This window comes from Rhipicephalus sanguineus, chromosome 4, assembly GCF_013339695.2.
Source record: "Rhipicephalus sanguineus isolate Rsan-2018 chromosome 4, BIME_Rsan_1.4, whole genome shotgun sequence".
Lineage (NCBI taxonomy): Eukaryota > Metazoa > Arthropoda > Arachnida > Ixodida > Ixodidae > Rhipicephalus > Rhipicephalus sanguineus.
Genome location: NC_051179.1, coordinates 59,326,139 through 59,442,439, shown reverse-complemented (window position 1 = coordinate 59,442,439; position 116,301 = coordinate 59,326,139). Strand labels below are relative to the sequence as shown.

Sequence of the window (116,301 nt, the reverse complement as noted above, 5' to 3'; positions counted from 1 at the left end):
ACTTCTGTTTTGTTCTTCATATGCCTTGCTTGCCACTTCTGCGCAGTTCACAGTATTCATATGCTTCCCGTTTATCATATTTTCGGTAATACATTGGGCACGTGTTGTTTGTAATTTTACCGTTACGACGGGTTTCTGCGCCTGCAGCCATTTCTGTTGCTGTTTAGGGGGGGGGGGGGTCTTGGGCGCGTGTGCGTATTTTCTTGCTGTTGTAATCTTTTTTAAACGAAGTTTCGTGGTTTCTGATAATAACAACCGCCGGGACTTTTACGCGCCAAAACCACGATATGATTATGAGGTAGGTCTCAGTCGTGGGCTCCGGGTGATTTCGGCGACCCGGGGTTCTTTCACCTTGCACTGATGGAATGCTACCGCCACGGCCGGGATCGAAGCCGCATCCTTCGGGCCAGCAGTCAAGCACCGTAACCACTTTCCCATCTCGGTGGCAAACATTCACAGTTGTCAGAAGCGTTCGTCCTGCTTACCCCATCTGTCACGCCTTACATTGTCCTCTGTATTTCGTCTCGCAGCACACTCACTTATGCATCCCCACCTGACCCCAAATTGCACTATTTTTATAGTCATGTAATGTTCAACAAAGAAGTTTGAGAAAATAACGTGGACGCAGCAAGCACAGGATCGGATTAATCGGAGAATGTGGGATTTGCCCTGCATTGGGCGTAGTCAGACTGATGAAGATATCTGTTGAAAAATCCGAGGGTCGTCAGAACGTGGGTGCCGAGCCCCATTCGGTTTAGCCAGCTCTGTGGTGAAGAGGTCCACAAGGGCAATTCGTCGCCTGGTAGAATCCTCCTCTTGCGTGGAGCGATACCGGTATCAGCTTTGAGAAAGACATTCACTGCTTCCGCGTCAGGGGAATTCCCCCCCATCGGTTCACCTCTCGAAAAAAAAAAAAAGAAACGTGGATCACGACATAGGAGCAGGCACGACGGAAAAGTAATCTGAAGCAATAGTCGGATAACTTTCGTCTCGGCCACAGTTCGCATATTAAGAAAGGTTACGTAGCCAAGCGCGCTGAGTCTCTCAGAGAGTCAGGTATTCCTGGGCTGAACCACGTTCATTGTAATTTCATACTGAAATTTCCTTCAGACGTAACATTGTCCAAGAGGCACGAGAAGGTGCTATATTTGACGTACTATTGATTTACATATCGTTACGTGGAAGTAAAAAAGTTGAAAAACTATTTCTATAGATGTATATGTTTGTGTATAGATGTATAAAGACTCTACATCTATACACAAGCGTATAAAGCACTGGACGAGATGGAAGACAGCCCACATCAGACAACGCATATGATCTTGTTTAGTTCCTCCAGATACTGCTATAGACTGAGTCCCAATATCTACGTCTTCTTCGACAGCTTGCAGTATTGTTTTGCTATTGTAGATTTCTGTTATTTAGTTTTTGGGCTTATTCCTCAGTGCTGGTATTGTATGAATGTACTTACTTACGTTTCGCTGGGACATAGTTTTCCCTGTTAATGGCGCCATTGGTCGCGACTTTTTCTAAGTACAGAAAGAAAACGGGGGCATCTACGCATTAGTTGTGCAAGGACTAAGGAAACAGCGATGTTGGTAGCCTTTTCCTTCTCCTCACCCTCACTTATTTCTCTATCCCACCCCTAGCTATACTGTGCCATACAAGACTATGCTTTACCCTCTTTCCTCTTCCTTAGCCTCAGATCACTCCTCCTCACCCTCAGTTCCCTTTCCCACCCCTTGCTCTACTCTACTATACTATACTATACTATACTATACTATACTATACTATACTATACTATACTATACTATACTATACTATACAAGGCTATGCTATGCTTTGCTGTCTGCCCTAATCATTTTTGCACCTCACCCTCACATCACTTCTTCTCACAATCAGTCCCCTTTGCTACCCCTTGCAATAAAAATTGGCCGCGTATCTGCGTGCTCCGCTGCAAATGCCGTCTAAATACGATAGAGGAGGTGCAGCGTGAGATATGGACGCCATCTGGCAATACGTCAGGAAACATGAGCTTGTGCAGAGGGTTCCCTTCCTCCGTGGCAGAGGGCGTTCGTCGGCGCGTATAGCATGGCATTTTCAGCGTAGCTTAAGAAACTAGGGTCTTTAGAATTACGAATCTATGCATTTTTTATTAAAGGAACACACCACCTAATACTTACCTAGTGATGTTGCGCCTCAGATATGCGTAATATTTACTTTTTGATCGACAACGTTCACAAGTATGAACATCCGTACCAGTTCAAGATGGGTGGGCGGTAAGCAAGTGGTTCAACTTTGGCCGGGTGGCTGAATCGGGTGACAGACAAACAGAAAGACAGATAGCCCAAAATTTCTGCGTTTAAGTTCCCCAAGAAAGACTATCGTCTTTAATATACTATGCTCGTTGGCTTTGCGGGCCGTGGTATAGCTAGGCCGGGCTTCACCTCTCTTAACGTGGCTCCTCCTCGCTCAACTAGTTACTGCGGGCAACAACGGAGTTTTGCCAAGCTTAAAGGGACGCTAAAGGCAAATATTAGGTCGACGTTGATTGTTGAAATAGCGGTCCATAAACCTCGTAGTGCTACTTTTGTGCCAAGGAAGTGCTTATTTTGTAATAAAATCACGTTTTAGTGGTCCGCATCGGGTTAGCGCCCTTCAAGTCACCCGCCTGAAATCAGTCTTTCACACGTCACTGCTGCCGTGCCCAACGTTGCCCGCCTTTACTGCGCGGCGGCGTGCAATGGCGGCGGGCGTCATTCGGGCATCCGGCAACATCGCATGCATGCGGCATTTTGTCGAACTTTCTGTCAGAACGACTTTCACGAGCACGCGAAACACACGCGGCAGTACGTGATACCGAAACTACCGCTGAGACGCGACCGGGTGAGCGAAGCAGGGCGCCGGGCGAAGCGCAGTTCGGCGAAAACGGAACCTTTGAACCACGCTCGCCGTTCCCCATGGCAATGCCAAAGAGGTTACTTTGGCATTGCCGGCTACTTCTCTTGCATAATAGTTGCCGTCGCAAAGTAGGGAACAAATGGAAAAGTATACAAATAAATAAATTTATTTTGAGATGCAACCGCCTGGGAAAGAGACATGCGTAATCACTGAGTCTTCAGCTTCTCTGCTGCCCAACTCAAAGGCAGGACTGTAGGGCACGGGAGAATGAACACGATGCAAATTCTACGTCCTGCAAAAGCGAGTCTATCGTTGAACATGCCATAAAATGTCTCTCCCTTCTTGTATCAGCGGGTAAAACCCCGGCCTTAGCGGGCAAAAAAAAAAAAAAAAGAACTCTTGTTTCAGTGACTGCTCCAAATGTTTCAAACATCGCCCCCACAAGGTTTTTGCATTGCAAATGGTACCCTGCAGGGACGTATGACGTGAGCAAAAGGAACTTCGCATTTGGTGTATAGCTTATGTCGTAACCAGATTGTACAGTCATCATACTAGACGCCATGGAATGCAAATATCCTCCCCATCTCTTTCTCTCGTCGGTGTAACTCCGGATCTCGCGAAGAGCTGTATAGTTGCATAGAACACTTGTTCAGTTTTCAGGTCGGTGAAGAAATAGGACTTCATTCTTTCGAAGCGACTTCGGACTGATCTTGAACCGGAACTTTTCAGCGGCCAGCGTTAAAGGTAGGTATACGTACATACAGACCAGCGGGAAAAATTCGCGCGATATCTCAGCACGCCTTATATGGCATAGTTAACAAAATAGTACATAGTTTCCCCGAGCACAAAGCACTGACAAAGGCAACACAGTGTAGCGTCGCGCTAAAGGTTGTCAGTCACGGAGTCTTCGAACAATACACGGAGGGGACAGAACGTGACAAAGCACATGACGTCACCTGTGCTGCGCATTAGAAACAGCACACTTGCAGGGACCAAGGGGGTCATGAGGCGGGCGGGGGTAAACCATCAACGGCATTGCCGGTGTTCCGGTGAAATGATTACACAGATATAGCTTGCGTTTAACGTCAGGTATGATATCACATGCATACACCATGCAGGGTGTGGCGTGCCACAGCCGCGCTGGAACGAAAGAGCTAGCAATCCAGCGCATAGGACAACGCATAGGACAGCAGCGGAAACCAATACGCTGCCCTAGCCTCGCAAATCCCGATTCAGCTGACCGTGATGGCGCATCCACTTGGTTGGTTGTTTCGCGAAACTTTATTAGTAGTCCTGAGAGACGCGACTAGCGCGCAGTGGACTCCTGCCATTTGGACGGGCAGGCTAAGCCTGACCGCCCCATCGTGGGCTCTCTGGACGGCCCAAAGCTGATCCCCATTGTTGGGGCTTCTGACCGCGGAGCACTATACTTGGCTTGGTTGGCTTAATCACTGCCCAGTAACGAAGGGCATCGCCAGAACATGTGGTCTAAATTAGCTCCTTCCCCGCAACGGGGACACGAGCTACTAGTGTAAGTATCCGGATACATTTTGTGAAATAAAGCCGAATTTGGGTATACGAAGCTGTCTGGAAGAGTCTAAGTGTCGTCGCCTGGGCATCCACTTAGTTTCGTCAATTTTTGAAACACAACAAGGCATTGCATGTTTTTGAAAAACCTCTCATCCTTGGCTGCACAAAATGGACGTGTGCCTCGAAGGTGCAGAAGGTAACGAAAGCGTTATTGACGTATTTAAATTCAACAGGCTTGTGCGACCGCCTGTAGACTGGATGTGCTCTCCCAAGCGCGCGCGCGATTCTGTCAGTCTCCCTCTTTTCTTCTGTCTCTCTTTTCGCCCCTCTATTCCTCTCCCCCAGTGCAGGGTAGCAAACCGGACGTGCGTCTGGTTAACCTCCCTGTATTTCCTTGCTTCTCCGTCTCATGCTTCACGCTCGAGGGCGGAGCATGCCCCGTCGGCTCCGGAACAGCACGGCGCTTACCTCCCGCGTACATAAATCTTCAATCGCAATCAAGCCTGGTGTAATACCCGGCAAAAAGGAAGTGTATAGATGACCGCACTCAAATGGCGTGCGTACTCGCAATAATAACTAACTAATCACTAACAGCGCAGATGTCGGGGATTGCAAAACCAAGCTCATCACGACTTGCAACAGCTACTTTTGCTACACTCGTCATTTTCTGGCTGTGATCGCCAAATTAACGGCAAATACAACTGCTAGCGCATAGAGGTCCGCGCCGTGATAAACATCTCATTACGAAGATTCAGCAGTGAGAAGAGATACATGCGAAGGGGAAAATCTTAACCAAAGTGAGGTTCTTTAAACGCTGCACTACTTGCATTAACGTTAACCTTTAGGTAATTGCGAAGGTATCACGCAAGCGCACTTCGGAAAGTTCGCCCGCAGGCACTAGCGGATTTCGCTCGCTGACTACGCGTTCATTGCGCGAGCACCTGACTCTGCGTTGAAAGGCTTGCGCTGTTTGACTGACTAACTGATAGAAAGAGGGAGAAAGAGAGATATATATACAACAGGGAGAGGCAGAAGTCTTAACCAGAATATAAACATATGGTTTGCTACCCCACATTAGGGGGAGGAGAAAGTGAAAAATATGGAAAAAAGAGCCTAGAGAAAAACCAGGCGCGCACAAAAAAAAAGGGGGGGGTATGATACACGGAACATCATCGCCTTTCTAATAGGCCACTGCTCCGTTAAAAATTCAATAATGTCGTGATGGACTTACGGTGCGACGACAGTGGAATATACTTCCTATACTTTGTGGGAAGAGTCTTCAACATTTAGTGTGCACAGCTAGTGCAGAACTGAAGTTACGTCAACGCCACCAGCCTATCCATGTTTAGTGCAGGATTAAAGCCTCTCCTAGGGATTTCTGTTTCGCCGTTACAAAAGTGCATTTGGAGTCTTTCTATTTTTTTCTTTGTGACTACCAACAAAAGGACTTCCTGCAGTTTCAAGCAGCGTCAAGCATTGAAAAATGAGCCTAGTAAACTCTCCGTGCTTAGTTGTTCGTCCAGCAAACGCCGCGGCGACACAACGTCATAGCCTTGATTGTACATGGCAACGACGCCAGCAACGCGGCGGAAATTATTACAGTTAGCCCTTTTAAAAAACGAAGTGTTTCGATCGTGGCCGCAACATTGCCTGTAAAGCCCAAAACGTAAATAATATACGCTTAATCGGTTTGGAAAATACCAAACTGCACTTTGCCGTGCACTGCACTATGCAGTCGGCAAAGGTCGCAAAATATTTTTAGAGCCGTGACGGCTGCTAAGCCATTAAAATATTCCTGCCATCACGTGTTTATTTTCTGAAACCCGCTTTGCAACGCAATACAAAAATGCGAGCAGTTGTGTATATTTTCATGAACGCGTGACTCTACACTCGACATGATCCGCAATATTGTCCAGTCAACATGTCCGGACTTGGATAGGCGGTGCCCGTGGGCGACTTTGCAACACCTATGGAGTATAGCTCGGGTAAAAGCGCGCTCCTTGCGAGGGCTGATCGCATAAAGAGCGAGATGAAAAGTGGACCAATCTAGGAGACATTGCTGAATCTGATCGAGTGGATCACGTAGACCGCACAGCGGAGGCTTCCGCGTTTTGTTACTACGTAATCGCTGCAAAGTGCGTTTCAGAACATCAGTTCTATAACGTTCGATTAACAGGTTTCACGATAGCTTCACCTCACAATGACAGCAAGGTATGCGTTACAGGGGCGCTGCCGGAATTTTATTTCGCGGGGGAACGGTCCCCTTTACGCACGCTCCATGCGTATTTCCATGTGTGCGTGTACATACAAACAAGAAATTTCGGGGCTCGGAGCGTGGATGTGGGAACTCCACTTCTATGGTCTTCCTCGCCCACGTCTGGTCTCGCGCGCCGTGTCTGATTGCTTCACAGCTGTAGAAGGTGTAGAGACCACAAGACCCCTTTTCGGGAACTTGTTGCAGCTTACCAAGGCTCCACTTCCACGGCGCTATATACACAAGTGGTGAGACCTTCGCCACACCTGAAGTGCCTGCGCCAGCCATAATCGCGTTTGACAATTCGTTGAACCAAGGAAAAGGCTTTCATGGTGGCACTATAATACACACTACACTTTTGTCATTGACTGTGGTGTTGGAACAAAGAACATACATTTAACCGATATTGGTTTCCAACACTACCTCTACAGGTGCTGTTAACTCGCATCTTGGTCTTATTAGCCACAATCAAGTTCACGTTTCCCCACATGATGCTTTCTGCGGCGTCAGGAACTTGACTTCTTCTCAGGAGAATTTCAGGACTATATGCAAGGGTTGTGCGATGGTACAAAATGTGAAGCGCACACATGCGCATTATGGGAATGCGTTACTTTCGAATCTCGCGATGGAGGGCGCTGGCGATTATACTGGTGGCTGATCCACTACATATCTATGCATTTTCTTTGGCCCCGTGAAGGTTTTTTTCAGAACGCGTGGTCATACGGACGTCGTTTCTAATGTGGACCCAGGATCGTGATTCTCTGATGGATGTGAGACTCGAAATGAGAAGTATTTCATATGCTAAATGATCACACTGTGTTGAAATAAACATAAATACATATTGGATGCCATCGAATGATAATGTTTTAAACTGGCAGCTTGTTATTTTTTCACTCACCATCATCAAATGCCAAGTCAATTTCTCCGCAGAGAAATTGTTTTCGGAGCACGCCAACACTTCCGCGAAATTTCCTTATTTATTCACGCTTTCTGATTTCACGCTCTTGACTGCGCTTTCATATCTTTGATATTCATTCTCGTACCGCAGTAGACGGCCGCTCTCCTTGTTTACGTCTCACATCGACTGCTCAGCTGCACATCTTCTTAATCGTAACTGCGATATCATCTTTACTTGTATCTTGAACTGGTAAGTACTAGAAGGAAGTAAAAACGTGCCAGCGCCATAACTAACAAAATGCAAAAAGCAAAATGATCGCGCCTGTGTATCTGCCCAAGATGCACCGGTCTACCACATCAGGAGGGCTGAACAAGTACTTATATGGCGAATATCAACAGAACAAGCTCAAGACGATGCTATATGTTTCGCGGTATTTTACGAACTTCCAATTGGATACTGCACTTCTTTTTCTTTTCCTTTGGCAGAGTCCTTGGCGCCGACATAATGGCTAACCTCACGGACGCAACAACAACGCATCGCCGCGAATTCTCAGCCCTTCACGATCAGATTTATACATCAGGATGTGACGAGAATTCAACGAAAGAGCATGAAACTATTTCACTTGCTTACCCGCTTCGTTTAACCGTTTCAACTATAAAGCAGGTGCTCGGAGCTATCGGGATTACGTTCTGAACACGTTTGAGCGCCATGCTGCTACAGGTGGATGCGGCTATACGCATCGACTGTGTGCGCGAACGTGATCAGACTTCACGACTGGCAGTCCCCGGGTAGCCGAGCAACAGCCTTCGGGCATTCGAGCGCTATTTGGCATTGGCGTTTTCATTAATCAGACCACCCGGGTGAGTTTTGTTTTGTTTTAGTAAGGGGGCCGTCACCTTTTATGAGCTAGCGTAACACACGCTACAGTAAGTTCTCTTTGCCATTTACTTTCGGCGATAAGTGGCTTCTTATGTCGCAAGGGAAAGCCTCACCCAAGAGCGCAGCAGGTGGCTGTGCTCCAAGCCGCTGTCTCACCTGCCCGTACCTGACTGCCTACATTAGGTCTCCGTGAAATGTGCACCGCCGTGTCGCCTCGCTGCTTCTCCGTATTTTATTTTTGCTCAAGCGTTGACAAGCTGGTGTACGGATCGAGGGGCGGGAGAAAGGTGCAGACAGTGATGTCATTTCTCTAGATAGGTTACATGTTTCCGCGTTTCGGTGTCGCGGCGAAGATGGCAGAGGCGGATTTTGCATTTCAATGATTCGCTGGTATTTTTCTTTCTCTCTCGTATTAGTTGCCGCGCAGGTGACACACTACTCGGAATCATTAGCGGGGAATAGAAAGAAGACAGTGTCCAACTTGGCACAACGCATCACCGACTCTTGGAATAGGCAATAGCCTAGCCGTAAAGGTGGTGAAAAAACAGCGTTAACGACAGTGTAAGAGTGCACTGCTAGTGACCATGAGAATGCAAGAAAGAGTGCGCGTGAATGGGATCGCGCATCCTCCGTGAAGCTTCGGAAAATACGGGCCTTTCCGCGTGCACGGGCTCTATGGCGTTACGAGTTTTGCCGCCGGCAGTGTGCATTCCAGCGCGTTCTGGTTTCGCATTCGCTTGCGTAAGCGAGGTCGCGTAATTTTATGAATAAGGATCGTCGCACGAAATTCCACATGCGTGGTGTGGTAGCTGCAAGAACGCCGGCTTAATGTTGGCTCGGTGGTACGCGTGTTGAACGGCTGCCGTCTAGCCACACGGCGACTCGGGGCTGCGACTAGCAAACTGGTTATACTTTCGCAACTGTTTTAATATAGTAAAGATCTCACGAAAAAAATATAGAATATGCTAATTTAAACATATTTGCCGCGTGCTCACGCAATGGAACATTATTCTTGGCCACTTCACCATCTTCTCAATCTATTCTGTATTCGACTCTGAATCGTGTCCGTCATAAATGACACTGTTCGTGCAAAAGCACTCGATGAATTGAAAGACGCGACGTGCAATTCTGGCTTCGCCTCGGCGCAGCATACTACTGTTGCAACACCAGTGAAGAACGGCGCAGCTACAGCTGCACAGTTATACCCGCATGCGAATTTTCAATAACCTTCTTTCCTCGGCGTAGGGTAGCGAACCGGCAATGTATCCGGTTGACCTCATCGCATTTCTTCCTATTTTCACTCCCTCTTTCACTCTAAAAAGAAAAAAAAAGAAGGATACGTATACCAACTAATGACAAACCAACAGGCCCAAATTCCAACCTTGGTGAAATACTCCGTGCCCGTAAAAATGTTCCCCGGCAGGATACACGCGCTCTTATCCCACCGTGTGTCTGCTCTCTCCCCCTTCACCTTACTAGGGCGGAGGAAGTCGTGCTTAGGAGGCTTCGGGCAGGGGTGGCTTTTACGCCAGCTGTTATCTCAACATGGAACTGGTCGCATTTACCAGTTGGTACTACGTGCCCGTACTGTTCTGTTCCAGTGATGCAAGCAGATGCATACCACCTTACATGGACATGCCAAGGATTACACTCGGAACGCTCCCGTCATCTCCTGCAAGCTGGTCTTCGCTACAGTGACACAAACAGTTATGGCCGATGGATACATAACAACACATTCCACAAGACACTTCTTCACTTCATACACAACACCGGCCTAACGGCGCACATTTAACACAAATATACATAAGAAATATTATGCCTTAAGGGCATAATATTTGCGATAATAATCGCAAATTAAAAAAAAAAACATATAGCACTAAGCGTGGCCTCCGAGATGTCATGGGAACGAGAAGCGCGCTGGTGACGACACACCAATTAGTAACAATTGTTGAAACACAATTTCCGTATTAGAAGCACAGGCTCTTACGCTCGGCCTTTTACGAGGAAGACCAAATACTCCAATGAAAAAAATGTTCGTAATTTGAAAGAAACCTTAACTGCTGCAGACAATAAAGATGACATTTTCTCAACAATAAGTAAATAAATAAATGAATTATAAATCGAATTACTTTTTTATTCATATTCATCTTGAGAAATTCTAATGTAAAGACAACTTCAGCTGGTTCGCGCATTTGTAGCTAACGCATTCAGCGGGGCTAGTTGGTATTGACATAATGAATCCTTAATACTAACGAACACGCACTACTGACAACAAAAAACGACGTTAGCGGTTGTCCTGTGTCGTTCTGCGCAGCCTTAGTGCGTGTTCTGCCATGATATGGGTTTCGGGATTTGGTTCTCCTTAGAGCTATGTAATTAAAGCTTCGTTGTTTAATCACTCAAGTCACGGCGGCTCGCAAGCATTGGGGTTCGAGGGGGTAAACAAAGCCCTTCGCCACTCGATAGTTTCGACATACTGCCGCGGGCTGGCGGGAGAACTGGAGGAGCTCAGAACGACAGCCATTGAAGGTGAGGCCCGCGCTTACATAACTCGGTCGTTCTGTACGCGAGTGAAAGCGAAAGGAAAGTAGCGCCATCAGGTGAGAAACACGCGTAATTAGTTTGCGAGCACGCAGACGGATGTCCCTACTCTTTGCAGAGATGGCGCTGCCCATCAATGCCCAACTGGCCCAACGCTTTTCAGATAGTCAAGCTAGTTAAGCGGTAAATTTATGAGAGTTTCTTTTAGGAAAGCATATTTAATTCAGATATAAAAGACATTACGCAAAAATATCAGTGTTATATTATCATTATTGTTATATAAGTGCTACATTTGTATGTTATAAGACCAGCTAGACAGTAAATTACCCTACCGTAATATGTTTTCTGAACAAAGTATTTCTGTACGTACATTGAGTGCATCTTAACATTACAAGGCACCTTTCACTCCTGCAATAGCCCTACAATAGGGCTGACAGTATGAATGAATGAATTAATGAATGAAATTAATCAGTCAATTTGGTGGTTCGGAGGTCTCCGCCACGTTATAACGGGTGCATTTATAGTGTTCATTTATGCAGCAATCCCTTCAATCGCCTAATCACAGCCTACTGTCCAACTACTGCCACGTCGGACCTCGAGTACTTGTGCGCACGCTATGTTGTCGCGTCATTGCGTTACATTTTATTTCGTTTAAAGTTTTGGTAACTTGCATGTAGCTTCTCAGCAACGTTTGTTAAAGTTTTGTTAAAGTTAAAGCAACAAGTTATGTTAAATTGGGACAATGCATCGCGCGTGTTTTGCATTGTTTCTCACTGCTGTACACTGGCGTAACCAGGGGGTGGGGGGTTAGGGGGGTCATCCCTCCCCCCCCCCCACGAAATTCTTCATTTTTGAATGTGTATATATGCACGAACACATACAAAGGCACGCACGAACATACATAAAGTAGGGTTAACCCCCCCAACCCCCCCCCCCAAAAAAAAAAAAAAATTCTGGCTAGCTACTGCTGCTGTGGTTGCAAAACCAGCTGGACAGAACAACGGTAGGGCTTAAAAAATTACGCGCTAGGTTTTCTGGTACACACGCGCGTGATGTGCTCACAGAACAAAACAGCCGAATCTAAAGTATCCCCGTGTTTTAGTCAAATGCTTACATCTTGCCAGTAACGTGAGATTCCTTGATACGTCGCTGGTCAACACATCTTGCCATCGGGTTTCTCGTAGAGTAATAAGCATCTCTATATTTTCTTGTGGCACCGCGGTGCAGTATTTTGAATGTCATTTGAACTTACATAAGCGGCAGCTGGAACTTAACGGGGCTGCACCAAAACAGCTTTCAGAGTTCAACTACTACAGTACTCCACCTTGCGTGAAGTGTACGACGTATATAGCTCTGTTACATTTCAAGAAAGGGGGTCAATGTTATACTGCTTGCAAGGGGTTCTAAGGAGTGTTTTTTAAGGGTGTACATCAGATTTAGCTCGTGCAAGCTCAAGCACGCCCTCAAATCTTAAGCTAGTTTCGGTGCCATTCTAAATCTTACAATGAACGCTCCTACAATACTTATCAAACAGTCTCGACCTCAAACGTTCCTCAACAGAAAGGTTGCGTGCACATTCTAGGGGTAACTTGAAGCATGGAAGTCGAAGATGCATTGCAGAATCTTCACAAGTAATGCAATGAACAATATTTAGCTGAAAGAACGCGAAGAAGGATGCACCCGAAAAGACTTAATAGCATGAGGGACTATGGTAGTAGTGTTTAAGGAACTGTGTTATCATATGTTTGAAAACACCTAAAGTATGTGTACAATCACTTTGCGGGTCTTAGTTTTTGAACTGAAAGCACAATATTAGAGGTAATATGGAAGCAAGCCCACGAGGGGGTCGAAAAATATTGCAATTTTGATATTTCGATCAGGAAATAGATAGAACGAGTGATAGAAAATAGAATGCGTGATAATCAAGCCGACAAGGGACTCAATAACAACGTGATCTGATTTTCTTTTATGGCTTTGCTGGAAGATTTATACGAGATGCTGAAGTGCGATTTCATGGGATTTTTTACGGGCCTGTGGTCTTCACTATCATGGATTTTAGTAAAAAGAAGCAGCCGGTGCTTCATATGGAGGCGCAAGTATCTTATAAACAAGATATATTAAAAAAATAAGTAACCTGTCATTGCACTGTGAAAGGTGCGGGCGCTCGTTCGCTCTTCGCAATTTCGGCGTTATTTGCCTAAATGACCGTTGCGCGCATTATAAAATCAGCAGATAGCCAAACGTTGGTAAACACAGCAAGGCACGCCTACCAATGTGCGACAAAGGTACTATTGATCAAAGCTGAGCACTCGTAACCTTAACGAAAAAGTAATACGGGAAAATTAAGCCTCTTTAAGGCAACCTGCCATCGTTGACAATGGCTGTTAGGTGACCATATACAGACACATCCGATTCGCATTTACCAGTCGATGTACAGCAGGAGCCCATTCTACATTAATTGGTTTTCTTCGTTTTTGAGTGGTATTTGCAATGTTGTCATGACTCATACTCCATAGACAGCTGGGCCATGGTTCACGATTTCATTTGTCCGTAAGTCCTGCTTGGCCGGTCCCGTTAAGTAAGAACTCTCGTAAGCATAGGTCGGTAAACTCACTCATGAGTCGATTCACTCAGACTCAGATCTAGCTGTGAGTCTGAGTATGAGTGAGTCCCGGTGAGTAATACTTTGGTGAGTTTCGGTCCGTGTGAGTCCGGCTGAGATAAATTTTAGTGAGCCTGAGCCCGGGTGAGCCCTAAAGGCAAAATATATTTCATGAGTGAGTCGTGAGTGAGCTCCACATATCTTGCCGACCTATGCTTGTAAGAATACAGTAAATATACTCGTATGTCCAGTATCAGTATCGGCCGATTTTTTAGATGTGAAGCATCTTATAGCGGAGTTCAATCCGGTGGTGGCGGTGTGCGGCGCGACCACCCTTACTGCGCATGCGCAAACCTTCTCCACTTCCCCTCTCCACTCCCTCTCTCCCCTTTTCCTCTCCACATCACATCTCCCCTTCCCTTTCCCTCTCTCATTTCTCTTTCCCACCCCCTCTCCACTCCTCCTCTCCCATTCCCCTCTCCCATTCCCCTCCCCTTTCCCCTCCCCTTTCCCCTCCCCTTTCCCCCCCCTTTCCCCCTCACCACTCCACCTCTGAAACGCGGGCTCTACATGCCGAAACACTGCTTCGCATCGCCTCATGGTCCCCTTTAGCGGGAGATGGTGTGATTTTTTCCCTTACGAACGATTATGGCGTAGGACGTTTTCGTGGATGCGTCTCATGCATGGCTTTTTGTCGCGTTTTCCCGTTTGTTCAATGCATTCAGCAGTAATGGGAAAAGCTTGTCAAGGGTCCTCGAGTACACCGATGTGGCACCTTTAAACGACGCTTGGAGCTCTCCCCAGAAATTTTTAGGCGTCGACATTTTTTAGGCGTAGACATTTCTGGTCGCTCATTTCTGGCATCTATGGCGTACATAGAAAACGGAAGCAAGGGCTCTTGCAACACATGTGTTCTAGCGCTGGCACTGGAGTTGACGATCTTTCGAGCCACAAGACGTCCTGTTCACACTACATTTTTTACATAACGAGGCGGCGGGAGACATGGCTCGCTGGCGTTGAGCGCGCACAGTTGCTATTTATTGGTTCCTCGTGCGCGCATTTCAAAGTGGTCAATCGAAGCGGTGGGCGGTGAAGCAGAGCGGTGGGCGGCATTTCCACCACCGCCCAATGTGTGGAGAACCCTGGACGGTAGCCTGGAAGCTGCCATCGGCCAACGCCGCGCTGGCCGTCGCTATAGCTCTTCCAATTAACTCAGAACGTAAGCTGATCATCGGCGATTTGAATCACACCTGGCGGCAAGAGTCAGTTAAAGAAAAAATACGAACACATTTTAACTTTATTGGCGATTGTCATGGCACAAACTCGAATGGCATCGCCGAAGCAATTGTACGTTTAACATCAGTCATCGTCGTTTCTGACGATAACTTCCTTCCAGTGCCAAACTTCAACAGCACAATGTACAAAGCAAGCATCAGGCACGCAGCACCTCCTTCGCATAACATCGCTGTCCTTTCCACAAAACACCTCGTAACAAAGTTCGACACCATTTCACAGCACAACAACACACTGACATACAGCGTTTGAACGTCCTCACTGATGCGGCCTGCAGTATGGTTCATTGCACTGCCAGCAGCGCCAGCTACAATGCTTCACAGAGTACTAGTCACCACAAGAACACTCACTGGTTGCACAGAGCATTAATCCACAGGGGGATGCACCGGCTTCGACGCAGCAAAAAACACTCCTGCACTTCCCAAAACACATAAACTTCTGCTGCTTGATTATTGCAACTGCGCAAAAAACGGACGGAAACACGAAGGGCGAGAAAAGGACAAACAAGCGCTGCTTGTTAGTCTTGAATGAAATCTCTTCCTCTCCTTGAAGACCCGCAATTATTCTCGCCAGGCGCTGTTCGATCTGTTTGCTTTAAGCGCGGTGGCGTAAGTACGTTCTTCCTTTAAGACTTCAACATTCTCTCCGAAAAGAGGGCTGACACGGACTGACGGCTCCTCACCAGTGCTTGAAGACGACAGCTTGGATGTAGTCTCGGAGTCTCCATAATCGCACTCATTTTGAGCTTGTCACACAAAGGTTTTGGCACCCGTCCCATTTTGGCGTGGACGGGAAACTTCAACAACGCTGTCGTGAACGCAATGTTCTTTTTTTTAAAGGCCAGTAGTTCGTATTCCTAAGGAAGAAGAACAAGACTGCTGCTATCATTTCTTCTTTTTCCCAATCTTGAATACAAATCGTCCGTTTGGCAAATCGAAGCAGCACTTAGCCGGCGTGTCTCTGGAAGACCTCGATCTTAGAATACTACCATCGTCATCGAAAGACAGCTGCGCACTGCCCGTTGTCAAGGGCGAGTTCAGTTGACCGCCTAACTGAATAGGATGCAGATTTGTGTTGAACAGAGTCATCGGATCCGTGGTCAGGCTCAGCGGTGTATTAAGCGATGTCGCTTGGAGAAGGTGTGCAGGTGTGTTTTGCTGGATGGCGCGTAGTCGGTCGATGAAGAAGCCCTGCTGAGCATTGAGCAGCGGCGTTGGGTGCGTCGAAAGCTGTTGCGTATTGGTGAAACCACCACCTGTGACTGTGGGCCCTACTTGTGTGCTGGGAATGTTGAAGGCCTGGTTGGCGGGTGGCGAACGATCTGCAGTCATTTTTTCTGCGGACGTACGTTCCGGTTTAATGAGACGATGAAAAATCGCTATGGCTTTCGCGAGCTCGACGCTGTATTCCTCTTGGCTGGTAGGCAGGGGTGGCGGGCTTGTGGTTGTCCTGGGTCTCGGAGTTGTGTGGCCATCGCTGTGACCGAAAAGGTGCGGAGGCGGTGCCAACGATGAGGGCGGGAGTGTGGTGACCGCGGGCGGCGGGGGTGGAGTAGCTGGGGTAAATATGTCTTGAGGCACGTACCTAATGTCCTTCGGAGCGGGCGCTTGCGATGTCAGCTCCTGCGAAGTCAGCGTTCCAGCGTGATGACCATCGGAAAAGAATGGTTGCTCCGTCACGAGCTGTCCTGGTGTCGATGTGTGAATATTCAAGTTCTTTTCCGCAGAGTTGTTGGGTCCCTCGTGGGACGAAGGTCTATCAAAAGTTCGTGCATGTTTCGGCAGTTCACCAAAGCTGGTCGTTACGTCCGAGGGAACCCTGCTAACGGGACGATTCGCGAGATTTTTCACATGAATAACTTCCGCCGAGTGTCCAGGCGTCGAGAAATCGGGAACCTTGCCTTCAGTATGGGGTAATTCGGTGGACGTTTCCGCCGACGTTGTGGTTCTAAACTCCTGAGGATTTCCAGGCTGAGGTGGCACGGTGTGAAGCTCCTGGCTGTCGTGGTAGGCCATCAGCGATTCGGGAAAAGCATGCTGCTCTGGGTGTCCCGTCACGGAAGGCGATCTATCTTGCGTGCGCACGGGTTCTATGGAGGGCGCGTGACGCTCACCTTCACTTTGAGATGCGGCATTTGGGTGACGTGTTCCGTCTTGATAGTTACGCGTGCGATCTACGAGCGATGCGCTTAGCTGCTTTTGCGATAATGGATGACTGTGCGCCGAAACGTCGGAGTCAGACGCGTGAGTGACAGCTTTTGGTACCTCAGCAGAAGTAGATTCGTAATGAGATAAGCCCAGGTGAACATTGCTGCCGATTTCTGCTCGAGTGTTCTGTGGTGGAGTCGCTTTGTGCTCCGGCGGTGGCACTGAACTCTCACGACTAGCGTCATCTGGGTTCTTTAACGAGGACGTTTTTAAGAGAAGAGCGATGGCCCTGCGCAGCTGTTCAGGCGGAATGTCTTCGAGCGTCAGAAGCGCTGGAGTTCTTGTTTGAGATGTGTGGTGTTGATTTAGAGGCACATGCCCCCCGATGCTATCTGCAGGTCCCAGGGTTTTCGGGAACGTAGTCTGGGCCCTGTGGTCCTGTTGGCCATGCAAAAGTTGCCTTTCCTCTCCATGTTGGGCTGTAGATCCATGATGTGATACAGCTGGCTCACCTGTCGGTTTCTCGTACACAGCTGTACCTGTAGATACTGTTTCTATGAGCGGATCTTGCTGAATGTTCTGAGGTGTTTTTGCTGGGGCCGTCACTAGAGCCTTGTCTTCCGTGTGGCCTGTATTTCTAGGAAGCACGTAAGGTTCATTGGGCACCTGTGGTTCGTGAGTGCTTACAGAACTTCGAATTCTTTCAGGACGCCGTTGGCCCTGCTGTATCGGTGTGGAAAAGGTATTGCCGCCCCGGGGACTTCCAGGAGGTGCGGTGTGGTGCGTCGCCTTGATGTAATCACGGGTCTCAGGGTCATATTCGAATAAAACAGGCGTTGTCGAAGGACGAACCTGAAGTTTTTCCTCGGATGCTTCCCTGAAAGGTTGGTGCTGGCGTTGTGTTCCATAAGTAGATTGGGTTGAGGGTTTATCACTTATCTGGTGTGATTGCCGTACATCTTCAGCTTTTTCTGCCTGTGATGCAACCGCTCCAGGCCTGTTTAGTTCGTGCTTTGTCGTGAAAGTGTACACATTCGTGTACCTTGGAGTCGAAGTGTTTGCTACGTCTTGTTGTCTCTGTGTTACTGTGAATGCAACTGTGTTCGGTTCGCTAATTGCGCGTAGCACACTTGTTCTGAGTTCTTCAGAGGGCACTTTAGCAGTGTGCTCTTGGAACATAAATTGGGGAGACTGAGGGGGCCTAATTTTGCGAGAAGTAGGAACGAATTGCTCCTGAGCCACGCCTCTATGCGCTTGTTCAGTTCCAACATTCGCGGTTGCCGTTCCTTGCGTTGATATGCCCGAGTCAGTTGGTTGCGGTGATGGTGGTGCAGTCTCAGGATTATCTGTGACCGGCTCCGCCGCATCTCGAAAGTGATCAACTTGCGTCTGCGCTTGAGCTTGACTGCTTTTCGGGAAATATGTGTGGTCTGTGTAGGAAGTGCTTGCGTGCTGCTGATGTTCTTGACCTGGACTTTGATGTTGGGTCGTAATGTCATCTCTAGGTGCTGTCGGCACAAGACCTTCATTTGTCTGAAACTGTCTTGAGACTGCGGGAACACTGTAGGTGCCTTCATCAACGTACTGTAGCTCATCACCACGAGTCACAGCACTAGCTTTTGGAGACGCATTCAACGTTGACTGCGTTCTGTCTGTTGGTAATGGTCCAAGGGAGCTGTGCGGCTTTGGTATACTGGATGTTGAGAATCGAGGTGGCACAGTAGGCCTATAGGGTCGCTTTTGACTCGTCTCAGTGTACAGAGGCGGGCTTTGGGTTCCTGGTCGTGTTGGTCTTGACGGCGTCCTCGCTGGAAAAATGCGACGGCTATTTCCGTTGGTTTCTGAGATTCCTGCCGCGGTCTGGTGACCTGTCACGGTCTGTCCTGAGCTGTGATCAATTTCAGATGGCCTAGGAGTAAGCGTCACACCTCTGGGCATGCCGCTTGTCGTATCTTGAGCTCTCGGGCTTGCATTTTCCAGCGTTACGGTCCCTTGAATCTTGAAGATCTTTTCTGGATGACTGGAGACCTGCGCCGCTGTTAGCTCCTTTACTATCATTCTTCCGAGTCCCGTCGGTTCTTGAGATGATGTTTGTTCTTCTGGTGTTGCACCTGTATTTTCATAAGGGAATGATCCCTGCGGAGGCGCGGATGCTTCGCTTAACGTTTTTGGTCTTGTGAGCTGCTCTCTCGGCCTAGCGGGAATCGTGACATGTTCTCTTGGGGCAGGTCTAGGTGTTCCCCTTTCAGATGTAACTAAAGCAGGCTGGGGAGGCAGTGATGGTTTGTACGATGTGAACGCTGCCGTCGTGTCAGCTGGAGCTCGGAAACTGGAAGTTTCTTGGAGCTCAGCCTTGTCGGTAGGCATCGTTATATCTGTTAGTGCCCTGGCGTTATCCTGATCATATGATGAAGTTTGTTCCATACCTGCATACTCCTTCTGAGTCTCTGCGTCAATGGCTGTGTTTGCATATGATTCTGGAGGAGTCGAAAATACCTTGCTGTCTGCGACAGCATCACGGTAATAGCCAGAGGAAGGCCCGGAATTTGCGGGTATGGCATCTGTCAAGGGCTGTTGTGAAGGACGAGAATTCACAGCCTGATAAGAAGAATAACGTCCTCTATTAGGCGTGCTGTACGATTGCTGCGGTACTTCCGGGGTTTCGGTGATGCGCTGCTTTAAAACTTGTGATGAGTCTTGGGCTGTTGGGAGAACTGTTCTCGGCCTCGCTGTCAAAGTTGTTTGCAAAGGCGCCGTATATGGCGAGTTTTTCCGTGCTTCAGTAAGAGCATGCTGTGGCCGTTGCGGCCTATTAGTTCGTCGTGGCTGAGCCGACTGAGGCTCCTGGGCAGACGTGAAATGTGATCCCTGAGTTGGAGCGGGGACATAGCCGCCGTTATCCGCTGAGTTTAAGTAGACTACGGGCCTTTTAATCGGTCTGACTGTTTCTGTTTGAGCATGCTGCGGAGGCCGGGACGTGTGGCGTTGTGATGTGCCCGGAACAGCACCTAGTGCCGGGCTTGAGTGTCGTACTGCGCTGCCGGTTGCCCTCGTGGATGGGGTATATCTTGCGCTGTTTCCGACCGTCGGCTCTTTCACTGTTACTGCGCTCCCTCGTACAACAAGCTGTTGTTGGGAATGAGGCTCATAGGGAGATGACTTGGTCAATTCGGTTTCACCATTCAGCGAATCATGTTTTGCGTGTTCCTCAGGGGACGTAGATTGTGAAGCTTGTCCAACCGCAGGCTGCGAGGTTGCTATCGGCACTCCTCCTGCCCTCTGTGTGGTCCGAGCATCCGTGTCTTCCGGAAATGTTGAACCTGAACTTTGAGCATTGTCTTGCGACGAAATTTCGCTGCCAGTGGTCTGCCGTCCGGTTGAGTCGGACAGTTGTGTGCCTGTTGGCGGCTTCTCCGTCGGTGGGACGTATGGACGCCGGAGATGACTCCTCGTCATTGGCTTCGGTGCAAACGTTTGTCGAGAGCCAAGTGAATATTTCTTCGTTGGAGCGAAGTACCTTGTACCTGTTGCCGTTCGGGTTTCCTCGGTATTCTTGCTTTGTGCATAAGTGAACGACGTCGATCGGAGCTCCTGGTGGTCGTCACTGCCTTGTGTTGACGAAGCAGGATGTGCACTAGTGGAACTGGGCTCATTCTTTTCAGTGCTGTAATGCGAAGACGCTTCGATAGTTCGTGCGGTTGGCTTCGGCTGGTCGAGCACAAGAGTTGGTGTTAACGGCTTATGTGTATGCACTGTCGTTTGGCGGTACCTCGACGTTGTGTGCACAGGCTTCCCCTGGCTCACTGATGCTGTCGAATGCGCTTTTGCATCCGTGTGGTGGTTTTTCGGCGTTGTTCTGGCTTGCGTAGTTTTGGGTATTCTCCTAAATGGCTCATCTTGGACATCTTCAGAGGAAATTCCTTTGGATGGATCTGCATCGGGTGGAAACGTGCCATATGCCGTGTTTCCTACTTTTGCCCAAGAATAAAGGGACGTGCCAGAATTCGACGTTGCTATCCGTGTCGGAGAGGTAGAATTTCGTGTTCTTTGCCGAGTCCGCTCAAATATCTCCGTAGGAGAGGGTGGACTTGTGTGTGACAACTGAGGCTGTTGCTTGTCTTCCAGCAGTACTGTATATTCTGGGTCGCTTGTCCTCGACCTTAAGGTGCCGTTAGATCGCCTATTCGAGGATCTAGGTGTCCCCTGTTCTTCTACTCTGGCTGCAGGATTCAGCTTCGGCAAGCTTGCAGCGTACTTGCGTTCTTGCAATGTCGGAACACCCGAGCCGGCGTCTGGTGTCGGTTGTCTTGTAGTAGCTACGGTTGGCCTGCCACTAGGCTTTCTTCTTCCTGGTGAAAGCGAATGTTCGGGATCATATTCAACGCTGCTAGTCACAGCCTCATCGTTTAGGTAAGCCTTTTCGGTAGGCCTTATTCCTTCTGGAGTACGAATAAGTGGGATAGTTGTAGGTGAGGGTGATGGGGGCTCCTCTGTCGGTGTTTCCTGAACCGGTTCATCTCTTGGTCGGTTTTCTGGAGGAGGTGAAAAATTGGTGTTTGAATCCGCACCTGGTACATCTCCCGAACTTTGCTCCGGCGCAGGCAATCTCGAATCCGTCTCGGGGTCGGTGAAATATGACGAGGATGCTTGCGACTCTGTAGTTTTGCTGGCAAATATAGAAGCGGGTAATGTGTCTTGAAGCGACATACTGACCATGCGTTGCGACTGCGAGCTTCCTTTGTGAGGCTCTGGTGTGTAAAACACCTTCTCTGCGGCCTGTCTGTCAGGTGCTGTATTGACGCCTTCGCTGATATCGGTGGGACGAGCCGTTGTCCTGTATTCACCATTAGCCGTGATTATACCTTTGGTCGTTCGCGTAGTCTTAGAGCGCTGTGGAATGCTCTGCGTATCGCCATCTGCTGTTGCGTATCTACTATCAGTCGTATGGCTGCGTGTTGTGCTGTGTGTACCTATAGCTTGGGCATGCTTTGCTGACGGCGTCCCTTTGTCCCGTCCAGTGGATGAGTGCTCATATTGGTTGACATCAGGTGATGAGACTGTCATTTGGTTCCTGAACACGGGAGGCTTTGTGGGCTGTGTGGTTGGCTGGCGTTGCTGGGGCTTCCACGTTGCCGCCGTTTCGTTTTGGTCGGGTCCAACGGAAGTATACATCGTCGGCCCTCTTTGTCCACTGACATGCACGGTGTCGGTCCTGAGGGTCATTTCCAAAGGACCACCCGTCACCCATCTTCCAGTGCTAGAAATCGGCGGTGTTCTGGTGACGGCAGCGACGTCGTCAAGCGCGCCGGCGCCGAGGATCGGCGCATCGCTCAGTGTTACGTCGCGACTCACACTCGTCGTAGTCTCTTGGCTCTGGGGCACTCCGCCGTTGGAAACGAACGAGACGGTACGTTCTTGAGCGCCACCATGGTCAGCGACCTCAACCGGCTCTCCTGACCGTGTATAGGGCGGTAGTGCTGTGGGAGCGGGTGTCGTTCTTGGAACAGCCGTCACCGGGTAGCTGTAGTTCAGCGGGTCTTCGAGTTGGGTGTTCTCGAGGAACTCTGACTCTTCGTCGACGGACGTGCGACGTTGAATCGCCGTGGCGCCAACCGGACTGCTTCCCGCGGAGGTGTACGCCCGTCTCTCGAGTGGTAGCTCCTGGAAATTGGAAGGTCCACTCGTGTGTGAGTTTGTATCAAAGTTCACTGGCTTGTGGCGGGCTTCTCCAGTTGAGAGAGTCCGTATTGCTTGGTAGAGAGCGCGATAGTAGTCCGCTATCGACTGGGTCGGAGCCTCTTTTTCTTGAACTGCCGCGTTCTTGCCTTGCGAAACGAAGGGATCCAGGTTGTTAAAGTTGGGAGCCGAGAGCGAGTTGTCGGTCGTGTCGACGTCGTATTCGTCTTCGAGGTTTGGTTTTACGTTGCTATAAAGGTTACTGTGGCTCGGTCCAGACTTGTCGTATTCGACGCCGGACGGATAGTAGGAGCGGATTTTGCGAGCCAGCGTAATGTTTACAACGGTCGTTTGGCCTTCGACGACCTGGACAGGTACCTCAGCGTCGTCGTGTCCTGGAGACGATGCCTGGAAACACCAAAAAAACGCACCAGTTTACAAACGCGATATAATAGATCGTTCATTGTACGAATGAACTTTATTAGTTTAATCAGCATCGCGGGTTAAGATCTTTAATTATGAGGTGTTGCAAAACACAGTTGCGAGTACTCACAAAGGGTTCTCAAATATACGACCCCTTTCCATATAGCCGTTTAGTGGAGTATATAACCGCGTCCCTGTAGAGCTTAATGACAGATGCTGGTTGTACTATTACATAGTTATACCTGCACCGTATTTTCTTACTGGAGTTGAAACCAATTGCCTATCGAGAACAGGATCGCAGCAAGTTGCCAGCACCAAAGGTTAACATGGCTAACAAGTGAGGCTTTGTGATAATTCTTTAATATTTCGCTTAGTTTCAAAACATTTTCGCTTCCCAATTACTTACACCATGTGTAGATTGCACTCATATGATGTATATGCTGAAGATTTTTCCAATGATCTTTATACTACGTTTTTTTATTTATTCGTGTTGCGCTAGTAATGGAATAACATTTAGCTGATGTTCTGCTTCGCCATTAGTTTTCTGCTTCGCCATTAGTTCGTCAATTTTAGACATCAGCTAACGCTACCATAGCACCAAATATTAGAAAGTTAAGACTAGCACTTTTATTGACGCCCAGATACAAAAAAAAAATCAGTAGTTCAAGTCGTCTGGGTAAGAATCGCAGTTATGACATCTGAACCCACCATGATCAATGTTTCCATAAGGCATTATTTAATTGTTTCAGAAATGATATCACCGCTTTGAGAAGCCACGCTCACCATCAGTGTATACGTCCCAGGCAGCAAGATTCTCCAGTACTCGCCCTTGTGGCTTGTCCTGAACGGCATGTAACGTCCTTTGATCATGAGCCTTCCGTTAGCCACGGGGTACCCTTCGTCATCCGTGATGATTCCTCGCAGGCCTATAGCCATAAAGCAAAAAATGGAGATTATGTTACTGCGAATTGTTCTAATATTAGAATGTTCTGATATGCGAAGTTCTGATATTCGCCAGCAAGCATATAAAACTCGGCGAAAAGCTGTAATGGGATGTGATGTGGTTACAGAGTGTGCTACATCACCGTCGTTTCCTTAATAAGGAAAATAATTAGGTTGTTTTGAAATTTTGCTTCAATCATATTCTTCTTCCGCTTCACTGCAAAAGCATTTTCAGATGGCGATGGTGTGCGATGGTGTGCGATCGTGTGCTATCGTGTGCATGTTAAGGAACATGACTATATACCCTACAGGCTAAGAAGAGCGAAAAGGAAAGATTGCCCGTTATCTGGCCTAAACCAGAGAAAAGACAGTGGCAGTCCCTGTGCACTTGGTCGTACTGACATGAGGTTGCCTTGCTGATCGCTGCCATACATCGATTACTTTGAAGGCATTCAGGTAGATGGAAGGGCAATCCGTCTTTCTCTTGATGGGTGACTAAAGTTGTACCGGTTGTACCACAATAGCCAGCTAGCGATCTTGGTTTCACAACCCACGTTCGATGCTATCTCCAAGACGTTGCTTCGGCCAGGAAAACAACAGATTATGCTAATGGCTAGACCTTCACTGAACGCCAACAGCACACGGCAATATAAAAACGGTGCCTGTCATTTCCCTTCACAGGGCCTTACTGAAGCTCGCTGGTTCTTCTATGCGTTCGCGCACAGCCGGCGACCGGTCGCTGCAGACGCTATAAAAAACCTACTTACAACCTTACCTATACAACGTCACTAAAGGTTACTGAAGGTGCACGAATGTGTACGAAATTGTGCCAATACATGCACGTCCCCAACTTGGCTACGTGGTACCGTCTGCATTTAAAAAAAATTTATAGTGATTTCAGTTTAACAGAAAATTTTCATTTCCTGTATTTCCGTGAGAAAATGTAATTGTGGCACAGCTTCGGAAATATGCTCAATTGGTGGTACGCAAGAGTTACTACAGTAAGAGCTCGTTAATTCAACCCTCGTTAATTCGCAAAGTCGGATAATTCGGACGTGTTCTACGGTCCCGGTCAGCTTCACATACATTGTTTAATGGCATCAAACTCGTTTATTCGGTCATATTTGGCCGCAACTCGGTTATTGCGGACGATCCCGGGAACGCGCCGAGCGCGAAGCGCCTTAAATGTGCGGCGCAAGAGAGCGAAAACGACGTTCGAGGATAACCGAAACGAGGGTGCGCTGTCAGCATTGCTATCGTCATCAGTGCGAACCGTGCGGTAACGACAGGAAGGCCAGAACTAAAGTGTACTAGAAACTATTCTAGTACACTATATCATCTGGCTTCATGCCTATTTGCGTTTACGACCGCGTGTAACACCTCGCTGGCCGCGATCGTTCAAAAAGGCATGGTCGCCATCCGCAATCGCGTTCTTGGCTTCAGCGGCCGCGGCAAATTTCTTTCGTTTATCGGTGAAAAATCGTCACGTGGTGGCGATGGTTGTGGCGGTACGTAACAAGAAGGGTAGAGCACGGGCCGGGCTAATTAACACATAGGAGTCTTGCGCCGCGGTCGCATTGTGAAAGAAGTCGCGGGATGGCGAAAATTGCTGTTTTTACGCTGCTCTTAGCAAAATAAGTACAGCATTCACGTATCTATCAACAAAATGAAAGTGCATTGACGTAATAGACGTTTGCTTATAGTTTTCTTGACACTTTTCATAATTCGGTATTCGGTTAATTCGGTCATTTTTTCCAGTCCCGTGAAATCCGAATTAACGAGATTTTACTGTGTTACCGCTTCGTGGTCCAGTATATAGTTCTGTAGTTTTTTTTTAAATTAAAATATTAAAAATATTAATATTTTAATATTAAAAGTTTAATAACTATATATTAAAAATTAAAATATGTAGAGAACATGGAAAAGAAACTGAGCACAAAAACTGAAGCACATAATTTCCTTGCTCCTGAGTTTCGACATTTTCCTTACATTGTTCAATTAAAGCACAAAGAAACAGACAATTTCCTCACCTCTGTGCGATTCTTCTAGCAGCTTCATGAGAGGCTTCCTGTTGTCCATCCAGAAACGCTTCAACTGATAGGACAGAGGGTACTTGCAGCACGACAGCTCCAGCGTGACCTCCATGCAACCGCCTTGCACGTACGTGTAGTCCGGCATGCTACCTGCGTGCGCTTGTTTTAAATTACTTGCGAACAACTAGGTGTAGCAAACTAAAACGCCACCTCCAAGAGTATGAAGAGCACGTATTTGGCGGCAAACTAAGAGCAACGTACCGTACACTGGAAATTACAGTTTTAACTGCTACAATCACCATACACATAAACAGGCGTCCCCGTTCACCCATCATACCCAGTAATATAAATGAATAAGAATAAGCTATGGCTTGGTTATTAATAAGAACTACAAGAAGCCAACAAAAGATAAAGGCCAATGCTTAGAATGTTACTTTATGCTCCCCTTGGCTACATTTTTTCTGGTTGTCTTCACATGATTACAAGTCAGTTAGTTTTTCACTGAATAACATCGGAAGTATTCAATGTATTCCAGAGACATGGAACAACCTACAATGGAGACATAAGGCTGACTGCCTATTTTTAGCGTATTTTGACGAACAGGTTGATTAAGCTTTATCAAGTAGAGAGGCTCAGCTCGTTGCCTAGGCAACGCTGCACAATTAAAATAAAAATGGCAGTTCAGATTCAGCTTATTGTAAGCGTCCAGACCAACGCGGAAAGGTTTCGTTTCAAAATTAAAGACAGCTGTCAACAGCAGGCCCATTCCGTAGCAATCTTTGCTCTTCTTGTTAAGAGCTTCGGTCACAGGGCACTTAAGAAACTACAACAGGGTGCATCCGTGCAACTTGTAGATACTGCGACAATGGTCGCACCAAACTAGGGGTTCATGATCTTGATTGGTTCAGTTGTCAGGTAAGCACACCCACAGAAGTTGTAACATCAGCCTATATGTAAAAAATATATCGAAGTATTTTTGGCCCTGAGAACTCGGCGCGCAATTCAGGGGCACATTTTGCATTAGTGCGTAGCGCTGCTCAGCTTTCGAGTTTGGGTAGGTCACTTAGCTACAAATCTTCGGATACAATTCATATCTTATACACTAAGCGACGCCTGCTGGGAATGTGACGAGGCGCTTAAGTCGGAGGCATTCAAGATGAAGTTGGCTTTCCAGATCAGAGAGCAATGTGTGAACAACTTAAAGAGTCCGTAAGCAACATCTGAAAATGCAAAGAAGGAGCGCGTTATCCTCTCCTGGCGTTTCCAGTCTTTTCGGCGCATTTCATGACGCCATCAGTCTGTTCACGGGACGTCATGAGGGTACACGCTCTCGATTGGTCCACGTACTAGAGATATCAGTAGTGAATTATCTCCTACCACGCTCTGCCATGCAGTCACGCTCCCGTTCTGCCTTATCTCACGTGACTATCGTGCGCTTTCAATTGACTTTCAGTTCGTTTTGTGCGTTTTCAACTGCGCAAGCGGAGATAACAGGGTTATCTCCGCTTGCGAAAAGCACGAAATCATGACAGGCTGAACTCTTAGTGCTGACATTCTCCACGTGTCTTCTGAAGAGAATAACTGGCGAGGAGGAGATGGAACCCGTAGGAAGGCTAGCGAAGGCAAGAAGGAAACCGCTCTCTCGTCTTTGACCTCGGAGTGGTATAGGGGCCCTTTAAATGCTGTGGTTCTTTTCATAGTCGCTCCATGTTGCACCTTTGTGCAGACATGTTGCATGTGCAGACATGGCTCAAAAAAATTTACGACCCTTCAGGTAAAGCTAAAACGAGCACAGGCGTAAGCATATGCTCTTACGAGGTGCACATTAAATCGTGTTCTCGATTAGATTGTCCCACCCCCTTGAAACTTTTTGCGCGTCACCCGGGTGTAGCGCTACCACCGGGATCGGCCCGCCCTTAACCAAGCGAAGATGTCACGTGATGACGTCGTTATTAAGGCATGACATCATGTGACATTTTGCTCTTAGCATCATTTGACGTGTCTGTGAGGTCGCGTGAGTTTTGGTATCATTCATGCCGCTGCTGGTCGCCGACGCCTGATTTTTTTTTAGTCATGAGACATATAAGGCTTTCGCCTTAACCCCAAAGGCTTTACGCTGCGAGAAGGCCTTGAGAACAGTGGCGTGTACTCGCCCTTGAACGGGTACCACTTGGCGCCGTTGACGATGCCGTCGTGGTAGGTCTGACGCTCGCACGAGAACTGTCGCATCGTCGGGTGGTTCAGGGAGTAGGTGCGCGCCAAGTGCTGGAACACGTCGTCGTCGGGCGTCCTCGACTCCACGGTGTCTGCGATTGAATGGTGAGCATGCACTCATCACGTACGAAGCTGAGCTGTAGCACTTGTCAGCGTTAAACAGACACTTCTGTTAAAAATGCTATGACAGTGAGGCACCTTTCGTCTTCGCACAGGGACACTTCTTCGAGGCGGCAATACTTTGCACAGCTAAAGTCGCATTGATATTAATTAGTGAAAACTTGGTAATTAACCTTGTAATTATCAACTTAATGGTAGTTGCTTATAAGGGAAAGTTGTAGGCCGTCACAATTTATGGCATCGCATGCATAACTTTTTATAATCACAAAAATTGTACGTAATTTGAGATATTCATCAGGGCCGTAGCCAGAAATTTTTTTCGGGTGGGGGGAGGGGGTTCAACTATACGTTAAGTATGTTCGTGCGTGCGTTTGTATGTATGCGTGTATATAGGGTGTTTCAGCTAACTTGTGCCTTGTATTAATAAAAACAAACATATGCGTTTCGCGTGTCGAATGGTCCCAGTATCGTTCTGAGCCGTATACAGCGCGTCAGGATATTTTTTCCGATCCGCCAAAATGGGTAATTAACAAAGATTGCTGAAGTAGTTTTTCTGTTGCTAACTCTAGCGAAAAATCTTCAATGCAAAAGTTGTAGCACCTGTTCTGAAACGTCGGAATATTTCATCCGTGCTAAGACAACTGCCAATCCGATAAGCCAGCTAATTAACAAGGGTTGGTAAATTAACCTTTAAAATAGTAGCTCTAACGAAAAATACTCATTAGTAAAGTTGTAACGTTTGTTACAGCAACTTCTAAAATAACTGCCCTGTTCAATTTTATTTCCAGCTTTCCTTTAGATTACGCCAAACTAAAAAGTACACTTGGCGCAAGTTAGCTGGAACACCCCGTGCACACATGCAAAATGCAAAATGGAAAATTCTCGCTGGGAAGGAGGGGGGGGGTTGAGCCCCGTCCCCCGCCCCCCTCCCCCTGCTACGCTAGTAGTATTCATTAATTCATCGTCTAATTTCGGAGGCGCTATTGAAACGCGGCTTATCTCCGTTATCTCTCGATCGGAGCTTCCGGGACCTTACTCACTCTGTCCGTACGTGTCGTCGTACGGGTACCGCACCAGCATGGCCCCTCCGTGCAAGTTGCCCGAAAGAACAAAGGGGATGGTGTCGATCCACTTGCGCACCGCCGCCGTCTCCGGCTCCTCTACATTGCGCACCGTGTGACTCGGGTCCGGGAAGTTGCGATTCAGGTCCACGCCGGCGCTGTTGTACCTGCAGTGCGGAGAGATCGCCAGTGAGTTTGATATTCCGCATGGCACTGCGTCTAAACCTATATCTGCTGTTGCGGCGTGGTCACGTGCCACTTGAAAATGGGTGTGAAAGTTTCACCGCAGCGGCCCCCACCCCCCTCCCGCCTCCTGTTCGTGAAGTCCGAAAGAAAACAAGATCCACAATGGATGCAAAAATGAAAATTAAGTGATGACGTGCTCTTCACAACGGCCTGCCATTGGTCCCCGCCTTTCCGGGGATAAAGGCGGGAAGTGAACAGTTCCTTGAATGCAACATATCAGGGGTCCTCGGGTGCCGTTATCGTCAAAAACGGAACCTTTTCTTGTAGTTTTTTTTTCTTTGCCATTTGATGGTGTTCATTTTGCTGACGTATTTCCGTGACGGAAATACGTCATGAAAATCTTGGTGGACCACGGCATAAAACACTTTCGTGTTAAAAACGTGTGCATGGCCATAACCTTGCAAATTAAAAAAAATGACAAAGGTCCGGCTAAGTAAATGCATGGTTCAAAGTTGGCGCCCCCTTTAGGTGATTAGGGGGCTCGGGGTGACCGCCCCCTCTGCACCCCCTCCCCCTTCGTCCGTACTCCTAGGGGGGCACCAGTAGTATCGCTTTCATTCCACGTCTCAACCCAGAATGTAGAGAACCGCGATCACTTGGCTCCTGTATACGGCCTCCTGTTCTATGCACGTGCCACTGTCATAGCGACTCACCGTCCACGTAAGCCGACGCACTGTCCTTCCCTGGAGATGGACATGCCGTCGGGGTTCATACTGGGCATGATGTGGACGTTGGTGTTGTCCAGCAGCCATCGGATGCGCGGGTCGTTGTCGTAGCCGTTGATCAGGTGGGCTATCAGCTGAAGCATGAGCTCCTTGCCCACAGCCTGCATGCGTGCGCATATTGAGAGGGAGAGAGAGATAATGGGGGTGAAGTTAAACTATTAGAACGCAGCGTACTTGTGATAAAGTCTGTAAGCCGGTTCAAAAGTTTGAGTGACGATTGGCAGCATTTTGAGCGCGTTGGGTGCCATGCAATCAATCGCCTGCCAATATTCGCTTTTCGAACAACCACGCGCACGCCCTCGAAGATGACGTAAGTTATGTTCAGCTTTTCTGCCACGGCTTTCTGGCAAGAGCGGGGTCGTGCAATGAAACATGTAGTACTCTCGTATTACAATAGAGAGATTTTAGAGCACTAAGATTCTAGCCCACTGTAGTAATATCGCGTTATGTGTTACTACCCAGACGACTTCGTGAAAATAATTCAGCTGTCCGTCATACAGACGTTGCCGACAGTCACGCATGTATGGCATAGGGAAAGTTTTCACTGTTGTGCTATGTGTATGGAGCGAAGTAGATGAAGGAACGCCTATTTTAATTCTTCCTGGAAAGTCACCGTGCTCGGTCTGGTTTTATTGCAGAGTTCTGGGATCTATCCTAATAGTTTTACATATAACCTTCACAATAAAAAAAAATTGCGCAAAAAGAAATTAAGTTTCCATTTCATCCGTTAACCAAATGTGTGCAGTATAATGAAAATGCCTATAATAGCGCCCTTTAAATGTCTTCCACGAATTCCTCACTAAGCAAGGGGCAGGTTCAAGCCAATTTTTTTTAAATTCTCCCTGGTTCAACCAATGGGTTCAAACAAAAAGCAATCACTTAATTAATTAATTGATTGATTGATTATGAATAACAATTAGTTAAAGCATTTATCATGTCATCGTAGTGAGTGCCCATGGCAGCACTGTAGCATACAATATCGAACACTATAGCCTACACTAACCGTCTTTTAGCCGACAGAAGCCAATATTAGTCATCATTTATGCTACACTATAGCATGTAACGTTATGGTTACTTGTAGCTGGCAACTGTACAGTCGTGCTTTCCTTCTGCAGTAATGCGGTATTGTCATATAATACCCAACGTAAGAACCCGTCAACCCGTACGGACAGCAGTGCGTTACCTTGCGGACGCACGATGTTTTTTGGGGCGGCCGGTAAGCTGCCCTCGAATGCTTGTACCTTTAAAAAGAGAAGATGAAACTAGAAGACCGGGGTAAGAATTTCGTGGGGCGCAATATTAATACGGAGACGGATTACCAGCGAAGCTGTATTCGCTTTTGTATTCGCGTTTCTATAGTGTAGACACTTGCGTCTGAGAAAAAACGCTGAAGCACTTTACTTCGTTTGAGAAGAACTGTAAAAGCGATGGGCATGCACACTTACGTACCTCGTTCCCATGCATGTTCGCGACGTATTTCATGGACGGCTTCAGTAGTTTGTCATTCGTTGAACGAGACGACAACATGAGAACCCACAGCTCTCGACCTGTGAGAACGTGAAGACAACAGTTCGAGAAGCAGAGTACTTCATGTACTGTGAGGGTGACAGTGCAACAATATTGTTGTCGTAAAATGAAAACCAAAGCAAAACTTCTGCTACGCAACCGCACCACTGGCTCCTATTTTTAATACAGTTAATCCATCTCTGGCATTTAAATCGTGCGTATATTGGGCAACGTCCGTACAAGGTGTTTATTTATTTATTTATTTATTTATTTATTTATTTATTTATTTATTTATTTATTTATTTATTTATTTATTTATTTGTTTGTTTGTTTATCAAATATGTCAGCCTTTTACAGGCCATTACAGGGAGTGGATTGTACTCCTACGCAGCGTTGCATAGTTCAATGGAAGCGGGAACAATTGAAAATTTGAATATGTCGCAGCGAGTGACGTATTGCCTGATGTGTTTATCGTGACACTTTCTACGGGAATGACGATGTGGTGGTTTCAAGTGCTCGCGCTTATCTACGTTTATGCGGTCATGATAAAGCAAGAAAAGAAATTTCATTGCTGCCACCCGCAGCCGGCAAACAAGTGTAGGAATTCCTGCGGCATTTCGAAGAGCAGTGACGCTATCCTGACGGGAATACTTTGAATAGATAAAACGTAGTGCCTCATTTTGGATTATTTCCAGTCTATCTGCAAGGTATACCTGATTGGGGTTCCAAGCTGTACTGCCATATTCGAGAATGGGACACACTAGAGTTTTATAGGGGCTGCTAAATTGACGGAAGCAGGAGCCGCAGCCAACCTTCTTCGTAGGAACCCGGGTGCTTTAATGCTTTCGCTCATATGTTCTCAATGTGAATGGTCCACTTCAGGTTGCTTGTAATGGTGCAAGCCGAAATAATTTATGGCGTCTGTTCGTGTTATATCAGAGCCCGCCATGAACTGAAATGAATGAGACCATGCAGACAGTGTTGGTTGCCCTGAAAGCGTTATGGTGTGTTCTTTAAAAACACACGGACGAGTTGAAAACATCGCATCGCCATGTAATGCCATTTGGTGATTTCGCCGCTTTCATATGCTATATCTGAATGCATCTTCCTATGTCGCCTCCGTATGCTAAAAAAAAGAGAAACAATGGTATGCTGAGCTTGTTCGTGTTACATACTTGAAACTACACCTCGAGAAACCACAGGCCTGTAAGGTTTGTCCCTCGTGTCTTCCTTTTCACCATGTGCACTTTCGTGTCATAGTTTCAAATAAGCCTCGTTAAGGCATATCAGCTGGTATAACATCTTCCTGATGGTACTTGGAAGCGCAAAACGCACAAGATGCACTAGAACAAACTCGCCCAAGTATCTGTTCTTCTATATACCATCATCGTATGCTGTCGTTGACATATACGTGGTCATTTCGTTTCGCCTACCTTGTCTTGACTGTCCGACGGAGTAAAGAGTCGCCAGGTCCGGCCTGACGGACGTCGCATTGATCAGCACACCCGTCATGTCCTCGTAATTGTGGTACTTGAAGGGCACTCGCAGCCATTGGCTTCCTCTGTACGGGGCTCCCGATGCCCAAGAAGCCAGGCACGACAGTAGCACTACCGCCCCGAACCATAGTGCAGACATGGGCAGCCCGGCAACGGCTTGCCTTCCGCACCGTAGCCGTGGTGAGGCCATTCCACGAGGTGCCGGGTCTCTTTCGTGGCACCGACGCTGTCGGCAAGAGCTCCTTGCCGATGTGCTTATCTCGGCAGCATGAGTCTTGCCGGTGGGCTCTTGTCGTCACGAAAGTTCCTGCAAATGGTAGGGAAAAGAAATTAGATTGCTTAGACTTGGAGTAAAAAAAGAAGATATTGTTTTTTTATTGAAATGATGAAATAGGAGAGGTTGGTGCCATTATGGTGGCAGTGGCACCGGCTACTCCTTCTCGCTTAGCAGACAAAATATGTAGTAAGAAAAATAATAAGGGCACAAAATACAGTAGAACACACGATGTGAAAATACGCACAGCCGAACATCACATGGCAGTTCAGATACGTCTAATAGGTTCATGTGTACACAAGTGTTGTATCACAAATTCAAATAGGAGAAGTCCGTTCACATATTATCGTGCTTGCCCGTGTCCATGATTCGCGCCCACCTTTCAGGTTAAAGAAGTCGAACGCCATATATAGTCGCCGAGTCTATGTATGTCTGCTCACGTGCAATATTTGTACTCTGTCATACTTTGCTTGGTCCATTTGCTCTGTATTTCGAACGCTTTCGTATTTTGCATTTGCCTCTGTTTTGACTTCGATGCTCTCGGCCTCGGCGGTCGCATTTCGATGCAGTCGAAATGCTAGAGGCCTGCGTTCTGTGCAATATCAGTGCACGTTAAAGAACACCACACGGTCGAAATTTCTGGAGCCCTCCAATACGGCGTCTCTCTTAATCATATCGAGGTTTTGGGACGTATGAAAGCCCAGATATTATTATTATTATTATTATTATTATTATTATTATTATTATTATTATTATTATTATTATTATTATTATTATTATTATTATTATTATTATTATTATTATAACTTCAACGCTCTTGTGAGAACTTCATGTATTATGACCTTGATTCTAATCGAACATTGAAAAATGCACATCGACTATCAGGCTGAATACTGAACATACATGTTTTACCGACTTATAGAAATGGAGCTGAAAAATCTTCACACAATACAATACGAAGCAGAAAAATGAAACATATTTTTTTCGGTTGTGTAATAAGAAGCCACCGCATATCCCGGGGCCATTACGATGCTTTATCATTCCGGCGACGAGACAGCTCGATCAGCACAACTAGAAGGAATGGATTTGCCAGTGAGGACGGAAACAACGTCCACCGCGCTTCTGTCTATCGAAGAGCGACGTTTGCCTGTGTATTTCTTTAAACGTTCAAAACATCAGGTCATTTACAACGTACTCAGCCTTTTTTTTTTCTTGCTGGACATTATAAAAGTGAGATTTAGCAATATAAATTGCGAAGCGTTACCGTTGTACGGGGTGCTTACGTCGTGGCGGGGAGCAGGACAATGCGGCGCCTCGTTAATGGTCTCCGTAAATGGAAAACTCGCTTTAAAAGATAGTCTAGGCTGCAGTTATTTACGCGCACCGATTGTAGTGCCGCGCTGAGAAATCTCTTTAGAACCAACGCGAACCCTGACAATAGCGCAAGCATGCCTTGTCGTCAGGGGCGTAGCCAAGGGGGTGCACCCCCCCCCCCCGAAATTTTTCCTCCTACTTGGCTCAGTCAAAGACTGAAGAAAAGATTGCGGACGTCGGTGAAGGACAAATCAGCGACTCTTTTTCATTCAAGTGATGCTATCATGCGTCTATTAACGAAACGGTAGTCAGAAATGCTCGGAACGCTGGAGCGTTCTTCTATTATTTAGGCGCCATTTCGTTTCCATATATGCGACTATACGACTTCGTCAGAATGTTCTCTGCAGAACAGCCACTGGTGCCGTCTCGCCAAGTAGGCTAACGTAATCTCTTAACGCGAGTTTTATTATGATGCGCCATACACTCAGGGTTGCATCCACTAGTGCTCCGTACGCTCCAATTCTCGTCCGCAAACTCGAGGCCACTGTGTCTTGGGATTGGATATTATCGCTCCAAACGCGCTCTTTGTCCTCGACATAGGATTTCTGTGCGAGCTTTTTGGCTCGAAATACGCCCGTTATGTATTAATAGATGCGATATGAAGAGCTCGCGCTATCGTCTTCCAGAATTCATTGCAGACCTAAGGGAAACGGTATAATTTTCGCATTAGCTCAGTGAAATCGAGGCACAGTACGCTCGAACTTCGCTGTATTATCAAATGAGGGCGTTCCACTCTCGCGGATGCACGCTGCAAGATCTACGGCGCCCTGTCGCCGGTTTATTTTTCTAACAGCGTGTTCGCCTGCTTTGCGTGCGCGTGGTCTCCCAGCAGGGGGTGTTTATGTATGCTCGCACGAGTCGCTCGGCTTCGCCCATTTACGATTATCGTACCATCGGTGGAGAATACGGTGCAGAATATAACCTTCAGGTGTCACTGCATTGCGCTGATGTATAAATTAGCATAGGTGTTCTCAGAACGATGCTCTCTATCTCTTCGTCCGCCTTTCATTATTTAAGATAGAACTTTCATAGCTTACGATGGTTTAAATATTCCTTCTATGCGTCGCATTCAACAACAATTTTCTTCTTTTTATGGCTTCTATTAACTACAAATGAAGACACAGTCGCTTGCATTCACTACAAGTGAAGTCCACGTTTTGTGGTCAAGAAGGGACAAGTCTTTAAAGAAGGGATATGAGCCGACAGTTAAAAACAGCATGAACTAAAATAAAACACGGACACGTAAAGACACAGGACCAGCGCTACGTCATCACTTGTCCGTGTTTTATTTTAGTTTGCGCCGTTTTACCTATAGATGCGTACCAACTGGCTCGCATTCAGACGCTATTAGGGAATGCGAGTTTGGTCACCAGACATTTACCTGCCCCTCTCTCTCACCTCCTCCCTCTTCCCCCACCTACTCTACCTGTTCTGCTAGCAATAGCAGTACCAGTAGTGCACGACATATGCCAGAACTATACCGCAATGCAAAATGCATTTCAGTCGTCATTGTACTTGTCTGGCGGTACGTGGTGGTATTTGTTTCCTCGTCTTGTGTTCTCATTGAGAAGTACAGTGAATTCAGTGACACAACAAAGAAAAGGTGCAGAAAACGCTTTTCATGTGCTCGTCGCTTTGGACTTAGATGGTTAGGAGGAGCTAGCTCCGGTCATTAACGCAACAGCAGTGACAAAAACGACTATGTTGGCACTACACGCGTGCGACTACTTTGAAGAAATAAAAGCCCGTTACCGAGACTGCTATACGCCGCTTCGACGCCTGAATAAGAAAGGCCAACTTGGAGGTGTTACAGTGCCCGCCTGTCCTTCTGCTGCTTGTTAAGTTGCGAGACTTGTGCCGAAGTGGTCAACCCTGCATGGTAAAAAAACTGCGAACTCGTTCGTGTGATACCACAATTTGGCACCGACATCACGACGCCCGCCGACATGCATAATGTCGAAAAAGGACCGAAGCAAGATCTAGTCACGCTTGTGGCGATGTAGTCACGCTTGCGACGCTTGTGGCGATGCGCAGCGCCTATAGGGGCGCCACTGAAAGCCGCGTAGCGGCGGCCGTTGGAACCGCTCGCGGGTCGCGTAGCAGACGCCTCATTTGCGCGCGTGCGATTCGTCGGTTGTGCGCGTCCCATATAATTACTTTTGCGGCAACAGTGTGCGCAAAGGAGCCGCACTTTATAATAGTGGACATGTGTCCAATGTCAAAGCTGTGTGGGACGACAATGTCCCCATACGCGACAAGTGTTTGTCAGAGACAATCGACAACAAGCTTCTCCTACGAAGTGGAGCTCATCGTAAGTACACCGCTTTCTTTATAACGTCCCGATCACTAACGCCTGCATGCGTTGACGCGTGAACCAATATTTTTTCTCGACACAGTAGCTTCGTTTACGTGCCATGTGCTGATATAGTAGATTTTGAGGGAGCGCTGTCGCACCGGCGTATAGATTTCACAGGGTCGGCCACGTGAAGGGTCAGCGTTGGTAAAACTTTGAAACCAGCACGATAAACTTGTGAAAAAATAAACGATAAGCTTGTCATCATCGGTGCAGAAGCGCACAGCGAACATTCTGCACCGATGATCGCATTCCAGTGCCATCAATAGGTAGAATGCAAGCGATTTCGTACAGCACACGTGTGATTCCACGGCGCTTTTTTAAAGGAGCCGTCACCTGCCCTACATTCTCTCGCATTGCGCTTCGCGCCATTCGTTTTTCAAGAGAGCCAAGGTATCGCGTCTTATCAGTAATAACAACCTCATGTGAATTGTAGTGTCTACAATGCAGGCGAGGCGACCAAGTGTAAACGCAGTAGCATTCGCTGAAAACGTAGCGACAAAAAAGAAGAAATAAAAACACGGTAATCGTTCTAACACTGCCGTAAACAAAGCGCGATTGCTTAGCTTCTACGTCGTACAGCCGCAATCCACCACCGCCGTCGCTTTCGCTCATGAAATAGCACCGGAAACCTGTAGATGTGCGTTCCTGGCCATTTTTTGTGTGTGTTTGAGCAGCCGACAACGCAGCAGTTATTTTTCGACATCGCTGAGGCTCGCCAGAATCGTTAAATCACGATGAAAAACACAGCCATCCGTGCACTCGCGTATAGACGCTCGCGGGAACGCTGCTCGCCGTGCCCCGCGAGCGCTTCCGAGGCGTGGCGGCAGATGGCGTCGTCGGCGCTTTGCGCATCGCCTATAGAGAGGCAACCGACGCTTCTAGCTCTTTTTAAGTTCTGGGCACACAGCCATCGCTGAAATATACGTGTAGAAATAGTTACCTTTGCTATCTTTTTGAATTGAGTCACCGTTAGTGATCTTTTTGTAGTGTGTGTACGTCTCTTATCATGTATACCTGGTAGAGCGACAAATATTTAGATATTGAGCAACTTGTAGTTCCATTGTTCAAACCAGTGTGCTATCTCTAATAGTACTGAAGCTGGCACGTGGATTACTCAAATATTCTGGAACAGAGTACTGTTACAGCGCTGTACCGGCTCCTTTCCCCAAGGAGAATCTGGCACTAAATTTTCCATGAAATGTACAGTTTGTTCCAACTTATGAGTGCAGAGTGAACACGACAACGCACACTGACAGTTATTTCGCCGAAGCAAGAAACCGGCGACTCGAAACACAAGGAAGACGCTCATGAGCCGCGGATGTAATGCGCACACTAAATCGTATTTAAGAACCTAAGGCTTCTCCAAGCGATTTTTCTCTCTGTAAATGTGTAGTGCATAGAACATTTTGTTCCAGCTAGAAGTCGTGTTGTGACTTTTCTATAGTATGACCTTTTATCCATTTTTTCACACACTCTCTCCTCCTTCTTCATTTCTTTCTTTTCTTTTTTTCCGCGTCACGATACGCAGCCCACGAAGGTGCGAATTCGTGAAGGCGTTCGCGCGCACTCTTTCACGACACTTCCCGCGATTTCTGGCGTCACCTTCTTCCACTCGTCTGCATACGTATCATCTGTACGCCTACACTTTCTGCACGAGAGATTAATGAACTCGCCATCGCAGAAAACCGCTAGACGAAATTGGGAAAACAAAAAATGGGGGTGACGTACGCCCTATAACGCGCACGCGTTAATCTGTAAGGCGCGCGCCCTCCCACTGAGACTCGCTGCTGCGTGTGTATACCAGCAGCGCCTTCACGAGTATGTATCGCGCATCACAGTGGGGTGCATCCGGTCCCACGCGTTTACCGACCCCTTGAGCAGTGCTTGACACCAATTCACGTATAGCGTATAGCGTTCTCAATATCAACACCCACGTGGATCGCTTCACCTTTCTGCGAGGTGGACTGCACTCAGTGTGCTTATAAAACCTGCGGAAAACGGTTCGCATTCCATGATCAACATATGCTTTTCTCTCTCTCTCTCTCTATCTCATGGTGCTTTTTTCTTGGCATATGAGGCACAAACAGAATAGCATGTAGCTTGCACGGATCAAGACAAAAGCAAAAGTAGAGACTCAAAAGAAATAGAAAAAAAAACATTCTTTATCAAAAAAGAACGCAGGTCTCATTCACAAAGAAGCGTTACGCTGTAGAATTTATCGGGAGGGAAAATTTCAGCCAATCCCGTTGCTGGACATATAATTAGCGAAGCCGGCTGTCCAATAGCAAAGAGAGTTATGAACGAAAGGTTTCGTAAATTTGGCCGCAAAAGTTAATCTTCCACGAAACGATTTAGACGAGTGCGTCAATCGTCCATCAATCCAACAGGCGCGGCAGTATAACCAGCTAATCCGCACGGATCGTTTTCTCGATAATGCGGCAAATTCTTTAATTCTTGTGTGTTACCATTCAGGACAAGGCGTTAATTCAAACCAACACATGCACAGTTGGCACGGTGGTGGTCAGTATACAAGGAACCACACGATTCGCGCTGGTATCGCGGCACCCTTCCACAAGGACAATCGAACACTTACACGCCATCCCCGTCACTTCCACTGTTACAAGTGCCAATATGACGGCCGGCAGCTATAGCCGCCGCTCGGCCTTGTTTCCGCTCATGTAATCCCGTATTATATATAACCTGGCATCGGACACGCAGCGGTCGCAATTATAACTTCGCGAGGCCTTCTTTCTTTTTCTTCGTGCGTATAAACATCCGGCCTTCCCCGCGAGACCGCACGCATATGCTGCACACTCCCAAGTGCCATCGGTTCCAGCCGCTCAATTAAGCGCGCCCATGACCGTGCAGTGGCCAATGCGAGACGATTACTGGGCGCGAACCTTGTCCGAATGCATATACTGAGAGAGTAAGCGGAGGAGGTGGAGGAGGGCGTAGCTTAAGGGAGATCGCCTCGCATATGAACAGCTAGCAAAACCGCGGACGTGGCTAGCGCCGCAGACATAGCGGGCTTCCTGTTTTATTAAAATGCGTGCCTCCCACGTTTTCGACGCAGTGACGCCAGACAACAGCGTACGACGACGCGGCCTGGCGTCACGCAATCGGCGCACCTCATGCGCACGACGTTTTGCGGGTTTCTCTGCGCGGCGCGCGGCCGTGTATAATAAAAGGCCGGCGCTCCCCGTTAGCGCGCTTACCAGGTTGAAAGCGAGCCGCAGTCGGCTCACGTCCGCTGGCAAGGATGTCGAACCGATTTCTGCCGTTGCGGCGGGCCACTTATCTTCATTTGTGAAGAGAACAGAAAAAGAAAGGCAAGGACTAAATAGAACAAGGGGGGGAACCACTGTTTGCCGCCTCGCCGAGCAGGCTGTCTGGCGCTGAACAGCGACAATGGGCGTACCATTGTTCGCTGTATACGCCGAACTGACGACACAAAGACGGCGTTATTGCAGTAGGAATACGAAAACGATTAGCTTATTAATCTGCATGAATTACCTACTACGCGTAGATGGGAACAGCGCAGAACTCCGACAGTGACGAATGGTGTGCACCGTGTGCTTCATTGTGCCTGCGCTCGACAACAGATATCTGCGCTCAACCCCCCCCCCCCTCTCTTCCTCTTGCCTTGCATACGCTTTCTGTGCAATGAATAACTAAGAGGATACACGATTTATTTCTTTATCCACTTTACTCCTTGATCTTAAACATTTATCCTAAATTTTATTGTACCTTTGTTTTCCATTACCACGTTTTTTGTGTTAGCCGTTGTCTAATATTTCATGGTTTTGTTTTCGCTTTAATCCCATTAAAAACAATTATTAAACCCTCTATTTCTTGACCACCTCTCTGTGTAGCATATATTGTTACGGCGAATAAAGCTTTCCCAGAGTAGGCGTGTGCCACATAACTTCAACTCCTTACATCTATTACTGCCATTGGCGTAGCCGGGGGACGGCGGTGAACACTTCGTAATTTTTCGATTTTGAATGTGTATATATACATGTACACATAAAAACACACGCATGAACATACATAAAGGGTGGTTGTGTCCATCGCCCTCCCCCCGAGAGAAATATCTGGTTATGCCCCTGAATACAGCCAACGGTGGGTCCCTCTCGCTCAAAACCCCTGTACAAAGCCAGCTACTGCGTTTTCGAGAAGTCCAGTTGCCAAAAAAAAAAAAGCACATAGAAACTTAGAAAGCTTCATTCAGTGTGAGAACAAAGTCGTATATGAGCTTCCGTTGTCTTGTGGCAAGAAATACACTGGACAAACGGGAAGATGCGCAAACGACAGGCTGCGTGAGCACGCAGATGATGTGCGGACCGAAAGCACAGGCCATCTCGCTTCTCACTACAGGAACTGTGGGTGCGTCCCTATGTGCAGTTTAATGGGACGAAGCTCAGTGCAGAGAACACGGGAGATTATCGAGGCGGCAAAGATGGCTAGCTTGGCGGAAACGTGCGTTAGCGCGCCTTTAATTGAGCTGTGAAAAAAAGAAGTGCATTTTTTAAATATGATACCAAGGGTGACACGACGAAGATGGTTTTTCAGGATTTTCGCTGCATCTTGATGTTATCTTCGTCTTCATATCTCTCCCGTGTTTCAAAATTTCTAATCTCTTACATGTGAGCCTGCGTGCGTGGCTACTTTTACTTTTATTGCTTCGTAAGATAATTAATTTCTTGGAAGTTAGCGCTGTGCACGTGTTGTGCCACAGTGTCTTGTCATTTCTGTGCGCTATAAGTGTTTAAAAAAATCACCCTTCGTACGTACCACAGCTTTTGTTTCTGCCCTGAAAATACAAAGTTTTGCGCAAGCTCGAGATACCCTCGTTGAGGGCGTGCACACAATGATGATGCTGCAAGGAGGACGGTGGCCTCACAGAATGAGTACGAGTGCCGTCGCAGTCTGCTGGTGCCTGCGATGTCCTTGCTCGGAAAAACTGCGCTTCCAAGTGATACCTGTAACGCTTGGCACTCTCGGGAAACGCCCCACGCCGAAGGCTGCGCACATACGCAGCGTGCTTGCGATTCCGTGCCCAGGCTTAATTCACTTTTCGCCCGCCTTGTGTTTCGCCCTGACGACAATGAACTGCGTTCGTGAACTGAATTCGTGTACCCGCATCCCAGTCAGAAAGAGAGAGAGAGAGAGAGAGATAGAAACATCGCCCGGAGTTGAGAAGAGAATTAGTTGTGACGAGGTAAAACTTGGGCGTTCATAAGTCGGCGAGCGTCCTTAATGACACGAGCAAAGTTTGCTTGACAGATCGCGTTTTGCATAATGCGAAGTAGATCGGTAAAAGGTTGTCCTTTGTTGATTCAGGAAAGGAAAATAGCAAAGTATAATAACAGTTGAGTGTTTTATCTTTATCCACCATCTCTTGGGTGTTTGCCTGCGCGAAAGCAAACATTAATGCAGATGGTTAAGTTTTTTTCCCACGGGTGGTCGCAGCGTGTGTCGAGGTCAGTGAAGTCACTTCTGTGTATTCGTGATAAGCCGGCTCCTCGATAATAGGTCGATCGTTTTTCAGCAGGTTTATGATGATGCCACAAAAACTGTCCCTGTGTGTACGTTCGACCTGTAATATACATACATTATTCACTCGGCTGTTGCGGATTTAAAAGCGATTTATCTACCATTGCGGTGAAATGACGCCGCTCGATAAATAAATAAAAAATAAATTAAATGCAGCTTTAATAAATTGAAGAGTGATGACAAATCAAATCGAAGCACTGGAACACTGATTAGCACTGCAAGTCAGCTCTGCGGAAATCGGATGGCGCTATGGTGAGGCGTTGGTTCCGGGTTCGATCTCCGGAACTTTTCTTCCACAACGAAGCTATCTTTCTAAGAAACACGCGTTGATTGGTTTTCTAAGTACTTTGATAAGAAAATCGTGTGGATGTCAATTATTTATTTTAAGAAACGCCGCTCGCATTCGGTACTTCTGGAAAAACTGAGTGCCCGTGCACCCTGCCTCCCCAAAATATAAATGGTTACATGGCGTTACAGTTGAACGTTTCAACATTTACGTAATTATCTATTACGAGCAATAATGTACCTATTCAACAGCATTTGAATGTTCTATTATGGTCACTGGAGAGGAACCATAGTATAAACAGCTGTCGCACGTGCCGTTGCATTGCTCTGGTACGCATTCGAATACGTTCACTTCCTACTGTGTGCGTCATTTTTTTTTCGGACACACGCAACACGCACATCAACGCATACGATATCTACAACGGAAGTAAATGTATGCGTGCGGTATCCTTGAGAGCGGATAGCAAAGAACACAGCTTCCTCTAAATTTTCTTTTTAAACCGCCAGAAAGTTGCAGCAAAGAAACACACCTAGAGTCACATTACTTTGTGTGTGTGACATTACCAGGGCACGAAAACGGCGCTGCTTCGCGGAGCATTCCGCATTCAGTAAACGGGCCAAGGCGCCTATTGTGAATGCAGTGCGAGTCTGCAGTAGATCTGATGCGTCGCAGCTAGCGTCGAGGAAAATGAGCTGCCGAGACAAGAAAAACGAGGATGAAAGGAGAGCATGAATGAGAAGAAAGAAAAACTAAAAAAAGCAATAAATAAAATAAAAAGGGTTCTGTCTGACGACATAGAATCCGGGATCCTTGAAAGCATCTAACGGTCGGTGCCTCGATGCGGGTGAAATCTGAATTTCCGTGCGCCCTACGGAAGGCTTGATATACATTCCTGACCTGTTGCTCAATTTTTTTCGTCCACCTGGGAAACCGCCTGCAAATTGCCGAGATTAAGTTGATGGCATGCGCTTTTTTCTCAACGCGATAGCGTGAAAGAGTCCCTGTCGCAGGAATTCCGGTGTCGGCGTCAGTGGAGTTGCCCGTGGGTGAAAAGTCACGATGGAAGCGAGGAATAAAAATCAGCTGGGGTTCGAGCCGGGCATTCTGCGTGGCAGTCAGGTGCTCTACCACAAAGCCGCGCTAGTGCTTGAAACTTCTACGAAAAAAAAAAAAAAAACCCTGTGCAGACGTCACGTAGGGCAAAAGGTCACGTTACCAGACACAATACTGCGTATAGCATCGCACCTCGCACCATGTGAAATGTGCAACGAGTTTGTTGTTTAAGGGGCCACCTATTACAAAGCGCTCAGCCTTAATCAATCATCATCAGCAGCAACCGCGTCCACAACGTGTGCAGCGGCGTAGGTGCGCGCATAGCCTTACGGACGCGTAGTGGGTGCTTCTCTGCTTCGCAAAATGACGAATTATGGCGTACTGGGCCCTTCACAACTGTACTTGCAGTAGGCACCCCTGGGAGAGTTTACAACGGCCAATCCACGGGCACAGATGTTCCTGTCCTCGTGGCAGAGTTTAGGAGTCAACGGAGAAGCGAAGCGTGACCAAAATAAAGTTTACTCATCATCATCATGACAAGCTAATGAGAAGGCGATGCGAATGGGACCCCATTACGGTATCACGTTCCTCCCTTAAATGCGAAGCTTAAGCAACCTTCAAGTTTTGTTGTTGTTGTTGTTGTTGTTGTTGTTGTTGTTGTTGTTGTTGCTGCTGCTGCTGCTGCTGCTGCTGCTGCTGCTGCTGCTGCTGCTGCTGCTGCTGCTGCTGCTGCTGCTTCCGGTGCTATTGCAGTTTTGCGCTGATAACACACACGCGGATTCATTCCCTTCAATTCGCGTCGTCCATCGATGCTTCCTTCGACATCACAGCTTTAATATAAGTAAATAGTGCATGACTGTCAAATAAATTTGTAGTGCGTGAATGACATCTACATTAAGGTTACAGGGCTGTCTTTACTCAGCAGGCATCAATGGCAGTGCTGTCGCGCATCTCATGGTTTTAGACGCACGCTTTTTCGCTCATATGTACTGGCATTCGGACTGTGCTCAGTCCGAATGCCAGAGTTTTAATTGCTGCATCGCATCAAATTCGGGCACTGTAGCCTCTGTAATGAAAGACATTGGTGTCTTCACGATGCAGTCACTGAAGCAACCAATTAATAACAAAGCGTCTAAGAACAATAACCCATCTCGAGACCACAGAACGTGATGAGCGAAGACAGTGAGCATCGACGTCCTCACCGCTCCCGTTTGTTCCAGTTTCCTGATAACGCAGAGCAGAACTCTGCGTGTGTTTTCGACGCTATACCGGATTAAACCGGCCTTCGCAGCCTGCCCTCGTCGCATGTAGTTTTTTTTTCGCTCTCCGAAGTCACAAACATTGCCACCCCGTCGCCTTTCTTTCCGATTCTTCTTTTCCAACTTATCATACCCCTCTCCAAGGATGCGTCTAGTTCCTTTTATTTCGCTGGTTGCCTGCCGCGGTTCGCGTAAAGACTTGCCGGGCGAGAAAAAAAAAAAAGAAGTCAGAAGTTAAAACAATAACAAGAGACGAGATTAGTGACAGATATACCACATGGGCTCCACACTGCCCTTGCGCGCAGGAGAAATCCTTCGCGCTAAGGGAGCTCCCATCTTCCGCCTCGTTGGCGGTTCGGCAGTGCAGAAGTGGCTGGGCGCACACACACCACCTGGCTTTAGATGAGGCACCTCGATTCCAGCTTCATCGGCTCACGCTTGCTCTCGATACATTGGGAACGCGTTATATCCACTGCTTCGGCCGTGGTTGTGAGCGCACTGCTTCTTTTTATATTTCGGACGAAAAGAAGCAGACCCCGCCCTGCCTTGGCCGCGCGCATTACGCGATCGCGCTGTAACAGTGCAGGTCTCGGCTGGCGGTATTTTTTTTTTTCCGTAGCACGTTCTACGAACACTGGTGGGAGATCGTGTCTTTCCTTGCCGTTTAAATTCACCGGAAACCCTACTGTGCCAGCGATGTTACGGCTGCTGGAACAGAAATAGGACGTTTCGGCGCACGTATTTCGTCCTCTTTCTACTTTAGGTTTTCTGGTAATGTGCGATGTATTTCTAGAAAGACGTCAACGCTGTTGCTCTTTCAACGTCTAGTTCTTTTAGTCGTCGGTGCAGACGAAAAAAAAAATTACAGGGAAAAGGAAGGCACTGTCCCAACTTCTAAGTTCGTGTATACTCGCGCATACAGCGCACTTAATGTGAAGCAGTGGTGGACAGCCTGCACCCTGCATACATCCTCTCCACTCCCGCGAACGTAACATGTCTTAGGAGTACAACACAGAGCGCTTTGTTACTTGCTTAGTACGAAAATCCGCGTTATTTATTTAGCGTAGCAAGTTGAAAGAAGGTAAATGTTAAAGTTTTTTAATGCCTGCGGCTGACGTCGACTTAGACACTAGTCTTCATCTTCGAAGAAAGCAACATGGGTCGCTGTGTTTACTCTGGCGGCTGCTTGTTTGTGAAGCAACGTACGCTATGGTGGTAGTGGTGATGTTACTGCAGGCAGGTTAAGTCTGGTAGGAGTGGTCAGCAATTACTGCTGCTGAGGAACTCTTCCCGCTTCAACTAATAGACCGCAGTGAGTCGAGCAGTTCGGTCTCCCGCAAAAATGACGGAACAGTGCGAAGCAGTTCTTGGCGTGCTATTCGCTGTCGTTCCTGAAAGACTGTATCCTAAATGTTCGCGAGGAAACCCTCTCCTTCTGTTGCAGTCTAGAAGCTTCCTATGCGTTCAAACATGAGCTCTTGTTGGTCCAGATGAAGTACTGTGCACGTGAAGAAGTTCCAGTCACCGCTAATCCTAATGGTATACGGTACACGCGTCGAGTGAGGGCACATTTTTTGTCCTTATACCCATCAGGGATATTATACGACGATGTCGCAGCGTCTGTAGCCAGGTGTCGTTCGCGTTGCTGCTCCGCAGAAAACCCGAATCAAGGTGGGAGCCGACGGACGGAAACACAATGTGCGGATAGGTTGAATCTATAGGACAAGGGGACCTATCTTGGTCAAAGGTAGATATCCCTATCGATACGTCGGCCAGCTAGCCTATGAGTAGGCAACTTGTCCCGTTGATTCAACTCCTGCGCGGTCACGTATGGAAAAACTAATTTGTGAAGTACAAGATGTGTATGTGAGCCGTCGTGTCCATGTTATAGAGTTGTGCCGTCTTAGTGCACTCGTTATGTAGTTGTATGGTTGTTGCACTGTTGTGACGGTGCAATGGCTGTGTGATCATATTATCAATTTTTATTCCACCGTATCGAAGTGTAGCAGCCGTCGTCGGGCTTGCTATCCCTGTTTTGTATGGCACTTTAAGGTTTTTACTTTAACAGCCCGCCACAATTTTTTTTTCTCCTTATAGACCTCGTTTTCTGAGAAGTGAAGAATCCCACCGCGTTCTTACTCTTGGCAGAGTGGCCGTCATAAAACATTCATTGGGAGCCTGAAGGTTTTATTCTAGCGTTGAAAAGAAAAATGATGGGTGGTGTAGACCTGGCAAGCGCCTAAAGAAGGCCTCGATAATCGTCGTTAAAGTAGGAGGAAAACAAAAAAAGAAATAAACACGAGTGACTGGGAGCCCCATCGTTAAAAGAAGTGCATGGTATGGGCGTGGTGGCCTATTGAGAGCGGTGCGTCGACTCCCACGCTATATACTGGATGGCAACGCTTCGTGGCGCTTAAAGCGAGCAATCGTGCGTGATGGATCTCACCTTGGGAGACGCATTAGAGCCTCCCAAGAAAAAACACGCATATCCCGAAGGTGCATAGCCGAACGAGTCCTTCACCGTCATCCGTGTGTAAAAGGAATTTAAATAAAAAGTGAGGGATAGACGGGCGCTTTTTTTCCCACGAGTCTATAGCTTTAGGTCGGCTCAACGCAATATATGTAAAGCCTCCAGATAAGCTTTCTCTAAGCAAACAAGCTATAGCGGTGTTTTTTAGCGACTGCTACGCCCAACATTTCTCACCTAAAGCAACACCGCACAGAAAGCGGTGCAATATCCGGCCTTCGCGACAGAAAACACGCAAGAGTCGACAACACTGCGCTGCATCCAACTTGACCCTTTTTTTTTCCGCTGCAGTGTGTCGTCGTTGTTTTTTTCTTCTTTTTTTCGCCCTTTTGAGAAGCGCGGTGCATTAATGCCGAGTGTAGTACTGTTTATCCTTCCATCTGCCTGCCCGGTTTGTGTGGGCCGGTCATGAAAGTACAGTGCGCTGTATCAGCTCTCGGCGTAGGTCTGAAGAATACATCGAACATCTGGTTGCGCACTTGCGCCATGTAGGGCATCCAGGGCATCCCTTTGCATAGTTCACTAAGCCGACCATACTGTAGAAGAACATTTTTCTTGAATGAAAATTCTTGCACTCGGTCACATTCGTCAATAAAACGGATAGCTGTTCGTGCACTACCGCAGTTTTTTGAAGAACAAAGGTCTCAGTGACAGATTGCACTTATGTTGTGTGTATTGTGTATTGTGTGTGTGTCTCACGGTCTCCGCTGTTTTGCTGTCTGTATTCCCTATGCCCTTGCTACCCGTATGGTGTAGCGTACCGGATGCTATTTTGATTGACTTTCTTACCTTTCTCACCTGTTCTCTCTGTCTTTCTCTCTCTCTCTTTCAGATTTCGGTGTTGTCGGTGTTCTACTAGAGCTGACGCTTGTTCCTGCCATATGTGTGACCGCTTTCGCCACGTCTTTCACACTCTGTATACGTTAGCAAAATACAATCGCCAGACGTGAACGTCACGCAGCGCAAACGAAACAAACGAAGTTACTCACACGTAGTAAAACACTTTACCTCCAACAATCGCTGTCATTTATAAGCTGCTCATGTTACCAAATAGCGCACACATTAAAACCACAGTAACCGCATTGACCAACGCGGGTGAAACGATGCGTGTAAGCCCTATTCACCGAACAACAATGCTATACGCATCACAATCGCGCTCATTAAGTGCTGCGCGCGGCTGCCGGAGTTATGCTGTCACGCGCGAAAGATCATTCGCCGTGAAGCATGGCTTTGTCGACTGAACGCCTCGAAACTCGGGCGCTACGACTTAACCATTTCAATAAAATAAAACGACCGCACTTCATCGTTATACGCCCGTTGCGAAGGGTTTCCAGCGAATGTATATTTGGAAAGGCGGCGTTTTTCCTCCGCAACTGTCAACAACCGTCGAGGTGGCCTTCGGTCTCTTCGATGCGTTCTCGTTTTCAATGTCTGTCGTAACCGTAGCCATCGGCGCCTCTGTACGTTTTTCTAGGCCCGATTCTATTTTATTTTTTGTATAGCGCGTGTACGCTGTGGCCAGCGCAATTACATAAGATATTTCTTTCATTGGAACTTATTATGGCGGCTTAGTGTGAAAGCGCGTAAGCGCATGCCAAAACAGCATGGACTGTGCGTTGTTCAACTGCAGCATTCGCTGAGAACGCATGTATTTTTTCTATCCGCTGATGAGAGGAGGGCGTCTCTGCAAGGGCGACACGGGGAAATCCGGCGAACTCGATCATTCTTCTGCAGAGACCTTGATGCGATCTGCGGATTTCTTAAACGAGTATACGTCGAATAAATAGTCGCTCGCAGCTACCTCGTCCATTAAAGCCGCGTTTCATGTTAACCATGCGTGAAGTCAGATCAGACGAGATATCGAGAAAGTACTTACTAGCGGTTTGCCCGTTATTCGAGAATAAACTCACAGACAGGTTTTTCACGCGATACGTTTCTTTAACGAAATTGAGGCATTGAATTTACGCGTTTCGCAAAGTTCGTTTATTAATATGAGCAATATATACCCAAGTTCTTGCAAATGTCTTCTGCGGAATCCCGCAAGGTGGCGGCAGGCGTGAATTTTTCGTCAAATCAGAAGCATTCCTTTATGAGAAATCCGTTTAAATTTCCTTGTTGCTTCGTACTATGAACCGTTGGTTGTCGATTATCTAATTCATACTCAAGTTCTATAACGACATGAGACATTGCTCCATGTATTTATAAGTTTATCTGCGAGGACCCTCCTCAAACCACTTACAAAGAGCGCGTTGAGAGTGAGTATCTCATGCTGCAATTCGGCTGGCGCGGTCACGTAGGTGGTATAGCCAGGTCAGCCTGAGCTAGCTCGAACTATTTGCACTACGAGTGTAAACGCGGATGTGTTAGTTCTTATGTCAGGTAGCGAAGCAGCAAGTGTGTCTGGTTATACCTTATCTGGCCGCAGGCTATATCTGCGCTCTTACGTTCATAGGTAGTCATGTAAGATGTTTGGAATCGAGTTGTCATGCCGACTGCTGACTCGACCCGCTCGACTCAAGTTCATGTAAACGAAGACCATTTTGCGTGCGACATCTAAATCGATGTGAACGTGTTAGATTTCGATTTGCAAGATGATTTCGCAAATTATACGATATACATATCTTATGAGTTTTGCAAATCAGATGATTTTCACTTTTGTGTTGATTTTCGTCGAGTTGTCGATTAATTCCCCTCGCGCTGCCAATTGAAAGCATCCTGGTTATCTGGATTGGCAGCGCGAGAGCCCCGTCACATCGTCACAAATGGACGATGGTCCCGGGTTCGATCACCTCACCAGGGCGAATTTTTCGTCAGCTACGAGGCTTTGTTTCTGAGAAATCCGTATGGATTTCCTTGTAGCTTCGCGCGTGGAACGGGTGGTTATCAATTTTCTCTTTCATTGGTAAATAGCTTAACGTTATGATCGGCTCGCTCCTTCTCTTTCGAAAAGTTTGTAGCACAAGAACATTTTTTGTGAATCTGAACCCTTTTAAAAAAGTTAGCCCTAAGAATGCGAACATCAAGGCTATAATTTCTTTTGCAATCCACGTCAATTGTAATCGTTCGCAGCAGGTGTTCGAATAGCGGAAAAGCTCTTACGCCGATGAACAGCCAGTGTAATGTTGTTTCTATTCCAAATCCATTCTTTATCGTGCTTCATCAGTGGTCGTATTAGAGCACCGGCTACGTAATGAGCAGGGTCGGCCAGTCACGAACGATGGATGACGAGAAGGGTAGAGGATCGGACAAGCAGAATTTGTCCATTATACTGGCCAAGGTCACCGTGTTACGGTGTTCACGTAACAAGACGGACGGCATAGTACATCTATCACACTTAAGAGTTGGTTCGCGTTGCCTCTCAGTGAAGCGCTTGGTGGGAGGTTCAAGGCTATAGAAGGCAAGGAGTCCGTTGAACATACCACAGTTATCGTTTACTTCGTGTCCAATGCGACTTTAACTGTGTCCCTATGGTAAGCATGGTCATATTGTTTCGACACTGCGTGACGGACGGCGGGGTACCTGCCCCCTTCTTACGTTGGGGGTCAATTATGTGGAGCTCGTAAGCACCAGCACAATTATGTCAAAGTAGCGAGACGAAATGGCGGACCTTGTTTCGTCCATGAATAAGCGGCGCCCATCAGTACGCGCTTTCGGAAAAGGAAGAGCGAGGCCGCGTCCACTCTTGCATGTGCGCCTGCGTCGTGAGTGCGTCGCCAGTGGCGAGACAAAAGAAGGACCCATCTTTGTGGGAAGCGCACCTCTGACCTCTGATATAGCACCGGCTCCTTTGCATTGTCCGGAGGAGGGCAATAGCTATAGGCGCGGCACTTTCTCATACGCTTTGTTTAGGCTCGCACTCGAGGCTTAAGCGCGTGAGTGAGAGTGTCTGCGAACGTAAGAGGCCAGGATGCCAGAGGTTAATGCAGAAAGAATGACTGGGCAAAGAGAACACGTTGACCAGTGCGTTATGACTCTTTCAGCATGAAATGTCGCGTCAGCTCTGGTGGTGGCATTGCAGCAGGCAGGGTTAGCCTCGCATACACAGCCACCAATTGTTCCTCCCGAGCTCTGTGGTAATCGCCCTCGCCATTGTTCTATAGCTAATACGAACGAACGTGCGAAGAAGACGCAACGGTGATGTCCCGCGGTCAACATTCGGCGGCCTTACTGAACGGCCATAGGCGATATAGTGCCGACGCGGAAAAAAAATAGGCAGGAAACCAGGGGCGTATCTATATATGAACGCAACGGCACATTCACTTTACACCGGCCTTCCTATTCTACCATTCTTGTCATGCTAGTTTCATGCAGAAAGAACGAATGGTAAACTTAGCATGTGAGAGAAGCGAAACTGTCGTATACAATGCTAAGAAAACTTGGAAGTGCGAGACGAAATGTTTTAGTTACGGCATAAATAGGCACAAACACAGCTCTTGAGTGCTTGAAGAATGGCACATATAATGTATAGAATAGAAGAGTTCTCTGCACCAGTTCATTGCGTCAATTTCTTCAACTTATAGTGGCAAAAGTGGAAAAGGGTTGACGAGGTCTGGTACGCATTGTGATTTACAGCGCATTCACGTTACATTCCCACTCAGTGCAGTCTGCAAAAATTGATAGGTGTTCTGCATTAGTATCAAGTTCTCAGTTCCTAATAACCCGCCGCGGTGGTCTAGTGGTTAGGGTGCTTGAATGTTCACCCGAAGGCCGCGGAATCGAATCCCGGCAGCGGCGGCCACATTTCGATAGAGGCGAAATGCTGGGGGCCCGTTTAATTATATTTAGGTGCACGTTAAGCAACCCTAGGGGGCCGAAATTTCCGGAGCCTTCCACAACGGCGTGTCTCGTGGTTTTGGGACGTAAAATCCCAACAATTATTATTATATTATCAGTTCCGAATCGAGCGAGCACAACCTGCTCCACCAATGCAAAAGGAGAAGACCAGTAGGCAAATATAGACGATTTTCCGCAGCTGGTTTATTAAGTCAAACTAGATGGCGCCACTGGCGCCACCGCACCGTGGCCGTCCCCCTACCGTGGCCGTCTCCATGGCCATCCCCCTGCCGTGGCCTTTGGCAGCCCTGCTCAATATGTCTCCATCCGCGTCGCGTCGTCTGCTCCGCGTTCCCATAGCGTCTGCGCGCACACGAGTAAAAGCGAGCAGACGGCGCAGACGGCAGCGCCGGAAAAGTAAACATGGCGGCACCTGTGGATGTAGTTTCCTTCAGCCTCGAACTTATCACGTCGTCGTCCTGCGCTGTGTGGCCCGTAAGTTCAAAACCTACGCATTTATTTTCTTTATATTCGCGTCCTGAAGCTTCGAGAGCGTTGTACTCGTCGGTACTCGTCATATTGCCCGAGACAAGGCTTAACAGGCATGGCTAAATAAACACAGCTGATCGCAATAATAAAGACAAAGCATACCTGACGTTTCTTCTCCAGCGTGAGCTGACACAAAGCGATGGCCGATTTTGCCATTTATTTATTGCTGTGAGGATAGTGGGCGAGTAGCAAGCGCGAGTTCGGATCGAAGCGGGGTGTCGCGTCTGCATGGGTGCTGCATGTTGGCTTGTAACCCCAGCTACTGGCGGTTGCTAATACAACAATTAAAGACATACACCATAAATACGACACAGATTAAACATATCCCTTATCGTTGTGGCGTGGTACGTACCAAACAAGCGCATATGTCTCAACGTTTTCAAATCTGAGGCGATTACATGTAGAACTATGTTTTGCTGCGCAAGCATGTGACTTGCTTACACCCTGCAGCAACCAGCTTGTGTACGGCCACGGCCGCTTCGCTGGCCCAATGCGTTGGCTGGGGCAAATGGCTGGGGGAAGGCCAGTTACGATCACGTGATCAAACATGGCAGCGCCCGTGCGCCGCTGCGGAAAATCGTCTATAGCAAACCCACGAGCGTCTGCACAGAGATTTCAACGCAGTCTTCTTTCTGAAGAACTAGAACAGTAGCAGCATTTAACTAACGAATGCAATCTCCGCTGGCCTTGAGGCCACCGCATAAACACGGGTACCTCGCCTTTTTTTTTTTTCAAGAATATGTCGTTAAGCTTAAGATCATGTCCTCACAGTTGTCGGCAGTCTACCGCGTCGTACATCCCGGAGATCTACGCTTATGACTTAGACGCTTACAAGAAACCACTGCTTCGTTCGCCGCCGATACTATCGAAGTTTGTGGCGTCTTTTATCTCTTTACCTGTTCGATTCGCTGAAGCTCTCGCAGACATCTGCATACGAAATTGATTAAAGGGAGCTCTTCTCTCGTCTGACAATCAGTATGGCTGCCGTGTCCTCCCTCCCCCCCCCCCTCCTCCCGCCCCTCCCTTTATCTCAAGTTAAGTGGCACAACAGCAAAATAAGAGCGAAAGGAAGGCCTCGAGTAAGTTATATGGCTCAGACTCTTCGGATTATAGAGCGTGCTGCCTGATAACGCTCGCGGTTTAAGTAAAAGCCCGGCGCCGGGTCGGTGGGCGGGGAGTTATTTTCGCTCAGATTTCTCTGTGCCTCGCGCCAAATAAAAACAAAAGCTGTCAAGGACTCTCGAGCGTTGTTTTCGAAGATGTCCTTGCAGTTTTACGCTCCTCCTTCTCATAAATTTGAAGCAGGAACAACTCGGATAATGAAGGCAGGCTGGCGCCTCGCGTCGCTCGCAAGGCCGAGCTGCGCTGCCAGTGTTCTGCATCCCGAAGTTAAAAGCCGCCAATTACCAATGCTTAGTCTGGAAGTTAACGTTAGTGCCTATCTGATGAAGTCTCTCTTTTTGTTGGTGATGGTCCAGGCTTCCTTTATTACGCACGTGCTTTACCTTGCAGTGCTCAGCCACCATTAATTTGCGCCACCGCGAGCCGACCGGTTCGGTTCGCGATGTAACAGCCTTCGCTTTCGCAAACAGTTATCTGTCTGTTTTTGTACGTACGTGCATGCGTGCCTTATTTACTAACGAAGGTATTCGCAGTTCAATAGCTGCTCAGTTGTGTGGCCATTACTAATATTACCTATCAGTGTATTATAAAGAACTTAGACAGGACTTGTCAGAAGCCATTTAAGAGTTAGGATAATCCCAAGAGTCTCTGAAACAGCTCAGACGTTATTCCCGTTGTGTGTGAGGCTTTTCGTCTTCTTGTTTTTTCGTGCAAACTACGACTGCTGTTGTGATGACACTGTGCAACGCCAGCAGTGCTCGACCGTTAATTCATGAATAGGTCCTTTCCGCGCATCCTTTACACGGAGAGAACCTTTACAGGGGCCCCCTGCCAGTTACAGGGACATAAGTATTGTATTTCTATCTAGCAGAAGAAGGAACTAGTAATTGCGAACAACTGAAGCGATAACATAAGCGCGGAGTTATATTTCAGAAAAGGTTGATGGCACCACCGCTTGATAGACGGCGTTACATTTCGAATGCTGCCCGTCCTGCTTCTTCTGGCCTCCACTCGGTTGCCACTCCGTAGTTCGGGCCTCCAGCCACCTCAGCACAACTTAATCTGCTTTAAACCTCGTTTAGTACGAAGGGCGAAAGCTCATGACCCGTCGAGATTAGCACTGTCGTGCTTGTCGCATTGATATACCGGACACAAGGAGCCCACCACTATTCGTGCACAACTACTATGCGTGACTAAACGATACACGATGAACAGAAAACGCTTCTTGACACTTCTTGCTGCGCCATTTTCCCTTACGAATCGCATACACGAGCTTCATGCTGGAACGCCAGAGGGTCTACCTCAATTTATTCTCACTCAAACAGAAACATATCCGCTTGGACCACGTTTGACTTAATCCCGCGTATAACATATACGCTCCGTGTGAAGCATCTCAAATCGGACGGAACAGGACGAAATGCAGCGGAGCTAAAAGCTTGACTCTCCGCCCATTTTCCGTCAAGAGCTCTTAGTATGACGTCGGATTATTTGTCTTCTCTTGTTCTTTTTTTTTGACGCGATCAGGGAGCCAGCCAAGGTGACACACCTGCTCAAGCGAGAGCAAACAAAAAGCTTTGTTGATCAATCGGGGTCGGTCTTCACTCGCACTTAGTTTGCCATCTCGGTCATAAGTTCTTTTGTGTGTGTGTGTGTGTGTGTGTGTGTGTGTGTGTGTGTGTGTGTGTGTGTGTGTGTGTGTGTGTGTGTGTGTGTGTGTTTGTGTGTGTGTGTGTGTGTGTGTGTGTGTGTGTGTGTGTGTGTGTGTGTGTGTGTGTGTGTGTGTGTGTGTGTGTGTGTGTGTGTGTGTGTGTGTGTGTGTGTGTGTGTGTGTGTGTGTGTGTGTGTGTGTGTGTGTGTGTGTGTGTGTGTGTGTGTGTGTGTGTGTGTGTGTGTGAGAGAGAGAGAGAGAGAGAGAGAGAGACAATAATTTGCTGTTTTCCTCAACACCACACGTAATAAACGCTCTTGAGCTGCCCTCTTTCTACGTAGTGAAAAAGTAGACGTGGCATTTTTTTAAACCTCCAGTCGTTTATTAGTGGGTACAACCCGGAACATTGATTGAGCCACTGTTAAATAACTGTTTTCATGTTACTGGACATTTTGTATTGATTTTTTTTCAACATGCGCATTATTCGACGACCCTCGTCAAGCGTGTAGTCCTGAATCCCACGCCTTGCGGGAATCGGTTTCATGCGAAGCTGTCAGCGAGTAGTTCTATGCTGCATTTCTTGGCTTTGAGCCAAGCGTTACGAGGTGTATCGACGTGTTTTCGTCAGTGTAGTTGTGTGTACATTGTGGGCTTACCAGGCACGTCGACAACATTGGCGTTTAAAGGGTAACTTATGGCCTGCCGTAAGGTCAGCACTCACTTAGAGCACCTACGTCAGCAAACGAAGTGCGATGATGTGAATATCATACGTAACGTTTGTTAGCGTTTCCTCCGTGGTCGAGTAACGCTTGAATATTGCTTGCTGAATCATAATAATACAAATGCAATATTTATTAGACTGCTGTAAAAGCGGAGCCAATTTATACTGGAACCACAGACGTTAACCTGACATAACGCCTGTACCGTAGGAGTACATGCTTTTTTAATAAAATTAGATAACCAGCAGCACAACCACAATTGACGTTGCACCGACATTACGCCCGCATAGGGTGTTTTTACAAAGCAGTTTCTAGACTTGGCGTGACTTTGTGGTAGAATACCTGGTTACCACGCAGAATGCTTGGGTTCGATTCCTGCTGGGATCCCAATATTTATTATTTCCATTTTCTTAACGCTGTCTCATTTGAATTACCAGCCTGTTATCACCGTTCCTGGCTAGATATAAACTGTCAATCACCTGTGGCGCCTACCCGTACACCGCGGTCCGTGGTAAACGGGTATGTGCCTCACGTGTCTGGAGGAAAGGGTTGACGTACGCGACAAGATTTTCACGTTATTCATGTCATGAGCAGACAATCACATTCGTCAAATCCTCTTACCCTCCCGTGCCAATTTTGGTCTACATCAACTTAAGGAGGCGATCACGAGATCACGCCGACGTAGGCGGCTAGATAGATAGATACGTAGATAGAAACGCTCAAAGTGCCTAGGGTTCGCTAAGAAATGCTTCGCATTAAAAAAAAGAAAAAAAGAACGAGTAAACACGGAAAGCTGTAAGACATTTGACAGCTTGCCGAATGCATTTCATTTAGAAATTTTCGGACGCATTGCACATCTGAATTTTGAATACATTTTCATGAAGCAATACTTTTTGCATAAGGGGGGGGGGATCTGGTAGAACTCATCTCACAGTTGTCAGCATTGCTGCGATTATCATTAATGCATTGTAGCGACACACTATACTATCTCCATAAACACACGAAGTGGCAGTCTTCATGCACGATACCAACTGATAACAAGAACCATTTACCTCGCTTGTCACTAGTGTACCCGCGTTGAAACATAACAGCACATCTCTACAGCGCCATAGCTGCAACTTAGTTGCAGTGGCTGTTTATCAAGCAGGCGTGATCAACGCGGCAGTGTATATTTTGAGTGGAATACTAATGCTTTACTTTGTTTAGAGCTACGCATACCGCTTGTGTCACCTTGGTTCAACCATTCCTAGGTATTGATCAAGAGTAAGTGCATACCAATGCAACATAATGCCTATAGGTTCTCTATTCGGGCAGTTACCCAGTGACGCAAATTGTCTAATATATATGTCAGAGGGCATTTAGTAAATGCAGTCATGCACAAATGAAACGTGGACACGGAATTACAAAGTGAAACAGCTTCCGACAACCGATAACCTGAGACGACAATCTCGTATAGGTGATTTTGCGGTTGCAATAGATTGATTGGGTCCCCACTAAAAGTACAAAGCAAATCGTGTCGACATTAATGGGGCCATGACACCCAATTTTCGATCATAATATGCGTTATGTGGGTTGATCTTCGTGCGTTCGCAAATAACCTGGCTAACTTTTAGCGCATTTGATCGAGCACTTAACTTATAATTGAAAATTTTGTAAACATGAGAGCGGCCTGACAGGAGGGCAACACTGGCGCACTCGCGAACAATGACGTAACAAGCTGCTTGTTGTGCGCGCCTCTGCATTCGGGCGAACGATTTCGTTCCGTGGTCAACTGCGCGGGCAGTCAAGCTATTCTTGAGCTTTGCATTGAGATGGAACCAATTGCAGCGGCTAAAACTTTGGTCGAAGACGACTGCTCCGCTCCATGCTGCATGTGACGTCACACACGCCATGGCAAAATGGCCGTCGTCAGCAGTGGGCAGGGTCTATAGCCGGCGACTTGTAGGGCTTATTTTGCAGTGAAATATATTTATGCAGTCCGTTTTTTATATAGATATAGGCAGAATAGACCCTCTACTTCTATTTTTTGCTCAAAAACTGCAGATTGTTGGGTGGCTGTGTCATGACACCTTTAAGCGTACCGCACAATACAAAAACGGAATAACGTGCTTCTATAGGTAGCCGTAAATTGTTCGTATTTAAAATTTCTACAACCGTACCTAGTTAGCGAAGTTAATAGGCAACTTGGGTCACTGGATAAAATAGTTACATACAAAACACACATTCGACAAAGCCCGTGGGTGGAATAAATATGTTCCCAAAGAATGCTAATTCCATTGACAGACACGCAACGACCAAATTTTGCTCTGAAAGACATAAATAGTAAGGAATACCAGTGACGATAAGTCTATGAGACTTATTTGCAACCTACACTCGTTTCCTAAGGTCTTTCGCAGCCACTATCTCGCTGGCAAGAGCGTGGACAGCGCGGATTGTGAAATTACAACTCGATATACGCATTTCGGAATGGCGACACAATGATCGAATGGCGAGTGCTGATATCATCTCGTTAATGGACTGAATCCAAATGCACACCTTATTAGGCATTCGCGAGAGCTGTTTTTCACGTTTCGTGCGCCGACATCGTCGCTTGATAATACCGGCCATTTCGATTTTATGAGGACCCTGACCGGTCGAAGAATGTCGGGCAATGGCTGAAGGACAAACTGTGGAGACACGAGGATCTTCTGCTCGTCTGCCCAACCCTCCCTTACCTTTTTCTGATATCGTTACAGTGGAGACACCTCTACATGCGACCAGATCCTGCGAGGCTTAAGAGGCAACTGAACATCCTGTGCCGCTGCGATACGCACTCCGGATGCTTCTGAACCAACTGGACTCAAGACCTCTTTTTGCAACTAAGATTCCAGCACTATGCGCGTGTGTCTCGAAGGCGCAGAAGGCGCAGAAGGCAACAAAAGCGTCACTGAAGTACAGTTAGAAGTCGACAGATCTGTGCGACCGCCTGTAGACGATGCGATCCCCCAAATGTGCATGTGATCCTGTCCATCTATCTCTGTTCTTCTGTCTCTCTTTTCGTCGATTTATCCCTGCCTCCAGTGTAGGGTAGCAAACCGGATGTGCATTTGGTTAACCTCCGCGCCTTTACTTGCTCCTTTCGCTCTCTCTCTTTCTCTGTCTATCTTTCGTTATAGAACAGCGATGACTCAACGCTTTCGAAATTACGTCATAATCAACTTAGGTAATAATCAGTTACAAGTTGGAAGAGAAGGGCAAAGGGGGGACCTGCCTTTGCCGTACGAAAAATATAATAGCAGATCACTTTGAATGGACCTTTCACAGCTATATAGTCAACAATGTACCTTGGCTGGTGAAACTGCAAAATGTATGCTGCTTGGGAAACCCCAGGCGGGTGAACAAAACAGGAAGGAAGACGTCGGCGACGAAGTACACTGCAGCTCACTGTTCGCCCGCTCGCTACGACTTCATTCTTCTCGCGTTTGCGTCGATTTCAGTACGACACGTTTCTTTCGTTATGAAAAAAAAACAAGGCTGACGGCTGGACGGGTGAACCAGACAACACAATCGTCTCACTCATCGTCTGCGCTGTTTCGCCAAAACCGAACGTAAACCAGGTGCCTCGTTTCAACACCATGGCATTCTTCTTCTGAAGCGTCTTCACTAAAGGATAGTTCTTTATGGTTTGCTTCTTTTTGTTTCACTTTCACAGTCTATCCAAGCGTGGTATGAGAACGCACTTACAATTATCGACTGCTCTACAAAGACAAGGTCTTCTTCAATGGCGCAAGCGCAGCGAGAAAGGAACTCGGTACGTTTAAGCGGAGCGAAAACGAAAAATTGAAACGTATACACGAGCAAATAAATACGACAGTATAGCCCTTATCACAGCACTGAAGAGTAGCGGGCGAGCAAGACGATGGCGGCGAAGAAAAACGAGGCCGCGTGCAGTGCAACGGTTTTGCACTAACGCCGCATAGATAAGCTCGCTTCGATCGCGGCTTCCCGCAGCGCGAGCCTGCATGCATATGCCCGTATCGCCTCCATCACTGCACGCAACGAAGGAGTTCAATGCACCGTAGAGGCGGTGATACGAGAAAAAAAAGGGGTTGTTGATGTAAGCATGCTGGCATGCAATCACTGCATCTATTCTCGCTTGCACGCGGCGTCCATCTAACGTAACCCAAACCCTGCAGTCGTACACCAAACCAACCGCCTCCATCCCTGATGGCCACGCCAACACGTAATCCTCCGCGGTTCGAAGACTCCTTGTCGAAACAAAATATAAGTCGTTACGAGAGAAGGTAGATTGAATATGCGGGGTAAGCAGGCTTGCCACTAAATAACGAGGATGTTGTGGGGTCGGTGTAATTAAGGGCTGTCTTCAGGCCGCTCGAGCAGCACAGATGGAGGTATAGTCTCAGCGTCAGTGGCGGCGCAGACGCGTGTTATCCAACCGTGGTAAGCACGCGTAGACAGTAGGCCTGCTTTCTACTCCGTAACTTTCTTCGGGTCGCGACGCAACGAGACGACGCGGAAAGTATATACAGGGCCGACTGTTGGGGGTGCGTGAACTGGAGTAGGAGGAAGAAGATGATGACCGCTCGTTTCCTCATAGGTTACAGTTGGCACGCTCCGTTCGCGACTTGTTGCAACTTTAGGCGCGCCCTTGGAGTGGAAGAGAAGCGTGTGCCTGGAAAGGGAACTTCGGGACGAGGAGGTCGAGACCGAAGACGATATTCTTCTCGCCGTCGCTTCGAACGAGGCAAGGAAAAGTTGGCGGCCGAGCGGCCGGTACACCCGTCGCCGCCAGGTTGTTCACCCGTGAAGCACCGCTAACGGGCCGTACGTTACCTTCTCTCCCCGATACGTTGAAGGAGGAGAGGGTAGAGATAAGAAGGTTTCTGTGTGTAATGGTTACACGTGCCCGAGTTGACGCTCCTATTGCTATTAGTGTGGGCGCTCACGAAAGACGCCGCTATACTTTGTCATCCGTGCGTTACGATACGCGTGACAGATGCCGACCCTGAACTGTTGTTGTTGCATGCTGCTTTGATTTTTTATGTTGTATTTACTCTTTCGCTCTCTCTCTCTCTCTCCATGCACAGAAAAACTATTGAGGAGAGTGATGCACGAACGATAATGGGCGGCCGCTTCCTCGATATCAAATGTGTCACTCAGCCAGCAACGAAACCTGCGCAGTAGTACCGAACGTTTGCCTTGAAACCGGATTCTTATTTGTTATGAAGTAAACGTTGCCTCGCGCCTGATAACTATACAAACAACACTCTGTGTGTGTTTACCTGTTTTTGCTTCCTGTCAATCTCAATTTCCGCGCGCTGATCAATAATGCGGGTTCGGAGTTTCAAGTTTCCCAGCTTAGCACGTTACCATGGGGAAGTTTCTTTTTCTTACTTTGTTCGCTCTGTTTGTGTTCAACAAACTGTTCTCGCATTTCATCGAGAAAGTTGCACGAACTATCGATATGATACAGTTATGGGTTTGAAAGGAAAAAAGGCTGATGTCACACCCGCGAAAAGTGGTGTCAGCGAGCGCCGCTCGAATGCCCGTGGAATCTTCCGTCCTCGCGTTTTTTTAACAAGGACGACGGCATCGCAGGTGCGCGATATCTTGCCCCTCCGGTGGCGTCTACTCGCTCGTCACCCTCAGGGACGAACCCGCTATACGCACCTCTCCCTCCTCTTCGGATTGCGAGACACTTTTCCGTTGTGCACGACCGAAGGACATACGGGTGTCAACGGCGCACGTACGGGAGGCTCGGGCAAAAGATCTGTAGACGTTTGACAAGAAGGTATCCGCAGATCACACGTTTATCCAAGGCTCGCTTTACAGAGTTTCCGCGATGGGCTACACGCAAGAAGTTACTATAAACTACTGACAGGAAGTCCACTATGAACTTGGGTCCGTATTAACAAAAACGTCCTGCGCTGAAAATCTTCGTAAGAGAATATTTCAGCCAATCACGATGCTGGACATGTCACTGTCGAAGCCCGCCGGCCAATGAGGAAAGTGCATTTACGAAAAAGCAAGTTTCGTGAATTGGTCCCCTGGGGCCCAATTTACAAAACCCCTTTTTCATGAGAGCTCATCCCCATTGGCCGGCCACCTTCTCTAATGATATGTTCAGCGTCAGGATTGGCTGAAAAGGTCTCTTACGAACATCTTTAGCGTAAGTCGTTTTTGTGAATACCCGTCCTGAATCTTCGGGATAAATTTTATACGAATTATAAGGCATTGTTGTAGTTTTTATAACCTGGAACTCTACAGTGGTTTCGGAGGAACGCCGTAGCCGTATGCTACGGGTTAATTCTGACCGCCCGTAGTTACTTAGCATGTGCGTGAATCTAAGCCCACGACGATAGGAGCATTTCGCCCTCATCAAATTCACGGCAGGCGCAGCCAGAAATCGAACCCGCCACTTCGCGCTTTGCTGCACCAAGCCATAACCGCTACCTTATAACGTGTGGCGTCGTAACCATGTGTAGTCATACATGTCCACGCGAATGTATACTATTCACTGAGACCGAGTAGTTGCGCGTACCACGCGGCACGGCATCTTGCCTTTGTCCTCCCCTCTGAGATCCAATTGTGGGGTGCACTTTTCTCTTCATTTCATATTTTCAAAACCACTACTCCCCCTCCCCCCTGCCTCGAGCTACACGGCTCCTTCATTGCGCTGCACACATCTGATGCTCTACGGTAACCATAAAGCAGTCGACAAGGCGATCTCCGTACTCGTTTTTTTTTTCATGGTGCGCTAGAGCCAGTGGCCACCACGTCCATGCGAGCGCGTTGTCATCGAACACAGATTACTAGATTTAATTGTGTGTCACTTGCTTTAATTGAGAGAACTATTAATGCAGAATAAATTTCAAAACTAAATATTTATTTCTTTGTTTTATTCATTCAACAGCAGTTATTTGCTCAATTTTCTGTGAAATAGCATCCTCTACATCTCCTAAACATCATATATATCAAACAAAAAAAACATTTATAGCATAAAACATAAAAAAGGGTAAATATTTCTTTCTTTTTGTTGTTGATTTATTCTTACTCTTTGCTACGTTTCAGCTTCGTTAAGTTTGATCTGTGTGTCTGAGAACATCAGTAAATGCCAAAAGGTTCGCTGTATTGCCTCCATTTCTCAGCATAGCTTCGGGCCAATAACCGAACCCCCGCAAACTTGTTCCTTGCGATGAACTAAATAAACAGTTTACGTCATCATGATTTTTCAGTCTGCTGAATATAATTGTTCTTTCGGCGGCCCTGGTTGGGAAGACTGTCTTGCGAAGCTCAGATGCGACTGTGAGCGAACTTCTTTCAGATTATATATCTGGTACACATTTGAAGCCGCGCACCGGAGGGCACGACCGCGGCTTCTGCAACGTATATACGCCTCAATAAACATTCATGCGCATTTCGTCGTTTATATTAAGTCGGCCCGCGTGGCCGCATTTGGTTCACAAACGAAGGAGAAGCTGGCAGCGTACAGACATATCACGCGTTTGTGTGTGTGTGTGTGTGTGTGTGTGTGTGTGTGTGTGTGTGTGTGTGTGTGTGTGTGTGTGTGTGTGTGTGTGTGTGTGTGTGTGTGTGTGTGTGTGTGTGTGTGTGTGTGTGTGTGTGTGTGTGTGTGTGTGTGTGTGTGTGTGTGTGTGTGTGTGTGTGTGTGTGTGTGTGTGTGTGTGTTTATGTGTGTGTGTGTGGGCGGGCGCGTGTGTGTTTCATGCGCCGTACAATCACTATACGGCGGCGTTCCAAGTTTATAATCACGCTTGCTGCACCATTGCAGGTGACGAGGAATGTCACTTCTTGTATTACCTCGATTACCGTCATTTCTAGCATCAAAAATGTCAACTTTCCGTGGTCAGTACGCTAAACCGAAAACGTGAAGAAAGGTCGGTTTCTACCTTTGTTGGTGCGCCGTATTCTCAGAGTGTTTACAGCAGAAGCTTTTTGCATACTAGGACAGGAAGAGACACATAGGTTGCAGATTTCTTTTTTCTGATTAACGTCTGTGTATTCTCTTTCAAAAAAGGATTAGGCACGTCAGTTCGTGAAACACCTTTTGCGAGGTACCTACATGCGTGTAAAGAAGCAGCGAGTTTGCTCGTGTCTATACGACGCACCACGACGGCCTCACAGTGGTCTTCACGCGATCGAAAGCTCTAGTACGTGCGTTCATCCATAACGAGCGATACGATCAAAATTCCTTGCGAAAGAAGAGCACATTGTGATAACGCGGTGATCGATATGCGCCGTTCTACTTCATAAACAAAACGTCGCGAAAAGCTTCTCGACCCATTATAAATGTAACTTTATCTCTCTCTTTATCGCTAACGATGATAGTTGCTTAAGCGACTCCGTTGAATCGAAACTATGGAAATCAAAACACAGGCGGCAAGACCTCAAGTGCTCACGCAATCGATCCGCGCATGCACTTCCGAAACATTTCAGAACATCGTTTGTCACGAAAAAAACAATTGATGACAGTTCCGAACGTCAACCCGTATTCATCACAATCGGGTTTCAAAAGAAACGAATGAGAGCCAGAAATATTGGTTTGCGTTATCAACTGCAGGAATCGTATTTCATCAAACGTACACAAAACTTATCTTCCATTGACCTGCCTGTGCCGATTTAATGGCTTCCCGTTGACGGCTGGCCGCCGTTGTGTGCGCGCTTGACAAATGGATATATACGCGACTGCTGTCACAGACAAAGTGCCGAGTCAATTATATCGCGATTGCGAATGCGGAGGGGTCCCTTAGCGATTAGCTTCCGAGGAAGAAGCCGATGTGTACCAATAGTCTTGCGAAGCGTGATTACAGGTAGCTAGCGTATTTGCATGCACGGCGCTTCCTGCATAATCACCGAGGAGGACCCCGTTTCGTTCGTGTGCGCCGCGCGTACGGCACGCGTCCGAAGTGAAAGGCAATAGCTAATAGTACCGAGGTACGGATTGCAACTCGGATTCAGCTCAAGGTATCGTATAGCCTGATGCGTTTTCAACAGACGGGGAGTGGCGAGTCTATGTCAGCACGTTTTCTTTGGACGTTGTCGTCGTCACCGTTGTGGTTGTTCTGTAGAGCGTACAAGAAGTGTTAGCTTTATATATCTCCGAATAAAAGAAACAGCGTCGACGAAGCCTTCGTTCCAATTGTGTACTAGCGCCTGTTCTGATTGTGCACTAGCGTGTGTTAGCGTATTATGATGACAGACGCGAGCTCGGCGCTTTGCGACATCTGCGTGGGGCTATCCAAAACCTGTTTGCTTGTTGCACGAGATCGCTTATTACCGCAATAGCGTTAAAGAACTCGTTTCGCAGAAATTCCGGCGTCGGCGTCGGTGTCGGCGTCGTTGGTTGAGAGCGAGAAATCATCATTTTGTCCGTGACCGAAAAATCGAGAGATGCGAATGAAATACATAATAAATATCTTCCGTTCGAGTGAGAATCGAACACAGGCCGTCAGCGTGGTAAGCAGGTGTTCTACGACGGAGCCACGATATTGCTTGAAACTGCTTCGAAAAAAAAAAAAAAAAACACTATATGAATGTCATGTAGTGGGAGGAGTCTCCTTAGTGCATGTAATATTGCGTGGCAGAAGCGTATAATCGCTCCCGGCTTCAAAACATGTGAATTGCCCAACGAGTGGGTGTTTTAAAGGCCCATCCATTACAAAGCGCTCAGACATATTCGATCATCATCAGCTGCAAATTCAGCAACAACCCCACCGGTTCCTTAGCCCCAATTTTCTTTTTGAGACTACGCTGACGAGCTCAGAGCCACGGGAGCAGCGTGTGCTGTTTCAACGGGCACGTGCAGTGTCACGAGCAAAAGATTCCGTCTTACGAGAAAGATACCTCATTTTATCTTAAATAAATGTCGCGTCTATCCCACTTTCTTACCATAATTTGCCGAAAGGGTTATCGAGCCACGTTATGTCGAAGTTGTAAAGATAACCAAGGCTTCAAATCTTGCGTCGCTTGAAACAGTAATAATAATAATTATTATTATTATTATTGGGGTTTAACGTCCCGAAACCACAATTTGATTATGAGGGACGCCGTAGTGGAGGAGGAGGAGGATACAACTTTATTGACGCCATGAAATGGGTCAGTAGTGGAGGGATCCGGAAATTTGGACCACCTGGGCTTCTTTAAAGCGCACCTAAATCTAAGTACACGGGCCTGAAGCATTTTCGCCTCCATCGAAAAGCAGCCGCCGCGGCCGGGATTCGATCCCGCGACGTTCGGCTTGAAAGAGTAGATGGATTTTAGAGGGAGCTTTATTGTGGGCGCATAGCGTCACACCTGTGCGGCATCTAGGTTGCGTGATGTCGCCTGGGGAGGTCACCTTGTCACTCGAGCACTTATTATTTGAAAAAGAACGATTCACGCGTGGTGGCCGCGCCGTCCCTACTTCGGCATCTCATCCGCAGTTAGAAAACTTGAGTTATTAGACCTCTCCCTAACGTAACTGATTTATATGCGCGTTACTGCAATCACGTGCGATATAAAGAGCATGCTTTGACGCTTTACTACGGGCACTTTCGTCGTGTAAGCGCGCTCGTCGCTTGCTCACATAGGCGCCGCTTCGAGGTGGTTATCGTCAAAGAGATCTAAGCTGGCTCCTGTCCAGCGATACGAAAAGGAAAAAAGAAGTAACCCGAGCCCCGTTCCAGCTCCGCCACAGCCACTTCGTTCACTTTGCTCGCTCTTCTTTCATTGCTCGCCGAAGCGCGAGAGGCTGATTAGCATTTCATTTAGTGCCCGGCCGCCCACATTCACGCACGTCCTGTGAGGCTCTCCCACCTCCGATCGACGCGTGTGCGTTTTCTAACGGTATACACTGATTCACTTCTGCGAGCGAGGCCACGTCTGTGTGGCGGCGGAAGGGCGTGCCTTCCTTCCCGAACAATTGCACGGAGCGGGGTTTCCGTCTTCCTTCCTTTCGTATGCCTCCCTCGGTGTAATCACGTAGCGTCTCACTGATAGACTCGATGACGCTGCTATTTGTTTCCACCGGTTGCAAAGCACAGTGACGTCACAGTGGGTCCGCTCGTAGCGCACTTCTTTACAGCAAAGCTGTATACGGCTAGGACAGTCTGTTACTACTCAACTACTACTACTACTTACTACTACTTACTACTCAACTAACTCCGAGTCCTTAAAGGTCTTCTCCCGCAGGACGCACGCGCTCTTATTCCACCGTGTGTCTGCTCCCGCCCGCTTCACCTTACTAGAGCGGAGGAAGCCGTGCTTAGGAGGCTTCGGGTCGGGCTGGCCCTTACGCCGGCTGTCATCTCAACGTGGAACTGGTCGAATTTATCACTGGGTGCTACGTGTCCGTACTGCTCTATTCCAGTGATGCGAGCAGATGCATTCCATCTTATATGTACATGTGAAGGGTTACAACCGGAACGCTCCCATCTACTACCACAAGCAGGCCTTCGCTACAGTGACACGACCAGCTATGCCTGCTGGATAGACAATAACAGATTCCACAAGACACTGTTTCACTTCATACACGACACTGGTGTTGCAGTATACACCTAATACGCATGTACACGCAAAGTATTATGCCTTAAAGTCAAGTCAATATCGCAATTAAAAAAATAGAAACGTATGTGCCGCGGAAATTGGGCAAACCCCACTACTCGCCATGGGTCCACTAAAAATGAAGAAGGAAACACACGGGCGTCAAACACCAACGCATGCGGCAAGTCAGACGCAAGACGATGCATGTCGCGTAACGGAGAATGCGGCGAAAAGACACATGCCGCTAAAACGGAAAACCTTGAAGGAGCGTACGTTTATTCACGAGGGACTTTCAGGACAGATATTCCGGATTTAGTTGCAGGGTGTGTCGTCGGCTATTGTTCGAAATTCTGTGTCACCTCTGTGTCGTGTGTTAAACAGCTTCGCTGGTGTATTCACCCTCACAGAGAGGAATTGCTGCTCAATCTCTGCAGACATTTCGTTTGTCTCGTTGATGAGTTTATAGCGTGGGAAGTATGGAACGAAAAAAAAAAAAAGGACAGGAGTCAATAAATTCTTGGAAAAGTTGTAGCAAGGAAATCTTAACATCGATATAGAACAAAGAAATTCACTAAACCGAACACTTTGACGAGTGGACTTGTCTTCCTAAGAGCAGTAACTGTAGAGTTCTCGAGCTCTGTAGCTTGGCGTTGCATGGCGCATGCATTCACGCTGACTGAAACTCCGGTGTAAGGGTAATAAACATGCGTAAATATTGTGCTACTGGCTACAAATTGGACTTTGTAACTTTGCAAACAGATAATTTCTAACTGTGATTCGCGTTGTCAATGCGACAATTCGTAATGATTTTCGAATCGCCTTGTGGCGTAAAAGGAAAAAAAAAAGGATTTTTTGGATACTTAGGAGCCTAATGCGCAATAAATAAGGCTGAATAACCTCGCTAGGCAAAGGCATAAAAGTTAGGTAAGTTTAGGTATACGCTACTGTGAGCCCCCGGGCACACAGTATAACTGAACACGTTAGCTAGTATTTCCACAGTATAAGTGAGCGACGTAAACGCTACAGTTTTGTCTAGTAATTTTTTTGTAGCCGAAGCTTACTAGGCGAGAAGAATGTACTCTGATTTTTTGAGGCGATAAGAGAAGCGAAACAATAGTGGCGACAACCGCAACTGTATTCACAATGTCAGGTTTGAATAAAACAAGCTTTCACATGCAGCGCTGGCCTGTTTATCCGCTGCCGCTGTTTCTGTGTCTCCCCCACTTAAGTGAGGAAAAACACACGCGGCGCACTCAAAATTACCGGCGCCTCGCGGCTAGACTGTTGGCTTTTCACGTCTTTAGTATGCATATGCGTGCAACGTTTTTATTTGGAGAAAGAACGCAGGTCTTCTGGCGTAGTTTGCAGAGATGTGGCTTTTTTGTAATTATACGCCCGCCAGGAGAGAGGCCCTTTCCATATGCAGACACATCTCTTAACCACGGACGCTTTTGCTCTTGTTAGCAATCTTGTTTTGCCGTGATTATCTCTGTATGTTAGTCGTTGTTGTTGCTAGGACTGGCGTCCTGTGCGACCTCCCTCGTACACGGCAAGAAACTTGACATGTGTAGAAGAAACCAGGCCACAGCGTTAAATATGAGTTCAAGAGTTTAACGCCCAACCGCAAGACATACTCTCACAAGGCCAAGATAAACAAGTGAATATAATTTACGGTCGCGCGACAGCACCTTTGTCTGTATAAGTCAACGGTGCATCTTGTTACGGCTCCTCCTCAAGCTCGTCCGGGATTCAGAGATGGTGTGTAATTGGTGAACCGTGTTGACGTGGATAGCAGTGGGAAGTGGAATAGATGGTGCGCCGTGGATGCTGCACACCAGTTGAAATCTGTACTCTTCGTTAGCATATAATTCCCTGTAAGCATTCTGACGTGCTCTCAGGGTCTATCTCACTTGATAAGCGATGCTCAGTAAGCATTGTTTGTTTGTTTGTTTGTTTGTTTGTTTGTTTGTTTGTTTGTTTGTTTGTTTGTTTGTTTGTTTGTTTGTTTGTTTGTTTGTTTGTTTGTTTGTTTGTTTGTTTGTTTGTTTGTTTGTTTGTTTGTTTGTTTGTTTGTTTGTTTGTTTGTTTGTTTGTTTGTTTGTTCTTCCATGTAAAGCTGCAGCTAGCAACACTCCTCTATCCCCTCCCTTTCGCCTTTAGTCAGGCTGGCTTTTGTTCGCAGAAATAATCTTACGCTAACGTTATTAATAAAAAAAAACGCCAGGCCTGCGCTGAAACCGCAGCACAGTCACAGCGAAAGCTGGAAGAGCGGCGTTTCTAGAGCCCGTTAAGCTCACTTGGGGCTACAATACAAGTACACTAGAAAGGTACCCACTACGTCATAAATCACAATTTTTGTGAAGTTGGGAAGCACCTACTAAGCCATTATTCGTCATTCTGCGGAGAAGCGAGGCACCAGCTACACGTCTGTAAGGCATTATGTGCACTTTGTTGACACGACGACTGATGACGATGAAGAATTAAGGCTCAGCCTTTGTAATGGGTTGGAATCTTTAAATGGCCCACCAGTTATGTAATTTGCATTGGGTGACGCACGGTCGTTATTTCCCTCTCCCGTCATGCTGTATAACATAGGCTGACGTGGGAGAGAGACGGGGGGGGGGGAGGCGAAGAACTTTACTGAGACATAGCTATGTAAATGCGCTGAATGAAGCACAGACGAGAAACGTAACGGGGGACAGGACAAGTGGTGCAAACGTAACAGGGTCCTGTCCCCTGTTACGTTTCTCGTCTGTGCTTCATTCAGCGCATTTACATAGATATGCCATACCAACTAGCCCAAATTGAAGCTTTGCTTTACTGAGACCCCAAGGAAATGGATCATGCGCTTATGGGCTTCCTTGGCAACCAATACAAGTGCACTTGCGAGGAACCCACTACGCTATAAATCATTGTAATTTTACTGAGACTCCGAGGAAGTGGATCATGCGCTTATGAGCTTCCTTGGCAACCAATACAAGTGCACTTGCGAGGAACCCACTACGCTATAAATCATTGTAATTTTTGAGAAGTAGGGCAGCAGGCACTGTGCCATTTTTCGTCATTCTACGGAGAGCGTTGGTACCTGCTACGCATGTAAGGCATTATGCGCACTTTGTTGACGCTGTGCCTGATGACGATGAAGAATTATGGCAGAGTCCTTTGTAATGGGTTGGAAGCATTCAACAACCTACTCGTTGCGCAGTTCGCATTGTGTGACGCCTGGTTACAAAATTCGCGTTGTGCGACGCTTGGTGCTTATTTTACTCTTCTACCACGCTATATTGCATTCGCTAATGTGGTTCCTTCCCGACATGAAGCCTGTGTAGGACCTTTTTCCAAAGCAGTTTCAAGCACCGGCATGGCTCAGAGGTTGAATACTGGGCTCCCACGCAGAGGGCCCAGGTTCGAACCTCGTTCCATCCTGGAATTTTTTTCTTATATCGTTTTTTTTTTTCTTATTTCGAGCGATACTGGTTACGGACACCGGCGGCGGCGGCGGCGGCGGCGGACAACTACGGCGCCAAAAACGGCCGGTGAAATGATCTCATAACAGCTTTCGCTGTAATAAGGCGGCAGATTCTAACGGATCTTGATGTTGGGCTTAACATTAACGAACTGCCAGCCAATGGCAAACAATCCTACGAACAAAAGGTTATGTACCCCCCCTCCCCGTCCCGTCCCTGTTCCTTAATCGCTCTGTTGCAGTAACACTAACCAGCACAAACAAGTTCACAAGTTGGAACAGTCTGTGTAAAGCTACACAGAGATGGCTGCACACCTTGCTACACAACTTGTTATTGTTCGTGAGGCTTAATTACGGTGGGCGGGGTCCGCTTGTAACACGTGACGAGTGCTTGCGGTCAACATGCGTCGCGTAATTAACAACAGTTTCTGTGCTCTTTTGAACGACCCCACAGTCACTGCATGCATCGACGCGAATACGGCTTGAATGGCGGCCAGGTCAACAGATCCTGCTGTGCGCGCCTGAGACAGGCCACGCCTTTCAACAGGTATTGGCGTGGACACGCGTTATGATCGAAAGGGGTCGGCGAGGGTTCGGCGCCGTCTGGGTTCCTTCGCGGAAAATGTCGTCATCGGTTCATTTGGACCTTTTAACCTTTTTCATTGAAGCTGTTGTACCCTTTAGGCGTGCAATAAGAAAATTAGCGCTTGCGCAGCTTCGTCAAGCGCGAAAAGCAATTATCATCCTGACAGTTTTTTATATATATTGGGCGTATGCTAAACGGCTCAACAAGTATGAAGGAAGAAAAAACAAAGAACACGCGAGTGTTACGTGGCGGCGGCCCACATGATGCCGTGCCACTTCGTAACCATGCCAGTCTTTGAACTCCATTCGGGCTTGTGAGTCACTTGCGACTACGCTGCGAAAGGTGTGCGAGGTGTGATGCATCATCACTGCCCACACCGCCTACCGTTCTTCTACTATTCACTTTTGTTGGGCTCGAAGTTGCAAGGTGTCTCTTACTGCTATGCCAGATAACGAATTGCGTTTGCCAGCTGTGATTCTGAGCTGCAAGTTGAAGCGGGCTGCTTCGCTGACGTGGGTAATCCCGCAAAAGCAGGCAAGAGCGGCCAAAAAAAAAAAAGTTTCATGATCTTAGTGATGAGTACACAGCTTAGGTTTACAAAGCTAGCAGCGAGAAACAAGTCAAAGTACAAATTAGAAAACTGGCACAACGAAGACAGGCTAACTCTGATGCCAACTGACCACACGCAGGAGCACTTCCCATAGAGCAGAACCCTGTCGACTACTACATAAAACGTTCCACCACTTGCTTGTAAACCATAGGCTACCGTGTTATCTTGGCAGCGTTCGTCTCATTACGCGAGGGTCCATCAAACCTGCAGGCGTTGCATGGCGCGTGGTTGTAGGCGTATTACCATGCGGTGATGCCGGTGATCCCTGCATGTCTATCTAGAAACAGCGAGATAACTTTTGCCGTTGAATACATTCCCATGTCTCAATGCTCGCTCGCCGTGCGGCATGTGAGAAAAATAGGGAAAGTTCAAGATGATAGCGAAGAATTGACTTCTGAATCAGGTTCTAAACAAAAGAAGCGATTAACGCTTGCCGTAGGAGAAACTTGCAGACTAACACAAACGTTTGTCGGTCTTGGTATCCGATGTCCCTTGCGCACTCGGAATGCATTCTACAAGAAAATATTGTGCGTTTTCTCAGATACCGCACCAAGTTTAAACTTGTCTGAACATATGAATGAGAGGAAGTTTACGTTTGTAACGAAACTCAGGTGTTGTTTATGTAACATTCGCAGCGCTGCAGAAGTGCTCTGAAGCGGCCAGCCGAAGATGTCCCCGCGTTAACGTATACGTTGTCCTGGACACGAAAGCTCAGTACCGCGCGAAAGTCATTGGCTTCTTCACCGTGTATAATAAAAAAGAATTAGGAAAGTAAGGAAAGTGTTTTGATGGCATTTAACATCAAGAAGTATGCCAACAATTTCCCGTGTTTCCTCATCCTTTTATCGTCGCATTTTGCGCGTGTGTGCGCTTTCGGCCATGTCCAGTTGCCCACCTAGGGGGCGAGCTGCAAAAATCTTTAAAGAAACGAGTTTTATATAAATAAAGAAGAAGCTGACAACGACGAAGAGCGGACATTAGCATCACAAAACGCATGTGAGCCCATATCCTGTGCTCATGCGCGTCGATGGCCAAGGAGCGCCGCTTCGAAATGTTTACAGCTCTCAGCTGAAGTATATATATACACTACGTACCCGCGCGCGGCCAGCTGAACGCGCCGGGACCACACGTGTATCGAAGCCGGCGTAAATATATTTTGGCTTCGGTTCTTCTACCTCCGCGAAGATTGCGCACCGGCAAACGTGAGAGGCGTACGCGAGCGATGCCCTCTTGCTATATCTTCTTCTTTCTTTCCCTCTCTCTCTCTCTCTCTCTCTCTTGATTTGTTTGCTTTGATAAGCGTCCGTGAGAGTTGCGTAGGCACTCGTGCGTAAGAAAAGAAGTATTTTCGTCTTGTCGGTCAGCTCCCCGATCTTTGCAGACGCCCGGCTTATTGGGTGTAAACTCTTAATCATCGCTTAGTGATTGATTGTATTCATATTTGAGTTAGAAGGTTAGGTGGGCAGATGAGACTAAGAAGTTTGCTGGGATACCGTGGCCTGAGCAAGCGCAGGATTAGGTTCATTGGAGAAACATGGGAGAGGCCCATGCCATGCAGTGAGCCTAGCCAGGCTGATGCTGATGATGATGCTGATGATGATAAGTATGATCGACTGATATGCGTGTCAAGGACAGACACACATTTTCCACCGTGATAGCACCTTCAACCTCTTTTTTATTTCTTAAGTATTTCGCCCAAATTAGGGTACCAAACTTGACGTGCGTCTGGTTGAACTCTCCCCGCTTTTCCTTTCCTTCTCCTCCTCCTAAATTAAAGCATTTATAAACGGCTCGAGTCGGTCTGTGCATGAAGTATACATGCTACCGAGACCATAGCGAGAACTCTGACCCCTTATGAGGATCGAAGCACGGTACGACATTCCATAGATAGCCGAACCGGCGCTCGATGCCAGAAAAGTAAGACATACAGTGACAAGTCGTGATTATGGCATAGCCGGTGTCCTTGAACCTGCGAGCGTGTCTCCCCCTATTAATACCAGCATAAATATACACGACTGTAATTCACACTTGTCGACCTTCCCCTCGGACGTTCGTTGCCTTTCGCCGACCTTCACCCGCTAATGACCTCCCGCCGTCGCACAGTGATAATGTGGGTATATATATTTACGCACTCACTCTTCACGGCATGCAGACGTGCATGGGAGCGCCGCTTTCGCGATATCTCTGGCGTTAATCTAGGGCTACTGTTTATATATCCCGCGGTGTTACTCACCGCTTACTTCAACGTGAGAAAGACGCTGGCATACACGAAAGCAATTACAACTCACTCAACTATATGGTTATCAACTTTGTCTCTGTGAGGTTTCACTCTTTCCCCAAAAAAAAACTTGAGAGAAAGGCATCAACAGGCTATGAAGCACCTCTCGCCACGCCCTCTTTTCGCATAGTGTAGAAGCGCGTAATATGTAACAGCCACCTCTATAATTGCTCGTGAGTACGCTCGCATTGTCCTCTAGCCCGCTGTGGTCAGTCTAATTTAGGTTTATCTGCATCTCCCATCTGCTGCGGGCAGCCGTTTTAGCTGGCGATAAAAAATTGTGTTTTGATTGAGTCTGCGCCCCGAGGGTGCCATCTCGCGTGGCTTTGTGCCTGACCCAAGCTGCTGGCTGCAGTAAGGCATTCGTGTGACACTTTGCAGGCCGCATGTAATCGTCGCGCGCGCTCTTCTACGTTCCATTGTTTTGTACCATTTGGCCCGCTTCGTGCGACCTCTCACTAATTCGCTGGCTCTCAACCTTTGAACTAGTAACCTGCCGCTCCACTACGAAAGCAAGAAATAGAGAGACACCCTTTTTTTTTCGCACCATAGATCATTTATTTCTCAGTTGTTGTCCGGGTTTTCGTGGCTGCTGCAGAATAACTGCCGCTTACACTGAAGCCGCTTATGCCCTTAAGTGACCTTTTGTGTTAACCTCCTTATACGTTTCGTTCTTTCAACTATTATCTTCTGTGTGGCTGAAGCCTTGAAATGATCACTGAGGCTCTTTGTCGCTGTGCGTTTCACTGAAATTGCGGCAAAGACGGGTGAAACGCGCGAACAAAAGGGCGTGACGTTCTCCGCGACCTAATGACAGTTTTATTGCGGCAGCCGCTAGACGAAGGGTCGTTGAAGAGAACGAAACTTCCAGTTGTGCAAGCTTATGCCGGAAGGAATTTGTCCCTGGAGATTATTATTTATGCTTACATAATTGCTGATGGGAGTGGCGGCCATACCGCGTGTAAACAGTTCCGAGTATGCGTACGCGGTCATAAAGAGTGGAACTGAAAAGGTTGCTTTCACAAACACAGGCGGTTGAACTGGCGTGAAAGCCGTTGGTAACGCTAATGGTGAATGTATGTAATATGTGTGGAGACGTGTCCTTCGAAACTACTTTTTTTTTTTTTTCACAGAGTGAAAGCTTTAAGGTATCGCGTGAAGCAGTGGGTGGGATTATGAAAGGAACGCGTGCGTTAACTACTTGGCAGGCCATTGCAATGTGTGTACCTGCATTCTGAAATTTCCAAATGTCGCGTTACACTGTGAAACGCTATTACTGATAAATAAAGCAATGTGTGACCTCTGATACAAATTTCACTTCCGCACTGCGAATAAGTGGGCACAAAGAAATATTATCACTGAATTGCCACGACGTTTCTCTCTTTCTCTCTCTCTCTCTCTGTCTCTCTTTATGAGGATTATTTTTTCGTTATGCGATACATAAAGAGCAGACAAGCAGCAATGCTACAACGGTTAGAAATCAGAATCTGGCGTTTGTGCGCGTGTACGTTCTTTTTTTCTGTGCCGCGCATTCTGTGTCGCTGGATTGTCGCATTTGATTCAGATTGAGAGCGGTAAATGCACATTGTAGGGTTCGAGAGAGGCGCTTCGCAGAATCAGGCTGTAGTGTACTGCAGTCTCCAATAAATGTATGTACAGCGACGAGGTGTCGGAAATTTCTATTGATTGCGTTATCTATGTGGCAGGCCCTGCACAGAAGCTCACATTCACACACACACACACACACACACACACACACACACACACACACACACACACACACACACACACACACACACACACACACACGCACGCACGCACGCACGCACACACACACATACACACACACGCACGCACGCACACACACACACGCACACGCACGCACGCACGCACGCACACACACACACACAAGTTTCCCGGACACTTAACACACACGGAGGCATAATTTCGCTTTCACTGGGAACTCGGCAATCCGGAAGGCACGACTTCACCCGAGGGTGTATCCCAAGGGTGCATGCACGGCGTGTGTACATATATACCAATGCCAATAACATACGGGGGCTGTGTGAACTGTGCTTTGCGTATCGAAAGCGGGTCTCGCGATTGGATCATTGTTCCTCGCGCGACGTCGCCTGTCCTTCCGCGTTCGTTCGGCCCGTTCTCATTGAGACGACAATGGTCAGGCGTTCTATCGCGTGCATATGTCTATACGTACGCACGCAATGATGCGTGCGGAGGACTCGCGCGTTCTCCTTCGCGTGCGCTTCCGGGACCGAGTTTTATTGCACGTTCTGAATTCTGCGACAACGTCGCCGGTCGTTGATGCGTGCGGGCCAAGTAACGTTAAATCGTCGTGCAAAGAACGTACGAAAAGTATGAGCGAGCTGCGTATTGAAAGCGTATAGGTAAGGGCAGATCGGTGCCACGCCGGTTACGTCGCGTTTGCATTAAAACTAAAAGGAGATTTCGGTTGGTCTACGTCTTCTTTTTTTTTCTCCCTATGCGTGCCTCTTCTGTGTATATAAAGTACAACTGAAACGCGACATCGTTTTTTTTTTTAAGTATAACGACTACTATGAGCAATAGCTCGTGATCACCGCGTCATGTCACAGCAAATCTTCCAGCTAATGGTGGTGTTGACTCTGATGTAAATATTCGAGTCATAATTACTCCGATATGACGTGAACTGTAGACGCGGGAAACGAAAGTACGTGCGTTGTTTAGCCCTAAATTTCGCGTTTCAGTCCGTGCGTACTGTGTATGACACCTTTAAGAATATGTCTCTAAGTCGTGAAAAAGCACCTTCAGTTCAACAAAAACCAACTGAAAGGCTTAATTTTGTGTCTTTAGGAATACTAAAACTGAATATAATCATACTGGTTCTTCTTGCTTGCCCAAATTGTTTTGTCTTATATGGAGAAACGAAACATGCAATGATGTTTGATAAAACAAAGTACTTAAGATAAAAGACGGCCTCGATATGTGGCAATACGATGCGTGTGAAAATCGTTGCCCGTATTAACACAGCTTTTGTGTGCATAAGTTGTGTCCGCCATAAGAAGGGTGGGAACCTTCTCACAGCACGTCAGACAGCAGGCGATTGAATAGCATGTGCTTTTGCGTGACGTTCTAGCGTAAGAACATTTTTTTTTTGTGAACATGGATTCAGAGCGTACCTTCAGTGAATGACACGCCGTGAACACACGTACCTGCAGAACATAAACTTATATTACATAAATTTATGTGACGCCCAGCAAAATAAAAAAGACTCGCACGCTTTGCAATTAAACCGATGTCCTATAAAACGAAAAACACAAAACAATGTAACAAACGTAAGCCGGCAACGTGTCATCCAGTCTTAAAGCAGTCGCGGCAGTTCGTAATGGCGGCCCATGGTGTTAGTAAAATACTTCCGTAGTCCGCAAGTGTCTTCCATGCAAGGAAGGCCGAAATTACAAGACTTTCCGTACATAAGTGTTGTTCGCCACCGGCTGTCATCGTAAATAACGTCTTCAACGTCACAGTGGGCTGGAATCCGCGCTTACGGTTATTTAGAGCGTATAAGAACATTCCAGCAAATATACGGCGCGGTTACGTCACATTGACGAGCTAATGAGTTTTATTTCATCTTCTGTAGCGCATTTCTTTCTTATCTGTCAACATAGTTTCACACAATGTACATTTCTTCATGAAGATTTGTTACAGTGGCCAGCTTATACTGCCAAATCAAAACGTAATAATACCGTGCAGTGTGTGCTTGGCGATCATCTTGAGCACTTTGAACGCTCACAATGTTGATCCACTCATGGATCTGGAGAGTTTTGGTCGTATCAAAAAAATTATCCCAAATATAAACCGCATCGACTATAAGCGTCTAATAGCCGTTCCTCAAATATAAACATCAGCGTCGATATCCTTAAGAGGACAGGCGCAGAACTAAAAAAATATTATTATTATAATTATAATAACGCATTTGACACAACGATAATATACCAATTTTTTATTATTGTTTTAGTTGTTCACATCCTAAATATCCTCCGGGCGCTGCGCTGCTTGTTGCAAAAAGCGTCTCTCAAGTACCAGCCCCTGGCAGACTGCCGTCGCGATTAACGCAGGCCCATTCATATACAAAGAAGCGAATGTTGCCCGAATGACAGGCGGATTGCTTGACCTTGAACACCTTACCTTGACAGATGAAAATGCTCGCGCGATCTTGAGACATCCCGGCATACTCGTCAAGAAAGTGGACGTACACACCGACGACTTCCTGTCTCTCTCCCCCCTCTCTCTCTCTCTCTCTCTCTCTCTCTTTCTCTCTCTCTCTCTCTCGTGCGCAATATCCAGCTCTCGGGCTCATCTCGGCGAAAGTCAGAAAGTCGTGACTCCTAGACTGGTGTCAGGGCAGTGCGAATGAATGAGAAGAAAAGAAAGAGAAAGAAGTGCAATTAAGCGCATCTGCTGCGAAGTGGCGACGCGCCAGTACTTATATAGCTGCAAGAGCGACAGTAGCAATCAACGCCGATGAGGGCGAATGCTGGAAGGCTTAGAACGAGGAAAGGCGTCCATTGCTCTTGCAGGCGACGTTTCTCGCGCCAGAAAATGGGACCCGTATGACGTTTAGTACTACTTTCGCGGGATTATATTCAATTTATACCACGCATCGCTCACGAATGGTTGATAGATAGCACCGATAACGTAGGCAGAGCGTCTCCCCGGCCTGTGAAGAAACTCCGAAGGTAAAGTAATTGGAATAGAATGATTCAGGTGCGCGGGGCCCATATTAATAAAAAAATCCCTTCTCTAAACGCATCAGTTTTCACCGAGTTGTGTCATCGGTTATTACTGAGAATGTTCTCGTGAGAATTGTTTCTTCACAATGCGCCACGAAGAATAAGCAACGTTAAACCTCCCAAAAATATGACTCCATACAGGAAGAGGTCAAACTGTCTTTTCTCACAATGCGACTCGTTCCTGGCCAATTACCGATGATGGCATGCGACGCAGTTCATGAGGCGTTATCGTCATCTTTATGATCTTCATTCCTCTTATCTGATAAGCATAGATATATGCCTTCCTTACTGAATGCCGCAGCCGCCCTATTTAGATGCAGCGACAATGCAAATAATGGGAAAAACATCTTCCGCCGTAATTACACAGCCTTCCACTTAACCCACATCTGAGAAGCTTTTCGTGGCCGCAAGGAAACATAAACTAAAAGCTCTAACTATGCCCAAGATATTCGGCGCATCGACAAGCGCGGTAGAGCTCGACGTCGCTGTTAGCTTGCTCTAATCATAACCATATTCGCTAGCCGACAGAGCGTCTGCAAGAGTGTATACAAACCACAAGAATGCGAGAAAGCCGTCACAGATATCGACCACAACGCGCGCTAGCAGCTTCACCTGTTCTTTCGGCAAAGCCGGCGCTCACTAACTCGGAGACTGGCGGCTTCGACAATCGACAGTAAAACTGGCATTGCGAAGTCACATAACAATGACCCCATACGCTTTCAGAACTCAACAATGTATGCTCAGCGCAGGCTTATGAAATAATAAAAAAGAAATAAAGAGAAATCTTTACGACCGTTTCATCGCACTCGCTTCAACACTATAGTGCTCAAATGTTACTTCGTTGTTTCGCATCCCTTATTGAGACGTATTCTCCACGACACGCGCTCCAGCGAGCATGAGCAGTTTGAGCTGCGGAACTTTTCGCCACTTATCAAACGACTCGCGCATGTCTCGATCGTTGCGCTAAACGCGCCACCTTGCCCCACTTTCGTTCTTCATTCAGAAGACTTGCCCACCTTACACCGCACCTCATACGTCTCTCTGCCCGTTTTCTGCACTTGCGCCGTGTATATACGTCATGAGTGACGAAACGCCATTGTTCTTGACGGAAAGCGGCTCGCACGCCACGCCTCCGAACCGTCAGCATGCATGGGCACGCTCTACTTCTTTTTTTCTTCCCCCGAGCATCGCAACGCAATATTGCGTATGCATACTTACGCCGCTGGTTGTCCATTATGCAGGCACCCACTGGGCGGCTATCGGTTCCTCTTGTCTATATATCGGAGTAACCTTGGTGGCGAATGTTTCCTGTTCTACATTTCGAGTCCCCGCTCACACGGAATGAATGACTGTTCGGCTTAGCTTCCCCGGCCGTGGTGAAAAATGGCAGCAATACATAGAAGCGGTGTTATGGCGAATGAGAGAAGGGGCTTTTCCGCCAAAGCCTAGACTGAAGCGTTCATGTCCGCCTGAGCGACTGACGCAACCTGTTATGTCATAGATGCTAAACGGACGGGCGAGCGGGGAGCGTAAACCGAAGCCTCCATGCGACCGCCAGGGATTATACGCAGCATTGTTCCTGAACCAATTTCTCGCCGGTTTATTTGAGGAGGAAGTGCTTGTGAAGATTTGTCTTTATGAGTGAGTTCTCGGTGTTTAAGTCATAGTGGACCGGTACTTATTTCATGCGCGGCTGTTAATCTTAAACGGGACCTGCTTTCAATGCGCGAATTAGTTTGTTTCAGGTGAACGTGTGTTACACCAGTTGGATTTCGAAATGCAACTGCTTATCTTTCGTTTACGTTACTTAAAAGGCAACATTTTTAAGATAAGAGAATCGTAGTCCAGTCTGTTTAGAGAGGAGGAAGACGCGTTCTTTGTTACGTAGTGTCATGGTGTCACGAAAGCCTGTGTGGTTGGACTGTTGTAGATGTAGATCACATACCCGTATTACTTCACCCCCCTCCCCCGCCCCTTCATTTTGCGCTGAAAGCTTGACTCGCGCCGCATGTGCTAAATTTGTGATAATAAGTATCCTATGTAGATTTCCTTTAAAGGGAATTCATTAGGCTTAGTGGAAGCTCACTGAATCTGTGAGAGGCTATACATGAGAGGCTATACGGAGAATTCGTAAAAGTTCTTCCCGAATCGGTCTGTCTGACTCTTATGTCGAAAAAAAAAAGTAAGATCTTTCGGAGTATACTTCCTTTTATTGACGATGTCACAACTGATGTTTATTCGATAGGGCCAGATGGAGGTGCTGCAGCTGCATACAACCAAACTCAATACCAAAGTTGCACATAACCACGACCAGCCATGACAATTAGATACACAACAGATACCAATAGATTGCTTGAATTCATACACAACACAGGCATTGCAGCACACATATAATACACATATTTACGCCAAGCATCGTGCCTTAAGGGCAAGTCTGCATTGCAACAACAAAAAAAAAAGAAACATAGAAGTTATCATCCCGTGCTCAAAACAGATCAAAGTTCCGCGTTACAGACGTCAGCGTCTTTTCTGTCTTGTCTTTCTGGTTGATTGTTTTTCTGTTAAGCGAGGGCAGCTCGATCTGGCGGCGAAAGGAGGTCGACGTCGCGCGGTGGGTGAACTCTTACACTGAACAGCCGTTTCGGGACCCCGATTTAGAAGCGACGAATCGGCTAATCCCTGCACGTTGTTCTGTGTCCCCGATTCAGAGAGGCAGCTACCGAAAGTGTCGGACGCCAGGTGAGCGTGTTTTGTTTGTTTGGGGACACACGCGACCTCATAGTGGATCAAACTACGTTGACGTACGTGAACTCGGCCGGGCGACGTGCCTTTGACGGTGAGGTGAAAAGTGGAGACCAACTCGGGGAACTGTGACAGGCAGGCGTGTTTTGAGACAATCATTGCGCACGTGTCGGGTGACAACAGCGCGCCGCACTCTATGCGTCGATGCATGTCGACGTCTATCCATCTATAGGATTTTGTGTCGCCTAAATTGCGACGGGTAGTAGGGCGAAAGAGATCTAAACAAGCACTAAAGTCAGAACTTCGCGTGGTTCGAGTCGTGGTTCATGGCTCGTGGTTGGGATATGCACACAAGCATAAAAGACGCGCGGGGTTCAATATCTGCACTTTATAGTTGATGCCTTATCCGCTCGTACGGATGAATTCTTTTTCGGTCTGTCTCGGCCACCCCTTAAAGGGCCCCTAAATCACTCCGAGTTAAAAGATGAAAGAGTGGTTCCTTCCTCGCCGTCACTACCCTTACTACAGGCGCTATCTCCTCGTCGCCACTTATTTCTCCGTAAAAGACGTGGACAATGCCAGCGCTAAGCGTTGAACATATCGTGATTTCGCTCTTTTCGGCTGCGCGCTTATACCTCTCAAGAGAACAGAATTTTGGCCTAGTTTGCTTTGGGTACATTCAATGAAGCCATAGCGCTGAAAGCTCAGGGAACGAGGAAGCGCACGTCCCTACGTTTTCGGTGCTATGGCTTCAATGACTGTTATCTCAGGCTGCGTAGTCGAAAACGCACAAAACGAAGTGAAAGTTGATCGCGCCCGATAGCCATGCGAGACAACGCAGAACGGGCGTACGACCACATGGCAAAGCAGGGTAGCGGACAATTCACAACTTGTATTCCTCGTACAGGGACCAGTCGAGAGCTTATTTTCTCATTATGTGACGTGAACAGACTGCTGGCGTCGCAAATTGTGCATAAAAGACTAGAAACGTATGGAGAGAACAACATGCTCTTTTTTTTTTAGTTTCAAAGGTTGTTTGGTGCCCTTTAAGGTAACTATATGGTATTGCTTCAAATGCTTGTGGGCTAGACTTGCTGATGACTTTATGCACCTTGCTTTGCGTAATAAATATCGCCCCTTCCCCCGTTTTTGTTTGCAAAAAAAGCAAGAAACAACAGAACAAAAACGCTTATAATTGCGAAGAAGCGCTGCACCGATTTTGGAGGCCACCTCAATCTGACACGTCACCCCCGTTCACTTTTACTACATCACACTCCCCAAGGCGTCGGTTCTTCGTCGCCGCAGTTGCGTAGCTTGTTACATCGCCACTCGAACGCTGGTCCGGCGACCTCAAAACTGGCACGTTATACCAACGGGTTCGTGCATATCTTAGCGCATTCAGCGCAACACGAATCTCGAACAACCTGGTCCTCTGCCGCTATACTGAACTTGACCGATTGGCCTAGTTGCAGTATCAGCGCTTCGTCTGTGAGGAACAAGTGCTTGACGAGAGACAACCAGCTCTGTATCAACTGAGCACAGTCCAACGATAAGTTTGCTAAGTGAGACTCGAGTTGATGTACATTCAGCGACTGCAGAAGCCCGTGAAACTGAATGTGGCATAAAATAAAGCATTTAAAAATCGACAAATATAAATGAGGATATTGCTATCTTGCCGTTCTACATCCACGCAGTCGCGCTAATTGTTCGCTCGAAAGTGGACTTTCCTCCATATTATCTTTTTCTGTTGACCCAATTCAGCTGTCTTGAGTTGCCTGAATTTTGTGTTACGTGAATTAAGCGCGATAGACAATCGTTACTTGAGCAGGGCGTATGCGGTACTAGAAATCTGAGCGAACAAAGTGCTTTTCAAACAAAGACTCCGCCCGATGGTCTCAAATCAGTGTTGTAGTAGACTTCCATATAAACATTGCGGTGGAGTGGACAAGAATTTACGACCTCGATCGCATGCATCGTCCTCAGAAAAGCCCATTGATACCGTGTATAGTCCTTGTCGAAAAAAAAAAACAAGAAAAAAGGATAACGTCAACTTTATTTGTACCGCGAAAGTGAAGAGATATATGGTGATCGTAAGTTGGTTGATTTAATTTGAGGCTATCAAGCTCGGAAGGAGCAGCATTTTTATCAACTGGACAGCGAGACCACGTCATGACGACAGTACGCGTTTTTGTTCTCTCTTCGTCCAACGTTGCTATGATGATTGTTTTTTGGGCATCTCTGCATAATGTACCTCAAACAATCTCGCACGAAAGCTGTGATGAAGTCACTACTTTTTATATATATTTTTTAATAAACCTGCAACGAATAATTGAAGTCTGGTTACAGGGCAGTTCTAATGTGTGTACGTATCGTTTCATATCTTCATTTTTACCTCTGTAATTACACTCACATATCCGATTATTCACTGCACGTATTAAATAACTGCTATGCACAATAATACGACAAATACAATTGCACCAACCTGGCAGAGCGGTTCGTGATCCTTGGCCGAGAATTCTAGCGAGAAACTAACATTGGTGGTCCTGGCCCACAAAGCGCGCTTCTCAGACAGCACACCCCATTGCGTATGCAGGCGTGCATGAAGGAAAAAAAAATAAGAAAACAGTAAGCTAACGGTTATTCACATAGGAAACAAAAAAAATATATGTAAAATACAGCGCACATAGGCACGCGACGTAATACAATAGAATCGATTATGGTGACGTCCATTAAGACGCTGCAACAATCGAGATTCTACACACCGATGGTGGCGTCGTAATAGAAGCCACAACAATACGATCACCAGCCCGTATGTTGTACACGAAGCATTCGTTTCATTTGTCGCTTGAGAAAGAAAGAAAGAAAAGAAAGAAAGAAACCGTGTCCCACAAGCGAAACGGCGTAGTCCGCGCAGTATAACATCGGCACAAATCGGTGATGCGGATAAACGGTACGGTGACCCGCCTCCCGTCACGCTGTGGCGGTACGTGTCAAATAGTACATAACGGAAGGTGCGTGCAAGTGCGAAACGCATGCGGAAACTGCGCCCGCCGGTGCGTGCCAAGCACGCCCCGACAACGTCCGTGCAGCGAAGCCAATGACACACAGAAGAAAACTGCTATGCGCCCATTGTTCGTCTATACATTGCGTGCATATTCGGACGGAAGCGCGCAGCGACACCGCGTCAAGCAGAGCATGGCCCGCCGGCCGTGCCACTGGGCGCAGTCGTTGTTGTGTCATACGTCGCCAGGAAATGACTTGTGCGCCGATCGAGTGACACACTCCGGTCACAGGTCGTCCGCGGTGGTCGCTAATATGGAACGCTTGGAATGTTCACACGTTGTAGTCATTATCCTGTTGTGTCTGCTGAGCAAAACGATTATGGCATACGTCGAAGTTCGAGGAACTTACTTATGAGTTGAAGTAACAATGATTCCCAAGTCGGCGTACCCTTTACCTGTTTATTACGCATGCATACACACCGGCGTGCGTGCGTGCGTGTGTATGTGTGCGTGCGTGCGTGCTTGCGCGTGTGTGTGGGTGTGTGCGCGCGTGCGTTTGTGTGTGTGTGTATGTGTGCGTGCGTGCTTGCGTGTGTGTGTGTGTGTGCGTGCGTGTGTATGTGTGCGTGCGTGCGTGCTTGCGCGTGTGTGTGGGTGTGTGCGCGCGTGCGTTTGTGTGTGTGTGTGTGTGTGTGCGTGCTTGCGTGTGTGTGTGTGCGTGTGTGTGTGTGTGTGTGTGTGTGTGCGTGTGTATGTGTGCGTGCGTGCGTGCTTGCGCGTGTGTGTGGGTGTGTGCGCGCGTGCGTTTGTGTGTGCGTGTGTGTGTGCGTGCTTGCGTGTGTGTGCTTGCGTGTGTGTGTGTGTGTGTGTGCGCGTGCGTGCGTGCTTGCGCGCGCGCGCGCGCGCGCGTGTGTGTGTGTGTGTGTGTGTGTGTGTGTGTGTGTGTGTGTGTGTGTGTGTGTGTGTGTGTGTGTGTGTTAGGGGGTGCGATTTATCGCAGCGATGCCGGCTCCTCCTCTGCTCCTACGTGCAAATGAATAAATGAATTCTGGATTTTTACGTGTCACAGCAGCAATACGATTAAACGGCACGCCCTAGTTAGCGACTACATGATTCATTTTGACCACCTTGGATTCGTCAACGAGCAGCAAAATCTAAGCTCACGAGCTATAACAACAAAATATGCAAATTATTTGTACAAAAAAGCTATAGGTTGTGCGAATGAACGGATGACTTGTTGATAAAATAAATCCTTGAGCAGTTCAGCGGTTTCCTGTCATATGCATAATATTTAAATATAGTAAAAGTGAACAACGAGGGAACAACTTTCACATATATTGTAACATTGCTGTGACGGTGAAGAAGGCGGCAGTCGGTAGGTTCAAGGCGAAACTCTTTATATGGGCTAACTTGTGCGCGGAAAATGTAAAGTCACGGTACTAGCAATACACGTTGTGCACTGCTAGCGGCAACAGAGCGTCGGCTGTCGGTAACCTGATCTGCGGTTAGGGGCGTCAGCTTTTATACATGCGGCATCAAACATTCGAGTCTTATCGCTGGTGGCCGCGCTAGTTCCAGAATAAACTCAACTGTTCGCGTTTACGCGCTCAAGCCGATCAGACGATTCTACAATAATCTGGAAGGTTCGCAGACGTTCGGGCGCGGTTTGCGAAAGGCAGTCGTTATACGTGTAATGGACCGGTTACCTAGAGATACAAAAAGTGCGCGTGGCAATATTGAGACTACAGATGACTTTATAACAGCGCTTTACTAGCTTTGTCTTCATACGCTTGAGATCGCCGCGACACCACTTCACTCAGGGCCTTTTCTGATGCACCATTCGGAATATTCTCGATCACGCAGTCAAAACTGAGTGGAGCGCACTTAATAACGCGCGTAAATGGTCTCTATCCTGTATTTCTTGCCTGTTTCACTTCTTTTGGAACCGTGTCACTCTTCTTTCTGAAACAACGGTCTTCAGCCATAACTACCGGCAGTCAATCGAGTACGTTCTTCTCGGACTGCAACAGGGCGCAAAACAGCCGTAAGATAAAGTGATTGATCTTTCGCGCGTGTTTGATTATTGTTCGTCTACGTTTTTCAGCACCGTAGTCCTGCTGTACTGAAAGCATAGCATACGGCAACGGATATTGGCTCAAATATTGCAAGCCGTTATTTTCTTGGGCATGTGCAGTAACTGTTGCGATGCCATAACATTAGCGACCAATTTTCTGTGTAGTTTTGCGAGAGCGAAAGAGGAGAGAGGAAAGTCGCCTACACTTAAAGAACGTGTGGCGATGTTCGAGCAGTTAATATTCAACAGAAAACTAGTCAATAAAAAAAAGTAATGTTGTTGCGTTCCGCCAACCAAAGACGTGCTTCTGTCAGACGACATCTCCAAATAAAAATGAGTTCTTAAAAAAAGCGGTACATATAGCCACTGGTTAATAGTTGAGCTCGTGGGATTACCTTTTAAAGTAGATGAGCTCCTTTAGACTTTTGGCAACGTTAAATTGCAAGAATATACATTCATATAGAAGGAGAGACACGGGACGTTCTATGTGAATGTCTGTTCTGCGCTTTAATGTTCCCAAGAGCTATGTACCATCGCGCCGAATACTAAGTTTTGTTAAACTCTTTTAGACAGCAGCCGCAGTGGAAACGCCTGATACCGACATCGATTAAAGACGATAAGAGGACTTTAGGAGAGATGGCACTAGGAGCTTATGGGCTGTGGAGGAAGGCAATTGGGGGGGGGGGGGGGGGGAGAGTAAGGGACAAAAAAAATATTTCTAAAGCATGTTAAAGCGGTGTAATCACTTATTTGACCACAAGGAACTAAAACAGTTCACGTGTCCTCTCGCAAATGTTGCACAACAATTACGTGTGCAACGTGAACAGTAACGGGAACAAATAAAATTCACTGGTTAGTTCCTCTGCTCGTACGCGTCTACATAACCTTTGTCTTTGTCTCAGTCACGGTGCATGTAACCAAGTGAAAATTTTCATCAATTGTTTTCATGTATTCAGTTGTCACACACGCGACGTTCTCGCAGCGATTCCACATGACATAATTAAATACCGCAGGTAACTTTTTAACGCGATAGCGTTAAAGAGCTCGTATCGCAGAAATTGCGCTGTCTGCGTCGGGGCCGTTGGTTGTGAGCAAAAAATCATCATCATGTCCGTGACCGAAAAATCGAAAAAGCTGCAAATAAAATAAATAATAAAAATGTTGGGTCCGAATGAGAATCGAACCCAGGCCGTCTGCGTGGCAAGCAGGTGTTCTATCACACAGCCACGCCTCTGCTTGGAGCTGCACTGAAAGTAACTTTCATGCTTCCCAAAAATACGCGTCCTGTATACAGGTGTCACAGTACGAGATGTAATATCGCAGTAATATTGCGTGGTACAAGTGTACATTGCCATAGGGCGTCACACCATGCCAATATCATAACGACTTCGTGGTTTAAAGACAGCCACCCATTACAAAAGGCGCACACATTAGTGCGCGTATTCCCTTAAGACCACGTAGTGGGTGCATCGCAACTTCGAAGAAGTTTCTCGCGCATAATTGCTCCTGGTTTAAAGCATGCTACCCATTACATAAGGCACACGCCTTAGTGGGCGCATTCTGTTAAACCCTCGTAGTGTTCGAACTGCGCAGTAGGAACAGAATATCGCTATCGCGTTGAGCTCTTAAAGGCGAAGCTTAAGCGTCCCCCAATTTTCCCTCAACTTGGATCACATCCTACTCCGGTTTTTCTTCTTCTTCTTATCTTGCTCCCTCTTAGTAAAGTATCAGCTGGAAAAAAGAAGAAACTTAAGAACACATTTGCTCTGAGTAACCGTTGTTCAACATTTTGACCAACCAGCTCACTTTGGAGTCATTTTGAGACTTCAAGAAAATGTGCGCACAATGTGACAAAGAGTTCATTTGGAAACCTCGTCGCACTTTACCAATCACATCTTTCTGCCTTCTTCAATGAAACTTTTATCGCTGGATTTATATTAATCGAACTATATATGTCTCTGACTGTATCAACATACGACTGTACAACTGTCAATTCGCACTGTCAGTTACTATATCGGTCATCTAAACCTCCGTGAGAAAATACAGCAACTGTCAGTGATGAATGAGGGCACATGCTTACATTTCATGCGTGGCAAACCAAGAGTTAAAAACAAAAACAAAGAAACAAGCATAGATAGACGCACACTCTTCATGATGCGATGCCGAAAGCTATACATCTATGCTTTCATTAAAGCACGATGTACGCCATAAATAGATGCCGCAGCCTCTTCACACCTGACATCTCGAAGCCGCCCTTCGATACACATTCGCCGCTCTTTCAAGGCCGAGGTGAATTTCAAAAGAAATGGGTCACGTCAGTTTACACACGCGGAAATTAGACGTTGGTCACGCTGGGTGCGAAGGCGATCGAGGCGAAAAGAAATGACTCGCACGCCCCTTATGTTCGGCATACGCTCTGCTCGAGAATTCTGTCACGCACACTTTTACACGGTGTCGCTGACCGCCGTACTCCGTGCTTAGGCTCGGCGATGTGTGACCGCTACATGTGCTGCTTGCGCGAAGATTGATGGAGAATGCGCAGGGCTAAAAAAGCTTTGAGTAGGCTGCGGTGTCTACGCCTCCGAAATACTGCTTATATGCGTCTGTAGGGTGTTCGAAAGAGTTGCATGGGATCTCCATGGTATCCTCTCTTCTTTCGCCTTCACCACCCTCCTAGGTTAGGGTAGCAAATAAGATGTTTCAATTCCGGTTAACCTCCCTGCCTTTCCCTCAATTATTTCTCTCTCTCTTTCTTTCTAAGGTCTCTTGTTTAAAGATGCACTATATAGATAAACGCTGAAAAGGTTTGTGCTGATTATTAGTGTGTCGTGCGATAATAGGCTGGTTATTAGAACAAAAACTCAGGTAAAGTTCTGTTGTTTTAGTTTAGTTCTTTGTTAAATTTAATTCCAGAACTCGAGTACCGGTATGTTAGCGTGACGTTACAGATTTCACAGCCCTATTTTGTATTTGGACTCATGTGACTCAGCGAGGCGTTTTGAAACGTGATAAGTTTGAATTTGCAGGAACGGCGCCCAGTGCAACCACTTTCAATACCGCGCGCGAAAAGTAAAAATCGAATCTAAACAAAAAGAAAGCCTAGATTTATTATTTGGGGGTTTTCAAGATTCGTCTGAGTCATCCTCCAATACACAATGAAGTGGAGCTCTGCCTAATTATGTAGGCTGATATTTTGGGTTGAGCTGATAAAATCAAGTTTCAAGCTGCTGAGGACTGTGTGCGTAGTGTGGGGAACCGAGCGAAACAGGAGAAGAATAGCCAAGTCTAGCCATACTTAATACTACTAACAAAAACTTGGTATCTCTAGCAAAAGCTTGGCATTACTAGCAAAACTTAGCTAGGTCTAACACTATCTCCGCTGTTGGTTCTAACCTTGCCCCGCCACGGTGGTCTAGTGGTTATGGCGCTCGAGTGCTGACCCGCAGGTCGCGGGATCGAATCCCGGCCGCGGCAGCTGCATTTTCGATGGAGGCGAAAATGTTTGAGGCCCATGTACTTAGCTTTAGGTGCACGTTAAAGAACCCCAGGTGGTCGAAATTTCCTGAGCCCTCCACTACGGCGTCTCTCATAATCATATCGTGGTTTTGGGACGTTAAACCCCAGATATTGTTATTATTATTAGTGGGTTCTAACCTTGCGCCGCTCGCGCAACCTGCGCACTTCTTTTTCGATCGAATCTTGAATATGCTGTCCTCTGGATTCCTGATTTGCATTCCTTCCCGCTTTATTAGCACGCATAGTAAAGCTGAATCATCCGCTCAAGGCGTCTATCTCTCTTGTTCGCGTATCAATTCTTCAAAATTCAGAAAGATGAGCTGTGGGCTATCACCGCATTACTGGCAAAAAATTTCGCAAGATATCCGCCGACTATTATAGCACACAAATAAACGGAGAACACGTCCACTTGTCTGAAAACAAGGTTCAGCAATTTACAACATGAGCCACGGGTGCGATGTGCTGATACAAGCAGAAATTATTGAGAGTGTCGTGTTTTACAGAAGGCCGCGAACTGCATGAATACAAAAGCATCAGCTATTTGTTCACGTCCTTCGTGAACGGACTAGATTTAATCTCATGAATGTTGATTTTTCGTGCACGACATGCGCCATCAGGAATTGACTGGTGGCGTTGTATATACCCGTGTGTTCAAGAAATGTTCGTCTGATGGAACCACAACCTTTGGAAAAAATGCAGTACGTTTGTGTGCAGGCAGTCGCACCGTACGCATAGACGGCCCTAGAGATTATTCTTGTGCTGAGGTGTGCAAGTTGGATAAAGGTCATGGCAGAGGGTGCATTGAAGTGCGTAACCCTCTAGGAATAAATTGCAGAAGGGTTTCTTGAAGGCCCAGTTGGTACATGATGCTGAGGGGAACAGTGTCGTGTGCTCAATCTTTCTCCGTCCCGTTTTTTGCGCTGTTCCCCTCAGCCTCTAGGAATATATATATTTTAAAGGCAATGCATCTTTAATAGCTACAGCGCAGAGATGTGCGTCACCTCTTCCCCACCTGCTACGCTGCACGTTTATTCATGTGATCCGCTAGATCCCATGTCACGAAATACAATTAAGGGTTTCAGTCAGTGTCTACAAGCCATCGCTATTACAGTGTTATGTGAAGAAGCTTTGACCGTGTAGCATCATTTGCTAAGCGCGTGTTCGCATTTCGATTATGTGATGAACACGTTTTGTTCAACCCTCAGCAGCCTTCAAATGCTATTCCTTAGGGGGCCCGCTATCACTGAATCTTCTTACCTAATTTAAGCAGAGCGTTAAAAAGAATCCGTAACACTGCACAAGAACCTGAAGTCACACTCGGAACTGTCTTACACGTATATTTTTTAACCTATCGAAAAGACATTTTCACATATCTTTCGAAACCATGAAAAGAAAAGTCAATTCTGCCTCCTTCAGTTCTATAAATTCGCAACTCAAAAAGCCGCAACTCACCCGTCCTTTCTTATCATCCGCTGGTAGATGTCACCTGCCGAGTCGTCAATGCAGCGCTTGACTCTCTCCGTCCGTATCACACCTCAAACAAAACAACCGTCGAGACGCCGCGCGATGCCAGGCTCGCTTGAAAGCGCGGGCACGCAAATTGTCGCAGCAGGAGTGCGCGCGCGAAGCGCCAGAGAGATACTGACAAAACGTCCGAATGAACTCGACGACGAGAAGCACGTCCCGTCACCGCTCACGCACCACTTGGGTAGAGTATCTCACCACGCGGAGAAAGTGACTGCCACCCCCGGGATCCTTAGGTAGTAGCACACTTTGAAGGGAGGGCCACGAAGGGGAGCGCGATTCACCGCGGTCCGACGCGCGGTGATGCAGCCACGCGACTGGCGGTCATAGAGGCGCGGATGAAACGCCCTGTTACTCCTGTTGGCAAAGGCCGCTCGGCGAGTCCGCGCTGAGCTTCTATCTGGATCGCCATCTACGTTGGCACTGCTGGACCGCTTGTTGCGAGAGTCTCTCTTCCCTGCCGAGCTTCTTTCTTTCTTTCTTCTCGCCCCGTACGCACACGCCCTTTCTCTTCTCTTCTTCCCTGTGGTATTGCAAGGTGAGGAGGAGGATCGTATACTGCGCCCAACCTGCGACGATACGTGACGCTCGCCCTTGGTGTGGTGGATGACCGAGTGCGAAACGACGTTGTTGGCTTTCGCTCGCACACCTTGGTCGCGGGCTGCGTTGGAGAGGCGAGGCAGTCAGTCTTCGTGCTTCTTTCCTCGACGAGACAATACAGATTGTCGGATTGAGACACGCAGCTTCCAGAAGGTATTCTTCGGAAGATGAGCGAGACGCGTAAGACCAGTGGTCTGTGGCAAGTCGCCACATGCCCGGCCGGCCTTCAGATGGTCAGTTCATTCATTCGGTCGTTCATTAATGCTCGCTCATTTGTCGTCGTTGACCTTGACGGAAACGCACGCGAGGAATAGGAAACAGCCAAAATGATGAATACCCATTATAGCTGGTCCAATACTGGTATGGCTTAATAAAGGAGGACATTCAAAGGAGCCGCTCTGAACAAGCGCGGCATGCTTGTCAGAAATTAAAACGCCTCGCACGCGTTATAGGGGAGGTTTACGCTTTCTACGAGGGACGATTGGGAAGCACTTCAGGGGAGTTACTGAAAGTAAGATTTCGTGAAAAATATTATTTCCACCAACACAGAATAACAGAGCTGAGCTAGTTGGTACGTATTCGCGTTAAAAGACTGGGCATGCACACGGACACAAGACAGCACGTGCACAGATCCGATAAAATGAAGGACAGGGGCTGAATTCACAAAGCTCATCTTTTGTAAATGACTATTGCCATTGACTGGCCGGCTTCACTAATGATATGTCCGGCACCAGGATTGGCTAACATTTTTCCTCAAGAACATTTTTAGCGTAAGGCGTTCTTGTGAATACGGGCCCAGAACATTGTCAAGGTAATACCCTGTGATGGTCAAAACGGCTAATATATGTCGGAGGAAAAAATTCCTACTACTCAGCATCAAGAAAACTGTGGCAATATCACTACTTTTTTAGACCAGTCCTCGTGTACTACACCAAAGTTCCCGCTCTGCCGTCAGCAGAAAGAGAAATTTACGTTCGGAGTTACCAAAACCTGCAATCTGTTTTCGCGCATAGCGACTTCGTAATCAAGACATCGTCGTCCCTTTGAATTCGTACTACAGATTTCCACCGATCACGCTCCTCATGTTACTGCGCTTATATCAGCGCAATCTGATGAAGCAGGCACGGGAAGCAGTGGTCGCCAACGGCTTTCTGGATTAAGGGAGCCTTCGGCAAATGCGTTCACAAAAATAGGCAGTTTTCGAATAGCGTACGCAAAGCTTTGCGTTGGCTTTTCGCGCAACTGCGCATGCGTCGTACGCTAACCGCTTGCGGGCTCCCGTTAAGTGACGGAAATAGAGGGCCGCTAACGCTAACTTAGCGTACGCTATTCGAAAGCTCCCTTATAAGTACATCCATCAAAACGTCGGCTAGAGGCCTGTCTGACGCACCTCATCCCTGTACACACATCTTTTATTTCATAATGCGAATCAAAGAGTTGACAGGAACATATGTGTCGATGTTCCATATTTTCGCCTTGAAATGTAATTATTAAAATCTTATGAAATAAAAAATATCTTGCTTCACTTCAATACACAACTTTTTCGCAAAGTCTGGCGCTCTATTTCCTCTCCTCTTCAGCGTGGGGGCTCCTAGACGGCCGTAACACCAGGGCGCCTGTGATGTATCATCCCTACGAACATCTAGCAGACAAACCACTGGTACTTTTGAAGAACGGTTTTTTGAACTGTACCATGTGAGAAGTTTTCATAATAAATTTTTCTAAACATGTAGCACTCTAAATCCTCTCTACACTCTTAATCTTCTTCCACATAGGCTCCACTTAACACAGTGTTCGAAGTGAGTTAACCGTAACAGACATGGGTCTTATGTGGAACTGGGTTGATTCACGTGCTTTATCCGGAACATTAGCTGTTTTTTCTTTTAGTTTTTGCTTAGTTAAGTGGAACAGGTCATATTTAACCTAAAGCAGCAATTGGTTCCAGTTACCGAATGGCGTGCTTTGCCACTTGTTCCACTTAAGACGCTGAGGCAATGTCGTATCTGGATCGTGTGTTCCATTCATATACTTAATGCGCATATGTGTAGACTTTAATCAAGGACGCGACGAGTCGGCCAGTGTGGCGTGCCCCGAGACCGCATGCGCAATTCCTCATGTTACACCTAACGTATCCTTTAGGTATAATCAGATATAATACGAATACCTATACATGTGGTAAAGATCCCCACCCAAGCACTCAGCACAGATGGTTAACCAGCGAACCTTAAACGTGCGGCCCCGATGTTTATTACGGGGTTAATCCCGTCGACTCGTTAAAGCCTTTCTTCATCATTAGTCACGTCTGTCCAGAAACTTTAATTGGCGTTTGACGCCCGTGTGTTCCCTTTTTCATATTCAGTGGACCAGCGGTGACTATAGCTTGCCCACTTTCTGTGGTACATAAACGTTAGCATTTCTTGCGTACATATATACACAGGAAGGACTACTTTTGGTTTCACCTAGCCACATTGAACTTCGCAGAAAAACTCATAAATTTAAGGGAAAAATCATCAATTTAGGAACATGTGGACAGGCTTAATAATTTGAGCGCTTGGCAGCATCTCCCATGCATAGCCGTGCAGCTTATATTTCTGAGCGCTGAATATTCCACTTCATGAAGGCTACATAAGAATAGCAACACGCGGAGACGTTACTGCATTGCGGATGCATGCCAGAGCGAAAATCCATGTCCATGGATGCCAGCTAGTTTACTAGCCAACACGATGACTTATTTAAATTCTGACAATTTCATACTGCCTTTCCAGCTGGTAATGCTGATCACATCTTACTTCATTAAGATTACTTTCCCGTTCGCTAGAATTGTGCAATAATGTGCGCTCGCGCTCTTTTTTTTCTTGGAGATTATATCGAAGAAAAAATAGATTATCTACGCCTTTCGCCTTGTTAAGCTAGACGACTTGTACACATAAAATTATAGTATACAAAAAGAAAAAAAAAACCGCCGTGCATTTCTCATCTCCGCCGACGTAAGTAAATTGTTATACCAGTTCTCACCTTTTTCTCTTTCGTTCACATTATATAGAAAACAGAAGCTCTTAATACAAAAGCCAATAAGACACACCGTTTCCAGGTTAATGGGGACATGAACTACACTTTTGATAAATGGCTTATGTCGTATTTGCCTCAAACGGTCCTTCGTGCATGTATTTATACTCATTTTGAATGTTTAGCCCCGTGGCAATGCAAGCGAATAAAAATGAGAAAAAAACTTAATTAAACCGTTAGGGTATAACCTGCCTTTCGCAGTCGCGCCTTCTACAAAAAATGCAACGTGCGCGTCCGTACGAAGAATAAACTACATTCAGCGCACCCCTTTCTCCGATTACGAAACCACTACAGTGCTGCAACGGAACAAAGCACACCAAGATCTGGACTGACGCCGGAAAAGAAACGACTGCAGCGCCGCCGTGTCTCCCTGCAGCGCATTTTGTGAGAAAAGAGCGCGCTATAGCCGACAAGCGTTTACTAGCGGAGCGTTGTGGAGGCTACAGAGTTACGGTGGCAAATGCTTCGCTAGTTCCACTTACTGAGACACAGCACTATAGAAGCAATAGAAGCTTGCCCGAGCCTGCCGCCCCGCCGTTTTTTGTGCCGGTGAACGTGCGTGCTTTGTCGAACATTTGATCACGCTTGTCTACATAGTTCCGGATATTCTTGGACCATCGTTCACAAGTTTTTCTGTTTACGCTCCTGGCGTTTCATTCAGCGGTCACTTCAGGTGAGTGGTGAACGTTTATACTGCTTTTAAATTAGTGACGAGTCGGGGTATAAATGGGGATCCCAGGCATGCTTTCCGCCATTCTGCCCGCTGGCTTTCATCTCGTAATGTTTTGTGTGGCCTGAACCATAGAGTTTCCTAAAATTAACTAGAGGGGACTCTGGCGCTGCGATCGTTCAGCTACCATGGGAATGATGGGTAGTACACAAATTTGCCTAGTCTTCGTGCTTGCGGCTTCAAACGTACTTGTGGCTTTGTTTATTGTGTGTTTTGGCTTTTGTTTCGGATAAAAGAATAGACCGTTGTGAACTTCGTGAGCAGATTTGAATTGGTGAGCCTAAAAGGGTTAAAGTAGTGAAGTGAAACTGCTGACTTTTGCTGAACTTCGTTTTGCGACAAAGCGGATGCAGCCGACGCGGAGCCAAACGGAGCCGAAAGTACGAAGTTTAGACAAATTTGTGTACTACCCATCATTCCCATGCTGGCTGAAGCGTCATGCGTTGCAGCTCCCATAGACACTAGCGCCAGAGTTCCCTCTAGTAAGTATTGTAGGAAACTCTATGGCCTGAACGTTTCAACGGCCGCAGCATAATGAAAAAAGTTTACGCGTGTTGTAGTGTGAGGGCTGGGCGTGATGGCTGAGGCATGAAGGCCGAGGCGAGAGTAGCAAGGTAACAAACTATTTATTAAAGAACATAGTGAAGCGCGCCAAAACCGTGACCGTCCGTCGCGGCGGCGGTAGCGAACCTGACCCCTCCCTCGCTTGGGCTTGGTGTTGAGTCGGCATAGCAGCGCTGTAGGTGGCGCTAGTGATAAGATAGGCGGCACATGCGGGCGCTCACATCCCACCCCAGTCTAACTGACCAAGTCTCTTGGTCAACTGCTTCTGCACACTGTCACACGCACGATAACACACTCACACACATGTGCGGAAACGCTGCAATTTCACTCAAGCACAAAGCCGTCGAGGTGGCTCGGTAGACATCGAGTGCGTTGAGGCCGTTGAGGCTGTTGCTGCTCTGTAGAGGCGACAACATTTGCTCCTGAGGCAGGCGTGGGCTCTGCATTGACGGCGGGCTGTTGCTCGGTCACTGGAGAAACTGGTGGTACATAAGGCTTAAGCTGGGACACGTGCACCGTTCGTGGTTCATTAACCAAACGAGATGTCAAGCATGACACACGTAAAGCCCTAAATGTGGATGGTGTAAGCTGCTCGATGAGGCTGTAAACTAGCGGTCGTGCCTTGCGTTGTTGTTGGCGTGGTAGTAGTGGGTGTCGGCATCGTGGCCATTGTCGTAGTGGGCTTTGGCGTAGTTTGTGTTGGCGATGTGGGCTTCGGTGTGGTGGGCGCTGGCGTGGTTGTCTTTGGCGTGGTGGGCTTTGTTGTAGTTGGCGATGGCGTTGCGGGCTTTGGCGTAGTGGTAGTTGGCGTGGTTGGCGTTGTAGGCAGTCTTTGGAACTGGGCCTGGTTTCAGGAAAAAGGACGGACCTTGTTGGGATCACAGCATTTGCCATTCTTGGGCCTAGCTTTTGGTTTGCGGTAATGGTGCTATTCGTGGCTGTATGCTGCAACTGCGTTGGCTTTGGCGGCTCGAATATAAGGCGTGCTTGTGCTGCTGAGAACCAGTCCTCACCTATAATGAGGGGAAGTACATTATCTTCCAAAACAGCAGCTTCAACCACTCCTGTGGCTGGGCCAATGGATATCTTCAAAAATGCAGCACCAACAGGTAGCACTGTGCTTCCTCCTACCACCACGAGTGGAGGCTCGGTCCATGGGATGATCATGCTTGCAGGCACACGAGTTTTAGATATTAATGTCACCTTGGACCCAGAGTCAGGAAACGCTTCACATTCACCGACTCCACTGAGAGTTGCGTTGAAGAAGGGGCATTGTTGCTGTGAGCCGTCAAGTGTAACGGGTGCACTGTGCAGTGCTGGAGGCTGCTGTGTCTTTGGCATGGTTGGAGGCGCTGATGATAAGCGGCTGGTGCGTGTAGGGCACTTGGATGCCAGATGACCCAAGGCATGACATTGGTAGCAGACAGCTTGAGACAGGTCTTGACCACTACGAAAAGCTGGAGCGTCGTACTGTGCCGAAATAGCTGCATAAGTAGCTTCTTGTTGCTCGGTGGGCAGCTCTGAAATGCGCGTTTTTGGTGTGGCCCCTCGGGAGGACTGTGGTGTCGATTGTCCTGAGCGAGGCTGCTGTCGCTCTGCGGGCTTAGCGGCACGAAAGGGTTGCGTCGGCGGCAACACAGAACCGGCAAATGGTGACGGGCTTGCTATGGCGTGCAGATGTTGCGCACTCTTGTCGAGGCGGTCGAGGCTGGCAGGTAGAAATAAACTCAGCTACCGTGGGCGGCCGGTTGGCTGCTATGGCGGCGAGGATGTGTTGTTCCCGTAAACCATGCAGCAGGTAGTCAATCTTTTGGGCCTCCGAGAGGTGAACGGGGCAACGCTCAATGATCTTCAACTTGGCAAAGGCATATTGGTGCAAACTTTCGGACGGGGCCTGGGTTACCCTCATGACCTGCTCTTGCCACTCGATGAGGGACAATTCTGTACAAAATGTGTCTTTCAGGGCGGCACTCCACGTGGTCCAGGTGCTGTACTGGTTGCCGAACGCGAGATGCCAGTCTCGCGCCGTGCCTTTCAGCTTGCTAGCTGCGATCAGGCGTGTGGTGGCGTCGTCCCACGAGGCGAGCTGCTGTACTCGTCGCACGTCGTCAAGCCATGTATTGACACTGTGGCTGTGCAAACCAGCAAATTGCGGAATGGACGATGACAGGTCTGGCAGTGTCGTCACCGTTGTTGCAGGGCGAGGTAGCTGCTGGAACAGCATGGCGAGGCTCTGTAGAGTGGCTGGGTCCAGCGTTAAAGGCGCCGCAGCGGTCGAGGCGAATTCATTCGTTTCAACCGAGGGGGTAGCTTCACGCTGCTGCTGAATGTCGGCTTGCAAACGCTGAAAGAGCTCCTCTTTCGAACCTGTGATGTCCAGCTGTCGACGGGCCAATTCTTCGCGTATGAGGTCGACGCCGAGGCGCGACATGGTCACCGGGTCGAGATTCTGCCACACAATTCCCGGCATGGCGTTGCGCCGAGCCGGCTACACGCTGACGTTTACACACGAAACACACTCTTACTCAGTGAGTCCACCAGCAAGAGCACGCAGGCGCGCACATGGAAGCGAGCGGACGGCGGGAAATGCTCTGGCGGTGACAAAGAAAGGAATGGCGGAACGGCTGTCGCGGGGCGAAGGCTGGCTCGCTTGCTTACTGATGCGCTTGCATTCTTGCGTGGCTGAGTGGCTGCACAAAGGCTCGGGCGTCGACTGCGCCAGATGTGAGGGCTGGGCGTGATGGCTGAGGCATGAAGGCTGAGGCGAGAGTAGCAAGGTAACAAACTATTTATTAAAAAACATAGTGAAGCGCGCCAAAACCGTGACCGTCCGTCGCGGCGGCGGTAGCGAACCTGACCCCTCCCTCGCTTGGGCTTGGTGTTGAGTCGGCATAGCAGCGCTGTAGGTGGCGCTAGTGATAAGATAGGCGGCACATGCGGGCGCTCACAGTAGAAGGCTGCATGAACGCACAGACAATTGTAAATAGTGTATTCGTAGCCCCATGTAGCTCTTTTATGTGCAAAATCAGCTGAGAAATTGCGAACTTTAGAATGTCATTGACGGCAGGGACAGTGTTCCGGTTAGGTGCGCGCACCTGTGAACTCGGGTCACTGAGAGGTTTGCTATATTAAACAGTTTTTGTAGGGGAGTTTCAGTGAATGACATCGTTTGCTTCCATAATAGCGCTCGTAAGCGAGCTAGCAGAATTCGCGCTGGCCTTTCTTGCATTCCTGGCTGACCCCTGCAGTCTTTCCAGCGAAATGGTACGCATCGCGCTCAGAGACTTCATGACTACATCTTTTTGTGAGAAAAGAGCGCGCTATAGCCGACAAGCGTTTACTAGCGGAGCGTTGCGGAGGCTACAAAGTTACGGTGGCAAATGCTACAACGTATTGCTCAGCGTAGTGTTTGATGCGAGGTTCGACTTTTTTATTTGGCGTGGTATCGTTTGGTGCAACTGCTGCTGCAATCTCTTCAAAAAGCGCTCGAGCCTAGCGCGAACTTATCTGAGAATAATAAACGAAAATTATTTTTTGTAGCGCTACTTCCCACACAACCAAGACACGTTTTTAAAGCATTCAGTTTTATGTGAGCATGTTATGGCCCACTGCAGCTAACGTAATAACGAACTTGCTGTGGCGGTACCGACTAGAGCAGGGGTCGGCAAACTTTTGAGGCAAAGGGCCGAGTTGCACGAAGTCGACACGGCGGGTCCGGACGGCATGTCTAAGGCGGGGAGGGGGAGGGAGGGCGGTGCCAGAAAACTGGTGAATTTACAATAATGTACAAAACTGAAGTAAAAATCATGTTTATTTTCAGCACGCATGTGACGAGGTTGCAGTTTACAAACATACGCTAACAGCAAAAACCTCATTTAAGGCCAACACTACCATGTCGACCTTCATAAAAGAAGTGGCGATGTAGGAGAGGGGGGGTCCTCGCGTCGAGTTGGGGGGGTCGTCGCGTCGTACCGGGGGCCGCATCATACTGTCCCGTCTAGACCTTTGTTCACGCAGGCTTGCCAGTTTCTTCACAAAATTCTGTTGGCCGATCAGTACAAAAAATAATGTGCGACAATGTTGTTCCTAAAGTGAACGACTGAGGCAGCTTCTGGAGATGCCGGGTTTTGAAAATAGTCAATATTGTTCAGTTTTTGAATCAGGTATTCTTTGTTTACCATGTTATGGTCATGGAATTTTTTTACTCAAATTTGAATTATTTTGTTTTGAGGGAGACAAGCCATTAAACAGTCACATCTAAAAAAAGTTTTGACTGCTTTAGCCTGTGTATGTATACGAGCATGGCTGCATTTTTTATTGTTTCTCGCGCTGTTATGCTTCGTTGCCGTAACAATTGTCCTACAATTTCTTAACCAGCATTGTACTTGGCTATTGTTAGGCTCTTTGATTAACGGCTGCATCTGGGAAGTATTCATTATTTTGTTGAGTGGATTTATATAAGTTCCGTACACAAAAAGTGTGTTTGGTTATTAATAATTTGAGAAAGTGTTTCATCATACTCTCAGCTGTATTTATATTTCTTAGTTTAAGTCAAACATTTGGAGCCTAAGTAAAACTTGACCAGTGAAAAGCTGTCCCTGTAGTATTCATCCATATATCATTGTTTGTGAAAATACTTCTGTTGACAAACATTACTGTTAACATTTTTCAGATGTCTTGTTTTAAAATAAAATTACTATGAACTATTATTTAATAATTTGTGTCCCTTATCGTGTTTATTATTCCATGCATAAGAAACCACCAGGGAACCTTGTCGGAAGTGGGATAAAAACTTCCCTCTTTCTCTACGGGCTTAAATCCACTGCTTCATGGCCAAGAAATGCTTACTATGGCACGCCGCCGCATGACAGCACACTTAAGAGATGAAGTCACTGAATTGCTGGAGTGATTAAAAATTGCATAACTTGTCCTTGGAGGCGTAGTCATAGTTAAGGCACTTCATGAGCATTACACAAATTCTGTTTCAGGTAGAACAATTTGATTGAAAGCTCTAACCCTGCGGCCAGAAGGTGGAACTACTGTGCCTTTGCAGAAACTCTACATGAAGCTTATCCACGAATGGTATGGAAGGAAAAGGAACTTCAGCAGCTTGGATGGGTGAGCTTGCTTGAAGCATTCCTGGCCGTTGTTATCAAAAAGCGTTAGTTGCTTTGTTTTTTAAATGAAGTGGCTGCGTGATCACAACAGCTGTCATGAAGCACAGCGAAAAATCAATTTAATGTTGCAGCTATATCTTGTTCAACGTGGTATTCTGCTGCCGAAAATTGGCCACAGCTTCAGTATACAGTGAACACCGAATATATTTGAAAGTGCTATTCTGGCATGTAACGATGAGAAAATATTTGGTTTCTTGGCATTTCCAAAAAGTTGTCACTAAATAGCAGGGTTTTTTTGTGTTAGTATTTAATATATGTTCTTTTGCAGATTGGGTTCATGCGTTCAGTCAGCAGCTCAAGAAAGACCCGGAAATTGCAAATTAAACCACGTTTTGCACTGACCTCTAACACTTCTGAACAAACAACTGATATCTCGTGCGCTGAAGCACAGCGTGAGCTAAGGGTGAGGGCCACAATTTTTAGCCAGTCCTCCTGGTCATTTTCATTTGCTCTGGGAAAAAAATTTTTGGTTTCATATTAAGTCAGCACTCCACGTATACCATTGTTTCTGCAGATGCATTAATGGCATGCATCTTGGATGCCAGTGTTTGAATAATTATTGTGACCTAATTCACGGGTATTTGTGGCATAGCACTTACGTAATATTCCTTACTGATTCACAGGCAATTTCAGAAACTCTCACAGACCCAGATCGAATTGATCTTTCAAGAATGAACATGTTGCTGCGTGCAACCATTCAAATACGGCAGCAAAATCCAGTTGAGGAGCTCCCTGTATACCTTCTGAATGCAGCTGTGGTAAGCATATCTCCATAAACATGTAACATTATACATGTATGGCTTCACATTTGTGAACTGTCTTTTTCTTAAGCTGCTTCTGAACGAAATGTTCTTCCAATAAATTTTCATTTCACTACTAAGAACAGCAGCGTTCACACCTTTGTCCGCATGCTTTTTTCAATGCACAGGCTCCTGAGTATACATGCTTAGTGCATAGTCCATTTGCAAAGCACGGTGCATGAAAAGCAAAAGGCGGGAAGCATCACTAGAACAGGCAAAATCCGAGTGATTCGTACAGTTATGCTGTTAGCAAGAGAGCAAAAAAACATGGATTGAAAGTAACCGTTTTTCGCGAAATATAAATTGTTGAAAAATGGGGCTTCTGTTACAAAGTATGTAAGCTTCACCAATTTAAAAAGAGCTCATGGAAGTTTTCAATGTGCCCAAGAACAAACCACCTTAACTCAAAAACTTATACACTGAGTGTTTCTTAAGCCATTTATTTTATGAAAAGCTATGTGCCTAATGAATGTGACATTTGAGTGCCGTGTGTACTGTCTTTTCAGTTGGCATGGAGGTTGAGATTAGGTTTGGGGCATCATTGCACACTATGGAAAGTGAACTTCATAGAATGCTGGAAAAGGTCAGCTTGAGCAGCTCTGTTCATATTGACAGCTATCTACGTCCTAAAAAATCAGAATTTTCTTTAATATCTATGGTGAGCACCTGGGAGAAAACATAAATAAGGTGGCATTAATTCAGTGCACTGAGGTGCTTAATCCTTTCTAGGAACAATGGCTAATAAAAATATGTCAGTGAGCACACCAAAGGGGCTTTGCTACAGATAAGTTTAACACCTTAAAATAAATGGTTCTTTGCAGTCCATTAAGTTTTATGGTGTATGATGAAAAATAGCGCGAATAAACGTAAGACAAGACGAAGAAGGCTACAGCACAAGCGCATACTGACAACTGAACTTTTATTAGAAAGACGGAAATATATAGGAAGCCCAAACCATATGTTCACCACGAACAGAACCAAAACCCCCAGATGTGCGCATCCAGGTGTCTTATCTCTGCCTTATTTAACGCAAGGGAAGGCTTTGCGACACAATCATCTCCAGCTTTCAAAATGAAAAAAGCTTCAACGAGCTCACGTGCTGTCTGGTCCCTATCACGTGCGAGCACTTTGGAATCACCTACACTCACGGCATTGCAGGGTAAAATTTGACGAAGGCTGACCATTCAAAGATCGACGGTGATCTTGCAGGCGCGTATTCAGACAGCGGCCTGTCTGTCCCATATAGCATTTACCGCACGTGAAAGGCCCTATCACGTCCCTATCACGTGCGAGCACTTTGGAATCAGACAAGCGAGGAGTACACCTACACTCACGGCAGTGCTTGGGTCAAATTTGACGAAGGCTGACCATTCAAAGATCGGCGGTGATCTTGCAGGCGCGTATTCAGACAGCGGCGTGTCTGTCCTATGTAGGATTTACCGCACGTGAAAGGCACCTGATACAAAACTCCCTTGACACAAACCAAAGGGCTGTCCCTCTATTTCACCTTACATTCATGCCATTTCTGCACAGTGTTTCCCATCCCTTTCATGCACGGTGTTTCCCATCTTCTCAAGAAGGTTGGTGCTAGATATGATATTGATGTTGTTTTTTCGGCTAAGAATAAGCTTGGTAGAGTATGCGCCACGGTTGAAAGGAAGGTGGACGGGACTGCGCCGAAATGGCATGAATGTAAGGTGAAACACAGGAACAGCCCTTCGGTTTGTGGCAAGGGAGTTGTGATTCAGGTGCCTTTCACGTGCGGTAAATGCTATATAGGAGAGACAGGCCGCTGTCTGAATGCGCGCCTGCAAGATCACCGTCGATCTTTGAATGGTCAGCCTTCGTCAAATTTGGCCCTGCACTGCCGTGAGTGTAGGTGTACTCCTGGCTTGTCTGATGCCAAAGTGCTCACACGTCATAGGGACCAGACGGCACGTGAGCCCGTTGAAGCTTATTTCATTTGGAAAGCTGGAGATGGGGGACTGTGTGGCAAAGCCTTCCCTTGCGTTAAATAAGGCAGAGATAAGGTACCTGAATGCGCACATCTGAGGGTTTTGGTTCTTTCCGTGGCGAATATGTGGTTTGGTCTTCCTATATATTTTCTTCTTTCTAATAAAAGTTCAGTTGTTAGTATGAGCTTGTGCTGTAGCCTTCTTTGTCTTGTCTTACGTTTGTTCGCGCTATTTTCATTCATCATGAATTACCAACTCGCCAAACAGTCTAGTCTTCTAAGTTTATGGTTTATTTGGCTTGTCATAAATGTACAAAGTTGCCCTGAATAACAATAAATAAAAACGTAACCCACTAATAAGCTTTCCTTTCCACATTTCTTGTTGTTATTCAGTGCAGATTGCCACATGTGACTTAATATATTTTATTATTTGAGGAGGCTAATGTTTATCTGCAACCTTTAAGAGTGGCTCAAAACAGTGCGCTTGTTATATTATGGTGGAAATGTTATAAAACTGCTACATGATAAGGCTTTACATTGGGATGCAATAAACTTTTTTTAGGACCAGCATGATACCAGCAAGCTTCTTCTAGGGCCGTGTGTTATCATGGAACCTCGATCAGAAAGAACTGTATGCAAGAAACACACTGTGCGCCTTGTGCCCGGATGTTCCGTTGAACGTGGACTGATTCTGTGTTTGACTTTTTGTTTCATACTTGATCTCGTATCTGCATGCGTTTGGATAAACTTTAGGGTTGTTGCAAACCATCCTAGTAAAGAACAACACATTTGAGCAATGCTTTATGTCACATCGGCTGAAAGCTTTGTTCAAGCAGCTGAATAGCTGCCTCGCGAGGACAAGCTACAAGGCTGACCGGGCTGAAAACTGAATATGTAGGTTTCGTGTTCATTCCAAGTGTGCTGATGTTCATCGTACTGACTTGTGTACTATAGTTTACTCATGAGTTTCTAGTCTGGCCTTGCATTGCCTGTATGTGCTGTACTTGTCTCCATCTCACCATGCATGCAAAAGGTTTTCTGCAAAATAAAGGAGTCAAAAGTGTTTTCCACACATCTTACTGATGTTGTACTGCCAGCCGGAATAGCAGGCCTTGTTAGCAGTACTGTTATGCTGCGAGTATTATTTCATAGGGTTGAGTGCCATCAGCAATAGGCTTCAGCTTTCAGATCATGCCCATGTGAAGCATGGGCGAAAGCTATCACAATTGTAGCCTCACATAGATTTTGTAACAGTGGAATTTCTTTTAATATATATATATATATATATATATATATATATATATATATATATATATATATATATATATATATATATATATATATATATATATATATATATATATATATATATATATATACGTTCTACAAAGAGCGTTCAATAGGGCTATTAAAACAGACCTAGCTGCTGGAACTCTGATCCAGCTAGTAAGTGGGACGCTGAGCGCATAGGGCCCAGTGCAAGTAACCGAACACTGTTCCGCATAGCTGAGCTTTATCTGGAGCACTAGTTGCGCCTACATAAGCGGAACTTTTTTGCAAAAAAGTTCCGCTTACTAGCTGGAACTTATCTGGAACTAGATTAAGAGTGTAGTTTCTGTAAACACGGAATTGAACTTCGGCAACATGACTATTTGGCCTATAGTTGGAATCGGTTCATGTTTAAGAAGCGCGAAGAAAACGGGTACGAAGCAGAGAAAACACACAGGACTTGTGCTTTCTAACAACTGATTTTATTATCGGAAAAAACTCGGTCTTTTTATCCGTACAGAACTGCGCGAATCGCTTCTGGCAACACATCAGCGCACATAGCGAAACCACATGAAAAGACAATCACAATAAAGCAGAAAGTAGGGATATCTCTTTGTCTGATAGGGCAATTGAAGGATGAATTTTGACAGCACAAAGATGATTGCAGTAAGTCATCCTTCAATTGCCCTATCAGACAAAGAGATATCCCTACTTTCTGCTTTCTAACGCGATAGAGTTAAAGAGCTCGTTTCGCAGAAATTCCGGTGTCGGCGTCGGTGTCGGCGTCGTTGGTTGTGAGCGAAAAATCATCATCTTGTCCGTCATCGAAAAATCGAGAAAGCTGCAAATAAAATAAATAATAAAAATGTTGGGTCCGAGTGAGAATCTAACCCAGGCCGCCTGCGTGGCAAGCAGGTGCTCTACCATACAGCCACGCCTCTGCTTGGAACTGCACTGAAAGTAACTTTCATGCTCCACAAACATACGCGTCTTGTATATCTATCTATCTATCTATCTATCTATCTATCTATCTATCTATCTATCTATCTATCTATCTATCTATCTATCTATCTATCTATCTATCTATCTATCTATCTATCTATCTATCTATCTATCTATCTATCTATCTATCTATCTATCTATCTCAGCTTAGTCATGGCAAGGAGCAAGATCTGCGGAAGGGCGCACATTCAGGTTATATGCCTTCATTGACTGCTGAATGTGCCTGAGTGAACACATCGAGCGGGATTAAGCACAGATGCGACCGGAAGCACTGCACGCAAGCTCGCTCTTTTGCGACAGAAAATACCACGAAGCAATTAGTTTCGTAACCAATGATGGAAGGCTTGTCATCACGCGGTCAGGGTCGCCTTCTCCTCGAGAAATGTTTGAAGCGGAAGTAATCAGCGCTTCAGGCGTTTTCCCATAATGCGAGAACCTGTCGAGCGTAAGGTGTAGGTGTGGAGGGAGTACTGCTGGAGAGTAAAAAGTCCTGTCTTTGGGATAACGTGTGTAGTGAGTTGGCCATTCGACACGAAGAATGCGAGTGCGGATCGCGAGATCCGGCTCATCATTTTTTGTCCCGCGCGCTCGTCGGTAGAGCAGCATGTTTATCGTTTAAGAAATGGGGTCCGGCAAGCAGATATAATCGCTTCAGTGCTATACAGTGCATTGTTAGAAGCATTCAAGCTGTTAGACTGGGAAAAAATTGGGAGGGGTGAGGATCAACGGTGTCGGTGAACACCTCAGCCATCTTCGGTTTACGGGTTATACAATCCTGTTGAGCAGCGCTGCAGGACGACTTTTTGGAAATAACTGAGGGCAGGGTTGCCGTTGGGTGGATTCGAAAAGGAGCCAAAAGTCAAGCTAAAAGTAGCCAAAGTAGCCATGCTGTTCAATTTGAGCGCCAAATTTGCAGCCAAACTGTGCAAAGGCGATTTTATTAGTAGAGTTTTATTTAAGTAATGTGGTTTTCGAAGAGCAAAAAGATCAAATAAAGAGCACGGTATTTTCCCCTCTTGCTCGGTCTCCAAGCCACAAGTAAGTTGCATATAATTTTTTTCACTAATTATTAAAAGTACAGTACGCCTGAATATGTTTGTCTAGGAAGCACAGAGCTCTTGCTACAGTAATTCTGGTCTAGCAACTTAGCAGCAACATCAAACGTTGAAGTTGTTTTTCGTTGAAGCCGTAGACTGAAATTGATAGAGTTACCAAAATACCAGTCCAGCTTCAAGCAGCGAAATCTGGTTGAAGATGAACAGTCCAGCTTAAATTCGTTGCGGATATCTCTTTTTGTCAAGTTCACACGAGAATACGCGCTGTGCTTCTGCGTTTGAGACCGGTGCGCAGCGTTAGCGCAGATCGCGGGCAGAGTCAAATGACAGCCACGCGTTTTTTTTACATGAGCGCCACTTCATCACTCCGTCTTTGTGGTTGCGCCGCGTATTCAGTGCGTCGGCACACACCCGCCCTCTGGCGGAAGGAGGAAATGCACGCGCATCGGCCAACACAACTGCAAACCTAAGGGAAAAAATGGCAATTTTTTCAGTTTTACTGAAACAATATTTATAACAATATAAACAATATAAAAACAATAAAAGCCTTATATTGTTTAAACAATATAAAAATGTCTAGTAAATGCGCCAGAATGGAAGTTCAGAGTAGCCAGGAAGTAGCCATGGAGCCAACCCGAAGTTTTCATCCCCAGAGAGGATCGTAAAGTTGCCAATTCGGCGCAAAATAGCCTCCAGCGGCAACCCTGACTTTGACTAAGCTTGAGTGCGGTGTTGAAGATTAACATCCAGAATGCAAATGTAATGATCAATAACTTTGTTAGAGATTGCGAATTATCGGCTAGCAGTCAATCTGTAAAATCAGCGCACGTTGTGGCTATGCCGACTACTCAGAGGGGACCTGGATTACTAGAGCGCAACTCAAAGGAGGATAAAAATTTGCTTGAGCCTATATATGTCGCTGCCAAGGCATGACGAGGTGATTACCGATATGGTTTTGAAAATAAAAGCTTACGATCATTTAATTCTATCGGTACCAACGTATAGGGCAGAAACTTGGGGATTAATAAACATCTCTTATCGTCGTTTTTCTTTCTCGCCGTTTAAATACCATCGTGCGTCTTTTACGGCGCTCTCATTCTCCGCACACATTGTGATTTAGTTACCAGCCATAATCCAATTATTCTATGCTAGCGCAACGGTTGGAGGTATTGAACTTCAGTAACATTTACTGGCAGGCTAGTTGGTGACGTAGGTATAACAGCAATAACATAACAAGATACCAAGAAGCCGTAAGAAAGAGTGCTCTGCAGTGTGCGTTCTGCCCTGTGTCTTCTGTCCAGCATTATGTCTTGTGTCTTTTTGGGTTCTTGTTACGCTTTTGCTGTTATGCCTATAGGAAAGCATCGAAATCCCGCGCATTTTACCTAACCTTAACTTCTTGTAGAAGTATGTGCGTTAGACAGGTTTGACAACAAACAGTTATTAAATGTATCAGAACTTGAAATCTAGCCAAATTATTTGCCTCTTGCCAAGCATTTGTGTCTATCCCCCCCGCCCCACCCCCGTCTCCCCTTTATCAAGCTTAACGCCACGTTATTGCTCTGTAACTATACTGTTATCGTGGCAATATTCAGTTCCGCGGCACGGTAGCACGCATTATGTCCGGAGGCACTCCTTCATATTGCCACCTGTAGTAGTGGGTGAAATGCATGGGCGGAGGCACAGGTCACGAAAGAAATAAGTGCGCGCGCTATCTCTCGGGAGAGCGAGCTTAACGGACGCGTTTACCAAGAGCCCTGCTGCTCTGCGACCAATAAACCTCGCCTGGACCTCTGAAGCGACGTGACAAGTGGTGGAGGTGCGGGGTAGTCTCACGGATGTTGCAGACCCCTCCTGGAAGCCGCCCCACAAGCCCAGTGCCAGTCAACACTCCCGTGCATCGGGCCAGCCGCAGGATCAGGGGATTACCTCCCGACGCCGACGTTACGCTTTGCACCACTTCACCCGGCATGACCAGCACTTCCGTTCAGACCACTCCAACCGGCACGGAAAGCACGATGATGAACCGGTACACACTTGAGAGCCCGCGGGCTCCGACGCCGTTTCATGGCACTGTGCTTGAAGACGTCGAAGACTGGTTAGTCGACTTCGAACGTGTGGCTGCCTTGAACGAATGGGACGACGCTGCCAAACTACGACGTGTGTACTTCTATTTGGAGGACGGAGCACGCACGTGGTACCAGAACCGCGAGGACCAACTGACGTCGTGGCGCGAATTTTGCCGTCGGCTGCTGGACACTTACGCCAGTGCTGATCGCAACGAACGAGCGGAACGAGCGATCCAGTCCCGCATCCAGATGCCCAATGAAACTGTGACGACCTATGTCGAAGATATGACGCGCCTGTTCAGACGAGCTGATCCAAGAATGGCAGAGGAGAAGAAGTTGCGGCATCTGATGCGAGGAGTCAAGGAGCAGCTTTTTGCTGGTCTTGTACGGAGCCCTCCGAAGACGGTCGCCGAGTTCTTGTCTGAGGCCGTCACAATGGAAAAGATGCTTCAGCATCGATCCACCCTCTATGAGCGGCAACTCAACAGTACGTCCGCTACTGAGGTTTCCGCGGCTCTCGGCGGCAACACCGAGAGTCTGCGAGAACTGATCCGCTCTATAGTGCGCGAGGAGTTGCACAAAGCCGCCGCACCACCGCTCCCTACAGTAAGCTCCATTGCCAGTATTATAAAGGACCAGTTACACCAAGCGCTCCGTGACCCTGTGACTCTTGCTAACGCCGTCGCATTACCAACTGACTACCGCCGGGCGACCTACGCGGAAGCCTTGAAGCGCCCTGCTTCCCCTTCCCCGTCGTTCGTTCATGCACCACCTGCGGTTTCACTTCAGTCGGCGCAACCGCTACAGTACTACGAAGATACACGCCCGTCGCCACCTTTCGTTTCTGCCGGTCCTTTTGCACGTCGTTCGGAGCAGCCAGCACACTACCTCGACGACAGACGCACGTCTCCTCGGAAGTCCGATGTATGGCGCACTCCAGATCACCGGCCTCTGTGCTTCCACTGCGGTGAAGCAGATCATTTGTACCGCCAGTGCCCGTACCGGCGCATGGGGCTGCGGGGATTTTCTGCATATTCGCCGCCTCCCCGGTATGGCCAGCGACCCCGGGACATCGAGGACTACCTGGCACAGCAGCGCATGCCACCTCCTGCCAGGCGGCAGTCGCGTTCACCGTCGCCGAGGCGATTTTCACCTCCGCCCCAGCGATACGCTGGCGCACGGTCCCCCAGTCCCCGCCGGGAAAACTAGCTAAAGCGACCTCTGGAGGCGAGGTCGCTGGCAGTCGACGTGCTGAAGACCTCCGATCGACGCAAACAAGAACAGGTGCAGATCCAACTGAACGGAATGACCACCTTTCTCTCGATATACCGGTGCTGTTTGACGGTTACGCTGTTAGTGCTTTAGTGGATACCGGGGCTGATTATTCAATATTAAGCGGGAAAATGGCCACACTTCTGAAGAAGGTCATCACGCCCTGGCACGCCTCGCAGATTCGAACGGCAGGCGGCCACATTGTCACTCCGCTTGGAACGTGTACGGGTAGAGTTCGCATCTGCGGATCGACGTTTGTAGCAAGTTGCCTTGTGCTACGTGAATGTTCCCGCCACGTTATTCTTGGCGTCGACTTCCTGCAGGAGTATGGAGCTGTTATTGATCTCCAAGAGCGTCGCATCACCTTCGCTGCAGACCGAGCAATCGACGGGCAGGACGACCAACGGAGCTCTGACGTTCTTCGCGTTTCCGCTGAGAGTGTAATGCTCCCTCCGCGAGCCAGTGTTATAGTAGACGTCACTTGTTGTGGACTCCGAAATGGTGAAGCGGTCGCAGAAGGTAACTTGGAACACCTGCTGACCCAAGGTGTGTGTGCCGCTAGGAGCGTCATAGAGCTTCGTGGTGGCCGATCTCAACTGCTCGTTACCAATTTCAGTAACGAACATCGACACCTTCTCCGCGGCACTTCGTTAGCCTTTGCAGACGAAATAGCCAACGTTCGGAACTGCTTCACATCTGAAACAGTGGAGACCGTGGATACGTCCCTGGGCAATATCGACATAAATCCTGATCTTTCGTCCGCTAACGAGAAAGCACTTCGACAGCTCTTGCTTGAATTCAACTCGTGCTTCGCCAGTTCTTCTAAGGTCCGCCAGACTTCGATCACTAAACACAGAATCCTGACGTACGACGACGCACGCCCGATACACCAGCAGCCTTACCGCGTGTCAACAAAAGAACGCGAAGCGATTCGTACGCAAGTCAGAGAGATGCTTGACGACGGCATCATCGACCCTTCCAACAGCGCGTGGTCGTCTCCGGCCGTTCTAGTCAAAAAGAAAGATGGCACGCTACGCTTCTGCGTCGACTACCGGAAGCTGAACAACGTGACTAAAAAGGACGTGTACCCGCTGCCACGCATCGACGACTCGTTAGACAGATTACGCCGCGCCCAGTATTTCTCCTCTCTGGATTTAAAAAGCGGGTACTGGCAGATTGAGGTAGACGAGCGAGACCGCGAGAAAACGGCCTTTGTGACTCCCGACGGTCTCTATGAATTTCGAGTACTTCCTTTTGGCCTGTGTTCAGCACCGGCAATTTTCCAGAGAATGATGGATACTGTACTCACTGGACTGAAGTGGCAGACTTGTCTCGTGTACCTCGATGATGTAGTCGTCTTTTCTGAAACATTCGAGCAACATCTTCACCGCCTGCGGAGTGTACTCGAGGCTATACGATCAGCAGCTCTCACACTCAAGCCAGAAAAGTGCCACTTTGGCTATGAAGAGCTCAAGTTCCTCGGCCATGTAGTAAGCGCCCGAGGGGTCCGACCCGATCCTGACAAGCTTATCGCAGTAGCCACATTTCCAGCTCCCACCGACAAGAAGGCCGTCCGGCGCTTCCTGGGTTTGTGCGCCTATTATCGACGATTTATTGAAGGCTTTTCGAAGATAGCGGAACCCTTGACTCGCCTTATAAGAGACGACACGCCATTTTTCTGGGCTAATGAGCAACAGGCTGCCTTTGCCGAACTACGACAGCGCATGCAGTCAGCACCCGTTCTAGCACATGTTGATGATGATGCCGACACAGAGGTGCATACTGACGCCAGTAATATTGGACTCGGCGCCGTCCTCGTCCAGCAACAACGTGGAGAGGAACGAGTAATAGCCTATGCCAGCCGCTCACTGTCCCGTGCCGAGGCGAATTACTCGACCACAGAGAAGGAGTGTCTCGCAGTCATATGGGCGCTCACAAAGTTTCGCCCTTACCTTTATGGTCGCCCCTTCAAAGTGGTGACGGACCACCATGCCCTTTGTTGGTTGGCAAACATACGCGACCCCTCAGGACGACTGGCACGCTGGAGCTTGCGCCTACAGGAATATGATGTCACCATTGTCTATAAGTCTGGCCGGAAGCACGAAGACGCCGATACACTGTCTCACTGAATCTGCAAGTCAGGAAGGAGAGGATGATGACAGCTTTTTGGGCGCCATTAGTGCATCTGACTTGATGAAACGACAGCGTGAAGACGCAGAAATTCGCCCGATCATCGAGCGCTTAGAAGGTCGCAGCGCGGTTTTACCGCGCCATCTGTCCCGTGTGTTGGCATCCTTCTGCCTTCGAGACAACGTTCTCTATAAGAAAAACACCCATTCTACGAGCCGCGCTTACCTCCTCGTGGTTCCGACGGACATGCGGGACGACGTCCTCTTCGCTTGCCATGACGAGCCCACATCTGGCCACCTCGGCTTCTCCCGAACACTCGCCAGAGTAGGCCAGACCTACTATTGGCCCGGACTTAAGGCAAGCGTCAAGCAGTACGTCAAAAGCTGTCGTGAATGCCAGCGCAGGAAGACACCATCCCGTAAGCCGGCTGGGTTGCTTCAACCAATTGACCCCACCTCTCAAGCCATTTGACCAAGTCGGCATGGACATTCTCGGCCCTTTTCCTCTGTCTACAGACGGCAACAAGTGGGTGATTGTCGCAACAGACTATTTGACACGCTACGCCGAGACGGAGGCGATACCACGAGCCACAGCTTCCGAGGTAGCGCAGTTCTTCATGTGCCACATCGTACTGCGTCACGGTGCTCCCTCTACAGTAATAACAGACAGAGGGACAGCGTTCACTGCGCAGCTTATGGATGAAGTCTTTCGACTAAGCAACACCAGGCATCGAAAGACAACTGCTTACCATCCGCAGACCAACGGACTTACCGAGCGATTAAATAAGACCGTCACAGACATGATCTCTATGTACATCGACGTCCAACATAAAACATGGGATCGGATCCTGCCTTACGTGACGTTCGCGTATAACACCGCCGTTCAAGAGACAACGCGATTCACACCATTTCGCCTTCTCTACGGCCGCGAAGTTCAGACGATGTTAAACGCTATGCTTCCTTGTGAAGACGCCGATCAGTTAACGACTGACGCCGAAGAACTTGCAGAGCGTGCCGAGGAAGCTCGCCAGCTCGCACGGCTGCACATCGGTCTGCAGCAACAGGCAGATGCACGGCGCTATAACATCCGCCACAGAGACGTGTCCTACAGTCCAGGAGACCAAGTATGGGTGTGGACCCCTGTTCGTCGACGCGGCCTCTCCGAAAAGTTGCTAAGCCGCTACTTCGGTCCCTATAAAGTGCTACGCCGCGTGAGTGACGTAAACTATGAAGTGGTTCCGGACACTGCGTCGTCAACACGAACACAACGAGGACAACCGAGCTCCGACATAGTTCATGTCGTACGCATGAAGCCATATTTTGCGCGTTCGTAATTTCTCCTACCACTCCTTTGTTTGTTTTCTTTTATTTGTGTTGATGACATCGCCTCATCGTTCATTGACTGTGCGCGCTTGACATTTCACCATTATTGTACTTTCGCGTTGTCTAAGCTACTTCAATTCATTTTTTTTTCTTTACGCCTACCCTGGAGCATCGCGGCAATG

At 47.3% G+C, this 116,301-nt stretch overlaps 1 protein-coding gene and 1 long non-coding RNA gene across 3 annotated transcripts; one reads left to right on the top strand and one right to left on the bottom strand.

Moving 5' to 3' along the window:
- Nucleotides 1-14,881: 14,881 nt before the first annotated feature.
- Nucleotides 14,882-93,156, bottom strand: LOC119390058 (mucin-2). The gene is made up of 9 exons (XM_049414629.1): nucleotides 93,038-93,156; nucleotides 33,422-33,791; nucleotides 31,932-32,029; nucleotides 30,411-30,583; nucleotides 29,491-29,678; nucleotides 28,266-28,422; nucleotides 26,114-26,262; nucleotides 23,925-24,067; nucleotides 14,882-23,126 (listed from the first exon to the last, which is right to left on the bottom strand). The coding sequence occupies exons 2-9, from the start codon at nucleotides 33,672-33,674 to the stop codon at nucleotides 15,780-15,782; spliced, it is 8,508 nt and encodes a 2,835-aa protein (XP_049270586.1). The 5' UTR covers nucleotides 33,675-33,791; nucleotides 93,038-93,156; the 3' UTR covers nucleotides 14,882-15,779.
- Nucleotides 93,157-103,564: 10,408 nt separating this feature from the next.
- LOC119388781 (uncharacterized) lies at nucleotides 103,565-106,630 on the top strand. 2 transcript variants are annotated; one of them, XR_007415765.1, is made up of 3 exons: nucleotides 103,565-103,649; nucleotides 103,870-104,004; nucleotides 106,563-106,630. It is a non-coding gene; the product is annotated as an uncharacterized LOC119388781 (long non-coding RNA). The 2 variants fall into 2 exon arrangements; XR_007415764.1 differs by lacking the exon at nucleotides 106,563-106,630 and adding an exon at nucleotides 104,553-104,630.
- The last annotated feature ends 9,671 nt before the right edge of the window (nucleotides 106,631-116,301 follow it).

Coding starts and splice junctions, on each gene's coding strand:
- LOC119390058 (XM_049414629.1), bottom strand. CDS start 33,674: ATGGCCTCACCACGGCTACGGTGCGGAAGGCAAGCCGTTGCCGGGCTG. Junction 26,263..28,265: donor TGGTACCCGTTCAAGGGCGA/GTACACGCCACT, acceptor GCACGCAGGTAG/CATGCCGGACTACACGTACG. Junction 24,068..26,113: donor GCTAGAAGAATCGCACAGAG/GTGAGGAAATTG, acceptor TTATGGCTATAG/GCCTGCGAGGAATCATCACG.